We start from the raw sequence: 144179 nt of genomic DNA, 5'->3' as shown, positions 1-144179 counted from the left end.
TATACTCATGAGAATTTAGAAGAATTGGGGGTGATCCTATAGAAACATATAAAATCCTGATGGGACTGGACAGGCCAGATGCGGGAAGGATGTTCCTGATGTTAGGGAAGTCCATAACCAGTGATGAGAGTCGAAGAATAAGGGGTAAGCCATTCAAGACTGAGATGAGGAAGAATTTCTTCATGCAGAGAGATGTCAGCCTCCCTGGCCTTTACTATACTCATGGAAAAGGATCAGCGCAGATAGCATGGGAAAGTATTTAATTGGGGGAGGGGGAATTACAACGTCGTTAGACAGGAGCTGGGCGCCTAAATTGGGAACAGATGTTCTCAGGGAAATGCACAACAGAAATGTGGAGGTTGTTTTGGAAGCACCTGCTGATAGCGCTGGATAGGTTTGTCCCACTGAGGCAAGGAAGGGATGGTAGGTTGAAGGAACCTTGATTGATAAGGAATGTGGAAGATCCAGTCAAGAGGAAGAAGAAGCTTACTTAAAGTTGAGGAGGCAAGGATCAGACAGGGCTCTAGAGGGTTACAAGATAGCCAGGAAGGAACTGAAGAATGGACTTAGGAGAGCTAGAAAGGGGCATAAAAAAGCTTTAGTGGGTAGGATTAAGGAAAACCCGAAAGAGTTCTACACTTACGTGAGGAACAAGAGGTTGACCAGAGTGAGGGTTGGGCTGATCAGAGATAGTGGAGGGAACTTGTGCCTGGAGACAGAGGAGGTAGGGAGGTCTTTAATGAATACATTGCTTCAGTATTCATGACTGAGAAGGACCTTGATGTTTCTTCGGACAGTGTGAAACTTGAACAGGTTGATCTTAGGAAGGAGGATGTGCTGAAAACTTTGAGAAACATCAGGATGGATAAGTCCCCTGGGCCAGTTGGGATATAGGAGAAAGTGAGGACTGCAGATGCTGGAGATCAGAGTCAAGAGTGTGGTGCTGGAAAAGGCACAGCAGGTCAGACAGCATCTGAAGAGCAGGAGAGTCAACGTTTCGGGCATAAATCCTGCATCAGGACGATAAAAGGCTTATGCCTGAAACATCGATTCTCCAGGTGTGATATACTCTGGGATACTTTAGGAAGTGAGGGACGAGATTGCTGTGCCTGTGGTGATGATCCTTACTATCCACTGGAATAGTACCAGATGATTGGAGAGTGGCAAATGTTATTCCCTTATTCAAGAAAGGGAATAGGTATAACCCTGGGAATTATAGACCCGTTAGCCATATGTCAGTGGTGGGCATAGTATTGGAGGGGATTCTGAGAGATAGGATTATGATAACTTGGAAAACCATAGTTTGATTAGAGATAGTCAGCATAGCTCTCTCAGAGCCAGGGCATGCCTCACAAACCATATTAAATTCTTTGAGGATGTGACAAAACACATTGACAAAGGTAGAACAGTGGATGTGGTGTATATCAATTTTAGCAAGACATTTGATAAGGTTCCCCATGGTAGGCTCATTCAGAAAGTAAGGAGGCAGGGGATACAGGGAAACCTGCCTGTAGATACAGAACTGACTGGCCCCAGGGTGGTGGTAGATGGAAATTATTCAGCCTGGGGCTTGGTTCTGCAGAGATTGGTTCTGGGTCCTCTGCTCTTTGTGATTTTTATAAATGACTTGGATGAGGAAGTGGAAGGATGGGTTAGTAAGTTTGCCGATGGTACAAAGGTTGGTGGAGTTGTAAATGGTGTAAAGGGCAGTTGTAGGTTGCAATGGGACATTGACAGGATGCAGAACTGGGCTGAGAAGTGGCAGATAGAGTTCAACGTGGAAAGATAGAGTTCAAAGTGTTAAGTCATTCACTTTGGAAGGTCAAATTTGAATGCAGAATACAGGGTTAAAGGCAGGATTCTTGGTACTGTGGAGGAATAGAGGGATCTTGGGGTCCTCGTCCATAGATCCCTCAAAATTGCCACTCAAGTTGATAAGGTTATTAAGAAGGGGTATGATGTGTTCACTTTAGCAGGGGATGGAGTTTAAGAGCCACAAGGTTGTGCTGCAGCTCTATGGGTCCTGGTTAGACCACACTTGGAATATTGTGTTCAGTTCTGGTCGGTTCATTATAGGAAGGATGTGGAAGCTTTAGAGAGGGTGCAAAGGAGATTTACCTGGATTGGAGAGCATGTCTTATAGAGAAAGGTTTGGACTTTTCTCATTGGAGCGAAAAAGGATGAGAGGTGACTTGATAGAGCTGTACAAGATGTTGAGAGGCATCGATAGAGTGGATAGCCAGAGACACTTTCCCATGGCAGAAATGTCCATCACATGGGGGCACAATTTTAAGATGATTGGAGGAAGGTTTGGCAGAGATGTCAGAGGTCAGTTCTTTACACAGATAGTGATGGGTGTGTGGAATGCACTACCAGCGGTGGTATTAGAGTCAGATACATTTGGAGCGTTTAACCGGCACTTGGATAGGCGCATGAAAGTTAGTGCAAAAAAGGATATGTAGGTTAGTCTGATCTTAGAGTAGGATAAAAGGCTGGCACGACATCGAAGGCCAAAGGGCCTCTACTGTGGTGAACTGTTCTGTGTTCTATGTTCTGTGAACCTGTAGAATTCTTCAGCACAGGAAGCTGTTGGGGCCAGTTTATTTGATATATTCAAGAGGGAGCTGGACGTGGGCCTTGTGGTTAAAGGGATCAAGGGATATGGAGAAATAGCAAGAGTGGGATATTGCAATTGCATGATCATTCATGATCAGACTGAATGGTGGTGTGGCCTCAAAGGGCCAAAAAGAATCATAGGGTTAGAGAAACGTACAGCACAGAAACAGACCCCTATGTCCAACTCGTCCATGCCGACCAGACAACCCAACATAATCTAATCCCATTTGCCAGCACTTGGCCCATATCCCTCTAAACCTTTCATACTCATCTACCTATTCAGATGCCTCTTAAATGTTGCAATTGTTCCAGCCTCCACCACTTCTTCTGGCAGCTCATTCCATACACGCACCACCCACTGCGTGAAAAAGTTGCCCCTTAGGTCTCTTTTAAAACTTGTCCCTCTCACCCTAAACCTATGCCCTCTACTTCTGGACTCCCCCACCCCAGGGAAAAGACCTTGTCTATTTATCCTATCCGTGCCCCTCATGATTTTGTAAACCTCTATAAGGTCACCCCTCAGCCTCTGACACCCCAAGGAAAACAGCCCCAGACTGTTCAGCCTCTCCCTATAGTTCAAATCCTCTAGCCATGGCAATTTCCTTGTAAATCTTTTCTGAACCCTTTCAAGTTTCACAACATCTTTCCGATAGGAAGGAGACCAGAAGTGCACACAATATTCCAAAAGTGGCCTAACCAATGTCCTGTACAGCTGCAACATGACCTCCCAACTCCTGTGCTCAGTACTCTGACCAATAAAGGAAAGCATACCAAACGCCTTCTTTACGATCCTATCTACCTGTGACTTGACTTTGCCAACTCCTGCACCTATTTTCTATATTACTATGTTTCTACCTTCTGCTACCAATGAAATGATAGCACAACTACTAGAAAGGCCAGATTCTAAAGTCTCAGGATCTGAAACTCTTCACTGGCCATTTGACTCAGCAAAGATTTACCTTGCAAAGAGGCGTTGCTATTGAGAAAGATTAGAATTCTGAAGATATGAGTATAAGAACAACTGTAACAACAAGGTCATAGTAATGGTGAAAGAACAGTGTCATCCAAATTTGCTTGTCAGTATATGATCATAACTTCAGAAGAAAGTCCTTCTGCTGGCAGCACACATTTAGAAGATTCTAAGGACCAAACATCATGGAGAGCAAAGGCAACAGGAAAGCAACATTCACAGAGGACAAGGTGGTTTGAAGGGATTTCTTGCTTGATTTATAACTAGACGGACACATTTTCGCAGAGTTATACAGAAATAGATTGAATGATGGAAGCTGACTATATTTGAGAAAGTATTTGGAGACGTGTTACTGACCAAGGTAATGTAGCAGGTCTGAAATGTTATTGCTTCTGGCATTCATACAAGGCATGCCTCAATAAGTGCCTGGTTTGGTGTATTTCCTCGCCAACTTTCCTGACATGTATAACAAAAAAACATTCTTCCAGACCCTTCCTGAAATACAACACTAATTGCTATTGTTCTCCCATCAACAATGGGTCAAAGTCCTAGAAATCCCTCCCTCCAGTTTTGTGGGAATATCTTCCTTCACGCAACTTTTCACAAATAAAACCCGTCCTCTCTAGTCAAGGGCCACAGGATGGACAATAAATGCTGACTCTCCCAGAAACCCCAAGATCATGGGAATGAATTAAAATAAACTTGTTCTCAACAATCTGATGGGCATACACATCTGAAGGGCCACAGGGAGGGAAGGGTGAAAGAGCAGGACCGGTTGAGCGTTTCTTGCAAAGAACATGGCACGGTGGCACAGTGGTTAGGGCGGCATGGTGGCACACTGCTGCCTCACAACGCCAGAGACCTGGGTTCAATTCGTGCCTCAGGCGACTGACTGCGTGGAGTTTGCACATTGTCTGCGTGGGTTTCCTCCGGGTGCTCCGGTTTCCTCCCACAATCCAAAAATGTGTGGGTTAGGTGAATTGGCCATGGTAAATTGCCCATTGTGTTAGGTGAAGGGGTAAATGTAGGGGAATGGGTCTGAGTGGGTTGCGCTTTGGCGGTCGATGTAGACTTTTTGGGCCAAAGGGCCTGTTTCCACGCGTAAGTAATCTAATCTAAAACAAACATGATGCAAATTCCCTGCTTCCGTGCTGAGATACGAGCTGAACTCTACATTTTTCTTGGCTAATTGTCAGTTTTGTTGAGTCTCTCGGAAGGTTTCTCTCTGTGAGGCCGTGGGAGATCATTTCCAATATCTTAATAATTTCACCCGATTAACTACTGACCCCGACCCTATGGCATTCCCCTCAACCAAACCTAACCTCATCCTAGAACCCACTGCTCCAGAACAACTCACCACTCATCGGATATCATCAGACCAGAAGACCATAAGATATAGGAGCAGAATTAAGCAGTTAGTCCATTGAGTCTGCTCTGTCATTCAATCATGATTGATATGTTCCTCAACCACATTCTTCTGCCTTTTTCCTGATACCAGTGATCCCCTTGCTAATCAAAAACCTATCTATCTTTATCTTAAATATACGAAGTGACTTGGCCTCCACAGCCCTCAGCAGTAATGGGTTCCACAGAATCGCCACCCTCTGGCTGAAGAAACTCTCAGTTCTAAAGCATTGTTCTTTCACTCTGAGGCTGTGCCCTTGGGTCTTAGTCTCTCTCACTAGTGGAAACACCATCTCCATGTCCACTCTATCCAGGCTTCTGTAAGTTGCAGTTTCCCCCTCATCCTTCTAAATTCCATTAGGTACAGACACAGAGTCCTCAACCCATTGAAGACTAACATTCCTGGCCCCAGCTATATCTTTACAAGGCCACTGTTTAGCTGGATGAGCACTGGCTTTCCAAAGCTGTCCATCTTGGGGATGGGGCAGTCATTCTGAAGAAGTCAGAGATGGGGCAAATGGCATTGTAATTTGCTGACAGACATCTGAAGATTCTGGTGGACAGGGTGGTTAGAGTATGGCTACCTTCATCAAAGGAGGCCATGTGTTCTGACACAGGGTAAGCCTCTCTGCTAATTTAAACCAGCCACACAGCAAAGACTCACCTTGTGCTGTATTCTGTTAAAATTCAAAGGCAAAGAACTATCCTAGAGGTCACTATTCAATGTTACATTTGATCAAAGCATATAGTTGCAGATGGGTTGCCATGAAACAAAAACAAATGCAAATTCAGCCAATCAGTTTAAATTATGCCCTAAGATACCCACAGTCCAAAGATGTGCAGGTTAGGTGAACTGGCCATGCTAAATTGCCTGTAGTATTAGGTGCATTAGTCAGGAGTAAATGTAGGGGAATGGGTCTAGGTGGGTTGCCCTCCGGAGGGTCGGTGTGGACTTGTCGGGCCAAAGGGCCTGTTTTCACACTGTAGGGAATCTAATCTAATGTTCAAAACAAAAATATTGCTACCGTGTTCAGAATTCTGTGTGCTTTGTCAGTCTTTGGTAGCTTTCAACTCTTTAAAGGTACAGTACACTGCTACACCTTCATGACATATAACATAAGATCCTGATAGACTGGTCTATCAAAGTCATTGTTTCTCCAATCTGGACAGTTGACGAGTAGCACCACAAGAAGGTCAGACCTTCTTCACTCCACCAGGATTTTTGTCACACTCTTAATTTGCTGGGAAACCAAATACAACAACACTAATATCCCTGAGCAGGTCAACATCCCCAGCACTGAGGCACTGATCACCCTCGATTGATTATGATGGTCTGGGCACATCACCTACATGGCCGATGTGAGACTCCCCGTGCAGGTGACCGTGAAAAGAGGAAGTGCTTCAGGGATGCCCTCAAGGCTTCACCAGTGAATTTCGGCATTCCCACAGACACTGTGGAATCACTAACCCAAGAACGTTCAATGGGGAGGAGGAGTGTCCAGGTAGGCATTGAGCACCTTGAGACTTGTCATTGGGAAAAAGCAGAAGCCTGGCAAAAAAAACAGGGAAAGGATCATGCTGCCATACCAATGTTCCACCCACCCCCTTCCTGTGACCACCACAGTGTAAAGGGCCTGTGGTAGCTACACCGCCCTGTCCAACCACCTAAGGACCCACCCTGAGAGTGGAAAAGAGTCATCCTTGTCTGTGATGATGATTCTGATCCCTCATACACATTATATCTCTGTTTCACATTCAGGGTCATAGTCTCCCACTCTCACTATTGCCTGTAACATCTTTCTGGCCTCGTTATCCAACCCCCCTCACCCCCCCTCATTATCCCACCCCCTCACCATCCACCCCCGAATCACAGCATACCTCCACAATCCTTCCTCACTCATTTGGGAAGTGTTTCTCCCACTGCATTGACGCTAACAGAATTGCACACACTTTCATCTCACTCAATCCATCCCTTTCAACCAATACAAGAGAAAACAGTCAGTTGCAGGGGGGCTACTGGCATCGGGGTATAATCACTAGACGATTAATCCAGAGACCCTGAGGTCCTGAGTTTGATTTCCACCACTGCAGATGGTAGAATTTGAATTAAATTAAAACATTATTTGTAATTCAGTGTCCATTGAGAACCCTGAACAATTTCTAATAGCCCAGAAGGCAGTAAAGAATCAATCACACTGAAGTCTGAAGTTACATGTAGGCCAGACCAGGTAAGGGTAACAGATTGACTGTGAGTAAAAAAGCATTTGATTTACTAATACCTTTTAGGACAGAAACCTTTTACCCTTACCTGGTCTGGCCTATACGTGACTAGGTAAAAACAATGACTACAGATGCTGGAAACCGATTCTGATTAGAGGTGCTGGAAAAACACAGCAGTTCAGGCAGCACCCGAGGAGGAGTAAAATCGATGTTTTGGGCAAAAGCCCTTCATCAGGAATACCTGACGAAGGGCTTTTGCCCGAAACGTCTATTTTACTGCTCCTTGGATGCTGCCTGAGCTGCTGTGTTTTTCCAGCACCACTAATCCAGAATCCTATACGTGACTCCAAACCCACAGCAATATGGTTGATTCTTAACTGCTCTCTGAGCAACCAGAAATGGGTAATAAATACTGCCAGTGACATCTAAACCTTACAAAAGAATGAAGACAAAAGTTAAAAATAACAGAATGTGAAGAGCCAGCACAGGTGCCCGACATCAGACTCCTCACTTACGGTGAAGGCAGAATCCTGTCCCTGACAGGACAACAACAGGACTGTTCATGTGAGAATGCTGAGGTTTCCATTCTCACTAAGTACCATTCTTCATTCCAATGCGAATCTCACAGTAACCCCGTTGTTACTGTCATTCACTGTTTCTACTCGTAATCCTTTGCCATGATTCCATCTCTGTCTTGTATCAATTTCATTTTATACATTAACGATCGAGATGAAGGGACTGAGGGCATTCTGGCTAAGTTTGAAGATGGTACAGAGATAGGTGGTTGGACAGGTGGCATTGAGGAGGCAGGGAGGCTGCAGAAGGATTTGGACAGGTTAGGAGAGTGGGCAAAGAAATGGCAACTGTGAGAAAGTGTGAGGTCATACACATTGGAAAGAAGAATAGAGGCCTGGACTATTTTCTAATGGAGAGCTAGGCCCAGCACTCTCCGGGTGTGCTGGAGAGGGACACACATCTGCTCTCCATTGCCCTAATCATTGGACCCCATGAAAGCATTGGCACAGAAGGCAGGAAAAGGAGACACTTCATACAGGTGCCCCTTCCTCACAAGGAGACTAGGCAGTGTCAGGAAGTACCCTGCTGGAGAAGGAAATAATCACAGGCTACCACCCGCCACCCTCTTCCCCCCCCCCACCTCCCACCCCCCCACCCCACCCCCCCCACCCCACCCCCTCCCGATTGTAGAACTTGGAACAATGAAGTGGAAGGAAAAGAAAATAAACCTTTTGAGGGCACCTTTGTGGCACAGTATATATAAAGTCTCATGTTTTCATAAATGATAATGCCTTTATAATGCATCAGTTTTATTAGGGGTGGCATGGTGGCTCAGTGGTTAGCATTGCTACCTCACGGGACCTGGGTTCGATTCTGGCCTCAGACGACTGTCTGTGTGGAGTTTGCACATTTTCCCCATGTCTGCGTGGGTTTCTTATCACAATCCAAAGATGTGCAGGTCAGGTGAATTGCTCATGGTGTTCAGGAATGTGTAGGTTAGGCGCATTAGTCAGGGGTAAATATAATGTTGGGGGAATAGGTTTGGGTGTTTAATCGTTGGAGGGTCATATGGAATTGTTGGGCTCAAGGGCCTGTTTTCACACTGTAGAGATTCTAATTCTATTCAGCCCAAATGTAACTGTGACAATGTGATACTTAGCTTCTTGTCCATACACGTTGTACCAGGGATCAATGTCCATGTTGAGAGGCTGCTGCAGCATCTAGAAACAGGAGGAACAAGGTATATATAGACCAGTGGGTTCTGTTGGCATCATTAACCCACTTGGTCAAATATCCCTAGTTTTCCTTTGACGTCTCTGTGCAAAACAGTTGGTGTTAAATGAAGTAGTCAGAAATGTCTGGGCTAGGAAAGTGTACAGCACACAGCTCACAACAACATTTGAATGGAAGATAGAAGGTGATGTTGCTAATTATGTATATCAGAACATATTTAGTTCAGTATCAGAAACAAGTCAGTTATGTTCCTTTAATGACAAATGAAGAATTACTTTATTGCAAGCAACATTTACAATGATAACAATGAGGCAGGTTTAATAAATGATGTTTGAGTAAAAGATTCCCTGGGAAACAATGACTATAACATGGTATTTTAAAAATATATTTTGAGAGGGAGAAAATTGGGTTTGAAACAATTGTAATTGCAAAAGAATGAGGCCAGAACTGGCTGGAATGTTAAGGAAAAATAAGATGAGTAAATGACCTAAATATCAAGTAATAATAATAAAAATAAGAAATAAATGTACTAACATGAAAATAACTTCATTTACCTTAGTGAGGAGTGCTAATGGTGCACGTGGAGGCTGGAGAGGAGGAAGGAGGGAGAGGGTTTACTGATTGGAAGGTGAGTCACCTTCCATAATAACATAGGTGAAAACATGAGATATACTAGTGATGGACGCATGAGATGCTTTCACGAGTACTTCCCGGGACAGACTGAACAATGTGCGACCTGAATGGTACGTGGTATTCGGATTCCGAAAACGTGTTTGGATTTTAGGGCAAAATATTCTCGAAATAATTGTTCGGATTCCGATTTGTTCAAACAATAGGGCGTTCGGATTCCGGGGTCAGCACTGTAGGTCATGGCTCAGAACAATGAAGAGAAGGAAGGAATTTAAGAAGGGAATCAGTCTGCCCTGGTCAACTAGAGAAGTTAAAGTTGCAACAAATTGAAAGAAAAAATGTATACAATGTGGTAAAGATTAGTTATAAGCCAGAGAGTTTGAAAAGTTTTAAAAACCAACAAAACATAACCAAAAAAACGGTGAAAGTAAGCTTTGAGGGCATCAAGATGATATCAAGACAGACCACAAGTGCTAATTTGAGTGTGTAAAAGGGAAAAGAGCAAGTGAGCAAATGTTCCTGAGATAATAGAGCCTGGGGACGTAATAATGGAGAACCAGGAAATGGCAGCAGAGTTGAATAGATACTTTCATCAGTCTTTACAGCAGAAGACACTGATAACATTCCAAAATTATTAAATAACCAAGGCTCAAAAGGAGGAGAAGAAGCAAATTTAATAACTATCACTGGAGAAACAGTGCTCGAGAAACTAACAGGGCTAAAGGTTGGTCAGTTTGCTGATGTCATGGAATGTATTATTAGATATTAACAGCAGTAGCTACAGAGATAGTGGATGCTCTGGTTTTAGTGTTCCAAAAATACTTAGATTCTGGTAAAGGGATGGAGGATTGAAAAACTGCTGATTGAAAAACCTTTATTCAAATAGGAAAGAAATTGAGAAACAACAGGCAACTATCAACCACTTAACTTAATGCCTGTTATTAGGAAAATGATAGAGTTGGCTATATAGGATGCATTTAGGAATACATACATTACAAAAGTGAGTAATTCATCTTCTGGCTCCTCAAAGCCTATCCACCATCTACAAGGCACAAGTCAGGAGTGTGATGGAATACTCCCCAATTGCCTGGATGGGTTCAGCTCCAACAACACTCAAGAAGCTTGACACCATCCAGGACACAGCAGCCTGCTTGATTGACACAACATTGACAAGCATCTATCCTCTCCACCATCGTCAATCAGTAGAAGTAGTGTGTACTATTTACAAGATGCACTGAAGAAATCCATCAAAGACCCTTAGACAGCATCTTCCAAACCCACGACCACTTCCATCTAGAAAGACAAGGATAGCAGATACATGGGAACTCCATCACCGCAAGTTTTCCTCCAGTCACCATCCTGACTTGGAAATATATTCTGGATTAGTGGTGCTGGAAGAGCACAGCAGTTCAGGCAGCATCCAAGTAGCTTCGAAATCGACGTTTCGGGCAAAAGCCCTTTATCAGGTATAAAGGCAGTGAGCCTGAAGCATGGAGAGATAAGCTAGAGGAGGGTGGGGGTGGGGAGAAAGTAGCATAGAGTACAATGGGTGAGTGGGGGAGGGGATGAAGGTGATAGGTCAAGGAGGAGAGGGTGGAGTGGATAGGTGGAAAAGAAGATAGGCAGGTAGGACAAGTCCGGGCAAGTCAAGGGGACAGTTATTGAGCTGGAAGTTTAGAACTAGGGTGAGGTGGGGGAAGGGGAAATGAGGAAACTGTTGAAGTCCACATTGATGCCCTGGGGTTGAAGTGTTCCGAGGCGGAAGATGAGGCGTTCTTCCTCCAGGCGTCTGGTGGTGAGGGAGCGGCGGTGAAGGAGGCCCACGACCTCCATGTCCTCGGCAGAGTGGGAGGGGGAGTTGAAATCTTGGGCCACGGGGCAGTTTGGTTGATTGGTGCGGGTGTCCCGAAGATGTTCCCTAAAGCGCTCTGCTAGGAGGCGCCCAGTCTCCCCAATGTAGAGGAGACTGCATCGGGAGCAACGGATACAATAAATGATATTAGTGGATGTGCAAGTAAAACTTCCATCAAAGTTTTACTTGCACATCCACTAATATCATTTATTGTATCCGTTGCTCCCGATGCGGTCTCCTCTACATTGGGGAGATTGGGCGCCTCTTAGAAGAGCGCTTTAGGGAACATCTTCGGGACACCCGCACCAATCAAACAAACTGCCCCGTGGCCCAACATTGCAACTCCCCCTCCCACTCTGCCGAGGACATGGAGGTCGTGGGCCTCCTTCACCGCTGCTCCCTCACCACCAGACGCCTGGAGGAAGAACGCCTCATCTTCCGCCTCGGAACACTTCAACCCCAGGGCATCAATGTGGACTTCAACAGCTTCCTCATTTCCCCTTCCCCCACCTCATCCTAGTTTCAAACTTTCAGCTCAGTTACTGTCTCCTTGACTTGTCCGACCTGCCTATCTTCTTTTCCACCTATCCACTCCACCCTCTCCTCCTTGACCTATCACCTTCATCTCCTCCCCCACTCACCCATTGTACTCTATGCTACTCTCTCCCCACCCCCACCCTCCTCTAGCTTATCTCTCCATGCTTCAGGCTCACTGCCTTTATTCCTGATGAAGGGCTTTTGCCCGAAACGTTGATTTCGCTGCTCCTCGGATGCTGCCTGAACTGCTGTGCTCTTCCAGCACCACTAATCCAGAATCTGGTTTCCAGCATCTGCAGTCATTGTTTTTACCTTGGAAATATATTGCCATTCCTTCATTGTCGCTGGGTCAAAACCCTGGAATTCCCTCCCTACGAGCATTGTGGGTCTACCCACATCAGGTACTCTGTAGCAGTTGAAGAAGGCAGCTCACATTCACCTTCACAAGTGCAACTAGGGATGGGCAATAAAATTCTGACCAACCAGTGACGCCCATATCCCACAAATGAATCAAAAATTGAATTCAATTTCAGCAGGTAATAGGCAAATGAAATGTTCACGTCTATTTCAAAGCAAATGGTAGATATTAATAGCGAACTCTTGCTAAATCTATAGAAACTATTGTTAGAACTCACTGAAAGTACTGTGAACAGTTTTGGTCCCGTCACAGAAGGGACATTTTGTCGGCATTGGAGGGTCATACAGATCATAGGGTGTTTAGACAGAGCAAGGCAGAAAAGGATACAGGCTGCACAAAAGGTGCACATTACCAGTAAATTTTACAAATTTAGAATTTCGGTTTGAAAGTGTGGGATGGTTATAAGGAACGCAACAGTGAGATCTGCTGTAGAGGGCTCACAAAGAGTCTCCCTGTGACGGCGCCATTTTGACTTGGGGGAATTCAGGTTTTCAAAATCATGGGCAGAGAGAAGGCTGATGCCAGGTATGGAAATACTAACTTATGAAGAGTGATTGAATAGATCGGGCCTATATTCATTGGAGTTTAGGAGAATGAGAGGCAACTTCATTGAAACAATTTCTCTTTTTAGGAGAGTCTATGAATAGAAACTCACAGTAAGGGATACACAGTTGGGGCAGAAATGTGGTGCAATTTCTCTTCTCAGACGATAGTTATTCTGTGGCATTCGTTACCATGACGGGCTGTCAAGGCTCAGTCTTTAAGTTGAGATAAACAGCTAAGCAGGATATCAGGTTCCTGTACTTAACAATAACAATTTATTGCAAATAAGTAAATTGTAATCATATGCAATCCGAGAGCCAAGACGAATGGATTTTTGGGGGGCTGGCAGAAGGTTTGACAGGGTGATCCTTAGGAACTGGCACTGAGACTCTTGCTTTTTGTGATGTATATTATTAATCTAGATCTTGACACATAGAAGACAATTTCTAAGTTTGCAGATAACATGAAAGTTGCAAGGACTGTAGACTCTGAGGTAGACAATGTGAAACTGTGAAAGAGGTAACAGGTGGGTGGACAGAGGGCAGGTGAGAATGTAGAGAAGTGTGAGGTGATGCACTTTAGTCAGAACAAAACAGACAAAGTTGGGAATGTTCACTCTGGATAGAAGAAGGGTGGGAGGAGATCTGATCCAATCCGATTTATTGTAGTCACATTTGCTTAAGGACAGTGAAAACTTTTGTTTTGTGAGCAGTACAGGTAGATCACAGCAAACAAGGACAGACAGATCATCAGGTGTTTAGACAGAGCAAGGTATAAATGTTATGGCTGCACAAAAGGTGCTTATTACTAGTAGATTCATAGTCAGAGAGTCATAGAGATGTGCAGCATGGAAACAGACCCTTCGGTCCAACCCGTCCATGCTGACCAGATATCCCAACCCAATCTAGTCCCACCTGACAGCACCCAGCCCATATCCCTCCAAACCCTTCCTATTCATATATCCATCCAAATGCCTTTCAAGTGTTGCAATTGTACCAGCCTTCACCACTTCGTCTGGCACCTCATTCCATACAAAGACCATCCTCTGCATGAAAACGTTGCCCCTTAGTTCTTTTCTATATCTTTCCCCTCTCACCCTAAACCTATGCCCTCCAGTTCTGGACTCCCCGAACCCAGGGAAAAAACCTTGTTTATTTATCCTATCCATGCCCCTCATAGTAATTTTTACAAATTTAGAATTTAGGCTTGCAAGTGTGGAATGGTTATAAGGAATATGACAATAAGATCTGCTGTTGAGAGCTCACAAAGAGTCTCCCAGTGTCGGTGGCATTTTGACTTGGGGGGGATTGAGGCTTTCAAAATCATGAGCAGGCTGATAGAGGAGATAGAGTAAAGCTTTGACCATTCATAAAAGAGCTGAAAATGTGTTGCTGGAAAAGCGCAGCAAGTCAGGCAGCATCCAAGGAGCAGGAGAATCGACGTTTCGGGCATAAGCCCTTCTTCAGGATTCCTGAAGAAGGGCTCATGCCTGAAACGTCGATTCTCCTGTTCCTTGGATGCTGCCTGACCTGCTGCGCTTTTCCAGCAACACATTTTCAGCTCTGATCGCCAGCATCTGCAGTCCTCACTTTCCCCATTCATAAAAGAGTCAAGAACAAGAGACCATAGATTTAAGTGATGTTCAAATGAATCAAGAGTAATGCCAAACAAAAACATTTTCACTCAGCAAGTTGTTAGAGTATAGAGTGCACTTTCTGGAAATTTGATGGAGACAGGTTCAATTGGGGTATTCAAGAGGGCCTTGAACAACTTTGGATAGATATGGAGGAGAAGATAATAGACTGGCATTAGGTAACAGAGCTGGTGTAGGCATGATGGCCTAATGACTTTTTACATCACAATGATACTGAAATTCTGTTATTCTGTGAAACAAAGTTATGAACAGTGGACATATGGCACCACTCTGACCCCCTTTTAACTTCTACACATACATACAGACAAACAAATAAAGTTGGACTTATGTGTGGGGGGGGGGAAAAACAATCTGAGAAACACAGTTCAATCTTGCCAGCTTTTGTTGTGGCATTCGTTCTGGCTTCCAGGACTTTCTGTTCTTCAATTTCCTTTCTCCAACTACTTTCACTCCTTCAGAGGAGGTAGAGGGTGATTGGTTCGTTAATTATAAATAGTGAAAAAAAAGGACGAGCTTTCTTCAGGGTTCAGGTATTGTTATTACATAGAGAGAGAGAGATGGCGACAGAGACAGAGAGACAGACAGAGAGAGCATGTGGGTGAGAGAGTGAGATACATAACATACTTTCTAGTATTTTGAAGGATTCCCTCTGTCCCATGTACACCAATAAGCTGTTCCGCTGCCCAGGAAGTTCTCTGAAAGCTGTTGCAAGGCTGATCGTCTTTGGCACTCACCACCCATCACAACAAGCAAAGCAATTAGCTAGGTGCTGCCAGCTAAATCTCACTCTGCCCAGTCTACAAACATTTACCCAATTCTTGAGCACAGAAGCAGTGTAAAGGACACACATAATGAGGTTCTTGAGCGCAGCAATTCCCCCCCCGGTCCTTGGGATTAAAAGGTTCCTTTTCCTATTTTAGTCCATATTAAATGATACAGAAAATGATAGGCTACTTTCTTTAAAAGTTGCGTTGCAAGTGAGAAAACATCACAGCCAATTAATGCTCATTAAACTCTCACAAACAGCAATGTCACTGTGACAAAAGAATCTGTTTTGGTCATGATAATTGAGAGATAAACATCGCCCACAACATGTGATTAACTCTCCAGTTTTATTAAAATCATGCCATCCAATCTGTTACATCCACCTTAAAAGACAGATGGGGCCTGATTTTTAATATCATATCCAAATGACACAAATGCTCTCCCCATCCTGCATTGGACTGTTCGCTATGGGTTTTGTATTTGAGCATCGGGACTTGAGCCCAGAACATTGAGAGTGCTACAAGCTGAGCCACATCAACACAAAAATGACGTCTGTGAACATTAACTCGATGTGCCCATTCCTGCATTTCTTTCTACATATGTTTGACTTGCTGACACGAACAGATCTTAGTGTTCTGAGCGACAATTCAGCTATCAATAATTCAACAGTGCCGATGGAGAAATTGTGAAATGCAACACAGAAATAGCTGAGACACTCAGCAAGTCAGCCAGTGAGTGTGGGAAGAACAGATCTGAACTGTTAATTCCAGCTCTCTCAAGCCTTCAGGCACAGCATTTAAAAACAAGAAGTCAACAGAAGGGAAAGTTAAGGAAAACATAGCATTTCTGTGCTTTATTGATTGGCTGGTGTGGAGACCCAGGGATCATGGAATCCCAACAGTGTAGAAGCACGCCATTCAGCCCATTTAATCCACACTGACCCTCAAAAGAATATCCCACCCAGACTCACCCCATTCCTGCAATTCTCATAGCAAATTCACTTAGTCTACACATCCCTGGGCACTACGGGACAATTTAGCACGGCCAATTCACCGTAACCTGCACATCCCCGGGCCCTACGGGACAATTTAGCACAGCCAATCCACCCTAACCTGCACATCCATGAACACTACGGGACAATTTAGCACGGTCAATCCACCCTAACCTGCACATCCCTGGACACTATGGGACAATTTAGCACGGCCAATTCACCCTAAACTGCACATCCCCGGGCCCTACGGGACAATTTAGCACCGCCAATCCACCCTAACCTGCACATCCCTGGATGCTACGGGACAATTTAGCACGGTCAATCTACCCTAACCTACACATCCCAGGGCACTATGGGACAATTTAGCATGGCCAATCCACCCTAACCTGCACATCCCTGGGCACTACGGGGACAATTTAGCACGGCAAATCCACCCTAACCTGCACATCCCTGGGCACTGCGGGGACAATTTAGCACGGTCAATCCACCCTAACCTGCACATCCCTGGGCACTATGGGGACAATTTAGCATGGCCAATCCACCCTAACCTGCATATCTTTGGACTGAGGGAGTAAACTGGAGCACTTGGTGGACACAGGGAGAACGTGCAAACTCCACACAGACAGTTACCCGATGGTGAAAGTGAACCCGGGTCCCCGGCTCTGTGAGGCAGCAGTAATAACCATTGAGCCAACTGGCACGCAGATATAGCAAGCTGGCTGCAGATATCCTGAGCATTTGGCAGCTGACATGACATACATACAATTTGAGACCCATGTGACAATTACACAGTTCTTCTGCAGGTGTTCAATCTGATCAGCAGCTCTTTCAGAAGCCAATGGTGTTGTGCAAGCTAACAATGTTGAACAGGTTAATATTCACGTTATATTGGTTCCACTCTTTCTACTGATGTCACACAGAGTTCCGCTCTTGGTTTTGGAGTGAGGACCATCAATAGCAGCTTCTTAATCGCCGAGTAATTTTACTAGACCAAATGTAGTTGAATTCATTGCAATCATGCAATAAGTTTTCTTGTCTCTTGAACAGTGCCTCTTCTGTGGATACTCTACTGCATTCTACTATCTACCACCAATCAGTGGATAGGTCCGAGAGAAATAAAAGGCAAGGGAGGATTGTTCGTAGCAAACTATCTCAAATAATCCTTATCCAGTGCTAGAAGTGGTAAGTATCACAAGGAGTGGTTGGTCATCTGTGAAAATCTGACATGGTGACAGTGGTGTGGATTTGACTCCCAGCACAAGGGAAAGAAAGCCAGGGGAGCTGGAAGAGAAGCACAATTCAAGCATTTAAGAATATACAGGCCATCAGGCAGCAATAGCTGATAGAGATAGCAACAGTAATGGAAGCAGCGAAGAAAGAAGCTGAGCACTCCAAAGACACAAACCTCATTCAGAAGCTGGAAGAAGATGCATTAGAGCAAGACTGTAGTTCAGAATTGAGAGAAAATCTCGCTGAACTTAGAAACTACAAAGGCCTAGTGAAGGTGGCTCTGTATGGAGCAACCAAATGCTCAAGGAGCTGAACTTAGAGATCCCTGACTGTAAAGGGAAAGCCTTTTTGAAAAATTGCACAAAAGACCAGTATTGAAGACAAGGGAATATGAAAGAGAGTCCTCACTTCTAACAGTGAGTATCACCATCAGCAACATTCAGCTCAATGAGGCACAATAACAAAAAAAAACAATGAAGGACATTCAAAACACACCTTCAGAGTCAGAAGGCAAATACTACAGACTATCAGAACTGGCTGCCTGAATGAGTCACAATGAGATCATTCTGCCACCATTGCCCTCGTGTACTTCAACCTTGTAAAGCAGACTTTCTCAACCAGGAATTCAAGGCTGGAATGTGTGGTGAGGGGGCAGATTTTATCTACAATTCTTTCTAAAAACCAAGGTAAAGTATTATGGCAGAAGGGTTTTAAGTACCTTCAATTGACATCTTTGGTTATTGTTTAATAACTATCAGATTTAAAACACTTACCTTTATTTTTTTCTTCCATTGGATGAGGCCAATATTCGTTACGAATCTCTAATTTTACTTGATATTGTTAAGTTTGCTGTGGGTCTGGAGTCATACGTAAGCCACACCAGATAAGGATGGCTGATTTAATTCCTCTATAGGGTTTTATTGGCCAAATGGGCTTCGAGGGCAATTCAAGATAGTTTCACATTTACCAACAGTGAGGCTAGCTTTCAATTCCATTTGAATCGCATTTGAGTTCCACCAGCTATCATGATGATATCATCGGGACACCACCATCTCCCTTTATGTTCAAATCTCTCGATATCCTTATCACTCATCACCTCCTCCAACTCTAGAAAATTCTAAGAGCACTGCATCCCTCTAATTCTGTCTCATTTCTTTTCACTTCATTATTAATGTAATGTCATCAACCCCTCTCTCTTTCTCTCCTGGTCTAAGACATTCCTTAAAACCAATATTGATTAACTGTCCTAATGTTTCCTTCTTTGGTTTGGTGTCCATTTTTTTGTCTGACTGCTCTTCTGTGACATGTTAAAGGCTCTATATAAATGCCATTTGCTGTTGTTGATGGAATCAAATGCCCAACACTAGTGCAAGTCTGCTATCTTGAAGGTCAATCATGCAGCAGTCTACTTGTCATTACTAACAAACTACACTGCTGCACCAGCTGATTTATAATTGCAAAACACGTACTGCATTGTGATGCATTAGCCTTGCAATATTGTACACTAACCCCTTAGAAGCCTATTATGCTGCCAATAACAAGCTAGATCAGTCCAACACAGTTGCTCCAGGAAGCAACTTCTTCTCAATGGCAATTGGCCTCAAGTGATAAATGGTTTAAGAATGTTTGCTAATGCATATTCACAATATTAGCGTGGTAACAGACAATGCATCTCTACAGTCCTTATAATGCTGAACATTTGTTATTGTATTCAATTTGCATTGACATGCTAAACAATCACACTGGCACTGTGGTGAAAAGCATCCTGAATATAAATGCACTGTGTACAGAACCAGTCTCTGATTAGAGAGATTTTAATTGCCCTGTCAGAGTCTCACACAGGCTTCAGTCAACAGTAATCGTTTGAATGCTCAGCATTGACTCTACAGAAAGAAACAAGCCTGACCTGTGTAAGTAAAAGCTCTGGGAGACTTGGGAAGTAACAATTTTGATTCATTACCAAGTATGAGGAATTACATTAATTCAGGCCGCAAGTTCAGAGCACTGCCGAGTCTAAACAGGTACTGAATTTCTGAACCAAATGCTGACTTGCAGCACACTCCGCAGTCCCTCTGATTTAAAAGGAACTGAATTCAGAGTCAGCTCCTTTCTGTGATGCTGTTTTGTTCATTTCAAAAGGGAGAATAAGGAGAGAGCTGTGAGAGCCAGGGCATGTCCTTGTAGCACAGAATGCTAATTACTAAACGGAATTCTTCTTTCTTTACGAAAGATTGGGTGATCTGATTAGCATAGATTTTTTGTTAATTCAAAAACATGATAGGTGCTGGATATCCAAAATAAAAGCAGAAAGTGATGGAAATATGCAGCAGTTTGGAAAAATCTCGGATAAAAGAGAGAGAATTAACTTTGCAGACCAATAACTTTCTCTCAGAACTGTCTAGTGAATGGTCAGACAACTGAAGCATTAATTTTATTTCTCTCTACCCACAGATGCTGTCAGACTGGCTGATTATTCTCAGTACATGTTTTTTTTTTGTTTTTACCTTTCATTGTCCTTGTTCTCCTAAAGATGGTAACACTTACTGTGCAAATACAGCACAGGTTGTATCATCCCCTCCTTGTTCAAGAAAATATTGGATGTTATTATTCAAAGAGGAATAAGGTAATCTGTCCAGTTTCTTGGCCGATATTTATTTCCTCAACCAGCACCAGGGAAAGATAATTTAGGCATTTACCTCATTGCAGATTCTGGGAGCCTACTGTGTACACATTGGCTGCTGCATCAATTCCTACATTTCAACAGTGACCACTCTTTAAGCCAAATAAAAGCTGAAAGAATTGTGGATGCTGTAAATCAGAAGCAAAAACAGAAGTTGCTGGAAAAGTTCAGTAGATCTGGCAGTAACTGTGCGGAGAAATCAGAATTGAATTCTGAGAAAGGGTCGCTTGATCCGAAACGTGAACTCTGATTTCTCTGCACAGATGCTGCCAGACCTGCTGAGCTTATCCAGTAATTTCTGTTTTTGTACTCCTTGAACCACTTCACTTCTTCAGCATGCACCTCAGCCAAAAATAGGTGCTATAGTAATATAAACCTCTAGCTCTGGAAAGTAACTATACGTTGTTTGTGACCCCAGACACTAAACAGCTTGAGAAGAAGGTGTTGAATGCTCAGTCCTGTTCTCACCTCTGAGATGGGTATCAGGTAAGATGTTCATTCATTCAGCACCCAACCCAGAGTTAAAACAGGTGAATTATTTGCTCTGAGTGCTGTGTTTAATAAATTGATTCTTATACATGGACTGATATTTTTTATCTTTTTGACATTACTAAAAGCATTCCTAACTGCAGCAATTAGATTACATTACAGTGTGGAAACAGGCCCTTCGGCCCAACAAGTCCACACCGACCCGCAACCCACCCATTCCCCTACATTTACCTCACACTACGGGCAATTTAGTATGGCCAATTCACCTGACCTGCACATCTTTGGACTGTGGGAGGAAACTGGAGCACCCGGAGGAAACCCACGCAGACACGGGGAGAACGTGCAAACTCCACACAGTCAGTCGCCTAAGGCAGGAATTGAACCCGGGTCTCTGGCGCAGTAGTGCTAACCACTGTGCCACCGTGCTGCCCACTATTATTGAATAGTGATGAGGAACATGAGTAATCTTGGCTCATTTGCCTGTCTTGACCCAGACCACACCCAACAGCTATAGTGGTTTATTCTGAAATGCTGAAAATGTGTTGCTGGAAAAGCGCAGCAGGTCAGGCAGCATCCAAGGAGCAGGAGAATCGACGTTTCGGGCTGGAGCCCTTCTTCAGGAATGAGGAGAGTGTCAGGGAGGAAGAGAGCTTCTTCAAGGAAGGCATCCTTGCAAGAGGATTCGCAGTAGGTTAAAATCTTCTAGGAGAAAGTGAGGACTGCAGATTCTCTAGGAGAAAGTGAGGACTGCAGATTTTCAGCTGAAAATCTGCAGTCCTCACTTTCTCCTAGAGAATCTGCAGTCCTCACTTTCTCCTAGAGAATCTGCAGTCCTCACTTTCTCCTAGACATTTTCAGCTCTGATCTCCAGCATCTGCAGTCCTCACTTTCTCCTATTCTGAAGTGCTTGCAATCAGCTGAGCATAACCAACAGTGAGCTGCTCAGTACTACACCAAGCAATGCCTTCCTCCATTAACCTAATGGAAGATTTTCAGTGACCTTCCTGTATAGTTTATTCTATATCAACCTGCTCGGATATGCTGTGACACACTTCTAGAACAGGTGGGACTTCAACTCCTGGCTCAGAGGTAAGGGCACTACAACGCTGCCACAAGAACCAACACCTTCCATGACTCTGTGAATGAATCTGTGAGCTATGTTAACTTGCTGTGTGCTCCATAAAAGGCGATAGAAACGTGTCCGTGAAACAAAAATCACCGCAACATGTTGATGTGGTGGTCAATCATTTTCTTCAAACACGTTCTGCCGCTGAATATTACCTGACATAGAACAAAGAACAAAGAAAATTTACAGCCCAGGAACAGGCACTTCGGCCCTTCGAGCCTGAGCTGAACGCTACTCAAACTTTTTTAAAAAAATGACACCTACTTTTTTAGAACCTTTAACAAAGTAACCATCCCAAGGAGCTCTGCAATGATGTGTATAAAGCAAAATTAAACATCAAGCTGAAAAAGATTACAATAGCGCTAGTGGCCAATAGCTTGGTAAAGTGGTGGGTTTGGCGGAATGTCTTAAAAACAAAAAGAGATCGTTGAGAGATTTAAGGAGGGAATTTCATGAGCTTAAAAGCTCAGTTGAAGGCATGGTCACCAATATACAGCAGTTAAAAATGCAACGTACAAGAAGCCAGACTTAGAAAAGTGGAGCAATATTGATGGCTTGTGGGTTCAGAGAAGATTGTGGAAATGGGAGAGTTAATATATGCTGAAAGTATAAAATGAAATGGTCCCTTTTAGGATCTTGATCAAATGGGCCAGTGGGCTGAGAAGTGGCAGTTTAATTCAGATAAATGCGAGGTGCTGCATTTTGGAAAAGCAAATCTTAGCAGGACTTATACATTTAATGGTATTGTCCTAGGGAGTGTTGCTGAACAAAGAGACCTTGGAGTGCAGGTTCATAGCTCCTTGAAAGTGGGATTGCAGGTAGATAGGATAGTGAAGAAGGCGTTTCGTATGCTTTCTTTTATTGGTCAGAGTATTGAGTACAGTGGTTGGGAGATCCTATTGCGGCTGTACAGGACATTGGTTAGGCCCACTTTTGGAATTCTGAGTCCAATTCTGGTCTTCTTCCTATCAGAAGGATGTTATGAAACTTGAAAGGGTTCAGAATAGATTTACAAGGCTGAGGGGCGACTATATAGAGGTTTATAAAATCATGAGAGGCATGGATAGAATAAAGAAAGAAAGTCTTTTCCCTGGGGTGGGGGAGTCCAGAGCTAGATAAGTTTAGAGTGAGAGACTATAAGTTTGGAGTGAGAGGGGAAAGATATAAAAGGGACGTAGGGGCAACTTTTTCACACAGAGGTTGGTGCATGCATGGAATGAGCTGCCAGAGGAAGTAGTGGAGGCTGGTATAATTGAAGCATTTTAAAGGCATCTGGATACGTATATGAATAGGAAGGGTTTAGAGGGATATGGGCCATGTGCTGGTAATGGGACTAGGTTAGGTTGGGATATCTGGTCAGCATGGTCAAGTTGGACCAAAGGGCCTGTTTCCATCGTGTAATCTCTATGACTCTGTGACTCTATGTTGTTTCGCAATGACTTCTGGTGATGAATTGGGAACAAATTGAAACAATGCAACTGAGGATCAGTGATCTTGTGATCTTTATAAACTGAAAACGCAGCAAAATACCAATAAATGTTCCTCATCAGAATATGGTTGACATGACAAGGATGACAATTAGTTGTCAATACCTGTTAGCCCCAAGTTTGTGGCTTATTCCGCTGAATAGCTTACTAGGTCTCTTCAAAGGACAGTGTTTGTCCGGGACTTGACAAAAAAAAGGACCCCAAAGCATATAAGGACAGAATTATTCTTTAAAGGATATAGAAATAGGATATAGGAGCAAGATTCGGCTAAATGAGATAAAACAGAAATTGTGGAGATACTCAGCAGGTCTGGAAGCATCTGTCGAGTGAGAAACAGAGTTAATGTTTTGAGTTCAGTGGCCATTCTTCAGGACAGCTAATTGCTAGGAAAAGCAGGTATATAAGTTGCAGACTGGAGAATGGAAGGTGAGGGGTGATGGATGAAGGTTTGCCCAGGAGAAGGAAAAACTGTTAATGGGGACCATATGGAGATGAATATGAGTTGGTTGTGCTATGTTCACTTCCTGGTCCCCATTATCAACTTTTTTTCTCCCTGGCATTCAATCCCTTTGTCTGCTCAACTATCATGCTCTATCTCTGGGCTCCATCTCCACTTAACTGCTGACTTCATCCCCTCCCCCTTCATCATATATACCGCCTTTTCCTAGCTACAATCAGCTCTAAGGAAGGGTCATTGGACTTGAAGTATTAACATTGTTTCTGTCTCCAGAGGCTGCCAGAACTGCTGAGTTTTTCTCGCGATTTCAGTTTTTGTTTCAGATTCCCAGACCCCACAGTTCTTTGTTTGATTTTAATCCCCTCGCGCCTTCTCCATCCCTCAATAAGATTGTGGCTGATTTAGGTGTGGTTTCCATCTCTCTTTCCAGTCTGCATCCACAAACATTCACAACCAGTTGGACATAAAAAAGTTAAATGCTGCAAGATACAGACATCAGGCCACAGATATGGAAAGAAAGGCCAATAGCCTTTCATCAGAATGTTACCTCTCTTTCCTTCTACACAAAAGGTGCCACATCTATTGATTATTTCAAGTAGTTTCTCTTGTTTCTAATTTCAGATTTCCAACAGTTCTCGTGTTTTGCTTTAGTGAGCTTTGTGAGTCCTTACGATAATTTAATAGCTCCATGGTTACTTTTACCAGCTTCTTATTTCCAGATTCATTAAGCTGATCACATTTTCAGTCTATGGTTCTGGATTTTGGTCTTGTCTCACTGGAACATGCTAGAAACTATGTGATTGGACAAAGTGCTTGTTCCTCCAGCCAAAACCCTCTCAACTATCAGCAACTGTTCAAAATGCACACAGCATAATGTCAACGATGGTTGGAATGGGAATACTGTTGCCTCTAAGGTTCTGGAACAAGTCTCACAGCAAGGCTTGACGACCACAATTAAGACTGACCCTCCTATACAATAGGAACCAAGGTTCAAATCCCACCATGGCAGATGGTAAAAGAGGTATTCAATTAAATTTGAAATAAAAAAATGAATGATGACCATCCAGTAATTATGGTGCATTGTAGTGAAAAAAAACGTGGTTAACTTATCTCCTTTGTCACAAAGCTGGTCCTTTTTTTCTAAAAGCTGTTCCTTTTCTCAAGGATACTGTGTCTTAGATGTTTTTCCAAGGGGTCATAACACACTCCGGGCTCCGAAATGGCTGGGCCTGGTCCAGAGATGAAAGGCATTTTTGTTTAGATGTAAAAAGATGAGTCTTTAGGCTGAAGCTTTTGTGCTTTTAGAAGTAATCTGTATAAGTCAAAGGGGCGTGGCCAGCTCTCTAACTGAGCAGTTTAGTCCAAAACTAGTTAGGGAGTTTAGCTGTGGACCTGTGTGGAAACAGGCTGCTAGACTCTCTCTCCTACTGCCCTTCTAACTTTGACCTGTCAGCCTTTGTTTCATTTTTACTGTGTTTAAAGGGTTTGTTTATTGGGACTGTTGTACACATTCGCAACAGCATAATTAAGTCCAGTTTGGATAGACTGAGTTCTGTATGGGGTCTTTATTCTATTTTTTGTGTTTCATTGTGTAACTTTGTATAAATGTTTGACTATTTTAAAATCTGGCAGTCAACCTAGTTAACTTAGTCCAAGTAATTTTCACTGTACACTTACCGAAACAAATTGCAAAGTTATGGTCTGGGCTGGCTGCTTAAGAATGTTTTGAGTGGTTTGGCTTAGTCCATAACAACTTTGCAGAAAGAAATCTGCCATCCTTCCTCAGTCTAACCAACATGTGACTCTTGCCACACCATTGGCTCTTAATTGCTCCTTGGGCCTGGCCAGTCATGTCCACATCCTATGAATGAATGTTAAAACACACTGATGCTGTGCATCCTATAATGCAACAGCGACCACAATTCCAAAGCTTGGCTGTAGTACTTTGAGGTGTTTGACAAGTTATGACTTGGTTTATTTCTCCAGTTTATGTTTCAGTTATTTATGAACATTTACAGAAGGTTACAAGGAGACAAGAGGACTGATTTTCCTCAGGACAATATTATTAAATAACAGTCCAAATCCATTCATATTAAACCTATCTCTACTCTGCTTCATACATCACTGATTGGCAAGTCAGGTTGATCCCTCACAGTGGAGGTGTTTTTACCTCATGACAATAGCTCACCATTTTGTCCTAAATATCATATAGATTGAAGCAGGAAAGGAGAATAAGTAAAGTATCAAATATAAAATAAAGCCAGAAACCTGAGGCAGGAGCACTCTTCAAGAAAGCAAAATCTATATTGTATAGAAAATGTGTCTTCTTTTTTTAATCAAGATAAGTTTAAGAGAATCAGGCACTGGAAGCAAAAAATCAATAGTGACTGACCAAGTTATAAATGTCGGGTGTGCATGGAATAAAGGCCATTGAAAAATAGTTTTTTATAGTTAACTGGTGAAATTAGATATCAGAGGATGGTGGTAGGCAGGAAATAAGGAATCCAGTTTCGGATATGAGATGGAGAAGTGGGGACTGATTACAGCCAGTTCTGCGAAAGCTGGAAGCTGCAGGGAATGTTGTCAGTCAAAAGAATAAATGTTTAAGCGTTGTTCCAGTTGAGTTTCATTAACAGACTGCAGCATAATATGTAAGTATGAGTGTAGCATAACGCAGTCCTGTTTTCCCTTCTGATTCTATCTCAGTCTGGGTCTCTCTGGATAGGAAATACAAGGGCATTTCTATTACATGCTGTGGTGTTCAACTGGGTAGAAAATAGGTCGCCTGGTGTTTGATTTTAGTTGTTTAGATGAAGCTTTGCTCAGCTGTATACACAATGGAGCTCACTAAATCTGTCCTAGATACCTCATTTGTTCAGCAATATTCAATCAGGCCATGGCCCAAGCTTACGCACGTATCTTCATTGCATTTTGTTTTGCTTCAGTTACCCATGGCTATCTGCAATCTGGCAATGAATAAAAAAAGGGTCAGGTTGTGAGGCAATTACATTCACATTTGACCACCATAACCCAGTCTTGCTTCGGAGTGAGACGATCAAATAACTGAGCATTAATTTTTGTAACACTCTCAGTCACATTGTATCCACCTCATTACACACTTTGATGCAACTTGTGGCCGCAACATGTTGCCAGAAATTTTAGTGGCTCCCAATTTGGTTCTGGTCAATATCCATTTATCAGTTCTTGGATCGCATGCCCGATTTTTGCTTGTTTCATGCAGACAGTTCTTTTTAAAAAAACGTCAACCAGATGCCAAAAGTCTTGAAATCTCCTCTTTCCAGCTGTCGCATTGTGACATTCAGACATTGGTTGTCCAGATATTTAATTAACTTTCATTGACAATGAAGGACACATCTGGACTAAGAATCCCTTCAGCCTCTAATCCCCTAGACCCTCCTTTCCTGACCAATCCCTTACCTAGTGCCTTTGCTTTATTTATGTTCCCTGTTGCCTTATGAAGAAAAGATGAGAAACTCAATAGCAAATTCCAGCAGCAATTCACTCATATCGTTTTTTTCAGACTCTTAAGCATTATCTGCAGATGCAAATGCATTCTGCAGCATTCTGTCAATATAAGCCCTAACAATGGGGGAATGTAATTGAAAGAGGGAAAATATTGCACTCTCCAGCCGCTTGTAAAAGACAGCACTCAGCTCTGGAAAGTGGATATGCATTCCAATCATAAATTCCTGAAATGCATTCTTTCTCTCAAGGAGTCTCATTAACAATAGAACAATTGCATAATATTTTGAGCATTTAACCACAATCACAGGTAGGGTCAGTGACCTGGGAGGCAAGAATGCCAAGCTTGTCCAGGAACAGCCGTCATTAAATGCACATCCCCTGTGGCTACTACATTAATTCAATGTTTGTTCCCTCAGTTAGCAAATGCCATTGCTTTATTAATTGGATGAGGACTGAGGAAGGGTTCAAAGAGCCACATGAGGGACCTTTTACTTGAAGAGATAATTGCACAGCTCTCTGTGTTCTAAATGAAAATCTATAACTGTTATGGGATTTGCAGAGCTGAAATCTGCCAACAGGTAAAGGTGATATTGTAGTGGCACAGAGATGGGAAGCTTACAACTGTAAGACTTAACAACTCCATCGCATTCAATGAGAATTGAAAGTAAGGTCAGGGCTTTAATCTCACACAGATCTCTGACTGCACCAGTAATTTGAACAGTTTCTTGCTGGAGAATGGAAGAGATAAATGGAGGAGTATGGAAGCACAGCTTTCCCAGCCTTCATTGCAATAGTGAATGCCTTCTATAGGGGCTATAGTTTCAATTTTCACTCTCAGCTCTCTCCCCATCAACAGAAAAACCACACAGATCATTCAAAGATCCCAGAGCAAGCTAAAGAAGATGCTTGCAGAACAATAAGAGGAAAACAAGAGAAAAATTGAAACAGGAGACAAAGTGGGCAAGTTTATCTTCCTTGAACCAGTTGGAAACATTGTTGGGCATTGGGACAGGGATGAAAACGTGTTGCTGGAAAAACGCAGCAGGTCAGGCAGCATCCAAGGAACAGGAGAATCGACGTTTCGGGCATGAGCCCTTCTTCAGGAATGAGGAAGGCTCATGCCCGAAACGTCGATTCTCCTGCTCCGTGGATGCTGCCTGACCTGCTGCGTTTTTCCAGCAACACATTTTCAGCTCTGATCTCCAGCATCTGCAGTCCTCACTTTCGCTATTGGGACAGGGAGACATAGTCGAATATTCTTCAGAGAGAGAGTTACAACCTTTACGTTCTTAGCAATACTTTAGATAGATAGTCAGGATAGGAACATGGGACTGCAAGTCAGGCAGGGATTGGATCAAGGGTGCTGTGATGGAGCAATCAGGATTTGTCTTTGTCCAACACGTGTGAGGAACAACAGCTGCATGTGGATGGAGAAACTGATCAGGGCATCATGGTGCGGGTGGCCATTCAAATTAGGGGAATGGAAATGAATGTGGAAAGGACTGAGGGCTGTACAGTCAGGGCAATAGATCCTGTTCTCTCTAGGCATGACCTGGAGATTTAAAGGTTGTATTGCTTCTCAGAGTCAGGCTTTAGAGCATTTCCGAAAGACGAATTTGAAAGAGAAAGAGGGATCCAGTTGTTATGAGATTAGATTCCCTACAGTGTGGAGATAGGTCCTTCGGCCCAACTAGTCCACACCGACCCTCCGAAGAGTAACCCACCCAGACCCATTCCCCATATTTACCCCGACTAATGTACCTAACTCTATGCACAATTTAGCATGGCCAATTCACCTGACCTGCACATCTTTTAGACTGTGGGAGGAAACCGGAGCACCTAGAGGAAACCCACGCAGACACAAGGAGAATGTGCAAACTCCACACAGACAGTCACCCGAGGCTGGAATCAAACCCGGGTCCCTGGCTCTGTGAGGCAGCAGTGTTAACCACTGAGCCACCATGCAACGAACCTATGACCCCTCGTGTTAACAACTTCTGCCCTGGGAAAAAGTCTCTATCAACTCTATCTATACCTCTCATTATCTTGTACACCTCAACTAGGTCCCCTCTCTTCCTTCTTTTTTCCAATGAAAACAGTCCAAGCTGAGTCAACCTCTCTTTGTAAGATAAGCCCTCCATTCCAGGCAGCATCCTGCTAAACCTCCTCTGAACCCTCTCCAAAGCATCCACATCTTTCCTATAATAGGGCGACCAGAACTGGACACGGTATTCCAAGTGCGGTCTAACCAAAGTTTTATAGAGCTGCAACAAGATCTCACGGCTCTTAAACTCAATCCCCCTGTTAATGAAAACTAAAACTTTCTTAACAACCCTGTCCACTTGGGTGGCAATTTAAGGGATCTGTGTACCTGCACACCAAGATCCCACTGTTCCACCACACTGCCAAGAATCCTGTCTTTAATCCTGTACTCAACTTTCAGGTTCGACCTTCCAAAATGCATCAGTTTGCATTTATCCTGGTTGAACTCCATCTGCCACCTCTCAGCCCATCTCTGCATCCTGTCAATGTCACGCTGCCCTAATTTGAATGGCCTACAACAGTCCTCTATACTGTCAACGACATCTCCAATCTTTGTGTCGTCTGCAAACTTGCTAATCCATCCTTCAATCTCCTCATCCAAGTCATTAATAAAAATTACAAAGAGTAGAGCCCAAGAACAGATCCCTGTAGAACACCACTCACCATTGACTTCCAGGCAGAATGCTTTCCTTCCACTACCACTCGCTGTCTTCTGTCGACCAGCCAATTCTATATCCACACAGCTAAATTTCCCTGTATCCCATTCCTCCTTACCTTCTGAACGAGCTTACCATGGGGAACCTTATCAAATGCCTTGCTGAAGCCCACATCCACCACATCCACCACTCGACTCTCATCAACGTGTCTAGTAACATCCTCAAAGAATTGTTCTGGGGACCTAGGTACAAATTCTGCCCTGGCAGGTGGTGGAGTTTAAATTCAAAACAAAAATCTGGAATTAAGAATCTACTCATCACCATGCAATGATTGTCGGTCAAAACCCACATGGTTCATTCATACCCTTTAGGGAATGAAACTGCCATTCTTACCTGGTCTAGCCTACATATGACTCCTGGCCTACAGCAATGTGGTTGACTCTTAACTTCCCTCTGGGCAACTAGGAATGCTCAATAAATATTGGCCTAGCCAGTGATGCCCTCATCCTGTGAATTAATGAATAAAATGTAAATTGAATCAGGAATGAGGTGCCAAAGAAGGAGTCATACTAAACTCAAGAGATTAACTCTGCTTTCTCTCCATAGTTGCTACCAGACCTGCTGAGTTTCACCATCCCTTTCTGATTTTATTTCAGATTTCCAACATCCACAATTTTTCATTTTTTATTATTATCAATAAAAGAGTTTAAAGAACTGGATCTAGATTAATAAGAAAACCCTCAAAGGTCATAAATCTATAGCGTACTACCTGAACAAGCACATATTAACATGGACAAAGGGTGTGGGAAAAAAGAGACTTCATTCCCATGGGACTGGCACCAGAGCAGTGGAAGGAGAATGTTGTTCCATTGGAATGTGCTCGACTTAAAAAGGCTGGGATTAGCTTCCTGGAAAATCATGGAACCAATGTGAAATTATGGTTTAATCTGAAAGAGGGATGAAAGAGTCAATTTGTCTGAATTTTATGGGGTCTGAGCGACTTGGGCTATGATGAGATTTGAGACACAATTGGATGGGAAGTTGGTAAAGGGGCTAAGATCCCACATTGTCAGAAGCTAATGTCCTAAATCCAAGGGTTCTGAAAAGCTAACTGCAGGGATAGTGCATTCACTACTGCTGTGCATTTGTGTAAGTACAGTGACTGTCATTTCAAGAGTCTGATCATGTGACATGTGTGATGACACCATCAGCCATTTTGGAGGGAAACAGCATCACCTCATCTTGTTGCTTGTGGCGTAAACAGTTCCAGAATAAAGGTTTTGCTGTTCAAAACTTGACTATAATTTTCCAAACTTCATTAGATTTTGGAAAATTTCCTGTGGATTTAAAGTTGGCAAGATGTCATGCCATTATTGAAAAAAAAGGAGGGAAAGAGAAAAGAGGAACTACAAGCCAGTTAGTCTGATGTTGGTTCTTAGGGAAGCCTTGCACCTCGTTATTGAGGAAGTTTCATTTATCAGATGTTTCAATTAAGTCATCAGAGATTTTTTTTAGGACAGGACAGATGTGGGGGAGCCAGCATATCTTTGAAATTCCAGAAGTTATTCAGTATGGTGCCACACAAATGATTATGTGCTTGCGTTATTGGAGGGCATATGTATTACTGGAAATGAAGGATTGAATATTTAACAGGAAGCAGAAAGTTGGGATAAGATGTGTAGGTTGCAAGTGTGCTGCAGCATTCAGTCCTAAACTAATGTACGTTTTATTAATGTGAATTTGCTGTAACATGCTTATGAATTGGGGGCACTTTCTAAAGTATGAACTTTTAAAGCATGTATTGGTTATAATACGATTCTGGCCCCGTTAGTTTAAATGGTGTTGCTATTACATGATTTTCTTATAATACGGGGTTGCATGTGAATGGCACTACTGTGTTATACCAGAACTGACTGTATCTACATTTCCTCATGATACAAAACATGAGGGGAATGTAAGCTGGGAGGAGGATACAAAGAAGCTGCAAAGAGACATAGACATGTTAATTGAGTGAACAACAGGGTGGCAGATAGATTATTATCAAGAAGGCTTGACAGGGTGAATGTAGAAAGGATGTTTCCTCTTGTGAAAGGGGTCATCGATGTGCAAAATGGGTAACCCATTTAAGACAGATAAGGAGAATATTTTTCTCAGAAGGTTTTGTGCCTTTGGACTTCCTCCTCAAACGTCAGTAGAAGAAGACTTCATTAATATTTTAAAAACAGTGACTCTTGACAAGCAAAGGGATAAAAGGTTGTTGGAGAGTAGGTCAAAATAAAAGACCAGCCATGATCTTACTGAAAGGTGGAACAGGCTTAAGGTGCCAAATAGCTGACCTCTGCTCCTAATTAATATCAAGATGCAGGGCTATTATCTCAGTCATAAGGACAGAAGAGCAGATGCCTTTGAGTGATTTTAAATTTTAAAAATGTTGGTATTTAGGAGCAGTTGGATATACCCATACAAGGAACAGCAAGTGATTAGTTTGGCAAACAGCACGAAACAGGAAGCAGAGGGTTGGAATAAGATGTGTAGATTGCAAATGTACTGCAGCACTCAGTCCTAATCGAAAGTACAGGTTGTTCTGATATAACATGCATTTTGTTAATGCGAATTTGCTACAACGTGCTTGATGAATTGGGGACACTTGAATGAATTAGCCTTGAGTACAAGGTGATTGGATTACAATTTTTTGGAAAAAAAGCTTTCTTATAATTGAATAGGTCTTCAGTGAGATCGCTCCTTGAGTACAATGTACAATTTTAGATTCCGCACTTGAGGAAGAATATATCTATCTTCGCCATACTAAATTTGCTTCTGGGATGAGAGGGTTTTCTTTATGATGAGAGGTTGAGTAAATTGGGCCCATACTCCTGTTAGAGGAGAGCAACAGACAAAGTTCTCGAATGTGGATACTGAGAAGTTGTGAGAAATTGAGACATCACAGATACAGTCTCCGTAGAAGAGGTCAGTTTTTGAGGACTAAGAAATTCTTTCTGTCAGGAATGTGTGGATGTTTGGACTTCTCTATTCCAGAGGGTTGTGGATGGTCTATTATTGAAGACTGTTTAAGGCTAAGATTTTTGGGCTCTCAGGAAATCAAGGAAAAAGGGGAATAGGTAAGGAAATGTGTTTTGAGCCCAAGGTCAGTTATAATCTGAGTGGTAGAGTAGTCTCAATGGTCCATATGATGTACACATGGGCACATCGTGTACAGATGAAACTTTCCACTATATTTTCCATTATCAGTTACCAGTGGTGTACCACAAAGATCTGTTTTGGGTCCACTACTGTTTGTCATTTTTATGAATGACCTGGATGAGGGCAGAGAAGGATGGGCTAGTAAATTTGCAGATGACACTAAGATTGGTGGAGTTGTGGACAGTATGGAAGGATGTTGCAGGTTACAGAGGGACATAGATAAGCTACAGAGTTGGGCTGAGAGGTGGCAAATGGAGTTTAATGTGGAAAGATGTGAGGTGATTCACTTTGGAAGGAGCAACAGGAATGCAGAGTACTGGGCTAATGGTAAGATTTTTGGTAGTGTAGATGAGCAGAGAGATCTCAGTGTCCATGTACTTAGATCCCTGAAAGTTGCCACCCAGGTTGATAAGGTTGTTAAGAAGGCATACGGTGTGTTAACTTTTATTGGTAGAGGGATTGAGTTTCTGAGCCCCGAGGTCATGCTGCAGCTGTACAGAACTCTGGTGTGGCCGCATTTGGAATATTGCGTACAGTTCTGGTCACCGCATTATAGGAAGGACGTGGAAGCTTTGGAAAGGATGCAGAGGCGATTTATTGGGATATTGCCTGGTATGAAGGGAAGATCTTATGAGGAAAGGCTGAAGGACTTGAGGCTGTTTTCATGAGAGAGAAGAACATTAAGAGGTGACTTAATTGAGTCATATAAGTTAATCAGAAGGTTAAATAGGGTCGACAGTGAGAGCCTTTTTCCTCAGATGAAGGTATAGAATGTAGGGAAACAGATGGTGATATCTTTTTAAATGTCCATATTACAGAGGAGGAGGTGCTGGATGTCTTGAAATGCATAAAGGTGGATAAATCCCCAGGACCTGATCAGGTGTACTTAGAATTCTGTGGGAAACTAGGGAAGAGATTGCTGGGCCTCTTGCTGAGATATTTGTATCATCGATAGTCACAGGTGAGGTGCCGGAAGACTGAAGGTTGGCTAATGTGGTGCCACTGTTCAAGAAGGGTGGTAAAGACAAACCAAGGAACTATAGACCGGTGAGCCTGACGTCGGTGATGGGCAAGTTGTGGAGGGAATCCTGAGGGACAGGATGTACATGTATTTGGAAAGGCAAGGACTGATTCGGGATAGTCAACATGGCTTTATGCATGGAAAATCATGTCTCAGAAACTTGATGATTGAGTTTTTTGAAGAAGTAACAAAGAGGATTGATGAGGACAGGGCGGTAGATGTGATCTATATGGACTTCAGTAAGGCGCTCGACAAGGTACCCCATGGAAGACTAGTTAGCAAGGTTAGATCTCACGGAATACAGGGGGAACTATCCATTTGGATACAGAACTGGCTGAAAGATAGAAGACAGAGGGTGGTGATGGAGGGTTGTTTATCAGACTGGAGGCCTGTGACCAGTGGAGTGCCACAAGGATCAGTGCTGGGTCTTCTACTTTTCTTCACTTATATAAATTATTTGGATGTGAGCATAAGAGGTATAGTTAGTAAGTTTGTAGGTGACATCAAAATTGGAGGTGTGGACAGTGAAGAGGGTTACCTCAGATTACCACAGGATCTGGACCAGATGGGCCAATGGCTGAGAAGTGGCAGATGGAGTTTAATTCAGATAAATGCGAGGTGCTGCATTTTGGGAAAGCAAATCTTAGCAGGACTTATACACTTAATGGCAAGGTCCTAGGGAGTGTTGCTGAACAAAGAGACCTTGGAGTGCATGTTCATTGCTCCTTGAAAGTGAAGTTGCAGGTAGATAGGATAGTGAAGAAGGTGTTTGGTATGCTTTCCTTTATTGGTCAGAGTATTGAGTACAGGAGTTGGGAGGTCATGTTGCGGCTGTACAGGACATTGGTTAGACCACTGTTGGAATATTGTGTGCAATTCTGGTCTCCTTCCTATCGGAAAGATGGTGTGAAACTTGAAAGGATTCAGAAAAGACTTAGAAGGATGTTGCCAGGGTTGGAGGATTTGAGCTATAGGGAGAGGCTGAACAGGCTGGGGCTGTTTTCCCTGGAGCGTTGGAGGCTGAGGGGTGACCTTATAGAGGTTTACAAAATAATGAGGGGCATTGATAGGATAAATAGACAGTCTGGAGGGCATAGGTTTAGGGTGGGAGGGGAAAGATATAAAAGAGACCTTAGGGGCAATTTTTTCACGCAGAGGGTGGTAATGTATGGAATGAGCTGCCAGAGGAAGTGGTGGAGGCTGGTAAAATTGCAACATTTAAAAGACATTTGGATGGGTATATGAATAGGAAGGGTTTTGGGGGGATATGGGCTGGGTGCTGGCAGGTGGGACTAGAGTGGGTTGGGATATCTAGTCGGCATGGATGAGTTGGACCGAAGCTGTACATCTCTATGACTCTATGGTGATGGCTGGCACAAGGGGACATAACTTTTAAATTGAGTGGTGATAAATATAGGACAGATGTCAGAGGTAGTTTCTTTACTCAGAGAGTAGTAGGGGCATGGAATGCCCCAGTCATAGACCACCAACTTTAAGGGCATTTAAATAGTCATTAGATAAACATATGGATGAAAATAGAAGGGTGTCGGACAGAAGGGCTTCGGATTGGTTGCACAGATTGGTGCAAAATCGAGGGCCAAAGGGTCTGTATTGAGCTGCAATGTTCTGTTCTATTCTATTCTATTCTATAAATACAAGTCATAATAAACCATTCAATTCAATTCAACCTTTCCCCATTCCTTGCATTCTGTGGTCCTTCCATCACTCTTAACCTCTTTTCCAAAGAAATGAGTCTCAGTCTGTTCAATCTTCCCTGAAGACAACATTTGTTTTTTTTAATTCACTCTTATTTCGGGTGTGGGTGTCGCTGGCTGGCCCATCCCTAGTTGCCTTTGAGAAGATGCTGGCAAGTTTTCTTTGTGAATTGCTGCAGTTGATTTGCTGCAGGTCGACCCACAATGCTGTTAGGGAGGGAGATTCAGGACTTTGACCCTGTGACATTTGAAGACATTATATTTCCAAGTCAGGATGATGAGTGGCATAGAAAGAAACTTGCAAATGTGGTGTTTCCATGTGTCTGCTGACCTTGTCCATCCACGCAGTTGTGACCATTAGTTTAGAAGGTGCTGTCTAACGATCTTTGGTGAATTTCAGTCATGAGTGTCAGTGGAGTCAACGTTTATGGCTGCAGTGTCAATAAATCTATTTCCTATCTTTTTGTATCACCTGTGATTGGGATAGTGGGAAATGTAAGATGAATAACAAAATTTGATAAGGATAGCAATGAATACAATGAAAAATTGCAACATTTAAAAGACATTTGGATGGGTATATGAATAGGAAGGGTTTGGGGGGATATGGGCTGGGTGCTGGCAGGTGGGACTAGAGTGGGTTGGGATATCTAGTCGGCATGGATGGGTTGGACCGAAGCTGTACATCTCTATGACTCTATGGTGATGGCTAGCACAAGGGGACATAACTTTTAAATTGAGTGGTGATAAATATAGGACAGATGTCAGAGGTAGTTTCTTTACTCAGAGAGTGGTAGGGGCATGGAATGCCCCAGTCATAGACCACCAACTTTAAGGGCATTTAAATGGTCATTAGATAAACATATGGATGAAAATAGAAGAGTGTCAGACAGAATTTATACAGTCATTAGTGATAAACAAGTCTGGCAAATGTTGGAGAAAGAGTATAACTGTTGACACTGGAATGCAAATTAATGGGAATGCTGTAAGAATTTAAGGCCTGATGGTAATGATGCCTGGTAAACACCTTGGGGTCATGGGAAATCTTGGACTGTCCATAGAGATGTCCATCATTGATCATGTGTTTACAGGATTTGATGTATCGGGGTGGGGGGCTGTCATGGCTAGCAATGACATCAATATTGCACGTGATTATTGTAATGTGAAATGTATAAAAATGCTGTCCTTGATTGGGAGGGCAGACTGTTCAGTGGACACTGTTCCAGGAACTTTTCCCAAGCTGCATGATTAAAGAGCTCTAAATAAAAATCAATTGTGTTGCTAAACATGGACCTCAAGAGTCCTCTTTGACATCTCTCCCCAACAATTTTATTTATAATATGAAGAAAAGAAAATAAACAAGAGTTTTTGTGCTCTACATGTGCTGCATCCAAGGTTCCATGTATATTTAACATCAATTCTCTGTATTTGAGTCTAACCTATCCAGAAGAGAATCTGGAAGATTCTTTGCACTATTTATCACTTTGTTAACCTGTTAACTTGCTACATTTGTTGATTTGTGTATCTGTCTCCCTCAGTCTCACTGTTTCTCTTAACTATACAGAATGTTATTTTCCAACAGTTCTGTGACTCTATTCTTCTGACCAAAATGCACCACTGCACATTCATAACTTCAATGCCGAGTGACACCCCATTTTTCAAGTTCATTAATGTTGTTTCTGCATTAGTTTTTCTGGTGTCAGCTTCTCTTGATTATTTCCTCAAACAATCCATTTCAGCACGGAATCCTTCACCGCTTTGTCAAATAGTTCGGTCCTTTATTTAAGTTCAAATTGTTTTTCTTCTGTGCCTGGAGATACCAAATTTTAAGTCTCTGAATAACCTTGGATCGCTTCCAACCTTGCCCCTTCTTACTGTCCCGATATTCAGAACTTGCACTCTATAATCCTGCTCAGCTACCCAATTCCATCGTACTGTCAGATTCCTGCCAGGTTTATGCACAGGATGAGCTGTCCTATATTTCATTTCTAACTTTATTCACTGGGATCGAATAACACCTTAACAGTAGCTGCTTGTGGTGTGCACAATATCCCAAATCAGGGAAGCCCCACAGTGTCACAGTTGTCAGTCACTGCTGCAGATCCACAAAACACGTTTATTTGGGAACACCATGCAGATAACGCAGGGAAAAAATAGATGAGAAGTAAAAAGCGATGACAGTGTTCATCCAACAGGCAGAGATGGACATGAAGATGGATGGGATGTCTCCTAATAAACACTGCCCAAAGCTAAGAGATAAAAATTCAATTACATTACAGAGATTAGACATCAGACTGACTTCAATCTGGTCAGCATACAATTGTCTGCAGTTACCTGCTGCACACATTTCCACATTATTGAAAGATTTTGCTAGCTTCAGACTTTGTTGTGTTGGCTGCAGCCTTTTGCAGTTATTTTAGCTCTCAGATAGTATCTGTACTACAAAGCATGAAAGATGCAAATATCCAAGAGATTTGTTTGAATAAACAGCTGACTTTGTACGACGTGTGTTTTCTGTGCATGTGAATGTGGCTTGTGTGTGTTTACTTGTTAGTGTGTTGACAGATGTACACAAGAACATATGAATTAAGAAATTAGACCTTCAAATCCCCTGCTTTACCATTCAATAAAATCATGGCTGATCTAATTGTGGTCTTATTTCCACTTATCTGCCTATCCCTAATGCCCTCTGACTCCCTTGTCATTCAAAAATCTAATGAAATCTGAAGAATATTTGATTACCCTGCCTGCACTTCTCTCTGGAGAGAGAATCTGTACTCACATGACCCTCTGAGAGAGGAAAAGAAAACTCCTTATTTCCGACTTTATGTTTAAACAGTATTCTATTTTTCTAGTTTCTCCCATGAGGTGAAACATCATCTCAGCATTCAGCCTGTCAAGTCACTCGTCATCTCGTATGTATCAATAAGATCTGAACTTCAGTGGTCACAGGCCCAACTGATCTCACTTTTTCTCATAGAATAACTCCAGAAATCAGTAGAATGAACCTTTTATAAATTGTTTTTAATAAAATTATCCTTTTTTGTACATAAAGAGACCAAAACTATACACAGTACTCTAGATATTGCTTTGGGAATATCCAGTTGCAAGCCATTTATATTTATGATTGGGAGGCGCCAGTGTTGGATGGGGGTTAAAGTTAAAAATCACACAACATCAGTTTATAGTCCAACATGTTTATTAGGAAGTACTGTAAGATTCTGTAAATCCGTTTTTTAGATTAGAATCAGTCTGCCCATTGTGGCACAGACAGACTCAAACAGGGCAGCTCACACCTTAATGCATTATCTGGGCCGACATAACACCAATTGTTAAAGTTCACTTGAGAATGTAACTTTTAAAAAAAGATTTTGCAAGTTACATGCGAAAGAACTGAAATCAACATGGTCATTCTAAAAGATGAGAGACTTAACAAACAATCCAGGTCTTTTTCAAATATAATTTCAGTTACATCACACTGCAAACTTTTGCCATAAATTCTGTGTCTTACAATCTTATTCTCCACAACCACCTGATGAAGGAGCAGCACTCCGAAAGCTAGTGCTTCCAAATAAACCTGTTGGACCATAACCTAGTGTTGTGTGATTTTTAAAATTTGTCTTTATACATTCCATTTGCAGTAAAAGACAACATTGCAATTGTCTTCCAAATCACTCAATAACTTCTTGTGATTCATATGTTGTTGTGGGACCTCGTCAAACGTTTTCTGGAAACCTAAGTACTCCATAACCACAGATTCTCCTTTAGCCACATTGCATGTGACTTCCTCAAAGGTTTCCAATAAATTCACCAAACACAATTTCCCGATGTCAAAGCCATGTTGACCCTGCCTGATTTTCCAAGTCCTCTATTACAAACTTCTTAATTAGTAGGTTCCAGCATTTTGCCTCCTACAAAATTTGCCTCCCACTGTGCCACCGTGTGGGCGGCACGGTGGTACAGTGGTTAGCACTGCTGCCTCACAGCGCCAGAGACCCGGGTTCAATTCCCGCCTCAGGCGACTGACTGTGTGGAGTTTGCACGTTCTCCCCGTGTCTGCGTGGGTTTCCTCCGGGTGCTCCGGTTTCCTCCCACACTCCAAAGATGTGCAGGTCAGGTGAATTAGCCATGCTAAATTGCCCGTAGTGTTAGGTAAGGGGTATAAGTAGATGTAGGGGTATGGGTGGGTTACGCTTCGGCGGGGCGGTGTGAACTTGTTGGGCCGAAGGGCCTGTTTCCACACTGTAAGTAATCTAATCTAAAATTGAGCTAAAAGGGCTGTAACAACTATATTCAAGTGTAGGGTTTAGCCTGTCAGGACTTCGGGACTTGTCAGCTTTTAGTTCTATTAGTCCCTTTCTCCAGTCTTTGTACTGTTTTGTCTGCCTTCCTTTCCTTTGCCTCTTGACGTACAATTATTTCTGTCATGTTACTTGTATCCTTTATGGTGAAGACAGACTCAAAATATCTGTTCAGTTCATTTACCAATTCTTTGTACTTCTTTACTAACTTTCCCAGGCTCACTGTGCAGAAGACCAGTCTTCATTTTTACTTACAATTTTCCTTTTGAAATGCCTGTAGAAAACGTTATTATTAGCTTTTTATAGTTCCACCCTGGGCTTGCAGCAATGTACCAACAAAGCACAAGTTCAAAAAAACTACACACATTTTTTGCTTATCGACATTACAGCCTTTAGGTTTCAATATGGACTTCCATAACTTTAGAAACTAAGTACATTAAATCTGTTCTCCATTTTTCTTACATTCTGTACCACTCATATCCATAGCCTTCTCTTTTTGTGTCGCGTTTAGCTTGCTTTCAGTAGAGATGATTCAATCTCTTCCTTTAACCCCTCGATTTAAATCCATTTTACATCTTCTTTCTCTTTCACCACAATTGACAGGCCCTTTGTCTTTTACACTGGACCTTTACAACACAGTTTTCCTATTCCCCTCCTCTGCCTCAGCTAAAACAACAATTCAAAAAATTTTCCAACATCTTTCAGTTCTGGACTTGAAATGTTAACTCTATTTCTCTCTCCACAGGTGCTGCCAGACCTGTTGAGGTTCTCGCGCAGTTTTTGTGTTTGTTTCAGATTTTCAGCATCTGCAGTATTTTACTTTCATTTTATATTTCTAACTAGCCTCCTCCTTCTAATTTCTCACGGCTTATAATTCTTCCAGTCATTCTTTGCTGTTCTTTGTATTCTGCTCTGCCAATAATCTTTGCAATATTCTACAGTTTTTCATCAAATTTAATAGTATACTTAACTATCTTAATTCTCAGTGGATGCACAGCCCTGCTTCTAGAATCTTTATATATCTCTGGAATGTATTTTACTGAGTGTTATGAAATATCCTCTTCAATTTCTGACACCAAGTGTCTACTGATCTTAACCCAATTTTCCAGTTCAATTTAGTCAGCTCTGTCTTCACACAGTCATAATTTTCCTCTTTTAAGCATCAAACTCTAGTTTTAGACCAGGTCTTCTCTTCTTCACTGAATGTAAGATTCAATATGCTATGAGAACTGAAAATTAAGTGGTGGTTTGTTTGAATCATTGATTAATCCTGTCTCAGTTCTCATTGTCAGATCTGGAATAGTCTGCTTTCTGTTTGACTCTGAAATGTGCTATTTCATCAATTATTATTTTAGCGTTCTGTTTTTACATTTAGCTTCTGACTTATCCTCTAAGCAAACCCTCTTTCCTGGTCATTGAATCATAGACATACAGCACAGACAAACAGACGCTTTGGTCCAACCAGTCCATGCCAACCACATTCCCAAACTAAACTAGCCCCACCTGTGTGCACATGGCCCATATCCCTCCAAACCCTTTCTATTCATAAACTTATCCAAATATCTTTTAAACATTGTAAATGTACCTGCATTCATCACTCTCTCTGGCAGTTCATTCCTTACATGAACCATCTCTGTGTAAAAAAAGTTGCCCCTTATGTTCTTTTTAAATCTTTCTCCTCCCGCCTTAAAAATATGCCCCTAGTATTGAACTCCCGCGCCCCACCCCACTGTAAGGAAAGGTCCCTTGTCATTCACCTTATTTAAGCCCCTCATGATTCTATAAACCTCAATAAGGACATCCCTCAATCTCCTACTCTTCAGTGGAAGAGGACCCAGCCTTTCCAGTCTATTTTTATGTCTCAAGCCCTCCATTCCTGGCAACATCCTGGTAAATCTTTGCTGAGCCCTCTCCAGCTTAATAATATCCTTAATATATTACAAGGTGACCAGAACTAGACATAGTACTCCAGAGGAGTCCTCACCAAAATGATCACTTGTTTGGCAGTATTATTGGTTGTCACTAGTCAGTACAAACCTGAATGTTTTTTTTAGGACTTTCTCTATGCTGGACTTGGACTGTTCTGTTGTCTGAAGAGGTGGGAATAATAGTGAACACTGCACACTCTTCAGGAGACTTTCCTATGTCTGTTATTATGAAGTAGTGAAAAAGTTTGAATATAGGTCACCGATCTGAGCAACTCCTAAAATGATGTCATTAGGCTGACCTCTGACAACCACAGCTACCTTCCTCTGTGCCAGGTATAACTCCAATCAGCAGGGTCTTTCCCAGATTCCTATTAACATCAGCTTTTCTCAGGCTCCTTGGTACATCATTTAGTTAAAGGCTGACATAATATGAAAGGCAGTCACTTTCTCCTCGTTTGATTTGATTTATTATTGTCACATGTACCTAAATACAGTGAAAAGTTTTGTTTTGCTTGCAGTGCAGGCAGATCATAACATACAAGGACGTACAGATCAAAGGGAGATTGAACAGAGTGAGGCAAACATGTTTATGACTTCATGGGAGGTGCGCAAAAGGAAGATCAACCTTAGATTTAAAGTTAAAAATCACACATCACCAGATTATAGTCCAACAAGTTTAATTGGAAGCACTAGCTTTCGGAGCGCTGCTCCTTCGTCAGGTGGTGATGAAGGAGCAGCGCTCCGAAAGCAAGTGTGCTTCCAATTAAACCTGTTGGACTATAACCTGGTGATGTGTGATTTTTAGCTTTGTACACCCCAGTCCAACACCGGCATCCCCAAATTAGATTTAAAGTTAGTGAGCTCCATTCAGAAGCCTAACAACAGCAAGGAAGAAGCTGTTCTTGAACCTGTTGGTGCATGTGTTTAAGCTTTTGTATCTTCTGCCTATTGGAAGAGGTTAGAAAGGATTATAGCTGGGGTGGGAGGGGTCTTTGATGATGTTGGCTGCTTTTCCACGGCAACGAGAGATGTAGATGGAGTCAATTTTATCGGTGTTAGGCTAAGGTTGCAATGTGGTCTGTAGCTGAGTTGTAAGCATTACGGAAAAGTGGATCCTCACTCTTCACAACCACAACTCATTCCCACACACAAGACTCCCCCCCCTCCCCTGTGGGGTCCGTTCCAGCCCTTATTCCTGTGAAGGTCTGGATTGGGAGGGAGTGCAGCTGGAATTGCGGTCATGGTTAGGGAGGCATTGTAAAAATAGCGAGCTCTTCTGTGGCACACCTGGTGAATGGAATGAGGTCAGAGCTCCAAAACCATAGATCCCCTTCATGGCTAAAATGGGTGGCCAGTGGCAGTCCCTTGAGAAACACATTGGAGCAGTGTACAAAACTGGTGGGTGATCCACTATCACTTGTTTCTCACCAAGTGACAGTAATCCAAATTACCACCAGGAATCTGGAAAGGATCAGAAATACTGAAACGTATTAAAAGTGACCCCGGTGTAGTGTAGGTTGTGAAAGATCGTGTCGGCTGAAAAGATAGTGAATTGTTTTCAGGCAGTTTGAGGGACAACAGGAGCTCCACTCCTTCAGAACACAAATGTAAAAAAAAAATTCAAAAACTCCAGTTGTAAGGCTGAAAAATCCCAGTCCATTTTAATCCATGGAGATTGAATTTAACCCGGGAATTGTTGAGTGCTAATGTCTTTTATCAAAACCAGTGCAAGAATACAAGCCAAAGAAATCTTCAATTTATCAGTGACTTCAGTAAACACTGCTGTTCTAAGATAAAAGAATTAGCCTGTGGGAAAATATCTTTTGTTATTAGGTTTTCTCTATATTGATTTTGTAAATTCAAGGAACTCTATGCATCATGGCAATGCCAAACGTAACAGAGCTTTGAATGTTTATTTCTACTCATCAAAGACTGCCAGCAACCTGTTCAATCAATCATTCCATTGATTTTGTTAACCTAAATTTTGCTTAGGCAGTTTTGACATCATTTGAATTAGTGATGGGTATCCCATTATGATGGAAGAGCTCAACATTAGAAAGGAGACCCAGCTACCTCCTGTAGGCCACAGCTATTGTGGGAGCTTGCTGTGTTCAAATGGGCAATCACCCTTCCTGCATTCGCAGCATGTGTGAGATATCCCTCTGCCACAAGATGGCGAGAAGCCTGTTGGGCAGGTCAACTTAGTCACATCCATCAAAGTTTTACCTTCACATCCACTAATATCATTTATTGTATCCGTTGCTCCTGTTGCGGTCTCCTCTACATTGGGGAGACTGGGCGCCTCCTAGCAGAGTGCTTTAGGGAACATCTCCGAGACACCCGCACCAATCAACCAAACCGCCCCGTGGCCCAACATTTCAACTCCCCCTCCCACTCTGCCGAGGACATGGAGGTCCTGGGCCTCCTTCACCGTCGCTCCCTCACCACCAGACGCCTGGAGGAAGAACGCCTCATCTTCCGCCTCAGAACACTTCAACCCCAGGGCATCAATGTGGACTTCAACAGCTTCCTCATTTCCCCTTCCCCCACCTCATCCTAGCTTCAAACTTCCAGCTCAGCACTGTCTCCTTGACTTGTCCGGAATTGTCCTACTTGCCTATCTCCTTTTCCACCTATCCACTCCACCCTCTCCTCCTTGACCTATCACCTTCATCCCCTCCCCCACTCACCCATTGTACTCTATGCTACTCTCTCCCCACCCCCACCCTCCTCTAGCTTATCTCTCCACGCTTCAGGCTCACTGCCTTTATTCCTGATGAAGGGCTTTTGTCCAAAATGTCGATTTCGCTGCTCGTTGGATGCTGCCTGAACTGCTGTGCTCTTCCAGCACCACTAATCCAAACTTAGTCAGGCAAGAGTCAAAACATCATAGAATCCCTACAGTATGAAAACAGGGCATTCAGCCCATCGAGTCCATACTGACCCTCCGAAAAGCATCCCACTCAGTCTCTGTATCCCCCAAGCACATTTAGTCTGGCCAGTCCACCTAACCTGTACACCTTTGGGCTGTGAGAGGATACCCACACAGACATGGAGAGAATGTGGAAACTTGACACAGTCACCCAAGGCTGGAGTCAAACCCGAGTCCCTGGCAGCCCTTCTAAACACTGAGCCACCACTCTCATCATTGAGTTAAAGTTCAGCCATTATGTTCACCCACCTGAAGTCGACATTCTTGGTAGTAATTGTCAAGAGGCTTATCTGTATGTGTTTATATCACACTGAAACTATAAACCCCGAGAATTAATTTTGGTTTCCCAACTTTGTCCATCCAACATGATGCTTCCATTACCTGGCTACAGAAAGCAGGTGTGTACCTGGTGAGTTCATCCACATTCGGGTAATTTTGTGCAGCTTTATCTTTTTAACAATCCGCTGAAGGTGATGCTGACAGTCACGCACATTGCTACTCCTCCGAGTACGTTAACATAACTCTATAAGACAGTGTTAGTATAGAAAGGCATAATATGTCTGCACAGGCTTGTTTCTGTGCTATATTGTTCTTTGTATCCGAGCTGGGAAAGGCAGCTTGTGTCCCTGGCACAGGTAAACCAGAGCTCAGCTTTTGACTGCTATAAAAGAAGGCACAGATACCTTTGAAGAGGTACCAATAACTTTTAATAATGTCTTGATACTCAGAACAGATAGAATTCTTGAAAAGGAAGATTTAACATATAGGTTTAGCACCCAGATAATTTGTAAATGATGGCATTAATGATCGCTACAGATCTGTGGTAATTGTCTGAAATCAGAATCTATAAGAGTGAATCATTGTTAAAATTATTGATGAATCTTTGTCAGATTTGTTATTATCCAGAGAAGGTTTGTGATTGGAGAAAGATTACCAAATTATGCTGGAAGCAAAAACCAGGAGGCCGCACAGATAAAACCTGAGAGAAGGACAACCCTATCCACAGGAGAGTAACAGAGTCTATCCACTTTGTTAAGTACATTCTGAGACATATGTGACAGACCAGCACAGACACAATAGGCCAACCTGTACATATGAAGAGTCAGTGTCAGTGCTATGGAACAAGAAACAACATCATAAACCCAATGAGTGCCTGAATATGACAACAGAATGCTACATTTGTAAAACTGTACAGAACTTCAAGAAAATGTGCAGAAGTGGGTCACAGTTTCAGAGCAGCAAAAGGGATAAATACTTACTCCTACAAAGAGGTTAATAACATTGAACCTCGTTCTCAGCAAAATATACCTGAAAAATACTCTGTTAGATAAAAAGCATTCCAATAGGGAAATAATTATTCAAGCAAATCGTATTTGTTAGACTGTATGTCTATCAATCAGGTAAACAAATAAGGTAATCCGCTCACCGAACAAAATGATATGGCAAATGTACTAAATTAATACTTGGCTTTTGACTTTACCAAATAAGAGGAAGCTGATATTGACCCAGTGAAACATAGGTGTTGAGCAATTGAGCAGTATAGTAATGAAGAAGAGGTTCCAAAATTTTTGACAGCACTCCAGTGGAGACAATGTTGCTAGGCCTGGTTGAGGGTACATCCTCGATTGCTGAGAGAGTTAAGGGAGCAAATCATGCAGCCATTCACAGAAAATTTCCAGGCCTCTCTGAATACAGTATTATTTCTGGGGGATGGAGAATTGCAAATGTGATGCTGTTGTTTAAGAAAAGATCAAAGGAAAACCCAGGAACTGAAGAGTCCTGTCAGCTTGACATTAACTGGAGGCCATGATGTGGAATAATATCAATTTACACTGAGGGAAAAATAAATTAATCAGTCAACATGACTTTCTCAAGAGCAGGCCCTGTCTAATAAATGTAATTGAGTTCTTTGAGGTGGCACAGGCAGTGGATGAAGGTGGTGTTGTGGATGTTGTATATTTGGACTTCCAGAAAGCATTTAATACAGTGCCATGTGACAGCTTGGTTAGCAAATTGGAATTGTTTGTGATTGATTGCTCCTTGGCAGTGTTATGAAGGTGGAGGTGTGTACTGTACCTTTAAGAGAGAGAGGAAGCTTGCCAGGACTGACTGAAAGCACAGAGTATTGCTGAACAATTTAAAAATGTAACATTTGGTTGACACAATTGGCTGGTTCTGTGTTACCACGGTATAAAAACAAATTCAAATTTGGCCAATCAGTTTAGGTTATGCCCCAGAGACCATAATCCAATCTAATTTGAATTTTACTATTTGGGATGACATCAAACCAATGAAATGGTCCAATGCTTTTGGGTGTAAAATCGGACTTTTTGAACAGTTAGAGGGAGAACAGCAAAGAATTCCCAAACATCAACGTAACAGTCAGCAGAATAGCTCCCAGAAAGGTACCTGTCCATAATAAATTTATGCAGCAGAAGGCCAAAGCCAACCTAAAGAAATCTACAGAGCAAGTTTGACATCCGAGGATGACAACAGTTTTTGAAATTGCTTTGCCATAAATTTAAGAGGGAATTTATTGGATCGATATTGTAGAGAGGGAGGTAAAAGATAGGTTTAAGAGAACAGAGTTATAAATAGTTGTTGTTTTAATGTTTTGGATTTAAAGAATAAAATTGTTCATTTTGACTTTAAACAGTAAGAGCAAGGATAGTTCTTTGCCTTTCAAAAGCTAACAGATTACAGTGCGAAGTGAGCTTTTCTGTCAGTTGGGTTTTAACTAGCAGAGGGATTTACTCCATGTCATAACAGCAGCATGAACTAGAAATTGGCTGAAAGATAGAAAAGATAGTGTAAGGTATAGATAGGCATTCTCAGAGTGGAGATGAGTTGAACGTAGTGTTCTTCAGGCATCAATGTTGATACCTTCGCTTTTTCTAATTAATATAAATGATTTGGAACTGGGTGTTTAGGACAAAATATGTGAATTGGTAGTTGATATTATGCTACTGAGGATGATACTGAGCAACTTCAGAGACAAGTGGATCAAATGGGCAGACAGCTGGCAGATGAATTTCAATGAAGAGAAATGTGACTTAAGGTGTTTTGGCAGAAGAAACATGGAGAGATAATACAGGCTCAATGGTCCATCTTTGAGGGGAACACAGGAACAGTAGGATCTTGGGACTCAAGAACATAATTCTTTGAAGGTGGCCAAGCAAGTTGAAACAGTTGCGAAAGAGTCTTATAGGATCCTTAGCTTCATAAATAGAGGCACAGAGTATAGGAGTAAGGAAGTTATGCCACACCTTTACAAACCATTGGTCAGACCACATTTGAAACATTTTGTTCAGTGCTGGGCACCTTATTTAAGGAAAGAGGGAGTGCAGAGGAGATTTACTCGAATGATACCAGGAATGAGGAATGTTAAATACAAGAAAAGATTAGAGAAATTGGGCTTATTCTGCTAGGAGCACAGAAGATTGACAGGTTTTCAACATTAAGACAATTTTGACAAGTGAATTGGTATGTCAGCAATCAGGGCTCACAACTTCAAGACTGTCAGCAAGAGAGCTCAGAGTGAAATGAGGGGATAGTTATTTACCCAGAGAGTTGTTTGAATTTGAAATACACTGCCTGGGAGAGTGATGGAGGTTTCAAAACAGAACTGAATATATTTTTGAAAGTGATGAGGTTTGAGGGCTACAGAGATAGGGCTGGAGAGTGGAACTAGCTGGAGAGCTCTTCTGGGAGTTGTTACAGACATGATGGGTAAAACGCCCTCCTTCTATCCTGCAAATCTCAATGATTCAGTGAATAGACATCCCATCAATTGTAAGTTCGATACAAGTGAAAGTGTTGCTTTCCAACCAGGTCAAGTGACTGAAACTACTGAAGTTATAGCCTACAAAGATCTGCTGAGGATGGATTCACTCTAGATCAAAGGTAATGCTATCAGTAATATGTCACCAAAATGAGTATAAGACAGCTGAAAATCTTGATGGAATCCACACAAACTTAGATTTGAACCTGCATGCACATCGTGACCTCAATTTGCCAAATTAGTTTGGTTCGTTCCAAGAGAGCAATTGACTCAGAAACAAACCATTGTGGCCCGACCAGAAAAGGGCCAACCAGTAAAAGATTTAATTCAACTTCCTGGAGCCGTAAAAAAGAAAAACATGTATTGAGATTACACAGATGGACATAACAGTTACATACTATCAACAGGAAAATAGTTGCTGACTTTACAAGAGTTATATCAATGTTTTCGAACTGTCCAGCACAGCAAAGTTTGCCAGAGGGAGCAAATATTGAGAACAAGAATGAGCAGTATAACCCGCTGGAGCTCATTGATGAATCTTGAGCTGCCGTTGCTCAGACAGCGATAATATATGTTGAACAGATTGCTACTGACAATTTGAATTTGTACTGGGAATTGAGCAGAAACAAGTGAAAAAGTGACATTTCAATTCTTTCTATCCCAAAGAAGAATGAGGGTGACAGTGACGAAGATTATAAGTAAGCTGCAGTCCTTTTTTAACATGATTGAGGATATGAAAATGTCTAGTGCGTCAATAAAACAACACAGAAGATGAATGAAGATGTCAAACTTCATCAGTAAGTTCAAGTAAAGAGCTCGCGTATTTAAATATCGGCATATCAACACATTAAAACATAATAACTGCTGGGACAAAGTCGAGATGAGATGTACACGATAGCATGAATGACACCCCAATGTCCACAACTCAGACATTGTCAAAAGTGCAGCATGGTCGCTCAGTGGCTACACTGCTGTCTCACAGCACCTGGGACCCGGGTTCAATTCCACCCTCAGGCGACTGTCTCTGTGGAGTTTGCATATTCGCCCCACATCTGCATACTCTGAGTTCCTCCGACAGTCACAAAGATGCACCATGGGAAATGCAGGGTTAGAAGGTAAAGGCAATAGGTGGGACTGGATGGGATGCTTTTCAGAGGGTCAGTCTGGACTTGATGGGCCAAATGGCCTACTTTGACATTGTAAGGATTCTGTGTCAAGAAAGAATTGTTTAGTCTGAAAATCCGGGATACTGTAAGGGAAGAAAGTACTTGTTACAGCAGAAACGCTGTCTCCTATGATAAACATTTATGAGATTAAAGGTTCCCCAGATGATGTTATGGAACATCCACCTGCACTAACAGGGAAGATTTCCTCTGGACAGGGAAGTCAGGAGACTAAAGTTCCTCCAGATAAGGTAATGGATCAATTTCCTAGTTTACCAGGAACACCATGGCGGCACGGTGGCACAGTGGTTAGCACTGCTGCCTCACAGCGCCAGAGACCCGGGTTCAATTCCCGCCTCAGGCGACTGACTGTGTGGAGTTTGCACATTCTCCCCGTGTCTGTGTGGGTTTCCTCCAGGTGCTCCGGTTTCCTCCCACTGTCCAAAGATGTGCAGGTCAGGTGAATTGGCCATGCTAAATTACCCGTAGTGTTAGGTAAGGGGTAGATGTAAGGGTATGGGTGGGTTGCGCTTCGGCGGGGCGGTGTGGACTTGTTGGGCTGAAGGGCCTGTTTCCACACTGTAAGTAATCTAATCTAAAAAAAACACCTTCTGCAGAGGGCCATCTAACACATGGGAAATCCTTGAGCATAGAAATAATTTGCTGGAATCAATGTTGACAGTCCTCAAGCTAAAAACCCAGCAGTTTATCACTATCTCCTGTGGAAACTTTGGGAGGCTGGTTGTAAGTGTAAAAGATTTTAACAATGTTAATAATGGGGGAAAGGTCCTCAGGTGGGGACGGGTCAGGGAAGATGGTGTGTAAGTTAATGGTGCTGAAAGAATTAAGCTCCATCAAATCTGATGAGGTCACACAATAGAAAGAAATCACAAAAACTCAAGGGAAGCACATGTCCGGTTTGACTCCTATCAATCTTAATAATTATGCCTAATCCATCAAGGTAATTTGTACCTATTGTTATTATGCAATTATCTATGCCTTGTTGTGGAAGACAAATGCCTGTTTTTATTAAGACTGAATCGTGGTTTATCTTGTATCACTGCTAAATATTAATCACACAACACCAGGTAATGGTCCAACAGGTTTATTTGGAAGCACTAGCTTTTGGAGCGCTGCTCCTTCATCAGGGAGTTGTGGAGTACAAGATCGTAAGACACAATTTATAGCAGAAGATTACAGCGTCATACAGTGACATATTGAAAAATATTTGTTCAACATATCACTGTATGACACTGTAAACTTTTGTTATAAATTCTGTCTTATGGTCCTGCTCCACAGCTACCTGATGAAGGAGCAGTGCTCCAAAAGCTAGTGCTTCCAAATAAACCTGTTGTAATACAACCTGGTGTTGAGTGATTTTTTAACTTTGTCCACCCCAGTCCAACACTGGCTCCTCCACATCACTGCTAATATGTGGGTCCTTATACTCAGTTTAGAAAGGGAGCATTTTAATCTAATTTTGGTTGCTTGTGGTTGGTGCGGCCCGGTGGCACAGTGGTTAGCATTGCTGCCTCACAGTGCTAGAGACCCGGGTTCAATTCCCGCCTCAGGTGACTAACTGTGTGGAGTTTGCACATTCTCCCTGTGTGGGTCTCCTCTGGGTGCTCTGGTTTCCTTCCGTAATCCAAAAATGTGCAGGTTAGGTGAATTGGTCATGCTCAATTGCCCATAGTGTTGGGTGTAGAGGAATGGGTCTGGGTGGGTTGTGCTTCGGCAGGTTGGTGTGGAGCTGATTAGATTACTTACAGTGTGGAAACAGGCCCTTCGGCCCAACCAGTCCACACCGCCCCGCCGAAGCGTAACCCACCCATACCCCTACATCTACATTTACCCCTTACCTAACACTATGGGCAATTTAGCATGGCCAATTCACCTGGCCTGCACATCTTTGGACTGTGGGAGGAAACCGGAGCACCCGGAGGAAACCCACGCAGACACGGGGAGAACGTGCAAACTCCACACAGTCAGTCGCCTGAGGCGGGAATTGAACCCGGGTCTCAGGCGCTGTGAGGCAGCAGTGCTAACCACTGTGCCACCGTGCCGCACCAACCACAAGCAACCAAAATTAGATTAGATGGGCCTGTTTCCACACTGTAAGTAATCTAAATGAGCAGAAAGTGTGCATTCGACAGGTGCATCACCAGCGTTAAGTTTCTGCTAACTGTTTGCTTATGCTTTAATTACAGTGTAACCTGATTTTAGCTTGGTCTTAAAAGAGCAGAAGGGAAACATTAGGCTCTGGTGTAGCAATGATAGTGTCCCTACCTCTGAGTCAGGAGGCTCAAGTTCAAATCCTACCTGCCCCAGAGGCATGTAATAACATCTTAGACCAAGTTGATTCGAAATATTTAGGAAGGATGCGATGGCAGCACTCTATCCAAACATAAGCACACAGGAGTTGATACTGCAATGTAAAACCAAGGCATAGCTAGGCTGTGAGCCAACATAGATTAGATTAAACTCCCTACAGTGTGGGAACAGGCCCTTCAGCTCAACAAATCCACACCGACCCTCCAAAGAGTAACCCACCCAGACTCATTCTCTCTGAATGATGTACCTAATGCTATGGGCAATTTAGCATGGCCAATTCACCTGACCTGCACATCTTTGTGATTGTGGAAAGGAACCGCAGCACCTGGAGCAAACCCACAGAGAACGTGTAAACTCCACAAAGACAGTTGCCCGAGGCTGGAATCAAACCTGAGACCCTGGTGCTGTGAGGCAGCAGTGCTAACCATTGAGCCACCGTGTCACCCCATCAGCAGTTATAAGATAGTTGGTGAATAGGACATGGTGCAAATTATGACATAGACATGGACAGCAAAGATTAAGCTGGCCTCAAATATATGGAGGATAGGAATTAGGTTGAGCATTGGAGGAGTAAAATCTGAAAGCAACAACGTCTTGGATGAGGTTTCAATGATGTGGCAGTGCTGTTATTGGGGTGGACAAAGTCAGAAGTTACACAACACCAGATTATATTCCAATAGGTTTATTTGAAACCACAAGCTTTTGTTTGGTCAAGTCTCAATCGCAGAGGATATTACAGAGTTAAAATTAGTCACTCTTTGTTATAGTTTGGATATGGGGTTGGAAGCTTAACCCAGGTTCAACTATAACACCGAGATTATAAACAGTCAAGTAGAACCTGAACCTGTTTCCACTCTGACAGGTGGAGTCAGTGGCTTCTGATCAGTGGTACATCTTGAATAACAATGAGTACAGTACTCCTAGGTCATTTCATAGGGCAAGGAAGGTTCAACTAGATTGCTTTGAGTCAGGAATCCAATATAGGGTCAGAACAAGTAAGGATGGTAGATTTCCATCAGTAAAAGGATTTGGGTGAATCTTTAATCGGCTATAGTATTTTTGAGATATTGCTGAGGGTAGTGTCAAATGTCAAACTGGGATCGATCATACAGTGAATTGCCTTCCATTCTCTGTACAGTCTTAAAGACAAAAAAAAATGTGTCATCATACAAGTGGACAGGAGAAAATTTCTTAGCTGGATTTATTTACAGATTCAAAAAAAAAAGGACTTGAACTTGGGTAACACCTTTCATGATCTCAGGACATTACAAAGAGCTTTACAGCCAATGCATCATCTTTGAAGTATATTCATCATGGGCAATTGCCACAGCAAGATCCCAGAAACGAGAATGTCATGTTGATCATGTTATCTGTGGAGGGGATCAAAAGTTCTCTGCTACCCTCCTAAGTACATACAGAAATAAGGAAGGATAACAAGACACAATTCAATAAACATGTTCATAAAATATAAATGTATGCTTTTCAGAATACATTTCCTAGTTTAATAATTAACAGGACTTTTAGATAAAATAGTTGTCCACTTCTTCAAATATCCTAACCATCTGTTTCTGCTGCTAGACTGGATTGCCAATTCTGCATATTCACCTCCCTCCATATAAAGTAATTAAATTCATAATTAAGATGAAGTATTAGAGCAGCTTTAGGACTGTGAAGCAATGTAACATCTATATAAAGTAATCACTGTGACTACATTACTTAACAGATGGCAGGAAAATAATATAAAAATAGCGCTTATATTTTACCAACTCATTTTATGAATTAACATATATTATCTTTAATATATTCAAGAAAAAAGACTGAGATGCAGTTGTTGGTATGCACAAGAAAAGTAAATGTAGATTACAAGATCTGGACCTTGATTGACTTTGACTCCTTCCTGGCATCAAGAGAAAACAGAACCAGATCAATCGAAGAATGAAAATTTAATTTTTATTTTCAAAAGTTAACCCAATAGTGAAGTAATGGTTTCAAGGATTTTATTTAACTAACAACTAGTTCAACAATTTTTACTTCACTACTTGTTACAGCATTGAGGCTGGAGGGAGATGGAAGGTAGTAGTTTCCTGAATTGTTAATACCCTCATTCAATTAATTCTCAAACTCTGTGATCCAAGGAACGAATTAAAAGCATTAGCAAACTAGGTTTTGGGAATATTTCTGAATTTGTCAGCAGGTCTGGCAGCATTCACGGAGAGAGGAACAGAGTTAACCTTTTGAATCCATGACTCTTCTTTTAGATTTGTACTTTCAGAAATTCTCTTCTGAAGGGCATTGTGGGTCAGCCCACAGCAGGTGGACCGAAAGCAGATCACCACCATCTTCTCAAGGGACAACTAGGAATAGGCAATAAATGCTGGTCAGCCAGCCATGCCCCCAGCCCACAAAATGGATGAAAATAACTCTCCAACTCACTGGACATCTTTGGATTTGAAATATGAACTCTTTTTCTCTCCACATGGTGCTTCTAGACTTGTTCAGTCTCTCCAGCAATTTCTGACTTTATTCAAACCTCCAGAATCTGTGAGGAGAAAGTGAGGACTGCAGATGCTGGAGATCAGAGCTGAAAATGTGTTGCTGGAAAAGCACAGCAGGTCAGGCAGCATCCAAGGAACAGGAGAATCGACGTTTCGGGCATAAGCTCTTCTTCACTGAAGGTTTCCTGAAGAAGGGCTTATGCCCGAAACGTCGATTCTCCTGTTCCTTGGATGCTGCCTGACCTGCTGCGCTTTTCCAGCAACACATTTTCAGCTCCAGAATCTGTGGTCTATTTATTTTTAAAATTCCTGATGTGAATTTTTAGCATGCACAATTCTACATTGGGGACGCTGAATATATGTATTTCCCAGCTTCAGTTTGTTTAGTCTTCCTTGAAATGTAGACATTACGACCAAGACCAGTATATGTTGCCCATCCATAATAGTTTTTGAATTGTGTTTGGAGTGAATTGCAATCATGTTCAAAAGTCCACCCTAGTTGGCCACAGTCACATAGTCACATTGATAATGAGGCAAACACACATCTCAAAGGCACTTTGATGAAGATTTCATTCTGACCAGATTGCTGTCTTGCAAACACAAAACATGTTGTCAGAAATGAAGCTGACATTGAGTGTGCAACAGTTCCAAAAAAGCACAGCTACTGACAGAGCATCACAAGAATGTCGAAAGCTCTGAAAGCTGCTGTAGGCAACTGAAATAAACAATCAAAAGATCAAAGAAGCAGGGCCCAGCTGTAACAATGGGCAAGAGAAAATGGCTGCATCTTTTGCTGTTCCAGCTCTGGGCAAAATGAAATGTGATATGAAATAAAATTGGTATTGTTTTCATTTACAACTGCAAAAGATGAAACAACCTCAGACTTATTTAACCAGCCGGAGTAGCTACGTATTACTACATTCTTATTACTGTTGAGAAAAGGCTGTGTTTGAAAGAGCATTCCACCTGAAATTTCTATTAAAAACAGAATAAAAATCCGACTGTACCAGCTTTGAAGGCATGCTTTGAACCCCAATTGAATGTAGTGTGGATGTAGCACATGGTCAACATTAAGATACAAAATGATTTAAGATTCCATTCATCAATGTGTGCCTTCATTAATTCAACTCACAGAATCCTATAAACTAGAAACTGAAGATGATCTATTTAAAGATAGGAGCGTATTGTGCACAAAAGATTCTGCTGTGAGAGCACATTTACTGAGAGAATTGAAACTTACTCTTAGGGAAAAAAAGAGATGTGCAGAAGTGCTTAGGTTATAAACCAGCAACTACAGCATATTCATAGCATAACAACCAGGTCTTGCATAATGGTGAAAGATACTCCATGCCTAAAAGACAGAATCATCACTAGGGCAGCACCGTGGCACAATGGTTAGCACTGCTGCCTTACAGTGCCAGAGATCCAGGTTCAATTTCCACCTCAGCCGACTGACTGTGTGGAGTTTGCAAGTTCTCCCTGTGTCTGTGTGGGTTTCTTCTGAGTGCTCAGGTTTCCTTCCACAGTCCAAAGATGTGCCAGTTAGGTGAATTGCCCGTAGTGTTAGATGAAGGGTTGTGGGTCGGTGTGGACTTGTTGGGCCGAAGGGCCTGTTTCCACACTGTAAGTAATCTAATCTTAAAAAAATGGCTAGTATGTAAGTACAACAGACAACATGCAAAAGAGAAGAAAACATGTATAGCATAAGTTATGCAGTTCTCTCAATGCAAGAAGGTCAATCATTTTGCATGCAAGTGTACAGCTAGAAGCAAGCACAGATAGCTGCAAGAGAGTTATCAGTGAAAGAATCTGTTGAGTTACTCTACATCATGTAAGTAATGTAATCTAATCATAGGGCTGGTTGAGTCAAGTGTAAGATTGTTTGTGATTATTGGAATGATGATGCCAGAGGAGAATGGCAAGTCAACATAAAACATCTCATGCGCCTCAGTCCAATGAAGAGACAGCAAAGGAGGAACTCATGAAAATCCATTCCATACTTCCTTGTACAGCAACGTTGTCCTACACTTGCCAGAACCTCACTGACTGGCCTTAGCCTCCCATTCCATTTAACTGAGTCAACTTCATCTTTGTGGAGAAAATGAGCACTGCAGATGCTGGAGATCAGAGTTGAGAGCGTGTTGCTGGAAAAGTACAGCAGGTCAGGCAGCATCCAAGGAGCAGGAGAATCGACATTTCGGGCATAAGCCCTTCATCAGGAATGAGGCTTGTGGGCCAGGATCTAAGAGATAAATGGGAAGGGGGAATGCGGTTGGGGGGGAAGGTAGCTGAGAATGGGATAAGTAGATGAAGGTGAGGGAGAAAGTGATATGTCACAGGGTAGAGTGGATAGATAGGAGGGTGGTGCTGAGTTGGAGAGTTGGGACTGGGATAATGTGTGGGGAAGTGAATTGAGGAAACTGGTGAAATCCACATTGATCCTGTGTGGTTGCAGTGTCACAAGGCAGTATATGAGGTGTTCTTCCTTTAGGCGTCGGGTGGTAGGGGTTTGACAATGGAGGAAGCCCAGGACCTGCATGTCCTTGGCAGAGTGGGGGGGGGGGGGATTGAAGTGTTTAGCCATGGGGTGGTGGGGTTGATTTCTCATCTGTCCACTCTATTCTCCTCTCTGACCTATCACCTTCTCCCTCACCTTCATCTACCGATCACATTCCCAGCCATCTTTCCCCTAACCCCACCCCTCTCCCATTTATCTCTGAGCTTCCCCAGCCCACAAGCCTTGTTACTGATGAAAGACTTATGCCTGAAACATCGATTCTCCTGCTCCTCAGATGCTGCCTGACCTGCTGTGCTTTTCCAGCACCACACTCTCGAACTTCATCTTTGTGCCAACTGGAATAACAGCAATGGCTACACTCTAGGTGGCGCTGCAAACACCAGTGAACTAATTGGTTAGCAGCTCTCAGAGGCAGTACAACTACCCTATCAAAGAAATCCATACAGGAAATTCCCTCTGCAAGAGTCAGGAACCATACTGACAGCCAATAGACTTGTCTATTTGGGAAATTTGCCACTGGCTCATAACAAGCTTACCACAGCTACTATTCAATTCTGCCTTCTATTTCTGAGCAGTGACATCTTTCCCTTCATATTGTGCTATTGTAGACAATCCTTGGAGGTCTTCTGATGCGATGAGTCACATTCCTGTCTCTGACACAGAGGACTTGGTAGTCAAGTAAGGCACATTCATGATGCCACCAAACAAATTGAGTACCAACCTGTAGCCCTTCTAACACAAATCAATGACTGGCCGGTAAGCTCAGGAGTGATTGCTGGTTGACTGTCTAGTGGGCAAGCGTTGGCATCGCTACCATTACTATCAGAAACTCCAGACTACAGTAGGGTACATGTTGCACAGCAACTTGAATGCCTTCGGTGTAGATTGGATTTGTGGGCTGGATGACCAACTTGGATCGGACTGGGGCCAACAGCACAGGGTTTAATTCCTGTTCTGGTGTTAGAGCTTTCAGATCATCCTCCTCGTGATGGGGTCAGAAATGCTGCCAGACAGAGAGCTGGAAAAGAAGCAGAGGAACATTCGACAAGCCGTGAGATTACAATTGTATTACGCAATGCCCCGACCATTATTTCCAACTTCTCATTCACATTGGCATCTGCTGAGATGCAATGATGCCGGTTTCTTTTAATAAGTCAGCTATTGTCAGAGATTGTCAATGTAGCCATGAATATATAATTTATGGAGATAAGGCTTTGGACTTGTCATCTGCAAGGAGCTCAATTTTGAAAGATCTCAGCATGAGCCATCAAACATTATGCTTGGATGCTGATAACATTCTGGACAATATATATGTTTTCTTGTATTCTATCATAGTATCTCCATCAATAAAAGCATTGCCATGTTTGAAAACTATGAATGATAGGGAAGTTTTATCACATAAGATGACTTTTCAAAAGATTGATAAAACACTGGTTAACTCAGTAAAACGCTGCTAACTTTCTGGTCTGAACATTTAGATTATTGGCTGCAATGTAGTTACAGTTCATGTCTTTGATTGAAGATATATAATGCAGTTTTGACAAAGTAGCATGTTTAAAAATTGTTTCATGAGATGAGTGCATTGCAGGTCAGGTGAGTATTTATTTTCCATCCCTAGTTGCCCTTAAACTGAGAAGCATATGCAGCCATTTCAAAGGGCAGTAAGCATCAACCCCATTGCAGTGGGTCTGGGGTCATGTATAGCTCGATCAGGTAAGGGGGGCAGATTCCCCTCCCTGAAGGACATAGTGAATCTAATTATTACTTAATGGCCACCATTACAAAGAGTAACTTCCAATTTCTTTTTTTTAAATTAAATGAATATAAATTATTGTGCAGGGTCTCTAAAATGGTGGCAGCTCTTGAATCAAGGTTTTGTCCAATTCATGCACATTTTATTCTCATTTTCTCTTTTTTTCTCTTTTATTTGTGCTTTTTACTTACCTTCGGGGAAGAGTTTGGTTGTGGAGAGAGCAGTGGTGATGGACCTTGGCTGGATCCCAGATCAAGTCCAGATGGTTGTCAAAGGCAAAGAAGGTGTGAGCCCCAGTCGATTGGCCCAGTGCGGGGGGACAGTGAACCCAGTGCTGGGGGAGAGTGAGCCCAGTGCGGGGGAGAGTGAACCCAGTGTGGGGGATAAAGAGCCCAGTGTGGGGAGAAGAGTGAGCCCAGTGCGGGGGAGAGTGAGCCTAGTTGGGGAGGGGGCAGTCAACCCAGTGCGGGGGAGAGTGAGCCCAGTGCAGGGGGGAGAGTGAGCCCAGTGCGGGGGAGAGTGAGCCCAGTGCGGGGGAGAGTGAGCCCAGTTGGGGGGGAGCAGTGAACCCAGTGCGGGGGAGAGTGAGCCCAGTGCAGGTGGAGAGTGAGCCCAGTGCGGGGGAGAGTGGGCCTAGTGCAGGGGGGTGGGGGGGTGGGAGAGTGAGTCCAGTGTGGGGAGTGGGAGAGTTAGCCAGTGCGGGGAGGAGACTGAGCCCAGTGTGGGGGAGAGGGAGCCCAGTGCAGGGCGACAGTGAACCCAGTGCGGGGGATAGTGGGCCTAGTGCGGGGGGGGGGGGTGAGTGAGTCCAGTGTGGGGGGGGGGAGAGTTAGCCAGTGCGGGGAGGAGACTGAGCCCAGTGTGGGGGAGAGGGAACCCAGTGCAGAGCGGGGGGGGGGGGTGAGCCCAGAGCAATGGGAGAGCAAGCCCAGTGCAGGGGGAGAGTGAGCCCAGTGTGGGGGGGGGGGGGGGGGTGGAGAGTGAGTCCAGTGTGAGGGACAGCGGGTCCAGTGCTGGGGGGACAGTGAACCCAGTGCAGCGGGGAGAGTGAGCCCAGTGTGGGGGTGAGCAAGCCCAGTGTGGGGGGAGAGTGAACCCAGTGTTGGGGGTAGAGTGAGCACAGTGTGGGTAGACAGTGAACCCCATGCAGGGGGTACAGTGAACCCAGTGTGGGGGGGGGGGGGGGGGGCAGTGAACCCTGTATGGGGGGGGAGAGTGAGCCCAGTGTCGGGGGGAGAGTGAGCCCAGTGTGGGGGTCAGTGAACCCAGAAGGGGGGGGGGAGGAGAATGAGCCCAGTGTGGGGGGACAGTGAATCCAGAGTTGGGGGGAAGACAAAGCCCAGTGTGAGCAAGAGTGAGCCCAGTGTGTTGGGGGGAGGAATGTTTACCCAGTGTGGGTGGAGAGAGTGAGCCCAGTGTGGGGGGACAGTGAACCCAGTGCGGGGGAAGAGTGAGCCCAGTGTGGGGTGAGAGTGAGCCCAATGTGACGTGAGAGTGAGCCCAGTGTGGGGTGAGAGTGAGCCCAGTGCTAGGAAGAGTGAGCCCAGTGCAGGGAGGAGAATGAGCCCAGTGCGCAGAGGAGAGTGAGCCCATTGTGGGGGAGAGTAAGCCCAGTGCAAGGGGAGAGTGAGCCCAGTGTGGGGAGTGAGCCCAGTGTGGGGGGTAGAGTGAGCCCAGCTTGTGGGACAGTGAGTCGAGTGTGGGGGACAGCGAGTCCAGCGTGGGGGAACAGTGAACCCAGTGCAGGAGAGACCGTGAACCCAGTGCAGGGGGGACAGTGAGCCCCATTTGGGGGAGGGAGTGAGTCCAGTGCAGGGGGGAGCAGAGTGAGTCCAGTGCAGGTGGGGACAGTGAACCCAGTGCAGCGGGGAGAGAGAGCGCAGTGTTGGGGGAGCAAGCCCAATGTGGGGGGACAGTGAACCCCATGCAGGGGGGACAGTGAGTCCAGTGTGGGGAGTACAGTGAGCCCAGTATGGGGGGGGGGGGGGAAAGTGAGCCCAGTGTGGGGGGACAGTGAGCCCAGTATGTGGGGGACAGTGAGCCCAGTGTGGGGGGACAGTGAACCCAATATGGGGGGGGAGAGTGAGACCAGTGTGGGGGGGGGGGGGGAGTGTGCCCAGTGTGGGTGGAGAGAGTGAGCCCAGTGTGGGGGCGAGAGTGAGTCCAGTGTGGGGGGACAGCAAACCCAGTGTGGGGAGGAGAGAGAGCCCAATGTGGGGGGGGGGGGGGGGGGGGGGAAGAGTGAGCTCAGTGGGGGGGGAGAATGGGTCCAGTGTGAGGGGAGAATGAATCCAGTGCGAGGAGAGAATGAGTCCAGTGCGAGGGGGCGTGAGCTCAGTGTGGGGTGAGTGCGAGCCCGGTGCGACAGAGAGTGAGCTGAAAATGTGTTGCTGGAAAAGCGCAGCAGGTCAGGCAGCATCCAAGGAACAGGAGAATCGACGTTTCGGGCATCAGCCGTTCTTCAGGAATGAGGAAAGTGTGTCCAGCAGGCTAAGATAAAAGGTAGGGAGGAGGGACTTGGGGGAGGGGCATTGGGAATGCGATAGGTGGAAGGAGGTTAAAGGTGAGGGTGATAGGCCGGAGTGGGGTGGGGGCGGAGAGGTCAGGAAGAAGATTGCAGGTTAGGAAGACGGTGCTGAGTTCAAGGGATTTGACTGAGACAGGGTGGGGGGAGGGGAAATGAGGAAACTGCAGAAATCTGAGTTCATCCCTTGTGGTTGGAGGGTTCCCAGGCGGAAGATGAGGCGCTCTTCCTCCAACCGTCATGTTGCTATGGTCTGGTGATGGAGGAGTCCAAGGACCTGCATGTCCTTGGTGGAGTGGGATGGGGAGTTGAAGTGTTGGGCGACGGGGTGGTTGGGTTGGTTGGTCCGGGTGTCCCAGAGGTGTTCTCCGAAATGTTCCGCAAGTAGGCGGCCTGTCTCCCCAATATAGAGGAGGCCACATCGGGTGCAGCGGATGCAATAGATGGTGTGTGTGGAGGTGCAGGTGAATATGTGGTGGATATGGAAGTATCCCTTGGGGCCTTGGAGGGAAGTAAGGGGGTGTGGGCGGAAGTTTTGCATTTCTTGCGGTTGAAGGGGAAGGTGCCAGGAGTGGAGGTTGGGTTGGTGGGGGGTGTGGACCTGATGAGGGAGTCACGGAGGGAGTGGTCTTTTTGGAACGCTGATAGGGGAGGGGAGGGAAATATGTCCCTGGTGGTGGGGTCCGTTTGGAGGTGGCAGAAATGACGGCGGATGATACGTTGGACGTGGAGGTTGGTGGGGTGGTAGGTGAGGACCAGTGGGATTCTGTCCTGGTGGCCTCCTCTATATTGGGGAGACAGGCTGCCTACTTGCGGAACGTTTCAGAGAACACCTCTGGGACACCCGGACCAATCAACCCAACCACCCCGTGGCTCAACACTTCAACTCCCCCTCCCACTCCACCAAGGACATGCAGGTCCTTGGACTCCTCCATCGCCAGACCATGGCAACACGACGGTTGGAGGAAGAGCGCCTCATCTTCCGCCTAGGAACCCTCCAACTACAAGGGATGAACTCAGATTTCTCCAGTTTCCTCATTTCCCCTCCCCCTACCTTGTCTCAGTCAAATCCCTCGAACTCAGCACCGCCTTCTTAACCTGCAATCTTCTTCCTGACCTCTCCGCCCCCCACCCCACTCCAGCCGTATCACCCTCACCTTGACCTCCTTCCACCTATCGCAATCCCAACGCCCCTCCCCCAAGTCCCTCCTCCCTACCTTTTATCTTAGCCTGCTGGACACACTTTCCTCATTCCTGAAGAAGGGCTGATGCCCCAAACATCGATTCTCCTGCTCCTTGGATGCTGCCTGACCTGCTGCGCTTTTCCAGCAACACATTTTCAGCTCTGATCTCCAGCAACTGCAGTCCTCACTTTCTCCGTGACAGAGATGAGCCCAGTGCCCGGGGAGAATGAGTCCAGTGCGAGGGGAGAATGGGTCCAGTGTGAGGGGAGAATGGGTCCAGTGTGAGGGGGGAGTGAGCGCAGTGCGGGGGGACAGTGAACCCAGTATGGGGGGGAGAATGAGCCCGGCATCGGGGAGAGTGAGCTCAGTGTCGGGGGGAGAGCGAGCCCAGTGTGGGGGGACAGTGAACCCAGAATTGTGTGAAAAGTGAGCCCACCTTAGGGGGGGGGAGTGAGCCCTGTGATGGTGGGGGGGAACAGTGAACCCAGTGTGGAAGACAGAGTGAGCCCAGTGTGGGGAGGATAGTGAGCCCAGTGTGGGAGGGGGGTGGGAAGTGTGCCCAGTGTGGGTGGAGAGTGAGCCCAGTGGGGGGGCACAGTGAACCCAGTATGGGAGGGAGAGTGAGCCCAGTGTGGGGGGACAGTAAACCCAGTATGGGGGGGAAGAGTAAGCCCAGTGCGAGGGGACATTGAGCCCAGTGTCGGGAGAGAGTGAGGCCAGTGTGGGGGACAGTGAGTCCAGTGCAGGGGGAACAATGAACCCAGTGCAGCGGGAAGAGTGAGCGCAATGTGGGGGGAGCAAGCCCAGTGTGGGGGGGTCAGTGAACCCAATGTTGGGGGTAGAGTGAGCCCAGTGGGGGGGGGGGTGGGAAACAGTGAACCCCATGCAGGGGCACAGTGAGCCCAGTGTGGGGGGGGTCAGTGAACCCAATATGGGGGGGGGGGGGACAGGGAGCGCAGAGTGGGGGACAATGAGCCCCGTGTTGGGGGGGAGAGTAAGCCCAGTGTGGGGGGACACTGAATTGGGGGGAAAGTGAGCCCAGAGTTGTGGGGGGTGGGGGCAGGAGCCCAATGTGGGGGAGAGATTGAGCCCAGTATGGGGGGACAGAGTGAGGCCAGCGTGTGGGACAGTGAACCCAGTGCAGGGGGGGACAGTGAACCCAGTGCAGGGGGTCATTGAGCCCAGCGTGGGGGAGAGAGTGAGCCCAGTGTGGAGAACAGAGTGAGGCCAGCATGGGGGACAGTGAGTCCAGTGCAGGGGGGACAGTGAGCCCAGTGCAGGGGGGACAGTGAACCAAGTGCAGAGGGGAGAGTGAGTGCAGTGTGGGGGGGGGGGGGAGCAAGCCCAGTGCGGGGGGCAGTGAACCCAGTGTCAGGGGTAGAGTGAACACAGTGTGAGTGGACAGTGAACCTCATGCAGGGGTTCAGTGAACCCAGTGTGAGGGAACAGTGAACCCAGTGTGGGGGGAGAGTGAGCCCAGTGTGGGAGGGAGAGTGAGCCCAGTGTGGGGGGGAGAGTGAGCCCAGTGTGGGAGGGAGAGTGAGCCCAGTGTGGGGGGGAGAGTGAGCCCAGTCTGGGGGTACAGTGAACCCAGTGTGGGGGGAGAGTGAGCCCAGTGGGGGGGGAGAGTGAGCCCAGTGTGGGGGGACAGTGAACCCAGTTTGGGGGGGGGGGAAGAGTGAGCCCAGTGTGGGAGGGAGAGTGAGCCCAGTCTGGGGGTACAGTGAACCCAGTGTGGGGGGAGAGTGAGCCCAGTCTGGGGGTACAGTGAACCCAGTGTGGGGGGAGAGTGAACCCAGTGGGGGGGGAGAGTGAGCCCAGTGTGGGGGGACAGTGAACCCAGTTTGGGGGGGGGGGAAGAGTGAGCCCAGTGTGGGAGGGAGAGTGAGCCCAACGTGGGGGAGAGTGAGCCCAGTCAGGGGGCACAGTGAAACCAGTATGGGGGGGGGGAGAGTGAGCCCAGTGTGAGGGACAGTGAGCCCAACGTGGGGGAGAGTGAGCCCAGTGTGAGGGAAAGTGAGCCCAACGTGGGGGAGAGTGAGCCCAGTCAGGGGGCACAGTGAAACCAGTATGGGGGGGGGGGGGGGGGAGAGTGAGCCCAGTGTGAGGGAGAGTGAGCCCAGTGTGGTGGGGAAAGTGTGCCCAGTGTGGGGGGACAGTGAACCCAGTGTGGGGGGGAGAGTGAGCCCAGTGTGGGGGGGAGAGTGAGCCCAGTGTGGGGGGGAGAGTGAGCCCAGTGTGGGGGGGAGAGTGAGCCCAGTGCGAGGGAGAGTGAGCCCAGTGCAGAGTTACAGCGAGTCCAGTGTGAGCGGGAGTGTGAGCCCAGTGTGGGGGGAGATTGAGCCCGGTGTGGGGTGACAGTGAGCCCGATGAGAGGGAGAGTGAGCCCAGTGCAGGGGCAGACTGAGCCCAGTGCAGGAGGGTAGAGCGAGCCCAGCGCAGTGGGAGAGTTAGCTCAGTGTGGGGAACAGTGAGTCCAGTGCAGAGGGGACAGTGAGCCCAGTGTGGGGTGACAGAGTGAGGCCAGCACTGGGGGGACAGTGAACCCAGTGCAGCGGGGAGAGTGAGTGCAGTGTGGGGGGAGCAAGCTCAGTGTGCGAGGATATTGAGCCCAGTGTTGTGGGGTAGAGTCAGCCCACGGTGGGGGACAGTGAGTCCAGTGTGGGGGTGAGAGTGAGCCCAGCGTGGGGGAGAGTGAGCCCAGTGTTGGGGAGGAGGGTGAGCCCAGTGTGGTGGGACAGTGAACCCAAAATGGGGGGAAAGTGAGCCCAGCATGGGGGGGGGGAGTGAGCCCATTGTGGAGAGGGGGACAGTGAACCCAAAGTGGGTGAGAGAGTGAGCCCAGTGTGGGGCAGAGCGAGCGCAGTGTGAGGAGAGAGTGAGCCCAATGTGTGGGGACAGAGTGAGCCCAGTGTGAAGGGAGAGTGTGCCCAGTGTGGGGAGAGAGTGTGCCCAGTGTGAGGGGAGAGTGTGCCCAGTGTGGGGAGAGAGTGTGCCCAGTGTGAGGGGAGAGTGAGCCCAGTGTGGGGGAGAGTGAGCCCAGTGTGGGTGGAGAGAGTGAGCAGAGTGTGGTGGGGGAGAATGAGCCCGGTGCGAGGGAGACTGAGCCCAGTGTGGGGGGGAGAGTGAGCCCAGTGTGGGTGGAGAGAGTGAGCAGAGTGTGGTGGGGGAGTATGAGCCTGATGAGAGGGAGACTGAGCCCAGTGCGAAGAAAGAGTGTGCCCAGTGTGGGGGGAGAGTGAGCCCAGTGTGTGGGAAGTATGAGCACGGTGCGAGGGAGACTGACCCAGTGTGACGAGACAGTGTGCCCAGTGTGAGGAGATAGTGTGCCCAGTGTGTGGGGAGAGTGTGCCCAGTATGGGGGGGAGAGTGTGAGCCAATATGTGGGGAGAGAGTGAGCCCAGTGTAGGGGAGGAGGGTGAGCCCAGTGTGGTGGGACAGTGAACCCAGAATGGGGGGAAAGTGAGCCCAGTGTGGAAAGGGGGACAGTGAACCCAAAGTGGGTGGGAGAGTGAGCCCAGTGTGGGGGAGAGTGAGCCCAGTGTGGGGGGAGAGTGTGCCCAGTGTGGGGAGAGAGTGAGCCCAGTATAGGGGAGGAGAGTGAGCCCAGTATAGGGGGGAGAGTGAGCCCAGTGTGGGGGGAGAGAGAGTGAGCCCAGTGTGGAAAGGGGGACAGTGAACCCAAAGTGGGTGGGAAAGTGAGCCCAGTGTGGGGGTGAGTGAGCCCAGTGTGGGGGGAGAGAGAGTGAGCCCAGTGTGGGGGAGAGTGTGCCCAGTGTGGGGAGAGAGTGAGCCCAGTATAGGGGAGGAGAGTGAGCCCAGTATAGGGGGGAGAGTGAGCCCAGTGTGGGGGGAGAGAGAGTGAGCCCAGTGTGGAAAGGGGGACAGTGAACCCAAAGTGGGTGGGAAAGTGAGCCCAGTGTGGGGGTGAGTGAGCCCAGTGTGGGGGGAGAGAGAGTGAGCCCAGTGTGGGGGAGAGTGAGCCCAGTGTGAGGAGAGAGTGAGCCCAGTATAGGGGGGGAGAGTGAGCCCAGTATAGGGGGGGAGAGTGAGCCCAGTATAGGGGGGAGAGTGAGCCCAGTGTGGGGGAGAGTGACCCCAGTGTGAGGAGAGAGTGAGCCCAGTATAGGAGGGGAGAGTGAGCCCAGTATAGGAGGGGAGAGTGAGCCCAGTATAGGGGGGGGAGAGTGAGCCCAGTATAGGGGGGGAGAGTGAGCCCAGTATAGGGGGGGAGAGTGAGCCCAGTATAGGAGGGAGAGTGAGCCCAGTGTGGGGGAGAGTGAGCCCAGTGTGAGGGAGAGTGAGCCCAGTATAGGGTGGAGAGTGTGCCCAGTATGGGGGGTGAGCATGAGCCCAGTGCGGGGGAGAGTGAGCCCAGTCTGCGGGGGAGCAAGCCCAATGTAAAGGACAGTGGGGCCTGTATTGGGGAGAGTGAGCCCATTGTGGGGGGAACAATTAACTCAGAATGGGGGGGAAATGAGCCCAGCGTGGAAGGGAGTGAGCCCAGTGTGGGGGACAGTGAATGCTGTGTGTGTGGGGGGGGAGGGGAGATTGAGCCCAGTGTGAGGGACAGTGAGTCCAGTGTCGAGGAGAAAATGTGCCCAGTGTGGGTGGAGAGAGTAAGCCCAGTGTGGGGGAGAGAGTGAGCCCAGTGTGGGGGGGACAGTGAACCCAGTGTGGGGGGGGGGGGGGGAGAGTGAGCCCCGTACGAGGGAGAGTGAGCCCAGTGTGGGGGAGAATAAGTCCAGTGCGAAGGGGGAGTGAGCGCAGTGCGGGGGGAGAGTGAGCCCAGTGGGGGGGTACAGTGAACCCACTGTGGGGGGACAAACTCCATGCAGGGGGGACAGTGAGTCCAGTGTGGGGGGTAGTGAGTACAGTGTGGGGGGACAGTAAACACAGTATGGGGGGGAGAGTGAGCCCAGTGTCAGGGCGAGGTTGAGCTGAGTGTGGGGGGACAGTGAACCCAGAATGGGGGGAAAGTGTGCCCAGCATGGGTGGGGAGTGAGCCCAGCATGGGGGACAGTGAACACAGTGTGAAGGGGACAGTGAGCCCAGTGGGGGTGTAGAGTGAGCCTAGTGTGGGAGGACAGTGAACCCAGTATAGGGGGGGAGAGTGAGCCCAGTGTCGAGGAGAAAAGGTGCCCAGTGTGGGTGGAGAGAGTAAGCCAATGTGGGGGAGAGAGTGAGCCCAGTTTGGGGGGACAGTGAACCCAGTCTGAAAGCGAGCCCGGTGCGAGGAAGAGGGAGTCCAGTGTGGGCTGAGAGTGAGCCCAGTGCAAGGGATAGTGAGCCCAGTAAGGGGGAGAATGAGTCCAGTGTGAGGGGGGAGTGAGTGCAGTTTGGAGGTAGAGTGAGTCCAGAGTGAGGGGGAGAGTGAGCCCAGTGTGGGGAGAGAGTGAGCCCAGTGTGGGGTGAGAGTGAGCCCGGTGCGAGGGAGAGTGAGTCCAGTGCGAGGGAGAGTGAGTCCAGTGCGGGGGAAGGAAGCGCAGCGCGGGGGTAGAGTGAGCCCAGTGCCGGGGGGGGGGAGTGAGCCCAGTGCGGGGGTAGAGTGAGCCCAGTGCGGGGGGAGAGTGAGCCCAGTGCGGGGGGAGAGTGAGCCCAGTGCGGGGGGAGAGTGAGCCCAGTGCGGGGGGAGAGTGAGCCCAGTGCGGGGGGAGAGTGAGCCCAGTGCGGGGGGAGAGTGAGCCCAGTGCCGGGGGGAGAGTGAGCCCAGTGCGGGGGGAGAGTGAGCCCAGTGCGGGGGGAGAGTGAGCCCAGTGCGGGGGTCAGTGAGCCCAGTGCGGGGGTAGAGTGAGCCCAGTGCCGGGGGGAGAGTGAGCCCAGTGCGGGGGTCAGTGAGCCCAGTGCAGTGGGGACAGTGAACCCAGTGCAGCGGGGAGAGTGAGCCCACTGCTGAGGGACAGTGAACCCAGTGCGGGGGAAGAGTGAGCCCAGTGTGGGGGACAGTGAGCCCATGTTGGGGGGAGAGTGAGCCCAGTGTTGGGGGGAAAGTGTGTACAGTGTGGGTGGAGATTGAGCCCAGTGAACCCTGTATGAGGGGGAGAGTGAGCCCAGTGTGGGGTGAGAGTGAGCCCAGTGTGGGGGAAGTGAGCGCAGCGCAGGGGTAGAGTGAGCCCAGTGCCGGCAGGGGAGTGAGCCCAGTGCGGGGGTAGAGTGAGCCCAGTGCCGGCAGGGGAGTGAGCCCAGTGCGGGGGTAGAGTGAGCCCAGTGCCGACAGGGGAGTGAGCCCAGTGCGGGGGTCAGTGAGCCCAGTGCAGTGGGGTCAGTGAACCTAGTGCAGCGGGGAGAATGAGTCCACTGCTGGGGGACAGTGAACCCAGTGCGGGGGAAGAGTGAGCCCAGTCTGGGGGGGAGCAAGCACTGTGTGGGGGACAGTGTGCCCATGTTGGGGGGAGAGTAAGCCCAGTGTTGGGGGGACAGTGAACCAAGTGTGGAGTAAGTGCAGGGGACAGAGTGAGGCCAGCATGAGGGACAGTGAGTCCAGTGCAGGGGAAACAGTGAGTCCAGTGCAGTGGGGAGAGTGAGCACATTGTGGGGGGGGGGGGGGGGGGGGGGAGAGCAAGCCCAGTGTGGGGGGGAATCAGTGAACCCAGTGTTGGGGATAGAGTGAACTCACTGTGGGTGGAAGTGAACCCCATGCAGGGGCACAGTGAGCCAAGTGTGGGGGGACAGTGAACACAATACGGGGAGGAGAGTGAGCCCAGCATGGGGGAGAGTGAGCCCCGTGTTGGGGGGAGAGTGAGCCCAGTGCAGGGGAGAGTGAGCCCAGTGCAGGGAGGAGTGTGAGCCCAGCGTGGGGGACAGTGAACCCAGTGTGGGGGGACAGTGAACCCAGTGTGGGGGGACAGTGAGCCCAGTGCAAGGGTGAGTGAGCCCAGTGCAGAGAGGGAGAGCGAGCCCAGCGCATTGGGAGAGTGAGCCCAGTGTGGGAGGAGTGAGCCCAAGGTTTGGGGGGGTGGGAGGCTGAGCCCAGCATGGGGTCAGTGAGTCCAGTGCAGGGGGGATAGTGAACCCAGTGCAGCGGGCAGAGTGAGTGCAGTGTGTGGGGAGCAAGCCCAGTATGGGGGGGTTCAGTGAACACAGTGTTGGGGGTAGAGTGAGCACAGTGTGGGTGGACAGTGAACCCCATGCAGGGCGTCAGTGAGCCCAATGTGGGGGAACAATGAATGCAGAATGGGGGAAAAGTGAGCCCAGACTGGGAGGGGGTAGTGAGTACAGTGTGGGGGACAGTGAACCCAGTGCGGGGGAACAGAATGATCCCAGCATGGGGGACAGAGTGAGGCAGCACAGGGGGGACATTGAGTCCAGTGCAGGGGGAAAAGTGAACCCAGTGCAGCGGGGAGAGAGCGCAGTGTTGGGGGAGCAAGCTCAGTGAGGAGGGACAGTGAACCCAGTGTTGTGGGGTAGAGTCAGCCCACGATGGGGGGACAGTGAGTCCAGTGTGGGGGTGAGAGTGAGCCTAGGGTGGGGAAGAGTGAGCCCAGTGTGGTGGGACAGTGAACCCAGAATAGGGGGAAAGTGAGCCCAGCATTGGGGGGGAGTAAGCCCAGTGTGGGGGTGGGGGTGGGGGGGTGGGGAGGGGGGGGGGGACAGTGAACCCAGTGTGGGGGGACAGTGAACCCAGTGTGGCGGGGAGAGTGAGCCCAGTGCAAGGGAGAGTGAGTCCATTGTGAGGGGGAGAATGAGTCCAGTGTGAGGGCGGAGTGAGCGCAGTCCGGGGGTAGAGTGACCCCAGTCTGAGGAGAGAGTGAGCCCAACGTGTGGAGAGAGAGTGAGCCCAGTGTGAGGGGAGAGTGTGCCCTGTGTGGGGGGAGAGAGTGAGCCCAGTGTGGGGGGGGTGAGTGTGAGCTAAGTGTGAGGGGAGAGTGAGCCCAGCGTGAGGGAGAGTGAGCGCAATGTGTGGGTAGAGAGTGAGCCAAGTGTGAGGGGAGAGTGATCCCAGTGTGAGGAGAGAGTGTGCTCAGTGTGGGTGGAGTGAGTGAGCCCAGTGTGGGGGGTGGGGAGCGAGCGCAGTGTGAGGAGAGAGTGAGCCCAATGTGTGGGGAGAGAGTGAGCCCAGTGTGAGGAGAGAGAGTGAGCCCAGTGTGAGGAGAGAGTGAGTGTGCCTAGTCTGATGAGAGAGTGAGCCCAGTCTAGGGGGGGAGAGTGAGCCCAGTATAGAGGGGGGAGCGTGAGCCCAGTGTGGCGGACAGTTAGCCTAGTATGGGGGGGGGGGGGGGGAAGAGTGTGCCCAGAGTGAGTGGAGACTGTGCTCAGCATGGGGGGAAGAGTGTGCCCAGTGTGAGGAGAGGGCGAGCCCAGTGTGTGGGGAGAGTGAGCCCAGTGTGGGGTAGAGAGTGAGTCCAGTGTGGGGGGAGAGAGTGCCCAGTGTGGGGGGAGAGAGTGAGCCCAGAGTGTGGGTGGGTGAGCCCAGTCTGAGGAGAGAGTGTGCCTAGTGTGAGGAGAGAGTGAACCCAGAATAGCGGGGGGAAGCGTGAGCCCAGTATGGGGGGGGGGGGAGCGTGAGCCCAGTGTGGCGGAGAGTTAGCCTAGTGTGGGGGGGGAGAGTGTGCCCAGTGTGGGTGGAGAGTGTGCCCAGCATGGGGGGAGAGTGTGCCCAGTGTGAGGAGAGGGCGAGCCCAGTGGTTGGGGACAGTGAGCCCAGTGTGGCGGAGAGAGTGAGCCCAGTGTTGGGGGAGAGTGTGCCTAGTGTGAGGGAGACTGTGAGCCCAGTGTGTGGGAAGAGTGAGCCCAGTGCGGGTGTGAGAGTGAGCCCAGTGTGGGGGAGAGTGAGCCCTATATGGGGGGACAGAGAGTGAGCCCAGTGTATGGGGGGAGAGTGAGTCCAATGTGGGGGGGAGATTGTGCCCAGTGTGGATGGAGAGAGTGTGCCCAGTATGGGTGGAGTGTGCCCAGTGTGGGTGGAAAGTGTGCATAGTATGGGGGGAGAGCGTGAGCCCAGTGTGGGGAGAGTTAGCCTAGTGTTGGTGGGAGAGTGTGCCCAGTGTGAGGAGAGGGTGAGCCAATGCATAGGGAGAGTGAGCACAGTGTGGGGGGAGAGAGTGAGCCCAGTGTGGGGGAGGCTGAGCCCTGTGTGGGGGGAGAGAGTGAGCCCAGTGTGGGGGGATGAGTGTGAGCTAAGTGTGAGGGGAGAGTGAGCCCAGCGTGAGGGAGAGTGAGCGCAATGTGTGGGTAGAGAGTGAGCCAAGTGTGAGGGGAGAGTGAGCCCAGTGTGTGGGGAGAGAGTGATCCCAGTGTGAGGAGAGAGTGTGCTCAGTGTGGGTGGAGTGAGTGAGCCCAGTGTGGGGGGTGGGGAGCAAGCGCAGTGTGAGGAGAGAGTGAGCCCAATGTGTGGGGAGAGAGTTGGCCCAGTGTGTGGGGAGAGAGTGAGCCCAGTGTAAGGAGAGAGTGAGTGTGCCTAGTCTGATGAGAGAGTGAGCCCAGTCTAAGGGGGGAGAGTGAGCCCAGTATAGGGGGGGGAGCGTGAGCCCAGTGTGGCGGACAGTTAGCCTAGTATGGGGGGGGGGGAAGAGTGTGCCCAGAGTGAGTGGAGACTGTGCTCAGCATGGGGGGAAGAGTGTGCCCAGTGTGAGGAGAGGGCGAGCCCAGTGCGTGGGGAGAGTGAGCCCAGTGTGGGGTAGAGAGTGAGTCCAGTGTGGGGGGAGAGAGTGCCCAGTGTGGGGGGAGAGAGTGAGCCCAGAGTGGGGGTGGGTGAGCCCAGTCTGAGGAGAGACAGTGAGCCCAGTCTTGGGGAGAGAGTGAGCCCAGTGTGGGTGGAAAGTGTGCCCAGTATGGGGGGAGAGCGTGAGCCCAGTGTGGGGGAGAGTTAGCCTAGTGTTGGTGGGAGAGTGTGCCCAGAGTGAGGAGAGAATGTGCCCAGTGTGAGGAGAGGGTGAGCCAGTGCATAGGGAGAGTGAGCCCAGTGCGGTGGAGAGAGTGTGCACAGTGTGAGGGCAGAGAGTGAGCCCAATGTGGGGGGCGAGAGTGAGCCCAGTGTGGGTGGAGTGAGTGAGCCCAGTATGGGGGGAGAGTGTGCCCAGTGTGAGGAGAGAGTGTGCCCAGTGTGGGGGGGAGAGTGTGCCCAGTGTGGGGGGGAGAGTGAGCCCAATGTGTGGGGAGAGAGTGAGCCCAGTGTGAGGAGAGGGTGAGCCCTGTGCGTGGGGAGAGTGAGCCCAGTGTGGGGGAGAGTGAGCCCAGTGTGGGGGGAGAGAGTGAGCCCAGAGTGGGGATGGGTGAGCCCAGTGTGAGGAGAGAGAGTGAGCCCAGTGTGAGGAGAGTGTGAGCCCAGTGTGAGGGGAGAATGTGCCCAGAGCGGGGGGAGAGTGAGCACAGTGTGGGGATGTATGAGACTGGTGCGAGGGCAGAGTGAGCCTAGTGTGAGGAGAGAGTGAGCCCAATGTGTGGGGAGAGAATGAGCCAAGTGTGAGGGGAGAGTGTGCCCAGTGTGGGTGGAGTGAGTGAGCCCGGTGCAAGGGAGAATGAGTCCATTGTGAGGGGGAGAATGAGTCCAGTGCAAGGGCGGAGTGAGCGCAGTCCGGGGGTAGAGTGAGCCCAGTGTGAGGAGAGAGTGAGCCCAATGTGTGGGGAGAGAGTGAGACCAGTGTGGGAGAGAGTGTGCCCAGTGTGGGGGGAGAGTGAGCACAGTGTGAGGAGAGAGTGAGCCCAATGTGTGGGGAGAGAGTGAGACCAGTGTGGGAGAGAGTGTGCCCAGTGTGGGGGGAGAGAGTGAGCCCAGAGTGGGGGTAGGTGAGCCCAGTGTGAGGACAGAGAGTGAGCCCAGTCGGAGGAGAGTGTGAGTCCAGTGTTGGGGGAGAGTGTGAGCCCAGTGCGTGGGAAGAGTGAGCCCAGTGCGGGTGTGAGAGTGAGCCCAGTGTGGGGGAGAGTGAGCACTGTATGGGGGGACAGTGAGTGAGCCCCGTGTATGGGGTGAGAGTGAGCCCAATGTGGGGGGGAGAGTGAGCCCAATGTGGGGGGGAGATTGTACCCAGTGTGGATGGAGTGTGCCAAGTATGGGGGGAGAGTGTGAGCCCAGTGTGGGGGAGAGTTAGCCTAGTGTTGGTGAGGAGAGAATGTGCCCAGTGTGAGGAGAGGGTGAGCCGGTGCATAGGAAGAGTGAGCCCAGTGCGGGGGAGAGAGTGTACCCAGTGTGGGGGGAGAGAGTGAGCCCAGTGCGGGGGAGAGAGTGTACCCAGTGTGGGGGGAGAGAGTGAGCCCAGTGTGGGGGGAGAGAGTGAGCCCAGTGTTGGGGCGACTGAGCCCTGTGTGGGGGGAGAGAGTGAACCCAGTGTGGGGGGAGAGTGTGCCCAGTATGAGGAGAGAATGTGTGCCCAGAGTGGACTGAGAGTGAGCCCAGTGTGTGGGGGAGAGTGAGTCCGGTGTGGAGGGAGACTGAGCCCAGTGTGAGGGAGAGTGAGCCCAGTGCACTTGGAGAATGAGTCCAGTGCGAGGTGGGAGTGAGCGCAGTGCGGGGGTACAGTGAGCCCAGTGTGAGGAGAGAGTGAGCCCAATGTGTGGGGGAGAGTGAGCCCAGTGTGAGGAGAGAGTGAGCCCAATGTGTGGGGATAGAATGAGCCAAGTGTGAGGGGAGAGTGAGCCCAGTGTGGGGGGAGAGTGAGCCCAGTGTGGGGGGAGAGAGTGAGCCCAGTGTGAGGAGACAGTGTGCCCAGTGTGGGTGGAGACAGTGTGCACAGTGTGGGGGGAGAGAGTGAGCCCAGTGTGGGTGGAGTGAGTGAGCCCAGTGTGGGGGGAGAGTGTGCCCAGTGCGGGGGGAGAGTGAGCCCAGTGTGGGGGGAGAGAGAGTGAGCCCAGTGTGGGGGAGAGTGAGCCCATTGTGAGGAGACAGTGTGCCCAGTGTGGTTGGAGACAGTGTGCACAGTGTGGGGGGAGAGAGTGAGCCCAGTGTGGGTGGAGTGAGTGAGCCCACTGTGGGGGGAGAGTGTGCCCAGTGCAGGGGGAGAGTGAGCCCAGTGTGGGGGGAGAGAGAGTGAGCCCAGTGTGGGGGAGAGTGAGCCCATTGTGAGGAGACAGTGTGCCCAGTGTGGTTGGAGAGAGTGAGCACAGTGTGGGGGAGTATGAGACTGGTGCGAGGGTAGAGTGAGCCCAGTGTGAGGAGAGAGAGTGAGCCCAATGTGTGGGGAGAGAGTGAGCCCAGTGTGAGGGGAGAATGTGCCCAGTGCGGGGGGAGAGTGAACCCAGTGTGGGGGAGTGTGAGCCCAGTGTGAGGAGAGAATGTGCCCAGTGTGAGGAGAGAATGTGCCCAGTGTGAGGAGAGGGTAAGCCAGTGCATAGGAAGAGTGAGCCCAGTGCGGGGTAGAGAGTGTGCCCAGTGCGGGGGAGAGAGTGTGCCCAGTGTGGGGGGGAGAGTGTGCCCAGTGTGGGGCAGAGAGTGTGCCCAGTATGAGGAGAGAATGTGTGCCCAGTGAGGAGAGAATGTGCCCAGAGTGGAGGGAGAGTAAGCCCAGTGTGTGGGGGATAGTGAGTCCGGTGTGGAGGGAGACTGAGCCCAGTGTGAGGGAGAGTGAGCCCAGTGCGAGGTGGGAGTGAGCACAGTGCGGGGGTACAGTGAGCCCAATGTGTGGGGAGAGAATGAGCCAAGTGTGAGGGGAGAATGTGCCCAGTGTGTGGGGAGAGAGTGAGCCCAGTGTGGGTGGAGAGAGTGTGCACAATGTGGGGGGAGAGAGTGAGCCCAGTTTGGGGGAGAGTGAGCCCTGTGTGGGGGGAGAGAGTGAGCCAAGTGTGAGGGGAGAATGTGCCCAGTGTGAGGAGACAGTGTGCCCAGTGTGGGTGGAAAGAGTGTGCACAGTGTGGGGGGAGAGAGTGAGCCCAGTATGTGGGGAGAGAATGAGCCAAGTGTGAGGGGAGTGTGCCCAGTGTGGGGGGAGAGTGAGCCCAGTGTGGGGGGAGCGAGTGAGACCAGTGTGATGAGACAGTGTGCCCAGTGTGGGTGGAGAGAGTGAGCACAGTGTGGGGGAGTATGAGACCGGTGTGAGGGTAGAGTGAGCCCTGTGTGAGGAGAGAGTGAGCCCCGTGTGGTGGGGAGCGAGCGCAGTGTGAGGAGAGAGTGATTCCAATGTGTGGGGAGAGAGTGAGCCCAGTGTGAGGGGAGAGTGTGCCCAGTGTGGGGGGAGAGTGAGCCCAGTGTGAGGAGAGAGTGAGCTCAGTATAGGGGGGGTGCGTGAGCCCAGTGTGGCGGAGAGTGAGCCCAGTGTGGGGCGGGGGGGAAGTGAGCCCTGTGTGGCGGGAGAGTGTGAGCCAAGTGTGAGGGGAGAGTGAGCCCAGTGTGAGGGGGAGAGTGTGCCCAGTGTGGGGGAGAGTGAGCCCAGTGTGAGGGGGAGAATGAACCCAGCATAGGGAAAGCCCAGCATGGGTCATCTGCAAAACTGTGGCTTAAGAAAGGACTGTAATGTTTAACTTTGAACGTCACTTCTTTATTTTGCTACTTTATACTGATAAGTATTGTAGTGATGATTTTTTTAAAAACTTATTTCTTCATTTTTCTACTTTTGTTCCTTGGTTTTCTACCTAGCTACCTTTGTACTCAAGATGGCGCAGGGAACCATGCACATTTCACTGTACTTCTGTATTCCTGTACTTGAGTACGTCTTAAAAATGTGTTGCTGGAAAAGCACAGCAGGTCAGGCAGCATCAAAGGAGAAGGGGAATCGACGTTTCGGGCATAAACCCTTCTTCCCCAGCATCTGCAGTCCTCACTTTCTCCTCCTTGAGTACATGTGACAACAAAACAGCAGAACCTAAATCTAAATTTAATATCTAAATTCCTCAAGGTAACATAGTAGGATTTGAATTCATGTCTGCAGAGCATTTTTTAATGGCATTTGAATTACTAACCTGGTACCATCACTGCAAAGTCACCATTTCCTGGCACATTCTCCTTGTTTTCCTGACACCGAATCTGTGTTTGTGCTGGAACAAAGGCAGGACTGGTACTTGTCAACCATTCTCAGGATTTCAGAGACTGAGGGTTGTCCTGAGCAATGGTACAGACAGTATTAATTCGGTTTCTCATCATACACAGTTCCTGATATTTGACCCTGGAACTGTATAATTGGCAGCTGACCCGATACCAACTGTTTGTCAGCACCGCTCAATCCTTTCTCACTTCTGATCTTCTGAAGCAAAAAAGGAAGGTGCTCCCCTGACTCTCAGCATTCAAGTCTCCAGAGCAGGCTGCATCTCTGATCTTCAGGTGCTTTTGTGTGTCTCCTTCACCAGACCTTCAACACGATGATGGAACTCATTCTTTTACACTCTTCCTTTGAAGTGATGAATTTGCCTCGAGCTACTTCTGATAACGTGGAGATGTGAGAGAGAAATTTTGTTTGCTGTCTGTGGATGAGCGATAAAGTGAAGGTGTTTTCATAAAAAGACTTATCGAGGAGTCAGCAAATGGAAGGGAGATGTATTTAATTCATGCACAACAAGCTGACTTGATATAAAAAGAAAAGCATTCAGATTCAGATCCACAAAGCATTGTGCATTATCGATAAACATCACAGGAGTTGTGAATGTTGCAGAATTTATAATATTTATTGATAGCTTTGTAAAAAAAGCAGAATTTTTCTCTCATGTGGGAGAGAGTATAGATTCAATTTGTGGAAGATGAGGAGGTCGGCTAAGGTCAGTATAATTGGCTGAGTTCTCCCTGGAATTCTCCATTGCTATCTTTTTTGCATTCTGTGCATTTTCCACCAAGTAAGCTACTTAAAGCTGCACCTAACAGACTCTTGCATCATCTGTGTCACTTTCAAAACTGTGAACATAGAAAAAGACACCTCGAGCAGCAGGTCCTTAGTTCCTCGAAAGTGGAGTCACACATAGACAGGGTGGTGAAGAAGGCTTTTGGCACATTCGTAGGTCAGTTCATTGAGTATTGGAGTTGGAATGTCATGTTGTAGCTCTACAGGCTATCGGTGGGACCACTTTTGAAATACTGCATACAATTTTGGTCTCCCTGCTGTAGGAAAGTTGTTGTTAAACTTGAAAGGGTTCAGAAAGGCTTATAAAGACTTTGCTGAATTGGAGGGTTTGAGCTATTGGGAGAGACTAAATAGGTTGAGGGCTACTTTCCCTGGAGCAATAGAGGTTGAGGGGTGACTTTATAGAGGTTTATTAAATCGTGAAGAGCATAAGTAAAATGAATTGCTAAGGTGTTTTTCCCAGGGTAAGGGATCCAAAACTGGAGGGGTTGGGTTTAAGGTGAGAGGGGTAAGATTTAAAAGGGACCTAAGGGGCAACGTTTTCTGACAGTGGGTGATGTATGTATAGAATGAGCTGCCAGAGGAAGTGGTCTGGCTGGTACAATTGTAACATTTAAAAGGCATCTGGATGGATACATGAATAGAAAGGATTTAGAGGGATATGAGCCAAATGCTGGTAACTGGGACGAGATCAGTTTGGGAATCCTGATCGGTACAGACGAGGTGGTCTAAAGTTTGCGACTCCAACTTGCAGCATCCTCAGAGGACTTGATCCCCCTACAAATCAAAAATATAACAATCTGTAACTTGAATATATTCAGCAGATGAGCTGCCTGGAGTAGAAAACTCCCGAGAGTCAGAGCTTCTTCAGAGTAAATGTTATCTTTCACCTTAGTCTTAAATAGACAACTTCTCAATTCTTGGTTCTTAACTTCTCAAGTGCATTAGGGATGCTTTCCTTATCAGGGTTGGTTAAACAATGTGTACACTACCCTGCATATAAACAACAATGACTGCTGAGGTTATTGCAGTAACCTGTGACATGAATCAGTCAGAGTTGATCCATTTGGCAATGCACAGTCCTCATTGAGGTATCAATGGTTAGAATTGGAGTGATAATGGAGGGGGAAAGCATATGGAGAAAGTGAGCACTGCAGATGTTGTAGATCAGAGTCGGACAGTATGTGTCCTATAATGCAACTAGGTGCTTCTGGACTGTTGTGTTCCTGCATACTTTTATGAATCGACATTCTATTTTTCTCCAACATGAGTATTTTATTGCTATTCTCATCTGGGTCTGGTGCCCCCTTCATCATTTATTTCCTCTTTTGGTCTTTATGTCTTCTTATTGTCTTACTGAACAATCTTCTATTTATTTTTCTGCTGAGCAAAGTACAGCCATTAACAATCTTTCTCTCTCTTTGATTTAAATAACTGTTGTCTATTCACTCCCTTTTGTGTTGAGATCCTAATGGAGCTGTTCTTTCAGCTCTTTGATCAAAGAAGGCTATTGAACAAAAGCATTAACATGGGCCTGATCTTCTTGTCTCTCCTGACAGTGTCTTTCCTCACAGCGTGCACCACAAACAGCTATTCCCCACCCCCATCCACTCTCCACCTCCATACACCCCGGTCACCTCGAAGCTCACCCTTACTGTGTCTGCCACCTGTATACCCTCACCCCTATTATCTTGCCCCTTTGCCCACCTGGCACCCTATTTTCTCATCCATCTGCCTTACTACCCAACCACCCAATTTGCACCCAGCCCCGTCATGCAGCTACCATCCTACTCCTTATCCCAACCTGCCTCCCTAATTTCTCACTTCCTTGCAAACTTGTCTTCTGTCAATGTCTATGGCATTGACTTAGTGGAATACAGCATCTATTGCAATAAAAAGGGATGTAGCTTCTCCATGGCTTACTGGATTCTGTATATCGTGATGAATCTTCTGTCAGCCATCCCAGCCAGAACAACCTTGGGAAGGTAAGTGGGTGGCACTGTGGCTCAGTAGTTAGCACTGCTGCCTCACACTGCCAGGCCTCTGGGTTTGATTCTGGGTTTGATTCCAGCCTCGGGCCATATTCTCCCCGTGTCTGCGTGGCTTTCCTCCAGGTGCTCCGGTTTCCTCCCACAGTCCAAAACTGGGCAGGTTAGGTAGATTGGCCATGCTAAATTACCCATAGTATCCAGGGATGTGCTGGCCAGGTAAATTAGACCTGGGAAATGCAAGGATAGGTAGGGGGATGGGATGGTCCACACTGTAAAGTTCTATTCCATGTTAAGGTGGCCTGATCTGTATCAGCAATAGAGATTATAACACAGATTGGAAAATAGAGGCCATAATTTCTTCTCTTTCTCTCTCCAAGCATTTCTTTTCTTTGTAAGGCGGTACAGTGGCTCAACGGTTAACACTGCTGTCTCACAACTCCAGGGACCCAGGTTCAATTCCAGCCTTGGGCGACGGCGACTGTCTGTGTGGAGTTTGCACATTCTCCCTGTCTCTGTGTGGGTTTCCTCCCACAGTCCAAAGATGTGCAGTTCAGGTGAACTGGCCTTGCTAAACTGCCCATAGTGTTAGGTGCATTAGTCAGGGGTCAATGTTGGGTTGGGGAATGGGTCTGGGTGGGTTACTCTTTGGAGGATTGGTGTGGACTTGTTGGGCTGAAGGGCCTGTTTCCATACTGATCAAAGTACTGATGGGCAAGTTTGCAGAACCTCTTTGGATCATGAGCGAGCTCTGGCTGAGTGTGGGTAGCCTACTTATAGGCTGTAGCTGTTACTTTATCCTCAGTAGCTCCAATGCCCAAATGCCAGTGATATTCTGGTGGCATATTGTTCAGAAGCCTCCTTTCCCTGACTATCCTCTCCTCAGCCTCTTGTTGAACATCACTCCCTTTAGAAATGCAGGCTGTCCTTTCCCCTTTCTTTCAACAATTGTAAATGAGTCACTTTATGAGTGATCTACATATGTCCTTTAGTTACTGCATGACATCTTTTACTCCTTGCTCGGTATAAAATCTGAAAGGTCATGTACAAGAGCTACTCTGAAACAAATCAAAAATCTTTCAGAAACTCTTTGTCAAGATGTCACCCGCAATTAAGGAAGTTTTGCTTTGGAGATTCTCTGTGGGCATTATCTAAAAAAAAGTGAGTGCTTAACCAATGATCAAAAATCCACCTCTGTCATCAAATACTGTCCCAGTTTCGTCAATGGTTTGTGATCTCTCAGCCCTCCATAAGTCTTCACTCCACATAATTTTTTGTTTTTTTTATTGGGATATGGGCATTGCTTCTAAGGCCAGCATTTGTTGTCTTTGAATGCTTAGGAAGGCAATTAAGAGACAGCCACTTGCTGTGGGTGTGGATTGATGGTCAAGATGGCAGCAAAGTAGGACATTTCAGCCAGAGCTCGTCCACTCCATCCATTTCCTTTCTTTATCTTTTCACTTCTTCTTCTATTTTGTGTGTTTTCTTTCTCTTTTTTTCTTCTTAGAGATGTCCTTTACTCCTGGCCTCAGCTTGGACTAGAACGCTGAACCATAGGGCAAACCCAGCAAGGTGTCCTTTTGGCCTGGCAAGGTCTCCCAGCCTGGTGTGGTGGTCTCTCGGTGGCACATGGAGGCCTCTCAGCCCAGTGTGGCCTCAGTATGGACTTCTAGCTTTGAGATGATTCCAGAGTTATCTCCCAGCCTCGAGGTGAAGCCTGGAGTGGGTCTGGAGTCAAGGCCTATCAGAGGCTGGAGGCGAGGTGCCTGTGTTGACTGGGTTGTTACTCTGAACATTTTATTTCTCTATTTTCTCATTTATTCCTACAATCTGCAATGCTGGACATTTTATTTCTTTATCTTTCTAATTTTGTTTTTCTTAAGAGCCTGTACTGAACTTTCTGTACCTAGGTCCCTTGTATCTAAGATGGCGCCATAAGTGTAAGTTGTAAACTTTTCACTTAACTCATTTGAGTATATGTGATTATAGAGCTGATTCAATTCATGAAGGTAAGGACAATATATCTCATTTGCTCAAGTTCACCATTTTAAATGAGATTTTTTTTCACTACTATTAATGGTAATTGTCATGCTTTCCATCTGAGACTAGTGGTATGTTCCAAACTCATCAACTAAATTAAATTCCACTACCCTGATTAGGTTGAAGCCATGTTCCTAAATTCAGTAATTTTCAGTACAATGACATTATTGTTTCATCATTCTATCAAGTTTCTACCAAACAGCATGCCCCTTTGTCTGTTCACAACAGACAGGCCATAGATAATAAGGTAAAAACAATGACTGCAGCCATAGATAATATCCAACCCATGCTCATAAAGCTCATGAGGGTCCAATATTTGATGTGGTTCTGTGATCAGGTAACACTTACTGAGCAATCTCAAATATGCCAGGGCCAACAGTAACTGCCAAAGGAAGATTATCAGTTAGGTTTTGTAATGAGGCGTATTTATGCTTGGTAGAAGTCACATATATTCATGCACAGGATCCGTTTCTCTGCAGTTAAAAGGGAACTTGTCCAGGAATTGTATCTTTTCAATGAAACAGAAACTTGGGAGACAGTGCTTCCTGGTGCATTCCCCATGGCACACCTCAACCATTCAGAGTTGATGTGTCTTTTTTTGAATTAAAATAAAGGCCCTGGGAGTGTTTTGTAGTGTATACTGCATGGCCACTTTAACCCATCAGTTCCACTTGCCAACCAATCAACATGTTTCTTATGCAATACAAGCTTATATTTTCATAATTAGTGCAAAATGAAAAGCTTTAATGACATGTCTCATTTTTTTTCAGAAATGATCAAGTTTTCTTGTTGATATTTTTTCCCTGGCTCCTCACCCTCTCCCTGTTTCTCTGACACCATCTCAATCTCTCTGCCCCCCCCCCCCCCCCCCCCCCATTAATAACCTCCTCTATATTCCTCTCCTCTCCAATTCACAGGATATAACCTGGTTCGGAAGGTCTGACACCCTTTCAATCTGGCTAAATCCCACAAATCACAATCTGGAACTGCCATTCAATCCCACAGGAACCAAAGAAAAGCTTTCTTCCTGGTTTTCTAACAGTGAAATTCATAATTCACCCCATCACTGCTTCTCCTTAAAACCAACTCAAAGCTCTTGGCTTGGGGCGGCACGGTGGCTCAGAGGTTAGCACTGCTACCTCACAGGATCAGGGCCCCAGGTTCGATTCTAGCCTTGGGCAACTGTCTGTATGGAGTTTGCACATTCTCTGTGTCTGCGTGGGTTTCCTCTGGGTGCTCTGGTTTCCTCCCACCTCCAAAAATGTGCAGGTTAGGTGAATTGGCCATGCTAAATTGTCCATAGTGTTAGGTGCATTAGTCAGATAGAAGTGGGTCTGGTTGGGCTACTCTTTGGAGGGTCGGTTGGGTGAACTGGTTGGGATGAAGGGCCTGTTTCCACACTGTAGGGAATCTAATCTTATGTAGCCAGAAAATACAAGACAGAATGGTTAGATTATAGGAAAACGTGTTAGTGGCAAGAAAAGATAAAAAGAGGGAAAGACATCAATGTAGGACTTTATCCACTCTCATTATTGAAGGGAAAGGTTAACATTATTGATCTTTGCCTTCTGTCATGGGCTATTAGACAGATATTTTCTCAATCCTTTACTGCTGATATATCCAGTATAATTAAGTCATGCTGTATAAGATTTATACCCTGATTGGAATGGATGCATTTTGCAATTTTCTCGCATGAAAATCTAATTAATGGCCTTTTCAATCTGGAGTGAGGAGAAGTCAATGCTCAGAAAAGCAAACACTCTTCATTCCAGGGATATGTCTTCAACATCAAACGTTCTCAGGGCAAGGTTAGACAGGCAGTAAAGCTCGCGCTACATTATTACATTAACCTCTCACACAGCAGATAAAATCCAGGTCAGATACACAGAGTCTAAATATTTCTGAATAATTTAAAGACTAAAGAATTGACCAGAACTAGCCCTTATTTGCTTCCACTTGGTCAAGGAGTTGAAACCGGCATCCAAAATGGCCACATGGAGGCAAGTAAAGGAGCTGATTACCACTGACAATGCCTGCTAGTGCTTCTTAAAGATGGTGCACGGCAATTTGGAGACTATTTTGCAATAGTGCTTTCAGTGGCCAGCTTTTTGAAGGTGACCTCACATTGTCATCAATTTCAAATACTACTCAAAGACATAGGCACCAGTTTATTTCTGGCACCACTGGAACTGGGAACGGTGTTGTGTGAGGGCTTTAGGATCTTGGATTAACCCAGTGATGGCAGCAAAGAACTGGTCCTCTCTGGGTATAACGCCACAGGAAGGGTGAAGTTCAGAAGGGGAGAGATAAAAGCATGATGAGCTAGGCAGAAATATGAATGCTAGCCACAGGAATGTCAGAAATACATGCAGAGAGGATTATGGAGACTAACTAATATTAGGCAGTAGAGTTTGTGGAATAGTATTTTATTTTTCCAATAATGTAGCAGTAAGATGAGATATTGGTATAACTCTGTATGCCCTATTATTTAGCATTTATTCCTTATATGTAAAATACCCGAAGATTATTATTTAACTCGTTGTCTGCTCAACCAGTCTGTCTCAAGATCAAAACTTCTGGATGTAGTCGTAAGTGCACACAAGAAAAGAAAAGGGATATTTGATCAAACCTCTCTCTATAATGACCACATCAAACACTCCCAAGACAGCTGCAGCACTGGGTTCGATGCAGAGTAAAGCTTTCTCTACACTCTCCCCATCAAACACTTTCAGGACAGGGTTAGACACAGAGTAAAGCTTCTTCTACACTATCCAGATCAAACACTCCCAGCACAGGGACAGCATAGGGTTAGATACAGAGTGAAGCTCACTCTACACTGACCCCATCAAAATCTCTCAGGACAGGGACAGCACAGCGTTAGATACAGAGTAAAGTTCCTCTAGACTCTTGCAATCAAACACTCCCAGGACAGGTACCTCATGAGTTAAATAACACCATAAATAATCTCCAGTATTTGTAATCTCTTTCACAAACGCAGCCAACTTAGTTCTAAGTATAAATATATTTCTTACTTTGAAAGGCCGATAGTTGAAAAACATTTTGTTTTTGGCACTTTGAGGTCACTGATAGAGTGCCCAATCATACTCAAGATTCATGAATATTGTGATATTGGTAAATGGAGGGCTGGCATTGGAAATACTATGTTTGAGTTATGTCCTTCTCTGCTGTCTATTCTTTCTAGTGGAACTGAGGTGAAATAAACAGACGACTCATGCAGTTGGCCTGTGCATGATACACAATGCCCTCCGAACATTACTCACAGATGCTGGGAGTACAATTTGTCATGGCTGACACAGACATTTCTCTTGACATTGTTTTCTGATGGGGGTTAAACAATATCATGGCTCTCTCCATCAGCTTTCCTCCGTTTCCATCAGTTGTAGGTCAGGTGCAGCGTGTCCCCATTTAAACTCAACACTGGATCAGGGCAACAATTCCTTCAAGATCTGTTTTCTTAAGGAGACAGACTACATGTTTCTGCACAGGATTGTGGAATCTGACCATTGAGTCAAAGGTTTGCTCAAGTCGTCAGAAAAAGGAACTAACAACAGAGAATGGCAGTCAGCAGCTAATTCTGATCAACCCCCAAAAAACTGAAGCTCCTGCTTCCAAATTAAGGAATATGTTTCTATTTAGGACTAAGTTGGCTGAGCTTGCGAGACAGATTACAAATGCTGGGGACTGTTTATGGTGTTCACCTCAACCTACACATGGAGATTGCATCTTCACCCAATACTTGGGTCCAGTCCAATGATTCCCAATTGAAGGTATCGTGAGCTCTAATGACCAGTACCTGGACAATTTCAGAATAAAACGTTTTCCTGAATTTCACTGTTAATGTGCAAAGTGCTTTTAAGACATCACTGCAGACTCCCACAACTCCCTGGACTACACCTCTTCCAACCTCCCTCCTGTCAAAGTACAATCCCCTTACTCCCAATTCCTCCACCTCCATTAAATCTGCTCCCAGGAGGAGCAATTCCACGCCACGACGTCCTAAATGGCCTCCTATTCCAAGGACTGCAATTTCCCTTCCCTGATGATCAACAATGCCCTCCAGCACATCTCCTCCACTTCCCACACTTCTGCCCTCAAACCCTATCCCTCCAACTGCAACAAGGATAAAGCCCCCTGGTCCTCACCTTCCAGCCCTCCAATTTCTGGACACAACACAATTTCCTCTGCCATTTCAGCTACCTACAGTCAGACCCCACCACCAAAGGTAAAGCTCACTCCCCATTCCTATCTGTATTCTGCAGAGACCATTCCCTCCGCAACTCCCTCATTAGGTCCACGTTCCCCCACACCAACCCACCCTCCACACCTGGCACCTTCCCTTGCTGCCACACAAAGTGCGAGACCTACACCCACACCTCCCCCTTTACCTCTGTCCAAGACCCTAAAGGATCATTTCACATCCGGTGGAGATTTTCCTGCACATCCATCTACTTCATCTACTGAGCCTACTGCTCTCAATGTGGTCTCCTCCACATTGAGGAGACAGGACACCAACTCATGGACACATCTCTGGGACACACACAACCCCACCACCCTGTGGCCAACCACTTCAACTCCCCCTCCCACTCCCCAAAGGACATGCAAATCCTGGGCCTCCTCAACAGCCAAATCAAAGCCACCCGCCAACTGGAGGAAGAACACCTCATCTTCCCCTTTGGGACCCTCCAACCACACAGCATCAACATCAACATCGACTTCAGTCATTTCCAAATCTCCCCTCTCCCCACCTCATCCCAGATCCAACCCTCCATCTTGGCACTACCCTCTTGACCTGCCCCACCTGTCCATCTTCCTTCCCACCTATCCGTTCCATCCTCCCCTCTGACCTATCACAATTATCCCCCAACCTGCATCCATCTGTCACCTTCCCAGCTATCTTGCCCCCTGCCCCCACCCTCCCTTCTTCATTTATCTCTCAACCCCCTTCCCCCTCCACATTCCTGATGAAGGGATTATGCCCGAAATGTTGATTCTCCTGCACCTCGGATGCTGCCTGACCTGCTGTTCTTTTCCAGCACCGTGACTTTCAACTCTGACGCTCCAGCATTTGCAGTCCTCACTTTGTCCGAGCTGGTTTGGAGCAGTTAAGTTGCTTAGCAACATTCAAATCAGAGCCAATCAAATCAAACATTTGGTTAAAGGGTCACCGGGTTCTAATGGAGGTTGATACTGGCGCAGCTGTATCAGTGACACAGCCTTCAACAAAATTTGCTCTGGATGCCTTAAGATTGCATAAGAACTTGGCTAAACTGAGAGCCTATACAGGGGAGCCTTTATAGATTAAGGGGACAACTTCAGTTCCAGTCTCGTATTAGAAGCAGTTGGTTCCATTACCCGTGATTGCAGTAAAAGACTCAAGCCCAAGCTTGATGGGGCGAAAATGGTTGAAATGGATTCACCCAGAATGGTTCAACATTTTTCAAATAGAAAATGGCTGCCCGGGAGAAGCCCTGACTAAACACCTGGAGATTTTTCAGGAAGGTCTAGGGTTTATCAGAGGAGCCACTTTGCATGTTGACCAGGAAGCAATTCCACAATTCTGTAAGGCCTGTCCAATGCCAAGGGCAAAAATAGATGCAGAAATCACGAGGCTGGAAAGTGAAGGAGTCATCAAAAATGTGTGATTTGCAGAATGGGCATTAACAGTCTTACAGATTGTAAAGCCCAGTCTTGATTCGTCTTTATGGGGATTTTAAACAAATGGTAAACTGCTTCGTGCAGCTGGGCAAGTACCCAATCCTTTGCATAGAGGATTTCGGGCATCCACAGCAGAAGCCATATCCCAAGTCGTCCACACATCCCTGGAGCAGCTGGACAACTAGGACATTTCTGTCAGACTGCTGCTCATTGGCTGCAGCTCCTGTTTCAATACCTTTATCCTATTCAGACTGATCTCCAAACTCTATGTCCTTGGTCTCGGCCCCATCCTCTCCACCCTCAGTTTTCTGACCCATAGACTGTAATCAGTGAAGATAGGTAACTGCACCTCCTCCATAATAACATTCAGCACTGCAGTCCCCCAAGGATGCATCCTCAGCCCCCTCCTGTGCTCCCTCTCTACCCATAACTGTGTTGCTGAATTCCAAATGAGCACCATCTGCAAGTTTGCTGGTGACACCACTGTAGTAGGACATAGATCTAACAACAATGAGTCAAAATACAGAAGGGAGATCGAGGGCTTGGTGACGTGGTACAGTTAGAACTACTTCTCTCTCACCGTCAGCAAAACTCAAGAACTGTTCATTGATTTCAGAAAGAAAGGAAGAGGAAACGCCCACATCTACACCAGCGGAACTGAGGTTATGAGGGTGGAGAGCGTCAAGTTTCTCAGAGTGTTTGATAACCGACAATCTGTCTTGAACTTCCCACGTCAATGCAATGGTCAAGAAGGCACAACAACGCCTCTTCTTCCTCAGGCAGCTCAGGAAATTTGGCATTTCCAAAAGGGTCCCCACCAACTTCTACAGCTGCTCCATTGAGAGCATACTGTCTGGGTGCATAAAGGCCTGGTATGGTAACTGCTCTGCCTTGGGCTGTAAGAAACTACATCTGGTGGTGTGCATAGTCCAGACCATCATGGAAGCCAACTTTCCATCCATTGACTCATTGCTGTGGAACCACTGCCAATATCATCAAAGACCCATCATTCCTCCGTAATGCTCTCCTACAATCTCTTCCTTCAGGCAGAAGATACAGAAGCTTGAACATGCACACCAGCAGGTTCAGGAGAGCTTCTTTCTCACAGTTTTTGGACTGATGAATGGTCTCTGTAGCTTCAAATAACGCTCATCTTGCTAATGCTGACTTTGCCTAGTGCACACCCTTTGTGATATAACCCATTTGCCTTTGTTTTTTCCCCTGTGATATGTATGTCCTTGCTTACTGTGATCTGCGTCTAACGTTGAAGAAACCTCTGAGTCTGAGAAGCACACAGCTGATGTTGCAGCCTTGATGCTTTTACCACCTGATGATGAAGAAGGAGTTGAATTTCTTCCAAGACACTCTGAGTCCAAGAGACCAGCTCCAGTGTGTTAGGCACTGTGTGTTTCTGAGGCTGAGTCAGAGGAACAGGACCCAGTGCGAAAACACCCCAGGAGAGGCTACAAGAGAAAGAACAGGCCCAAAATCCCTGGGTTAGTGGGGCAGGGATATGGCGATTGTAATGAGGTTAGCCAGTTAGACCTCACAGAATATGAGTTCCCTGATTGGGCCTCACCAACAGTCCCAATCAGGGAACACTGGCTGACAGATATTAAACAGGAGTGTCAGCGATGCTCCTTACTCTGAGAACTGGCTCTGAGGAAGCCGGACCAGTGTCAAGTATCGAGCATGTGTAAATAAAGTGTGACTTAGTGATGGGATGAGAAGTGGCATTTAGTCACGGGAGATGATGAAATGGTCAAGGCATTGAACAGATATTTTGTATCGCTCTTCACAGTGGAAGACACTAATAACATGCCAGTAATTGACAAAGAGAAGAAGATAGATGAGGACCTGGAAACAATCATTATCACACAAGAGGTAGTTTTGGGCAAGCTAATGGAGCTAAGGATAGACAAGTCTCCTGGCCCTAATGGAATTCATCTCAGGATACTAAAACAGATGGTGGGCGAAATAGCAAGTGCATTGGTGGTAATTTTCCAAAATTTGCTGGACTCTGGGGCAGTCCCAACAGATAGGAAAACAGCAAATGTGACGCCACTGTCTAAAAATGGAGGTAGACAAAAGATGGGGAATTATAGACTGGTTAGATTAACCTCTGTCGTAGGGAAGATGCTTGAGTCTATTATCAAGGGAGAAATAGCAAGGCATCTCGATAAAAAGTGCCCCATTGGGCAGATGCAGCATGGGTTCATGAAGGGCCGGTCGTGCTTAACAAATCTTTTGAAATTCTAGGAAGACATTACGAGCAAGGTGGACAACGGTGGACACAAGTGGTTGTGTTGTACCTAGATTTCCAAAAGTCCATCGACAAGGTGTCACAGAAGAGGCTGCTGCATAAAATAAGGATGCACGGTGTCACAGGTAGAGTATTAGCATGGATAGAGGATTGGTTGAGTAACAGGAAGCAAATAATGGGGATGAATGAGTGCTATTCTGACTGGCAATCAGTGACTAGTAGTGTACCTCAAGGATCGGTGTTGGGACTGTAATTACTCATAATTTACATCGATGATTTGGAGTTGGGGACCACATGTAGTGTGTCAAAATTTGCAGATGACACTAAGATGAGTGGCAGAGCAAAGTGTGCAGAGGGCTGGGAAACTTTGCAGAGGAACATAGATAGTTTGAGTTAGTGGGCAAAGGTTTGGCAAATGGATTGCAATGTTAACAAATGTGAAGTCATACATTTTGGTAGGAGTAACAGTAAAAAGGACTCTTTCTTGAACAGTGAAAGGTTGCAGCGGCTGCTGTGCAGAGCGACCTGGATGTCCTTGTACATGAATCACAGAGGGTTGGTCTGCAGGTACAACAGGTAATTAAGAAGGCAAATGGAATTTTGTCCTTCATTACTAAAAGGTTTGTGTTTAAAAGCAGAGAGGTAATGTTGCAGCTGTACAGGATGCTGGTGAGACCATACCTGGAGTACTGCATGCAGTTTTGTTTTTCTTACTTGAGAAAGGATGTACAGGCACTGAAGGGGGTGTAGAGAAGGTTCACGTGGTTGAGTCCAGAATTAACGGGGCTGGCTTATGAGGACAGACTGAGTAGACTGGGATTATATTCATTGGAATTCAGAAGAATGAGGGGGAATCTTATTGAAACATATAAAATTATGAAGAGAACAGATAAGATAGAAGTAGAAAGGATAGGAGAAGAGGGTATTGCCTCAAAATGAGGGGGGGATGATTTAGGACTGAATTCAGAAGGAACCTCTTCACCCAGAGGGTTGTGAATCCATGGAATTCCCTGCCCAGGGAAATAGTTGACACTACTTCAGTAAACATTTTTGAAGCTAAAATAGATTTTTTTTTGAACAATAAAGAAATTAAGGGATATGGTGAGAGCACGGGTAAGTGGATCTGAGTCTATGAAAAGATCAGCCATGGCCTTATTGAATGGCGGAGCAGGCTCAAAGAGCCAGACGGCCTACTCCTGCTCTTAGTTCGTATGTTAATATGGGATACTGGCCTTAATGAGTTATTTCACGGATGTGACTGGTTGAAATTCTAAATCATGGGAATATTTTCTAAGTTAACGAATAATATAAACAAGCAAAAGGAGCAATCAGCTGCTGATTTGCTGTGAGGCTGCTTTGCACTGCTGGAGCAGCTGAATTCCTTCTCCAGATCTTTGATTTTTATTGCAGAGATTATCTTGAATGTTATGGTTTTGACTTGAAGGCCATGCCAAACATTTTGAAGATAAACAAACGAAATGGTATCTAAAGTAAGGCTTAATTGTTCCCTTGTCACTCTCCTTAGATAAATATTCCAGGCTGGAAGTTAAAATTCCTCTAATCAATAAAAGTTAATTGTGAAATTAGAAACACGACTTTTTCTAAAAATATCAAGCAGACGCCTGAGAGCAGTCAGTGCAAATTGGCTCTCTAATTGTGGTGGTGATGTGTTTATTAGCATTTAGTGTCATTGTCTGAAATTCTTGTCTCCAATCTTTAACTGAAACTATGAACCATTTATTTTAACTGAATTATTTATCTGTCTTCACAGTGTAACTGCAGACCATGGTGACCCTGATCTATCTTTCACTGTTTCCCGAGTAAATACAACACAACTTATTACAAATTGGACACTGGTGAGATTTATTTGCATTGCCTTCAGGCTGATTTCTGGTTATTGTGCACATCTTGATTCTCGCCAAGTTCTGTTAACCCATTTTCACAAATCTACATTGGCCACTGGTTCAACAGCTCCTCACTTTATAAATTTCAAATCTCACCACAGCCACCACCGCACACCCTCCGCTCCCCCCGAACCCCCCCACCTCCCCCCCCCCCCCACCCCCATTTCCATGCAACCTTCTGTAGAGCCATAGAATCCCGACAGAGTAGAAGCAGGCCATTTGGTCCATGGAGTCAACACCAACCCTCCGAAGAGCATCCGTCCTGGACCCTTCCCTATCCCTACATTTCCCATGACTAATCCACCTAGCCTACACATCCCTGGACACTATAGGGCAATTTCGCATGGCCAATCCACCTAATTTGCAAATCTTCGGACTCTGCAAAGAAGTGGGAGCACCCTGAGAAATCCCACACAGATACGGGGAGATTGTGCAAACGTCACCCAAGGGTGGAATCAAACCAGGGTGCTTGGCTCTGAGGCAGCACTGCTAACCACTGAGCCACCGTGCCACCCTGTAGATCAATAACCCTTCACGATCATTGCATTCTTCCATTTCTGGCATCTCGAGCACCTTTGTCTTCCTTCACCCTATGTTTAGTGAATATGACTTCAACTAGTGGGACCATAAGGTTCTGAGTTAGCTCCCTGAATTGCTCTCTGCTCCATGCCTCTTTGCCTGCCTTTGTGACTCTGGTTAAAAATCACTAACAACCCAGTTTTAGTTACCTGCTCTGCAACCTCCATGCACAGGTCAGTGCCCATTGCTTGTTTCCATTTCAGTGAAGTAACTTGAGAGATTTTATCAATTCTCAGTGTAACTGCAGACCATGGTGATCCTGATCTATCTTTCATTGTTTCCCGAGTAAATACAACACAACTTATTACAAATTGGACACTGGTGAGATTTATTTGCATTTCCTTCAGGCTGATTTCTGGTTATTGTCCGTATCCTGACCCTCCCCAAGTTCTGTTAACCCATCATTACTGTTTTCACAAGTCTATGTTGGCCACTGGTTCAACAGCTCCTCACTTTATAAATTCCAAATCTCATCACAGCCATATTACAAATTCAAGTTGTTTTTTGTAATAGTAAGTTTTTTGACCATAATTTAGCTTCCTGCTCTCAGAACCACAGCAAAACATTCCCTTGATCCTCTGGGACTGTACACTGCATCAGTTCTATATATTAAAGCAGGGAACTGTGTCAGTTGGGATTGGAAATGTCTCTATGTGTCAGCCACTTGTGTTTATTTCTTGCTGCGGAGACATGATAGGAACTCAGATATAGAGCCTATGACAAAACCAATCCCCAGCTCATTTGTATAAGGAGTTCAACCTCTATATTATACAACTAAGGGGGAGTTGTCTGGGTTTGAGCGTGCAATGTTCAGATTAGCTATTATGTTAAACTGAAGAACTGTGGAATAAACACTGTCAAAAAACAGACTTCAGTGACAGTTGAGCTTATGGGGGGAGAGAAAAGCAATTTACCAATCATTGCTTGTCAAAAAGCATTAAATGATCATGTTCTAGTAAACTAACACTCAAATAACATTTGATAGAATGCTGCTGAAATTCTGCTACTATTATTACTTTGTAAACATGCACCGCATCTCAGAATACAAATTAAGGCCCTTTCTCTTGTGTGAAGGCTGGTGAGTTGGTGCATAGCAGGTTGGGATCATAGTCCCTGCAGTTTACTCTTTAGTTCTCACAGCAACATTGGCCCTCTCCTGCCTATCGAGAGGAATTAACATCAAGGGATGTGTGACTGTAAAATTGGAAAGTCCATGTCCTTTAGGCACATCAATGCTCTTAATTCCCCATGGATTGTGTCTGACTTCCGATAGTATAATGACTGTTGTTTGGACCAATCTCTGATCAAATCATGTGCTGTCACATGATCTGGGGCTACTTTCAGATATTGATCTCTCGACATCAATCGACACTGATCCCAATAATCAGTTGTATTCTCATCACCTCACTAACATTTTCTAGCCCAACCACTCTGTTAGTCATTTACCATAAGTTCATTTTCTCTTGCCACTGCTTTTTACATTTTCCAAGCATGCTTTGGGTGGCTTGGTGGTAACATCATTACCTCTGACCCTGGATGGTGACCTCAGGACCCAGTCTGAAAGGTTTCCACTTAATCCAGCCATGGGTCAATGTTCAGGGAATGCAACACTGTTGAAGGCTACATCAATTATATAGTACAGAAATGAACCATTCAACACAATTACTTCATATGTGCTTACTTTATGTCAAATCTAGCAACATATCTTCTGATTCCTTAGATGCATGTCTTAAGTCTTTTCAAAATCATCTATCCACTTACTGTGTGCAGTTCTGGTCACCACATTACCAAAAGGATGTGGACGCTTTGGAAAGGGTGAAGAGAAGGTTTACGAGGATGTTGCCTGGTGTGGAAGGTGCTAGCTATGAAGAGAGGTTGAGTAAGTTAGGTTTATTTTCATTAGAAAACAGGAGATTGAGGGGGAACCTGATTGAGGTTTACAAAATCATAAAGGATATAGACAGGGTGGATAGAGACAAGCTTTTTCCCAGGGTGAAGGATTCAATAACGAGACGTCACGCTTTCAGGGTGAGAGGTGGAAAGTTTAAAGGGGATACACGCGGTAAGTACTTCACACAGAGGGTGGTGGGTCGATAGAACATGTACCGAGCAGACGTGTTAGAGTCAGGCACGGTATATTCAATTAAGATGCGTCTGGACAGATGCATGAGTAGGTGGGGAGCAGAGGGATACAGATGCTTAGGAATTGACCGACAGGTTTAGATAGTATATTTGGATCGGCTCAGGCTTGGAGGGCCGAAGGGCCTGTTCCTGGGCTGTAGATTTTCTTTGTTCTTTGTTCTTTGTTCTTAACTGCCTCTTGTGTAGCACATTCCACATTTTTATACTCTCTGTGTAAAGAAATTTCTTATTGGATTTATTAGTGCCATCTAATATTAATAATCTCTAATTTTGGACTCTGTCACAAGTGAAAATGCTTGATTTCTGTCAAACCCTTCCATTATTTTAAAGATTCTATCACTTTTCAGTCTTCCATCCTGCACAGAGCCCCACCTAATTCAGCCTTTCTGAATTACTCTATCCTCCCAGTTTGAACATCACCCTGGAGACTGCTTCTATGTCTTCCATGATGTCTCTCTATCCTTTACATCAAACTGAAACCCAAATTTTGGACAGAGCTTTGTGAGTGAGCTAATCAAGGTTTGATACAAGTTCAACATTTCCCTACTTTTCAGCTTCATCCTTCCTGAAATGAACTTTAGTGCTTGGTTTGAGCTTTTTTATGCCCTTACTATCCTCTGTGTTTACATTGTATAATGTTTATTTACCTGGATACACCTGTATCTTTACATTTATATCAGTGTCCCAAGTGCTTTCACTCCCCATTCAGACTATTTATTTCCCAGGACAATGTGACAGCCTTATTCCTTCTCTCACAATTACTCACCTTGGACTTGTAGATTGAAATTCAGTTGCCAATTGCACACACATGTGGCATATACATCAATGCAAAGTTTGTGAAGGTTTGTAGCTCAGATTGAGGTTTAGGGTGTAGGTTTGCTCGCTGAGCTGTAGGTTTGATATCCAGACGTTTCATTACCTGGCTAGGTAACATCATCAGTGGCGACCTCCAAGTGAAGCGAAGCTGTTGTTTCCTGCTTTCTATTTATATGTTTGTCCTGGATGGGGTTCCTGGGGTTTGTGGTGATGTCATTTCCTGTTCGTTTTCTGAGGGGTTGATAGATGGTATCTAGATCTATATATTTGTTTATGGTGTTGTGGTTGGAGTGCCAGGCCTCTAGGAATTCTCCGGCATGTCTTTGCTTAGCCATCTATCCTGCGACATGCTAAGGAAAGGGACAGGCCAAGGGACACATTGATCTAGATACCATCTATCAACCCCTCAGAAAACGAACAGGAAATGACATCACCACAAACCCCAGGAACCCCATCCAGGAGAAAGATATAAATAGACAGCAGGAGACAACAGCTTCGCTTCACTTGGAGGTTGCCACTGATGATGTTACCTAGCCAGGTAATGAAACATCTGGATATCAAACCAACAGCTCAACCTACATCCTATATGCATAAATCTGATTTTGCATTTCTCTGCCTTTGGATGGAATGCTAAACTATGGCTCCATCTGTCCTCACACTTTGATGCAAATAACATCAATAAGACAGAAAGGTGTTGTATAAATACAAGCCTTTTATTTTCAGAGAATGTTCTCTTGGGTCTCAGGAAGGTTCAAGGTCCGTTTTGTGGAGCTGGTGACAAAACCGAGGAAATTACTCGTATCAACCAGAAATTTATAACAAGCATCTCATCATGTACTTCCAGAAACGTCTGAAAGACCTTCACATCCAACAGACTACAGTCACACAGACCTAAGTGAGGTAGGTAATATGCACAGAGCAAGATCCCACAGACATGAGATGAATGACTGGTTAGTGTATTTTTGGTGGTGTTGGCTAAGTGGAGAATGTTACCCTAGCAATCGATAGATGGTTTTCTGTGATAGTGCTATGCCTTTTTATTGTCCCACTGAACTAAAGAAGCAGGGGATACAAGTCCTCGATTTAACACCTCGTTTCAAAAAGCCATCACCCTGAACAGCGCAGCACACACACCACTGAAGGTCATCTTAGATTCATCGAAAAGGTGTGGAGTGGGCTTGTATTTATACAACGTCCTTCTAATCCCATAAAAGCATCTGACATGAACCAAACCCATTGCAAAAATATTAATAAATTGGACTAAATGGTATCTTGAAAACTGGACTGTGCAATCTTGCTGCTATCAGTTTGCTTACATTGAAGAGAGATCAAAGCAAATACAGCATCTCGAGGTATTTTATTCTTTCTGTACATTTGATTTAGAAAAATGAAAATACCTGGGGAACTCTAGATGAAATTGTAGTATTGGGAAACTGAATAATTTCAGGTCCACTTCAACTGTGTTTCAAATTTAATATGTGTGTACTTGACAAGGCTGTCTCCTGGGCTATGATGTTGGAAAATTTCTTCTTTTCTTTCCAGAAAAGCTTCAGACCTCTTCACTGCACAGCGTGTGTCCAAGATACTGTCACTCGCCAATGAGACAAGCCTAAATTAACTGGAAGCTCTGCTGAGTCTAGAGATCTGTCACTTTCACTCCTGCTATGCTCTGTCTAATCTCGGAAGACCGCAGGCCCCAGCATTGGCTTCCTTTCCTTCCCCCCAAACCCACCCCCCTTCCCAACAACACGATTCAAGAAGCACTTTTCAAATGCTCAGCGAGAATCATGTTTCCGTTGCCTCATCCTCATGGCTTTGGCTTCTCAAGTGCATCCAAGTGGTCAGAACAATTCTGCAACACACAGAAAAAAAAAATTCAAGTGATCAGTTGTTTTCTGCCGGGGAGAGCCACACTAACTCTCCTCCCAACCAACCAACTACTACTAATTAATACCATGGATCTGGCTGAGATTTGCTTATATCATTCTGACTCATGTTGCAGGTCTTTTCTTCAGATGCGGTATATCTTTAGAGTAGTCTCAGGCTGGTGTGATGCATGTCAATGACAGATTACATGACAGTAGACTGATAGTTCCCCTGGGCCTGTGACGTGTAAGGCAGTGTCTGATGAGTGTGCAGAAGAGATGAGCCGGGGCACAGGGCAGTGGTGCATGTCCAGTTTTATCGAGGGCCAAGATGTTGTACAGGAGAGAAGACAAGTTTGAATGTTTCATGAGTCCAGTGCATAAAATCAAAGAGCAGGTTATTTGTTCAATCTTCGGGCTCTTTTCCCTTATCTAGATATAGAGGGGATAAAAGACACTGTTTCCTCTGACTTTCAAACATTCTGTGTGCGATGATGACGTCAATTCAAAAATGTTATTTTGTCCTTGGGTTTTTTTGAAGAAAGGCAGAGATGGAACAATGGAAGGGGAGTGGCCAGTTCTCCCAGTTCAGGCGTTTCCCAGTTGATTTTAGCTGTAGCGGTCACAAGATGTGTGAGTCCAGGGGAGTTGTAAACTTCAGTAAAAAATTCCTCTGGCTTTCTTCTGAAATCTCTCTCTGGAAGTTGCTCCCTCCTGCCCTGTAAGAATCGGTGTTTGAATTTACCTTTTTCCCAAGGGTGTGTTTATGGGATGATACTGAATTGGAACTGTTAATTAGTAAGAATTACTGTATCAGGTCGATTAAGTTGTCCAAAAGTTAAGTTATTCTAAATTCCACTTTCTTTTGTGCATGTTTCAACTGTAGTGTTGTAATAAGTTCTATTTTGGGTAAAAGGCTGGCACAACATTGAGGGCCAAAGGGCCTGTACTGTGCTGTACTGATCGATGTTCTGTTCTATATTCTTTGCTTAAAACCGAATGGTTTGACCAGCTGCATCACACCAGGGACAGCATTTCTTCTTAAAATAAGAAAGAGTTAGTGTCCAGGCTAACTTCTTAAAATATTTTGAGGGGGTCTGGCCTGGTTCATAACAGATAACCTCCTAGGCTCCAGTGTAAAAAGTCCCAGCCAATCCAGCCTCTCCTTCTAGCTTAAACCCTCCCTTCCCAGCAACATCCTGGTAAACCTCTTCTGAACCCTCTCCAGCTTAATAATATCTTTCCGATAACAGAGCAATCAAAACTGAACACTGTGCTCCAGAAGAGATGTCACCAATGTCCTGTACAACCTCAACGTGATGTCCCAACTCCTACATTCAAAGATCTGAGCAAATGAAGGCAAGTATGTGAACTGGCTCTTAACCACCCTGTCTACATGTGATGCAAACCCTAAATCTCTCTGTTCTACAATACTATCTAAGGCTCCACCTTCAATTGTAGAAATCCTGCCCTTGTCTGTTTTACCAAAATTCAATATCTCACATTTATCCAAATTAAACTCCATCTTGAACTATGCATTCTTGAACCACTGCAGTCTTTGGGGTGCAGGGGCCCCTACAATTCTGTTAGGAAGGGCGGCTGGGAGTTTGATCCAGTGACAATGGAGGAACAGTGACATTATGTCAAGTCTGTGACTTGGAGGGGAACTTGCCGGTGTGGTGCTCCCATGCACCTGTTGCCCTGATCATTTAAGAGATTGTTACTGAAGTGCATCACGGAAATGGCACAAACCGCTGGTCAACCTGTTTTGCTGGTAAAGGGAATGAAGACTGAAGATGGTAATAGGGTGCCAATCAAATAAGGTACATTGCCCTGGATGGGTCATGTTCCTTGATTGTGGTTGGAGCTGTGTTGATGCATGCCCCTGGAGTATTCCATCGCACTTCTGATTTGTGCCTTGTCGATGGTGGACAGGCTTTTTGGGAATTCAGGTGGTGAGTTACTCACTGCAGGATTTATAGCCTCTGACCTGTTCTTGCAACCACTGTATTTATGTGGCTGGTCCAGTTCAGTTTCTGGAAGTGTCTGGGTTAACGATGTAACCTCACTAATGTAGATTATGAATCTCTGCCAAAGGTAAAGTAATAAAGAGTTTCATACTTAAAGCCTTCGCTGTGAAGTAGACCTCTTCAAGTAAGCTGCAAAACTGATTTGATCCACAAGCAGTTGAAGAAAATAAAAGACAATGCTAAAGCAAAAACCTTCTTTAACTTTGGGCTTCGGATAAGTATCAAGATCAGATTGGCTAGAGTTGAGATCTTGAAGGGAGACAAGACAAAAAAAAATTCATGATTTATACATTCAGTGTGAGTAAAATCTCAGCATGTTATTTGTTTGAATATCCTGCACATTTATTTCTCGGGGATTTATTATTCTATATTTATTTCTAGATGAATTGAGTATTTTTATTATTCTGCACTTTATGATATTGGAGCCATGGCTGTAATGCAATCCAGGAATGGTTCTGATAATGAAATATCATTAAGTAATCATTATAAAGGCGGTAAATTCATATGTTATAGCTCAGGAAGCAAAACCTCTCTAGTTCTAAAAGTGTATGTACTGAGAGTGGTTAATCAGAGAGAGTTTTGGCTGCTGTAATATCACTTGTGGGTATATTTTATTCTGAGATATATTTGCTGGTCTAAATACTCTTGGGAGTGAATATATTTCAAGGCCAAGTTTATAGCTAGTAACATTGACTAAGCTTCTAACTTGAGTTGAAATTACTTCTAGTCAAGGACAATAAGTTCAAATGAATAATTTTACCTTGCTTGGAGGGTGAAGATTCTTGGACTTTAATGTTGTAAATGTTTCAACATTATATAGCTCCTTTCATGCCCTCTCACAACATTTCACACTAAAATACACTTGAAGTGATATTTCTGTTCCAATGGAGGAAAAATCTCCGGGACACCCGCACCATACAACCACACCACCCTGTGGCCCAACATTTTAACTCCCCTCCCACTCTGCCGAGGACTTGGAGGTCCTGGGCCTCCTTCACCGCTGCTCCCTCACCACCAGACGCCTGGAGGAAGAACGCCTCATCTTCTGCCTTGGAACACTTCAACCCCAGGGCATCAATGTGGACTTCAACAGTTTCTTCATTTCCCCTTCCCCGACCTCACCCTAGTTCTAAACTTCCAGCTCAGCACTGTCCCCATGACTTGTCCGGACTTGTCCTACCTGCCTATCTCCTTTTCCACCTATCCACTCCACCCTCTCCTCCCTGACCTATCACCTTCATCCCCTCCCCCACTCACCCATTGTACTCTATGCTACTTTCTCCCCACCCCCACCCTCCTCTAGCTTATCTCTCCACTCTTCAGGCTCACTGCCTTTATTCCTGATGAAGGGCTTTTGCCCGAAATGTCGATTTTGAAGCTCCTTGGATGCTGCCTGAACTGCTGTGCTCTTCCAGCACCACTAATCTGGAAAAACTACAGCCAACTATACACAGCTAGTTTCCACAAGCAATCATAGGAGCAATTAGCAAACTGTTTTTCTCCAATGATCTTGATTGATCCACAAATATTGGCGGGAAAACTAAAGTGAACTCCCTGGCCCTTCTTCAAACTGAAACCAAGGTATCCGTTGCATTTACCTGAATGTAAGATTTCAATTCAATGTTTCATCCAAAGGGCACTCATTTCAAAAGTACAGTACATCTCAGGTATAATCTTGGTTTATTACCATGGCGAAATAACTCCACAAAGGCTGGTATCCCGCCATCATGTCACTTTATGTTGTGGTTCTGTTCGCCGAGCTGGGAATTTGTGTTGCAGATGTTTCGTCCCCTGTCTAGGTGACATCCTCAGTGCTTGGGAGCCTCCTGTGAAGCACTTCTTTGATCTTTCCTCTGGCATTTATAGTGGTTTGTATCTGCCACTTCCGGTTGTCAGTTCCAGCTGTCCGTTATAGTGGCCGGTATATTGGATCCAGGTCGATGTGTTTGTTGATAGAGTCTGTGGATGAGTGCCATGCCTCTAGGAATTCCCTGGCTGTTCTCTGTTTGGCTTGTCCTATAATAGTAGTTTTGTCCCGGTCGAACTCATGTTGCTTGTCATCTGAGTGTGTGGCTACTAACGATAGCCGGTCGTGTCGTTTCGTGGCTAGTTGGTGTTCATTGATACGGATCGTTAGCTGTTTTCCCATTTGTCCTATGTAGTGTTTTGTGCAGTCCTTGCATGGGATTTTATACCAGTCACTGCAGCGGACAGCTGGAACTGACAACCGGAAGCGGCAGAGATTCCCACAAATTCCCAGCTCGGCGAACAGAACCACAACAACGAGCACCTGAGCTGCAAATCTTCTCACAATCTTTGAATGTCACTTTATATTTACACTTGCATAGTAACTGACACTGACCCAGCTAGCTTAGAGCTGGCTCCTAGAGTGAGCAGAACCCCTGACATTAATGTTCATATCTGTCAGCCAGGGCTCCCTGATTGGACCAGGTTAACAACCTAATCAGGGAACTCATATTCTATGAAATCCATCTGGCTGACCTTGTTCCAATCACTACATGTGGAATACATGTCTACAGTTCAAAAGTGGGATTTCCCATTTGAAAAACAATCTGAATTTAAAGAGCACCTTTACTGAGGACAGAATATGGAAAGTGTGGAGTATGACGATGAAGCCCGCACCTGAATGTGAATTTGGAATTTGTTATAGAAGGTAAAGCGATGCTCCCTTATTTACATAACCTTTTGTAGCACCCGGCAGCTGGATAAGATTCTTTTCATAATCAATCCATTCAGAGATGTTATTGCGCATCTCTGCAACACGTTGGAATTCAAACCCAGGCCTCCTGGCTTAGAAGTACAGACACAACCACTATACCATGAGGACCCTCTGGAATAGGTGCATCAAAATGTCTTCAAAATAGGAGACTTAGTATTATTTAAGCTTTGTTCTCGAAAAGATGTGATAGACTCATTCACAAAATAATGTTAGTCAGACTTGGCAGGGAGTTATTGAGCTTTGACTGCTGACTTCAACGATTCAAGCAGCAAAGTTAGATCACAATTTGGGAATGAAGATCGGGAATGAAAAGCTGGCAAATTGGAATGGAGTTTTAAGTTTTATAGTGAGGCACTCAGTTAATACTTGAGAAATCTGGAACTAAGTACAACACATCTATCAGTGATTTATTAAACCTAGCAATTATTTTTTTAAACCATTGACTTGTTTTTCAACCCAGTCAGTGCTTCAGTTAAGCTGACCCCTTTTTTTTGGAGGCATTATGTCTATTTCCTGCAGTGTGTGACTTATGATTTTAAGTAAAAAGTAGATCAGGTCTTTGGAACTGGCAGGTCATTAAGATTATTCAATCCCCTGTTTCTTAAGTATGGAAACCAAAACATTTTGCCTGCCTCTGATTTGAACAGGTGTTTGTATTTTCAGAACCTACTTGCTGACATAAGTCTGAGAACTGTTGTTATACTTGTATTACTGCTGGACTGCTTCCACAACCTATTATTATCACAGTGTGGGAGGGGGGGGGGGAATGGCTGCAAGTTCATGTAATAATGTTGTGAAGTTGGTAATAGATATATAGAGTTTTAATTTATTTCATCATAGTATGGTTTCTGAGGTTTGTCCATGGCAGATAATGGACTAATTAACATAAAAGTTCAAAAGAAACAAAGTGGTGGATATGGTTTGCATGAGTTGACATTAAGTTTGCAAGATGCTCCCTTATATGCATAACCTTTTGTAGCACCCGGCAGCTGGATAAGATTCTTTTCATAATCAATCCATTCAGAGATGTTATTGCGCATCTCTGCAACACATAAGGGACCCAGGGTGATTGGGAAGAGGGGCATGGATTAGTATGGAAAGTACAAGAGGCCATGAGGTGTGGGTTGCACATGGGTTGGCATGGTTGGGGCATGAAGAGTGGGTCAGGACAAAGGGTTTATGTCAGCAAGTAGCTTCTGAAACTACAAACACCTTTTCCAATCAGAGACTGGCAAACTGCTTTATTTTCCATCGTTAAGAAACAGGGGAATTGATTAATTTTAATGACCTGATTTACTTTTTACCCACATTTGCATCCTCACTTAAAATCACCAGTAGGGTGAGGGCCTAACTGCTGTGTCCTAACTGGGACAAAATCCAAAGGCATGAGATGGGCCTTCTGAACAGCATTCATTGGCAAACACCAAGTGGCAATCCCCAAAATGCTTCCAAGGGTGCAGGCCAGAATTCAACATGTAGCCAGCTGAACCCTCACCCTAGAATAAACATTCTGCCATGTGGGGGTGTTCATCCTCAGCTGGCAGCAGCTGACTCTACGTACCTGACCGGGCAGAGAAAGTCCAAAGCCAGTAGTACCAACCATGTAAATAGAGGTCGAGCAGAATTATTTGCCTCTTTGGAATTGAGGCAGTCACATGACTGGTGGTGGGATGATGATGCGGTTCCCGAATGTACTTTGCAAATGGCAAGAGATTGAGGCAATAAAATAGGTCAAGAAGAATGAATGGTGGCAGATATGCAAAGTTACTATGGTTGCCACTGGAGCAAAGCCAACATGAAGCAAGAATTATCATTGCAGAACACTTTTCATGATCCCAGCTTCATCAATGAAGTGCTTTTGAAGTGTAATCAATATTGTAATGTAGGAAACATAGCAATCAATTTACACATAGCACACAGAAAAATATAAATTCTGGGTACTCTGTTTTGAGTGGGATTTTCTGAGGAAGAACTCCTGTTCTTCAAATAAGCCATTTTTGTTTGAATATCAACTGAGAACGGGCAAGGTTTCAGCTGAAGAACTCTTAGTTTTAGGTGTTAGAATGCAGTTCGAGAGTGAACAGATTCCTATCCCTGTACCACCTCTCTGCAGGTCACAGCACAGTATTAGTTTAAAAGTCAAGTGATATTCCAATTATTAATACATAACTCAATATCAAAATAGGTCAGCCTGCTTCTTTTAGCTAACAAATTAATAATTTATTGCAAAAAGGCAAAAGCAAAGATGCACAGATTTTTTTTACAAGAAGCATTGAAATGCGCAACTGTGTTCATTAAACTTCTTAAAAATAATGCACAAACATACACACTCAGCAGTACACGCACACAATAGTACTGGATGTAAGTCTGCTTGCTGAGCTATAAGGTTCATTTTCAGGCATTTCGTCACCATACTAGATAACATCTTCAGTGAGCCTCTGGTGAAGGAATGGTGAAATGGCGCGCTTTTTATTTATGTGTTTTGGCTTCTTTGGGTTGATGATGTCATTTCCTGTGATGATGTCTTGTGGTTCCTTTTTTCGAGCGGGGGTAAATGGGTTCCCCAAGTTAATGTACTTGTTGATAGAGTTTCATGGAATTGTAATGCATGTCTGTTTGGCTTGTCCTAGGATGGATATGTTGTCCCAGTTGAAGTTGTCCCACTTCACCTTCAACAACAAAACCTACAGATAATCCAACGGAACACCCATGAGGTCTCCAATATCAGGGTTCTCAGCAGAGTCACTAATGCAGTGACATAAACAAACAGCTTTGCCAACCATCCAACCCAAACTTTGGGGTCCACTAGGTGTATGACACCTTTGTCATCGCTAAACAAAACAAATTCGAGGAAACCTTCAAGAGCATCAATGATACCCTTATTGGCATAAAATTCACTAAAGAGGAGGATAACAACAACAAACTGCCATTCCTAGATGTCACAGTCAAGCGAACAGCCAATGGGGAATTTCAAACCAGCGTCTATGGGAAAACAACACATACTGACCAAATACTGAATGACAGAAACAAGTATCCCAACACCCACAAATGGAGCTGCATTAGATCATCATTCCAATGAACCACCACACACTGCAGCACAGACGAACTACGAAGAGCAGAGGAAAATCACTTTTATAATGTATTCAAAAAGAACAGGTACCCAATGAGCACAGTCTGCCAATTTCTCAGCAATGAACCCAAACAAGCAAATAAAATGAGTCCAGAAACCCTAGACACTCTCCCCTACATCTCAGAAATGACTGCCAGATTACTCAGACTTCTTGGCATCGTGGTAACCCACAAACCCACCAATACACTAAAACAGCAGCTAATGAACTTGAAAGACCCAATACAGACAACAAACAAAACTAATGTCATTTACAAAATACCTTGCAAGGACTGTAACAAACACTACATTGGACAAACAGGCAGAAAACTAGCCACCAGGATACATGAATATCAACTAGCCACAAAAAGACATGACCCACTCTCACTAGTATCCTTACATACAGATGAGGAAGGACACCAGTTCGACTGGGACAACACATCCATCCTAGGACAAGCCAAACAGAGACATGCACGAGATTTCCTAGATGCATGGCACTCCAACTGGAACTCTATCACCAAACACATTAACTTAGATCCCATTTACCACTCCTTTAGAAAAAGAACAGGAAATGATATCACCACAGGACATGACATCACCACAGGAAATGGCATTACCAACCAAAGGAAACCTAAACACATAAATAAAAAGTGGTCCATACCACCAGTGCTTCACCAGAGGCTTACTGATGCTGTTACCTAGTAGGGTGACGAAATGTCTGAAAACAAACCTTCCAGCTCAGTGAGCAAATTTACATTCAGAACCTCAACCTGAGCTACAAATCTTCTCAAAACTCACTAACACAGTCTTCTGTATGCCTGTAGGAAAACAAAATCTGCATGGTCTTATCTTAAAAGTATTTTTACGAAGTAAGAGTTCATTTTGAAAATTGTTCAAATTCACAGATTGCCTAGAAAGTGCTGTACAGTCAAAGTTACATTCTACATAAGCTTTCGGTATTAGGTTTCCTTCCTGGGTCAAGTACAGTGGGTTGAATTTCTTTTCCTGGAGTGGTGTAGATTTAGGCCTCTCCTTTGCATACTGCCCACTTGCAGTAATGAGGTCCTTCAATGGGTTTTCAACTCAAACACTATCCTTGCATCTTTATCAAATGTTCCAGTGATGCTGCACATATGACACACAGGTCTTTGCATCCTTACCCTCTGTTCCAAAAGTAGATGGAAGCATTTATAGATTTATACAATGCAGAAAATCAGCTCATCCAGTCTACACCAACATAGCTACCACTGAAAGTGCACTTATCACAATTTCCTGCACTTATCCCATACGCTAGAATATTATGATAGTTAAAGTACACACCCAAATGTTTTTTAAAGGTTGTAAAGTTTCTGGCCTCTACCTTCCCAGGAAGCACATTCCACGTTCCCAGCAACTGCTGAGTGAGAATGTTTTTTCCGAATCCCCTCGAAATCTCCTGTCCCTCACCCTGTGCTCTCTCATGATTGATCCTGTAACCAAGGAGAACAGCTGTGTGCTATGCATCCTGTGCATATCCCTCATAATCTTATACACTTCAGTCATCTCTGCTCAAAAGAAAACAATCCAAGCCTACCTAGAGTCTCATTATAGCTCAATGTGTCCAACCATGGCAACATCCTGGTGAAATTCCTCTGTATCCCTCTCATGCTATCACATAGTAAGGTGACCAGAACTGCACACAGTACTCCACCTATGGCCTGACCAATACTCTGTACTACAACATTACTTTTTTGTTCTTATACTCTAAGGCACAACTAATGAAAGCAAATGTCCCATACGCCTTCTTAACAATGCTATTCACATGTTCTGCTGACTTTCAGGGATCTGTGAATAAGTGCCCCAAGGTCCCTCCGTTCCTCTGAGCTACCCAAGGTCCTGCCATTCATTCAACACTCCCTCATCCTGTTTCTTCTTCCAAAGTCACACTCATTCGGCTTCGATACCATCAGGTCACCCATCAATGTCTTCCTGTAACCTACAATCACCTTCTGCGCTGTTGAACATTCTACCAATCTTGGTGTCATCTTGCTTAACATTCCCCCCACATTTTCATCTATATCATTTATGTACATAACAAACAGTAAGGGTCCCAGTACTGATCCTTGTGGTACACTAACTGGACACTGGCCTCCATCACTCAAACAGCTTTTGACCACGACACTGTGTCCTGTTACTAAGCCAGTTTCTGATCTATCTAGCCAGGTTTCCCTGAATTCCATGTGTTTTAACCTTCTCAATTAGACTTCCATGTTAGACTTGTCAAAAGCTTTGTTAAAATCCATATAAACTACATAAATTGATGTAGTTATATCAACCTTATCTCATCCTCTTACATTTTCAAAAAATTCTCACAAATTTGTTAGGCATGGCCTCCCTCTGACAAAGCCATGCTGACTATCCCTAATTAACCAATGTCTTTCCAAGTCGATACTAATTTGCTCCTCAGAATTTTCTCCATTGGTTTTGCTACCACTAGCATGAGATTAACTGGTCAGTAATTTCTTGGTTCATTTCTATCACCCTCTTAAAAAATGCAACCACATTAACCTGCCTCCAGCCATCTGGCACTTTTCCCGTGGTCAAAAGGAAATTTAAAAATGTGTCAGAGCCCCTACAATTTCCTACCTTGCCTCCCACAGCAGCCTGGGATGCAGTTCATCTGGGCCAGGGGATTTGTCCATTTTTAAGCCCGACAGAGCCTCACATACCTTCCCATTTCCTATGTCAAACTGTGCAAGTTCCTCACAGTCCCTGAATTCTGTACCTATGTTCTCCTTTTCCAGAGTGAAGACTGAAGAGGAACATTCATTCAACACCCTTCCAATATCCTTGAGCTTCATATACAGTTTGCCACCTTGTTACCTAATGGGACATACTCTTTTTCCTGGTTTAGCTCTTCACTTTAGATCTTTGGATTCTCCCTAACCCTGTTCAAAATTTGAACAACCTTTTTCTGAGCTCTACGCTTCTGTGCTGCCCAAATATTGTGGCCTTGGAAGCCAATTTTTACACAGGAAAGATCACACCAATAGCAATGACCAGGTAACCTGTTTTCAGTGATGTTGGGGGAAACCAATAGTTCAGTGAGCAGTCCAAGGAGAACTTAACTGCTTTCTTTCAAGATAGTGTCATGAGATCATTAATTCCTGTACAAAAGGGCAAATAAGCCTCAGATTTATGTCTCAATTAAGCATCGCTACCTGCAACAGTCCAACACTCTCTCAGTGATGTGCTGGGATGCTAGGTTAAACATCAACATGCATTTCCTATCTTGGGATTTCCTGGACTTTCCTATTTGGAAATCTCTCAGCCCATATAAGCATTCCCGCTTGTCGCTGGACCAGAGTACCTTTGTAGGGTGTACATTCAGAAGGATCCAAAAGATCACAGAAGCATTCGGTATTTTATGTAAGATAAACCCCTTTCTATGATCAATTTCATAAAACAACATTGAGACAAGACTTACAGAAACAAATGCAATTCCTTTTTATTGCACTGAAAACAGCCCTCGATATGAAACTTACTAAAGTCACATGTGGTGCAAGGCACTGCCTTAAGTTTTATTACTGATCTCAGAGGTTGCAAGCAGAGAAAGAAACCCCTCTGCACCAGAAGATGTCCCAGCACGACATGTCAGTGATTTGCTCAAGGGTGAAAAACAACAAACATGATCTGAAAAAAAATCATGATAATGAAGTTCTCATCTACAGTCCAGAAATGCCACACTGCTTTCTGAAATTAGATTCCTTACAGTGTGGAAACAGGCCCTTCGGCCCAACCCCTCCACACCGACCCTCCAAAGAGTAGCCCACCCAGAACCATTTTCCTCCTAACACTAGTGGGCAATTGAGCATGGCCAATTCACCTGACCTGCACATCTTTTGGAATTTGGGAGGAAACTGGAGCACCCGGAGGAAACCCACGCAGACACAGGGAGAATGTGCAAACTCCACACAGACAGTCACTCGAGGCTGGAATCAAACCTGGGACCCTGGTGCTGTGAGGCAGCAGTGTTAACCACTGAGCCCACCGTGTTCAAATTATGTTAGATTTCTTCTACTGTGTCAATCCTAACCAGCTAGGACACATCCCAGATGACTGAAGGAAGTAAGGGATCTAACTGGAACTGGTTATTAGTTTATAGTTTGGAGGGAGGCAGTTGCACATTTTAATGCCAGCAGACTAGGAATCCAGCACCCTATGCTATTGGTATTGGGGCATGGATTTCACAATGCCACCACAGCACATAGCAACATTTGAAGTTAATAAAAATCTGGAATAAATGATGACCATATAACCACTGCCAATTATCATAAAAACCCATCTGATTCACTAACGTCCTTGTACAGAAGGAAATCTGCTGGCATTACACTGACCGAAATATGACTCCGAATCCAAGAAATATGGTTACCCTCTGGGCAATAAATGCTAACCCAGCCAGCGATGTCCACATTCAATGGACAAATACAAAGAAACATTATGCAGAATATTTACAGCACAAGAGAGCATTCAGCTTAACTGATCTTGATCCATGACTACAGTCCTTGCAAACCTTTTCCTACCATCTTATGTCATGTGCAATACTATATCTCTCATGGACTTACCCAGCTTTCCTTTCAACGGATCTGTGTTACCCACTTAGCTGTTTCAAGTGATGATGTGGGTTTGGTTTCCTGCAGGATAAATTAGAGTGGTGCTGGAAAAGCACAGCAGGTCAGGCAGCATCCGAGGAGCAGGAGAATCGACATTTCGGGCAAAAGCCCTTCATCAAGAATAGTCTTCTTGTTGTGGCAATGCCTATGTTATCTCCCATTATAGTGAACATTGTGGTATCGAAGAAACCACCAGATTAATTCATTCATTCAATCTAACAATTAGGCACAATTTTTGTAACTCTCAGGTACATCATTCTAGGGTACATCAAGCCATTTGATGATAACTGAAGAACATGCTTCTAGTAGCGTGTCATGATTCAAGGATCCCAGGTAAGATAGACTATGAGACCTTTATACATCCAGTCATGTGCTATGATGCAGTGATGACACCATGAGCAGGCCTCTTAAAGGTACACTGACATACTGAACATGAGCCATAATAAAATACACAGTTGTGAGTCCCATTCTAATCACTCTCTCGTTAAAAAAGATCTCCTGAATTCCTCATGGGATTTATTTATGACCATCTTAAATTTATGACCTTCAATTGTTATTCATTACTCAAGAAGTTGAAAATAAAAATCCTTTTAGCTACATTATTTTAAAGAACTCCAGCCTATCTCTTTTCCCCCAGTTTGTTCAGTCTTTCTTGATCATTCTAATCTCTGCTGTTTGGCATTATCCTTTTGAAGGATGTGCAGGTTAGCTGGACTGGCCCTATTAAATTGCCCTGTGGTGTCCAGTGATGTGTCGGCTGGATGGATTAGCCATGGGAAATACAGGGTTAGGGGGATTGAGTGGGGGAATAGTTTGGGTGGGATAGTTTGTGCAGACTCGATGAGCCGGACAACCTCTCACTGCATTGTAGGGATTCTACTCTCTGATAAATTTGCTTTGCAACTTCTCAGTGCCTTCACATCATCTTTTAAAGAGGAGGAATACAATTTGTACAGCTTTGTAAACATGATATAAATGCAAGGCTGTCCTTGGAATCTGAGGAACAGCAGCTGCTATCTGAATTTTTAAAGGACAGCACATTTTGGGGAATTATAGACCAACGTTATATCATCAATGGTAAAAGAGAATTTAACAGGCCTGTGAATGGGCCAATGCTGAGAGAAGACAGTACACTTATGATCAATATGTCAGGCCTCACGAACTCTTCAAAATAATGGAATATTTGAGATGGTAACTGAACTAATGATGTAACTATCCAATCAATCTAATACACTATTGATTCATTTTAGGAGGTGTGGAAGAATGAAGCTCCCTAGGATTAATGGGAATTTAATTTTCAGAACAAAAATTGTGCCTTGACATCAGGAAGCTGCTCGGAATGATAAGTGGAGACGCTGTATCGTGCAAATAGCTGATAAAGGAGTTCCTCTCACAATGTGTCCTGGGCCCTCTACTATTTGTGCTATTCATAAATGATTTGTAGCAAACTAATCCTCAAGTACTAAATAATTCAAGGATCTGATGACTTTGTGACAGGTCATTAATAACATTTTACATTTCTATCACGTTGCTTTTATTAAGAAAACATCTTTAAGCTGAGCACAATGCAAGGGACAAGAGAAATACAAATTAAGAATGGGAGCAATCGTCAGGCCTATGTTAAGAAGAGGTATTGAGAGCTGTCAAATAAAGATAAATTACATCAACATTACAATATCGATACAGATGTTATTGGTTTTATTGACTCACCTCTCACTTATCTTTCTATTATTTGCTTTTTCTTGATCTTATCAAGCTTCCTTCAACCTTTTAATATTTTTTGTCTCCAGTTGGGGATTAATGGAGAGACAAGTGAAAGGATCCCGGGCTGCTTTCCAACCTGTTGATTTGCTCCTTGAAAGCTCCTTCCATGGCCATGTCTTGGCAGGCAATTGAACCCAGAGCTTCTGGTCCAGAAATACGGACTTTACCACCTCGCATTATTCCCCAAACGGCACCCATGCTGCTCGTCTCAACTTTTGCATGTTCTAGCAATAACAAAGCAACACATTGCAGATGCTGAAAATCTAAAATGAAATCAGAACATTCTGGAAATACTCAGCAGTTAAGGCAGCATTCCAGGAGTGAACCTTTCACCAGAACTCAGATGGGAGTTAGTTTGAATAATTCTCTAGGTGAAGAGGTTCTCTTGAATAGATTATTGAAATTATTAATGATTAATATATTCATAATCCTCAGGGGAATCTTATGCCCAGTTTCTACTCCAGAGAGAAAAACATTTCACTTCACAGAGAAAACAGACATGAATAACTAAAGAGCTCAGGGAGAGCCTGAAACTTACAAAGGTGCAGGGAGCAGCTCCCATCTCACAGAATAGGAAAGATACAAAGACCTGTGCGGGCCACAGAGCAGATTATAAGAGCTACTAAAAGGGATTATGAGAGGAAATTTGCCAGAGACATCAAAATCAATAAGAAGAAATGTTTATCATTACATAAAGGGAAAGTTAGTGGTCAGGAGCAATGCAGGGTCACTAAAGGTTGAAGGTGGGGATATTGTCAATGATTGTGGGGAAATGGCAAACATATTGAATAATTGCTTTACCTCAGGATCTACAGTAGAAAAAGAGGATTTCTTGCCAGAAATCCTCAGGAAATTAATCATGAATTGGGAGCAGGGACTGAATAAAATTAACATAAGTAAAACATTTGGTAATGACAAAATTAATGGAATTCAAGAGTGTCAAAGCCCTTGAACTGAGAGTTTCCATCTGAGAATGTTAAAGGAAGTAGGGAGCACATTGTAAATGCCCTAACTATAATCTTTCAGAATTCCCCAGTTAGCGGAATCATCCATGTGGATTGGAAAACTGCTCATGACACTTCACCTTTTAAGCAGGGCAAAAGAGAAAAACCAGGAAATTATAGACCAGTCAGCCTCATATTGATTGGGAAATTGTTGGTGTCTATAACCAAGGATGGGGTAACTGAACATCTTGAACGGTTTCAGTTTTTTTATTCATTCATGGGATAAGGGCATCGCTGGTTGGGCCAGCATTTATTCCTGACCCAGAGGGCAGTTAAGAGTTAACTACATTGGTATAGGTCTGGAGTCACATATAGTCCAGACCAGGTAAGGAAATTTTGAACCATTAATGAACCAGTTGGGTTTTTCCTGATAATCGCCAATGGATTTATGGTCATTGTTAGACTCTTAATACCAGATTTTCTTCTATTATTGAATTTAAATTCCACCATCTGTCATAGCAGGATTTGAACCTGAATATTACCTGGGTCCCCAGATTAACAGTCCAGCGATAATACCATGAGGCCATGGTCAGCATTAAATCATGACAGATAGGTTATGCCTGTCAAACCTCATTGAATGTTTTTGCAGAGGTGACTAAGATAATGGACAGGAAGTTCTCAGTGATAGCCAAGGGCTCCCGCTACAGTCAGTCAAAAGCAGGCTCTGAGACCAATCCAGGGGATTGGCCATAGTGAGGGGTCCAGTTGGAGTGTTCTGGGTCATGAGGAACCAGGTCGTTCCAGAGAGTGGGTCATGGACGGTTTTGTGGCTCCATAGTGGCCAGTCTGAGGGTTTGGGTTAAACTGGTTGGGAGAAACATAGGCATCAGTTAGGATACTTCTCGTCAGTAGGCTGTCCAGTCAGGTGATTCAAGTGGTTGGTTAGTCTGTCTGGTCTGTCCACAGAAACTAAGGAGAAAGAGAGTTTATAGAGGGGTGGGTCTCGCCACAGGAATGAGATCGAGCAATTTAATTTTCAGGAAGACACAATGAGTGACCATTTCCTTCCTGTGTGAAGGTCAGAACACGGGAGCAGTTGCCTATCTCTGGAATAATCTTCCACTCTCTACATCCATCCAGTCAAATCCCCTTCATGACTTTATTTCCCTCAATTAGGTCACCGCTGAGCATTAATAATGTAAAGAGTAATAATGATGGCACAGTGGTTAGCACTGCTGCCTCATAGTACCAGAGACCCAGGTTCAATTCCCGCCTCAGGCAACTGGCTGTGTGGAGTTTGCACTTTCTCCCTGTGTTTGCGTGGGTTTCCTCCGGTTTCCTCCCACAGATGAATTAGCCAAGTTAAAATTGCCTGTAGTGGTAGGTGAAGGGGTAAATGTAGGGGAAGGGTTGCTCTTCGGAGGGTTAGTGTGGACTTGTTGGGTCATAAGGCCTGTTTCCACACTGTAAGTAATCATCAACCTTTAGCGATAATAAGAGAAGTTAGGCAGAGAAACCCTAGCAAAGACTTGGGGAAACGGTTCAGTTTTCAGACAGTTTTTAAAAGAGGAATTCTGCAGTGATTGAAGGGAGCAGGGTGTATTGCCAGAAAGGATACAAATAGATTGCAAGACAAAAGTTAAAATCACATCCAAAGTGACTGGTGCCAATGACATCAATGGGCTGAGGAATGGCAGCTGTGAATGTGATTGAGAATTTCTGCACGTTGGAACTGTAAATGAGAAACTTTCACATGGTGGAGGGTCATCTATTAACAAATGTGAAAAGGAAGAGGATTTAGGTAGAATCATTGACCATCTGTTGACCAACGGGATACTGAACAAGTAATACTTGGCATTGAATTAAGGGTATTTCTCAAGGATATTTTATGGCAAATAGATGATTGTGACATTGCCAACTATATCTGACAATACATTTAAAGTTAAACATACCTATTTACCAAATAATCATGAATCTAACAAGGGGATTCAAAAGGCAACGTGTATAATTCTGTGGCTTTCAACTGTAAATTAGACACGAGAGTTCAAGGATTAAAGTTGGTGAAAAGGGGATTTAGAGGAGTGATGACCCATATCTGGAAAATCCTGACTGACATTGACATGACTGATAGACATAAGCAGGTCATTTAACACAGATTACTATCACTGCATTAAGCAATAAAACATTAATGACTGAAACCGTCTGGCCAGAGATTATGATATTCTCCTGTTGCCATCAAACTACATTGGGATTGAGTTCAGGATTTTGAATCAAGTTTTTTATAATGTTGTATTGCTATCTCTGCCCTTCATGGTTAGCAAAGGGCTACACCTCATAATTTCTACCACTTAATTTATTTTTCCCCCTTTCAGCTTAACATCCATGGGTACAACTAACGAAAAAGCCATAGAGTCATACAGCATGGAAACAGACTCTTCGATCCAACCAGTCCATGCTGGCTGTAATCCCAAACTAAACCAGTCCCAGCTGCCTGCACTTGGTCCAACTCCCTCAAAACATTTCTTATTCATGTACATATCCAAATGTATTTTAAACTTGTAATTGTACCCACATCCACCACTTCCTCTGGCAGTTCATTCGACACATGAACCATTCTTTGTGGAAAAAAAAATTTGACCCTTCCGTCTTTTTAAAATCTTTCTCCGCTCACCTTAAAAATATGACCCTAGTCTTGAAATCCCATGGGAAAAAGTCACCGGTCACTCACTTTATCTATTTCCCCATGATTTTATAAACATGATATGATTACCTGCTACGCTTCAGTGCTAAATGTCCCAGCGTCCTCAGTCTCTCCTTATAATCCAAACTTGCCATTCACAGCAACATCCTGGTGAATCTCTTCTAAGCCCTCTCTAGTTTAATAATATCCTCCCTATAACAAGGAGACCACAGTACTTCAGAAGAGGCCTCATTAACACCCTGTACAACCTCAACATACCATCACAATTTCTATACTCAAAGATCTGAGTGATAAAGGCAAGCTCATCCAACACCTAAGTCATCCATCCAATGCTTATCATCGACAAGAATCACTACAGCAATGCATCACGGTATCTTTGGGTGTATTTTCCAAACCTCCCAATGTCTACCTAGACAGAAAAGGGCAGAGTGTTGAAACACCAGTACCTCCTAGAGGTCACACAGCATCCAAGCCATATAACTCTATTCCTCCAGCATCACTCCATCAGCATCCTGGAAATACTGGCCGAAAGAGGATCTCACCAAAGTGGACTGCAGTGGCTCAAATAAATGGCCCACAACTGTCTTCTCAAATGCAATTGGGAATCAACAATAAATGACAGCCTTTGCAATGATGCCCACATCACAAGAATAATTTCAAAGAAGCATGGAGCTGGAAGCTGGCTTAGCATAACACATTTATAGTTCAGCGATAGGGATAAAATAATGAAAGCAACTGAAGTGCTTGCGGCACTGAAAATACAGAAAGGTCAAGAATTATTAAAACGAGTTTACCCTAGCTAGTACGTCTATGAAATATATCAGGTATGAAGTTTCAAAGTCCAGAGAGAGGTTGAAAATTTAGTAAAACTTGGTGTAAAATGGGGAAAGGACAAAATTTAGGAGAATAAGTTCTCAGCCTGTGAGAAAGGAAGAGACATTAACTAGCAGTATTATGGATTAAAATCTTCATTAAAAGGACATTGTAAAGTGGCAGAGTAAAAATATAGCAACCCTCAAGAAAACAGACAGCCTTAAGTTTCCGAAATGCCACAGTAAGTATGGAGGCTAAAAGCAAACTCACATTGATGAAGGAGCTATTCAAGGCCTACGGGCAGGTTACACAGAGCAAAGCCAATCAGAAAAGAAGGAAAGGACGTGGAGAATGCAATAAAGAAAGCTCCGAGAAATTGTGAGGAGGGAATCTTATAAGATGTTAAGAAGCACATCGATGCATTTTGTAAATATAATGGTAGGAAGACAATTCCGTTAAAGCTGAGGTGTGTTTCCTGAAAGAGAAGGACAGCAAGTTAGTAGGGAACGTGACAAATTGTCTGCTTCAGTCTTTTAAAAAAAAATGGAACTGGGAAAGAAGATAAATCCCACATTGATTACAAATGCAACAAGAGGTTTAATCAACTCAGTGGAAGCATTAAAGAGGCTATTTGATCCTAAGGAAGACTAAGTGCCAAGATCAGACAAGAAACATTCAATAATTATCACAGGAATAGGAACAGAAATAATGAAGGCTTGTAGAAATTATATTTCAGACTTCTTTTCAGACAGGATAAGGGCTGTAGGCTTCAACAATAGGGACCAATCCAATCTCTCTTCTAAGAAAGACACGTCCGTCTTTGGTAATTACAGACCAGGTAGCCTGCAGTCACTGGCCTGGAACATTTGGAAATGTTTAGCTAAAGATGAAATAGCATCACCCATGATGATGATGATGTCAAATGGACAGAGCAGCTGAGGTCACAGATTCTGAAAATGGGCATCTGGAGCCCACATGGAGCTATGAGTGAAAACTTGACATCGCTGAGCTCTGAAGAAGCAATGGTCGCTGTGGAGCTCAGGCTGAATTACGGCAGTTGCACCTGAGCTATAACAGACAACCCCTCTTACAGTACCCCTCTCCCCAATTGTCTCAGGTTTCCACCTTGTACATACAAGTCTACCCCATCTCCATTCTCTCACAGGTGCCCATTCACTCTGCTCCCTACTCCTCCATCCTCGTCCGCATGCCACTGTCACTAAGAGAGTATCACAATCTTCAAACCCTTGAATAGTGGTCATATTTCAGAAACATTGGTTTAGGATCTCAAAGGAGAGGGATCTAACATTCAGTCCTCCTCAAACACTCTGTAACAATAGTCATAGAGTCATACAGATCTATAGCACTGAAAATAGGCCCGTCAGCCTATTGTGTCTGTGCCAGTGAAAAACTTACTATTATTAAACCTTACTATTCTAATTCCATTTTCCAGCACTTGGTTCATAGTCTTGGCACTGCAGACAGCACAGCTAAATATTTCTTCAATGTTATGAGGGTTTCTGCCTCCACCACACTGACAGGCAGAGTTCCAGATCATCAATACCCTCCAGGTGAAAAGGTTTCCTCACATCTCCTCAAAGCCTACCTTAAATCTATGTCCTCTAATCATTGGAAAAGTTACTTCCTGCCTACCCTGCCTATGCACCTCATAATTTCAATCACATAGCCCTCCCACACCACCCCTTAGTTTCCTCTGCTCCAAGAAAATTTATCCCAGTCTGTTCAATCTCTCTTCAAAACTGAAACTTTCCAGCCCAGGCAACATCCTGGTAAATCTCTTCTGCACTGTCTGTAATGCAGTCATGTCCCTCCAATAATGTGGATTCTAGAACTGCATACAATCGTCTAGCTGTGTCCAAACCAGCATCTTATACAGTTCTGCATTACTGGAGATTCATCAGTAAAATCATGATTAAAGAGAGAGGGTGTGATACATGAAAATTGTGAATGCTATCACTACTGCAGAAATTCTTCAATCTTACTTATGAAATCAGGGGTTCCTCCATTTTAGTGCAAAAAAATGTTTATCTTTCATTTGAGCTGCAATATTATAATGATACTCCATTTTATCCACAAAGCACAGGAAAACCTTCCAAGACATTGGCAAAGAGCAGCAGATCTGCGTTACCGTGAAATAAAAGTTTTGTTTTAAAGTTATATGATCACATTGGGAGGACATGGCAACAAGAATTAAGTTGCCAGGAAGACCTAATTTCCAACATTGACCACATAGAACACAAAACTGGACATCTAAGAAAAAAACAATTTTTGAAATACAGAAAAATGTCCAAATTAAATAATAAACCAGAAGCTGAACAAGTACATACACATCTATGCTCAATTGAGAGCACAGCTGATGTATCATTGCTCACTAAGGGATAAAGAAGCAACAGACACTTTTGAAAATGCATAATAAAACTTTGACAATTACTTCAAACTCAAAAATAATTTAATTCTTGAAAGAATAAGATTTATTAAAGAGTTCACCATCCAGGGGAATCTACAGACAATTAATTAATTCCACAGACTATTGGAGAAATGAGACTGTGATGATTTGAAGTGAGTATTCATAAGAGGCTGTATTGTTTTAAGAATCAATGATAAGTTGGAATTAGTACAATCACGTTAAGAGCCAACTCAAGTGTAAACCAGTTAGATGATGAATGAAACAATCAATCTGGACAAAAGATAACTCTTTATGCAGGAGATGAGCAGAGTCCATTCAATCCTTAAGTTACAAAACCTGTGACTCTTTGCAAAGAGCTGTGGATGCTGGGTCATTAACTGTGTTCATAGATGAGATAGAGAGATTTTTAATCACTAAAGGGATCAAGGGTTATGAGAGTAAGGAAACAGGAAGCAGTTTCAGCTGATAATCATTAAATGCAACAATCCTGCTTTTCTTTCCTGTTGAAATATTATTTACCAGCATTGGAGAAGTCACAATCCAAGTCACTTTCTTCTTGTATTCCAAAACTACCCTGTTGTAATGCATTATTAAAAAAGCAATCTTGTTATCCATTAATGTCTTTAATATCTAAATGCAAAGTAACCTATGTTCCTGTACTTCCTTTGGAAGTTGGATAGTTCAGTTGATTGGCCAGCTAGTTTACAATGCCAACAGTGTGGGTTCAAATACTGCACTGGCTAAAGTTAACAAGAAGGACTTTCTTTCACAACCTCTCCCCCTCACTTGAGACATGGTGATCCATAGGTGAAAGCACCATCAGTCACCTCTCTCACTCATAAGAGAGTAGTCCTACTGTCTGGTAGGACTATGACTACTTTTCACTTTCTCCTTTCAATCAAAATATCGAGCTATCCATATCGTTAACTTTATTTGTAACTGCATAATTCAGCTAGAAACAAAACACCAACTCTAAGTGCTAAGAGAAATGTCAAGTCCCTTGGGTGTGTGAGATGCAGTTAAAGGGCTAAGTAGAGAATCAACAAAGAATTACTAAGATCTTTGAAATATTTCACCACTGCCACCTCTCCAGGAAGCTCACTGTGGTAGAGCCATGGGCAGTGTTGGAGAACAGATAGATCCAGAGGTTCAGGTAAATAGTTCTTGAATATTTGCATCACAGTAGACAGGGTGATTAAGGTGTTTAGCATGCTGGCCTTCATTGCTCAGACCTTTGAGTATAGGAGTTGAGACATCATGTTGAAGTTGTACAGGATGTTGATAAGGTCTCTTCCAGAGTACTGTGTGCAGTTCTGGTCACCCGATTATAGAATATTATAAATTTGGAGACAGTTCAGAAAATATTTAACAGGATGTTGCCAGAAATGGAGGGTTTGAGTTATAAAAAAAAGCTGGATAGGCTGGGACGTTTTTCACTGGGGCATAAGAGGTTGAGGGATGACCTTATAGAGATTTATAAGATCATGAGGGGCAAAGGTCTTTTCGTTAAGGTTGGGGAGTTCTAAATTAGACTCATATTTTTAAGGTGAGAGGAGAAATATATAAAAGATATAAGGGGCAACTTTCTTGTACAGAGGGTGGTTAGAGAAAGTAGCGGATGCAGGTACAAAAGACATTTGGATAAATTCATGAATAGGAGAAATTTGGAAGGATAAGGGTCATACACAGGCAAGTGGGACTAGTTTGGTTTGGGAACGTGGTTGATCACTTGGATCAAAGGTTCTGTTGCTATGCTGTATGACTCTATGACTCTATAATTATGAATGTCCTGGAACAGAAACAACCAGAGTCAAAGAATTCATAACTACTTGAGCAAACAATGTCTTAATTTTCCTTTTAACTTGCTGCAGTCTCTCTCTCTCTTTCTCTCTTCTAGTACAGGAGTACATGGGAGCTTCAAGTGAACAAAATGTACATTGCAATTTACAACACATAAGTGCATTTTTTATATATTTAGGACAAATTATTCAAGCACAAAGCTTCTATTCAATGTCTTCCTTCCTTTTCCCAAGAATCGCTAGAATTATTTAAACCAGAATCACTATTACACTACCTTTTTCGATAGGCTTCAACGGCAGATGCATTTTCCTGCAGCGCTACTTAAAGAATTGAAATGCCCACATTATAAAAACGCTTCCAATGCCTGAGCATGTTGGCTCACTGTACTGAAGCAGTGCCCTTTCCTCATTAGTTCTATTCCTGCACTGCTCAGATCAAATATAATTGCTGGTGTGCCTTGCTGAAGTTGGTAACAGCGTATTAAGGTCAACAGAAATAGGTAAATGATGAACACTCCATCTCCATAAACAAACATTGAGAAAGAGTCAGCAGAGAAGGAGGTTGGATGAGTTAAAGGCACATCACTGACAGAAAGGGAAATATAGAGAGAGACAGGAAGATCGGAGTGAGAGCAGGAAAATACATTTGGCAAAATATCCTGAGTCACAGCCCCCAGAAAAATGCTGGGATGTCACTTCTTCCTATTTTAGCATATACTATTGGAAATACCTCACAAATCTAAAATGAAGCATCAACATTTGTTGTGCAGAAGAATGTGCAGAAACATTTTCATTGTTTTTACAATCTTTATTACATTCTGGAATGAGAATCAAAAGTATAAATTCAGTACTTTATGTGTTGGAGAGTTTGATGAACGTTTTATTAGTAATTATCACATTGTCAAAAAAGTCCTTATTCTTCTATTTATGAGCGCTAACTCTGCAGCAATTCTAATTAATGTGCAAATCCAGAATGTTCTGAATAATAATGGAGAGACTAGAGGAGGAGTCCCAGTCTTCCTGGCCCCATGACAGAAATTAAAATCCTTACCAAGGCTTCCCGACTAACTTCAACCTGAGATTCACCATCACAGGGAATTGGATTAGTGCTGGGAAAGCCAGGAGGTGTGGGGATGAGGCAGGGGAGTGACGGCTGGGGAACTGCTCATTTGGAGAGCCAGTACTGAGCATAAGAGGCTGAATGGCCTCCTCTTGTGCTGAAGCACCTTTGTTATTATCCAACTGGTGGTAGGCTAAATGTGTTCGTGTTGATGCTTCATTTTAGATTTGTGAGGTATTTCCAATAGTATATGCTAAAATAGGAAGAAGTGACATCCCAGCATTTTTCTGGGGGCTGTGACTCAGGATATTTTGCCAAACATACATCTAACATCGTCTTCATACTTCCCTTTAATGAGTGGAAATGCTGCAACTACGTCCAGTCATCTCTGTTTCAGATTACTTTCATCAAGGTGCTTATTTTGATGAATATTTGCATTAACTTTGACTTTCTGTACCCAGCGTGTGATCGAACATTTCCGGGCTGAGTGCCGAATGGACTGGACTGCAGAATAAATCTTCCTCCATACACTCTCAAGCAGTACAACTGTTTGATTTATGGCACTTTAAAGGCGGTGAATAAAATTCCTTGTACTCTGTACTAACAAAGCACTTCAACCCTACAGCATAAGTGATAAATTCTTCCTTTTCCCACAACAGCCATTCCTTGGCCCAAGTGAAATTGGAAATGGAGTGTTAGGGAGGCCTTACGACAGTAGCCTTTAGCACAGAGGCAGCAGAGAGAAGGGACTTTTTCATGTCATTAGACTCAACTACAGTTGAACCAAGGTAGTGATCTGGAGTGTCTACAACTGAATGCACCATCCCTGGTGCTCCATAAAGCTATTAGATAAACATAAGCTATTTATAAGAGAAGTAAATGTGGATCTTAACTGCATATCAGTCACATAGTAACTACTGCTTGTCACATCATCTACTGCAAATTAAATCTAAAAATCTACTGAGTATAGAAAATAGATTTAAACTGACTTCAAATCACATATCAGTTCTCGACATGCAATACAGCCCACCAAATAGTCAGTCTTTCTACTCTCTGTCATGGCGAGCTTACTGACAGCAAAACTAGTTATATTTCCCCTATTCTTCATCCTCCTCAGCTTGACCATTCGGCCCACATTTGACTTTCCTGAGCAGAGCCTTTTACCGCGACAAATTAGTGACGCTTCGTTTTTCATCCTGCTGCTGTCGGGAGTTGTCAGCTGCAAAAATAGTAACGTTACAGAGAGTCAGCAACTGTGAGTGACTTTAAGTAGGTTTAATAGCACTAGTCAATAATTCTTCATGCTCCTAATCTAATCAGAACCGGGGAATGCCACTATCATTCATCTCACCACAGCCAGCAAATACTGCACAAAATATACTGTGTAAAGGAAGCAAAGCATAATTACTGCAGGCAGCAGAGTTCTGAATACTTGATTAGACTTTCGGGCAGTGGGGTGGAGTGTGGACATTGGTTTTAGGTTACTGAGATATTTCAAGATATGCATAGCTTGCCATTGGCCTGAATGTGACGGAGTGTGACACAGGCTGTTGGGTATTTATTGGAAGTGGTGCTTTGCATTTCAAACATCACAACGTAGCTGCTGATTTGCTTTCAAAGACTCCAATGCTCTCCCAGCGAGTGCTGCTCCTTTATGCTCTGAACCTTTCAGCTTATCCAGAACTCTGCCACCCCCATCCTCTTCCACACCAAGCCCCCTTCACCTGTCAGCCCTTCCCTTGCTGACCTGTGTAACACTCAATGACCCGAGTTGCGACAACATGACCAGCCCACACAGAATTTTTAATCAGCCAAGAATCAAGGCGAAAAGGCAGAAAAGTGGAGTTGAGGATTATCAGATCAGCCAGGATCTCACTGAATGGTGGAGCAGATTTGATGGGCTGAATGGCCTACATATCTTATGGCTTTATTGCTGAAGAAAATGGGGGATACTTTTCAGTGGATCCTGGATCAATTGGGATCACTTCTTGGAAAAACAAGGAGGAATCCTAAGCATAACTTGCATTTGAATGAACCAACCCTAACAAATTGCACCTGACAGGAGGCTGGTTGATTCAATATTTAATAGTTTGCATTCTATGCAGAGTGATCTGGTGTCCTATACCTGTTCTCTTTCACTGATTGTATATTCCATCACATTTAGGTTTTTTTTCGAGAAGCTTCTATTTTTGCCTCCTTTCCTAACAAGCCTCTTGGGTCTCCTGGCACTAAATCAGCATGAATCCTATTTCTTTAAAAGTAAACATAGACACTCCATTAGGTGGGAAAGTAAGCAATAAAGATCGCCAATTAACACAGTTAATGGATACAGGAGGTGTTTCAAACTGACTAATTCTCCAGCACACTGATCTTTTAGTTTGAATATACTACCTGTTGCTGAGAACAAATTTTCATATAAGTTAATTGGACTACAATTAGAGACCACAAGCACATGATCAACACATCCAGAAAGGATTTCATTCTGTCCTCTCAGTTTTGTCATCTCTGTCACTTCTGTCTGAAGACACTATCTCCCATGACATTGCTTACCACATGTCTTCACTTATCCTCAAATGAGGAAATTCACCATAGCCCCTGAGCTTGTGGTTGACTACTCCCATGTCTGACCTATTTCCAGGAGTTCTTCCCTTGTGCCTTCCCCTCCCTCTGCTTGTCCTCACCTTCCACCTCACCAGCATCCACAATCTAAGCTTCATCTTCCAATATTTCTGCCATCTCCAGTACGACGTCATAGCCAAACACATCTTCCCCTCCACCTCCATGTCAGCATTTCACAAGGACTGTTCCTTCCATGATACTATTGTCCACTCCTCTCTCTCCTCCATCACTTCAACCTCCTCCTTTGGCACCTTTCCATGTGTCACAGGAGGTGTGGCATCTGCCTTTTTATGTCCTGTCAATTGATTCTCCAACACTCCATATCCTATTTCCAGGCGAAGTAATGATTTACTTGTATTTCTTTTGGTCTAGTTTAGTTTGCTGCACTTGCTCCTCACATCATGGTCTCTTTTACCTTGATGAGCTTAAAGTTGGACAGGGTTTTGCAGAACACCTCTGTTCTGTCTGTAGGAATGACTCCAATCTTCCTGGTGCTTGCCATTTCAGTGCACCACTTGTTGTCATGTCAACATTTCCACCTTGGTCTTTGTTACAATAATCCAGCAAAGCCTGACACAGGCCAGAGGAACAGCGCCATATCTTCCACCCGGGCAAATTCCAGCTTTCAGGACTCAAAATTGAATGCAGTAACTTCGGCCCATAAGCACTACGGTCCATTTGTATCCTGTTCGCTCAGTGGAGCTGACCTATTTTCTCCTATTCCTGATGGAAGGCTTTTGTCTAAAATGTCAATTCTCCTGCTCCTTGGATGCTGGCTGACTTGCTGTGCTTTTCCAGCACCACACTCTTGGCTCTTATCTCCAGCATCTGCAGTACTCACTTTCACCTATTTTCTATATTAGCAACTGCCATTTCTGGACCTATTCTGCATCTATATCTCTCCTCTGTTACTAACTCGTGGCCGTGGGTACCATTGCTATTTGTCCCATTTTGTTTCTCTTCTCTCTGTCGACAGCATAAGAAACATCATTTTCAACCTCCTTCAGTTCTAAAGCAGAATCGTATTGACCTTGAAAGGTTTGTTCTATTTTACTATCCTCAGATACCACCAAACCTGCTGAGTTTCCCTACCATTTTGCTTTTGCATCTACAGTCCTTCGCTTTCATAGGACAGCATTTATGTCGTTCTGACCCCACTAGAAGATTACAAGTCTTCTCAGGTCTGTCACCCATTGGTTGTGTTTGCTGCAAGATGACAAGAGCAAAAGTGCTTGAAGCAGTTTGTCTTGGTCAAATTTGACATTCTTGTGCGTGAACATAAGAATAAGGTTATCTCATCACATCCTAAAGTCGTGAGATGCAGGTGGCAGATTGGATGAATGAGTTGAGTCATGTCTTTGCAGATGATAAATTGGAACCACTTAGCACATTTTAACAGTCTTGTTTTATCAACTGGAAAACATTGCATTCACGAAAAAAAAACTCCTTGAGCCCCTCAGTTATGAACCCTTCAACAGCAAGTATGCTGAACCAAGGGTGGACCCTAGCATGAGAGATGTTCAGTTTCTATGTCCCTGGATGAGAGAGAGAAGAAAATCAGTCGTGCTCATAATTATGATTCCTTCTGTATATTGCAGGTGCTGTATGTGGTAAGTGATGGTTGAGGACAAGGTGGAGAGAATCAGTGAATCCACCAAAATGGAACTGCCCATATTCACAACTTTTATCAAGCCAGCTGCAGCGAGATCTCTTTGTGGAATGTGAGCAGCTCTGGCTAGGCCAACATTTATTGTCCATCCCTAATTGCCAAGAAGGCAGTTATGAGTCAACCGCATTGCTGTGGGCCTGGAGTCACATGTACACCAGACCAAGCAGATTACCTTCCCTAAATGGTATTAATGTACCAGGTGGGTTTTTTTTCCAACAATCCACAATTAAGTATGAAAGCAGGGATGTACTTCGGAGGCTTTATAAGGCTCTAGCCAAGCTACATTTGGAATATTGTGTGCAGTTTTGGGACACATCTCACAGGAAGGATGCACTGGCCCTGGAGTGTGTTCAGAAGATGTTCACAAGAATGGTCCCAGGAATAAAAAACTTAAGGTATGAGGAACGTTTATGGATGCTGGGACTATACTTGATGGAGTTTAGAAGGATGAGGGGAGATTAACTGAAATATACAGAACACTGAATTACTGAATTACCTGGACAGAGTCAATGCTGGGAAGATATTTCCATTGGTAGGAGAGACTAGGACCTGAGAGCACAGCTTCATAGTAAAGGGAAGACCTTTAGAACGGAAATAAGTAGAAACATCTTCAGCCAGAGAATGGAATTCATGGAATTCATTGCAACATTAGGCTGTGGAGGCCAAGTCATGGAGTATATTTAAGACTGAGATAGTTAGGTTCTTGAGTACCAACAATTATGGGGAGAAAGCAGTTGAGAAACTTATCAGCTCTGATTGAATGGTGGAGCAGACTCGATGGGCGGAGTAGCTTAATATTTGTTCTTATGTCTTATGGTCTTATTATTCATGGTTATTATTAGACTCCTTAAGTCTAGACTTTCATTGTATTCAAATTCCACCATCTGGTGTGGAAGGATTTGAACCCACATTCCTAAAGCATTCATTGAGTGTCTGGATTAATTATCTAAGCCTTAACACTGCTGGGCCATTGCCTCCCCCCCCCCCCTCAACTGAGTGATACATTTGTTAGCCATTGGCATCGGTGAAACTGTGTGCCAGGCAGCAATAAATGGGGGACCAAAGGAAAAGAAAACACAAAAGCTAATTGTTAAATACCCTCAGATCTCCGATGTAGACAGCAGTTTAGGTCAGTCTTTATGTAATCAGGTCCAAGTAAATATGTTTAATTTGCGTCTTATTTACTTCCTTGAGTTCCTGTTAATGAATGTTCAGCTTATTACTAAATCTAACACACGTTATAGTGAGTCACCTATTAATATTCAATGAAGCCATGAAATTCTAATCAAATATCACAATCAGACAGACAATATTCAGCAAAAATTTAAATATCCATTAACATTTAAAAATCACTTATTAATTTTCTACCATTTATGCTTATATTTCCGTGAAAATCACTTCTACATTGCAGTACAAATACAATTTTAATTATTCATTTAAATTCAATAAATATCATTTATTTTAATCCTAAGTTGATGAAGTCTTTGAATCGTCCTTGGTTTCCGTTATTGTGTTATTTCTCAAACTTCTTTTTGTCTGTTTTACGCGTGGTATGTGCACAAATTTGTAGAAATGTCTCTTCACCTGTGCTATTTCCACATTTTCATTTAGCTTATTGACCTATGTTTTCCATTATATCAGGTTAGGAATAAATTCAGCCAATCGGAAATCTGCAATGGAAGGCAATAAGAGAAAAGGCCATGTTCACACCTCTCATCTCCATCCAGTGACCCCTGCTGAAAGGAATGCCAGATGGTTCAGAGTGAGAGCAACTTTGCCTTTCTTAATGAAATATTATGTTGTCAATTATTACCTAGACATGAACATTTTAATAATCAGTTGGGATATGTTCTGGTTGGTAGCAACAACGAAGACAACATGTCCATCTAAATTTCACCAACATTTATATAAGAGCAAAGTACTGTAGATGCTGGAGATCTGAAATAAAAACAGAGAATGCAGGAGAAACCCAGCAGGTCTGGCAGCAACTGTGGAGATAAAAACAGAGTTAACATTTCAAGTCCGGTATGACTCTTAGAGTCATAGAGATGTACAGCACAGAAACAGACCATTCGGTCCAACTTGTCCATGTCGACCAGGTATCCTAACCTAATTGAGTCCCATTTGCCAGCACTTGGCCCTTATCCCTCTAAACCCTTCCTATTCATATGTCCATCCGGATGCCTTTTAAATGTTGTAATTGTACCAGCCTCCACCACTTCCTCTGGCAGCTCATTGCATACATGCACCATATTTGCGTGAAAAAATTGTCCATGAGGTCCCTTTTAAATTTTTCCCCTTTCACTCTAAACCTATGCCCCCCAGTTCTGGACTCCCCTACCCCAGGGAAAAGACCTTGTCTATTTACCCTATCCATGCCCCTCGTGATTTTTAAAACCTCTATAAAATCACCCCTCAGCCTCTGATGCTCCAGCCTGTTCAACCTCTCCCTAAAGCTCAAACCCTCCAACCCTGGAAACATTCTTGTAAATCTTTTCTAAACCCTTTCAAGTTTCACAACATCCTTACAATAGGAGGGAGACCAGAATTGCAATATTCCAAAAGTGACCTAACCAATGTCCTGCACAGCCACAACATGACTTGCCAACTCCTGTCCCCAATGCCCTGACTAATAAAGGAGAGCAAGGAAAGTGTTAACTCTGTTTCTGTCTGCACAGATGCTGCCAGAACTGACCATTTTCTCCAGCACTCTTGACCTATAGCTGACAAGGGATGGGAGGGGTGTATGTGTCTGATGATGGCATCCCATTGAAGGTGCCAGAAAAGGCAACTAATGATCCTCTGGATGTGGATGCTGGTGGGATGGCAGGTGAGGAGAAGGGCCGCCCTATCTGTGTATGGGAGGGAAGAGCGGGGTGAGGGCAGAAGTGTGGGAGATTGGTCAGACCAAGCTGAGGGCTTTGTCAACCACGGTCGTGGGGAATTTTTGTTTGAGGAGGAAGGTGGACGCTTCTGAGTCCCCTGCTGTGGAACGTGGCATCATCAGACCAGATGCAACATGGACAGAGGACCCGGGAGAATGGGAATGGCCTCTTTACGGGAATCAGGAAGTGATGATGCATAGTCTAGGTGACTGTGGGAGTCAGAGGGTTTGTAGCGGATATTGGTGGCCAGTCTATCCCCAGAAATGGAAACAGGGATGTCAAGGAAGGGAAGGGAGGAGTTAGAGATGGACCAGGTGAAGGTGAGAGTGGGGTAGAAATTGGAAACAAAATTGATAAATGTTTTAATTTCGCTTGAGAGAGGGAAGCAGCACTGATGATGTTATTGATGTATTAGAAAAAGATTTGTAGGAAGGGATCCACGTAGGATTGGAACAAGGAATGTTCCACATACTCCACAATGTGACAGGTGTAACTGGGGCCTATGGCCACATCTTTGATCTGATCTGTTTAGATGTCATCAGCATACACATAGTCCCTTCCCCTCCCTTGTCAACATTTCACAGGGACTGTTCCCTCCAGCATGCCTGATCCACTTGTCCTCCATTCCCAACTCATCCCCATAGCCCCATTGCACCTTCCCCTGCAACCGCAGAAAGTGTTAACACTTACCGGTTTACTTCTTCCCTCCTCACTATCAAAGACACTGAGCACACCTTCCAGGTAAAGCAGTGCTTTCCCTGCACTTCACTCAATCTAGTCTACTGCATTCACTGCTCACAATGTGGTCTTCTCTATACTGGGGAAAAGGACCACAGACTGGGTCACTGCTTCACAGAACACCTACGTGCTGTCCACACAAAAGACTCTGAGCTTCATGTTGCCTCCCAAATCAACACACCACCGTGTTCACTGACCAACATCTCTGTCTCAGACTTGCTGCAGTGCTCCAGTGCAAGCTCAAAGGAGAGCACCTTATTTTCCACTTGGGAACCCTGCAGCCTTCTGGACTCTGTATCGAGTACAATAACTTTAGGGCTTGAACTCCTTCTTCCACATCCTTTCCCCAACCTTCACACACCAGACCTTATCATCACATGGGGCTGCTTTCATCCCAACCAATCCATTGTGACCTTCTCATGGTCCCCATTAGCAGCTCCTTTTTCTCCCAGGCTCACTATTATTCATTCCTCTCTCTGCACAACTGCAGTTCTCTCTCTCTCTCTGGGCTACATCACTACCTACCATTTACTCTTTCCCCCCTACCCCTTTATTCAGCCATTTCCTAGCTATAATTGGTTCTGAAGAAGGGTGACGGGACCTAAAATGTTGACTCTGCTTTCTCTCCACAGATGCTGCCAGACCTGCTGAGTTTCTCCAGTTATTTCAGTTTTTAGTTCAAATGTCCAGCATCTTTGTTTTTTTTTGATGTGAAAATACCTTCAGTCTTCTTTAAGTAGAAATGGTCAGAACCTGAAGCATTTTGGAACACACTGGCACAAGTTCCTCAGGAAGTTGTAATTTCCTTTAACCTTTGTAGAACAAAGGAAACATTCCATGGTGACACAAAGAACAGAAGATTAGATGATTGCAAATATATGGCAGATATTGGATGTATTTATGAACACTATGGAATGATTAAAGACAAGCAGAATGATCACATCCAGCTATTGAGAGCAGGAGACAAAACTGGAGATAAAAACAACTGGATGAATTAGTTTTAGGAACATCGAAGGAGCAGTTTACCAATGCTTCAGCTAAGTCTCAGAATATCATTATTTGGTGATCTGTCCAAAGTGAAGAGAAAGTGCCCTCAAACTGATACATGACAAAGTTTATTCTGAGGAAAAGAATGAAGATAAAATCAACTCTGATCAACTCAAACTGAATTCTAATTCTGTGATGATTCCACAGTATCAGACAGTGTTTGTACTTTAACCACGCTGCCCCACAAGCCGATGACATGTTATGACTTCATTTAGTGAGAATCAAGGCAATGGTATGAAATATAAAAGTATCACCTGCTTTAGAATTGGCAACAACAATGCACTGAAGCCTTTAAGGGCATTGTAACAGTATGTAAAATAGCTGAAATAAGATACTTAATTAGTCTTGATGTTGTCTCTAGTGAGATACTTATTCTATTAAGCAAATGGTCAATGCAAAAAGAATAAAAGAAACTTGAACATGAGAAGATTGTATTTTAAGAAAATCAGTTGATCTGTAGTTTATTTAATCAGGATATTATTACATCCCCGAACAAAACATGAAACATTTCAATGGAGGTTTTGAGAAATATTAATGGCATTTGGTGACGGAAACCAGAGAGGTAAGAAATCAAATTGTCCGAAAGACACAGAAGCGATTTGCTCACCCTACTTTTCAAAGGTTAAGGTTCTGCTAAACATTGCAGGTATTGTTGATAGAAGGCTAATGATAGAAGAAATGTGTGAGAAGTCTGACATTTGTAACTATTATCAGAGCACACTATTGTGAACTCCCATTGTACAAAGTTTTAAGGAGGCAATTGTCATGAATCTAAAAGCTTAGCACGAAGCCAAAAATATTTTCATCCTACATTTTATGCACCTTCTGACCTGAATTTTTAATTTTACAATAATCTATTGTAAGGGCAAATGGTTGCGAGGCCCCTTTCGGTCATGGCTGACCATGAATTACATCCTCGTTGTTCTAACTTTCTGCTTCCCTGGAGCAACGTCACTTATGATGGAAGAGACCAATGCTGGAGTGACAGTCCTGGTCACAGAGGTCCCATCTGTATGTGGGCATTGATCTGCTCGAGCTGCTGTGCTCCTTCCTGTGTGCCCGCTTGTCTGCTGCAGCATTCATCAGCTTCTATTCCCCTGTTCTGAGGTGTTGGTTCAGGGCGTTTCTCCATCTCCTGCAGTCAGCTGCAAGCTTTTCCCAGAACTCCATCACAATATCAAGCGCCTTCACGTCCCTCATCCAGACATCCTTGTAGTGCAGCCAGGGATGCCCAGTGGGTCTCTTTCCGAATGCAAGCTCTCTCCACAAAGGGTATCCTTTGGGATGCGGCCATTCTCCATTGACAAAATCATGGAGCAATGGATAGGGATAAGAGTTATAGAATCATAGTCATACATCATGGAAACAGACTCTTCGGACAAACCCATCCATGCTGACCAAGTTTTACCAAACTGACCCAGTCTCATTTGCCTGTGTTGGCCCATATCCCTCAAAATCTTTCCAATGCATGTTCATGTCCAAATGTTTTTAAATGTTGTAACTGTAACTACATATGTCACTACCACTGGCAGTTCATTCCACATTTTTATCTGTGTGAAAGAAATGCCCTTCTGGACCCTTTTAAATCCTTCTCCTCTTACTTTAGAAAATGCTCCTTAGTTTTGAACTCTCCCACCCGAGGGAAAAGACTGCTGCTATCCACCTTACCTTTATCCTGCATAATTTTATAAGTTTCTACAAAGTCATCCCTCAACCTCCTATGGTCCAGAGAAAGGCCTATCCAGCCTCTCCTTATAACTCAAATTTCCCAGTCCTGGCAACATCCTGGTAAATCTTTTCTGAGTCCTAACCTGTTAATAATATTTTTTCTGTAGCAGTGCAATTGTACACAGTATTCCAAAAGTGGCCTCACCAATGTCCTGCATAACCTCAACATGACATCCCAGTGCCTATGCTCAATGGTCTCTGTGATTAAGTCAAGTGTGCAAAATGCCTTCTTAACCACAACTTTCAAAGAACTATGTACGTGAACCCCTCAGTCCGTCTGTTCGACAATACTCCCCAGGGCACTGCCATGAACTGTATAAGTCCTGCCTTTGTTTGTTTTATCAAAATGCAATAACTCACATGGAGCCAAATTAGATTCCATCTGCCATTCCTCAGCCCATTGGTCCAGTTGATCAGAATGCCTTTGTAATCTTAGATAACCTTCTTCACTGTCAACCATATCACCAATTTTAGTAATGATAGGGGAATTTGCAAATGGTGAGTTCTGAAAATGTGGATGTCATTGTCATAAATATTGCAGCTGGAAGACCTGGAGTCTATGAAAGGAAGTGTGTAGTGAACAGTGAAATACTCCAATAATAAATTTTAGCTGGTCATTTGGGCAAGCTCTGAAGATGTTTCGAGATGAAATTTGTGTTATTTAAGCTGAGTAGGCTGTTCAGTAAATTAGATTAGATTCCCTACAGTGTGGAAACAGGCCCTTTGGCCCAACCAGTTCATACTAACCCTCCGAAGAGTAACCCACCGAGACCCATCTCCCTCTGACTGATGTACCTAACATTATGGGTAATTTAACATGGCCAATTCACCTGACCTGCATATCTTTGGACTGTGGGAGGAAACACACGCAGACACGGGGAGAATGTGCAAACTCCACACAGACAGTCACCAAAGGCTGGAGTAGAACCTGGGACCCTGGCACTGTGAGGCAGCAGTGCTAACCACTGAGCCACCGTGCTGCCCTTAAGAAAGTAAATAGATACTGGAAATTGGGAACAAAAATAAAAATTGCTGGAAAAACTCAGCAGGTCTGACAACATCTGTTGACAAAAAGCAGAATTAATGTTTCAGAACTGTCACTGAACTGAAATGTTAACTCTGCTTTCTCTCCACAGATGCTGCCAGATCTACTGAGTAGTATTTGCTGTTGTTGTACAAAGTAAATCTGTTTGACCTGTCTTCATAGCTGCGATTTAATGTGGCCATTTAGCTGTTAATTCATGGTAATGGAATGAGGTAAAGGTGATAAAAGTGAAACTTTGTCCATTGCTTTTCTCACTGGCGTCATTTAGTGAGTTTAACTCATTTAGTGTTCTGGTTTCCACAGGGACCACAACATTGTCAAACACAGTGATAAACTGTTACATGATTAAATTGTTACAATTAATCTGAATTCATTCCAAACTCCAGCTGAAAGATGGATATAAGGCATCATGCATCTAAAATGTTCCTGTTTTTGACAAAGATTCTGAGGAACAGAATATACTGAATCAAGGCCTGGATAGGTGTGCTGCCAGTGAGGATAACATACAGGGCACAGTCATGCCCTCAAAAGGACAATTATAATGTACTTGGGTGATCTATATTCCAGAGGGAGCCTGTGAATGGAGGCACTCAAATACAGGCAAACCTCAGCAGATGCTGAAAGTGTGAAATAAAAACCAAAAGCTTTGGAACGTAATGACAGAAGACTCCAGAGAAATAGTAGGTCACTCAGCTCCTTGAGTCTGTTCTGGTATTTGATAAAACCATGTCTAACCAGGGTGTGGTCTTGTCTCCAATGTCCTGTCTGCCCAACCAGACTGAGACTCAGTTGTCTGTCAAATACCGACAGTAACTCTTTTAATGTAATGGCCCAGCCTGCACTGTGAATCTCACTGTCCATAATGAATCATGGAGGGAAACAAAATCACCTCATCTCCATGCTAACAGGGACTCCTTATTTTTAGCTGTGTCCAAGTTTCTAGTCTCCTCCACAAGAGAAAATATATCCACCTACATTCGGGACACCACACACGCCCTCCATCTCCTCCAAGCTTTTTGTTTCCCTGGCCTCCAACACCTCATCTTCACCATGGACATCCAGTCCCTGTACACATCACTCCGCCATGACGAAAGCCTCCAAGCTCTCCATTTTTTCCACTCACGCTGACCCAACCAGTACCCTTCTACTGACATTCTCATTCGCCTGTCTGAACTGGTCCTCATGCTCAACAACTTCTCCTTCCAATCTTCCCACTTCCTCCAAACCAAAGGGGTGGCCATGGGTACCTGCATGGACCCCATCTATGCCTGCCTCTTCCGGTACGTGGAACAGTCCATCTTCCACAGCTGCACAGGCACCATTCCGCACCTTTCCCTCCACTGCATCGATGACTGTATCGAAGCTACCTTGTGCTCCCACAAGGGGTTGAACAGTTCATCAACTTCACAAACACCTTCCACCCTGACCTCAAATTCACCTGGACCATCTCGGAAACCTTCCTCCCCTTCCTAGACCTCTCCATCTCCATCTCCGGTGACTGACTAAACATGGACATTTACTACAAGCCCACCATCTCCCACAGCTACCTGGGCTAATCATCCTCCCACCTGACCTCCTGTAAAAACGCCATCCCTTATTCCCAATTGCTCCACCTCCACTGCATCTGTTCCCAGGACCACCAATTCCACCCTAGAACATCAAAGACTACAAATTCCCCTCCCACATGGCCGATGATGCCCTCCAGTGTATTTCCTCTACTTCCCGCTCCTCCATCCTTGAACCCCACCCCTCCAATCGCAAGAGGGACAGAGCCCCCTGTTCCTCACCTTGCACCCCACCTACCTCCACATATATCGCATCATCCTCTGCCACTTCTGCCACCTGCAAACAGACCCCACCACCAGGGATATATTTCCCTCCCAACCCTTATCAACATTTCAGAGAGAATGTACCCTCCACGACTCCTTCCTCAGATCCATGCCTCCCCCATCCCTGGCACCATCCCCTGCCACCACAAGAATTACAAAATCTGCGCCCACAGCCCCAGCCCCCTCCCCACCTCTGTCCAAGGCCCCAAAGGATCTTTTCACATCCGACAGAAATTTACCTGTACTTCCACGCATGTTATCTACTGTATCCATTGCACTCGATGTGGTCTCCTCGACATTGGGGAGACATGACATCAACTTGCGGATGTTTTCAGAGAACATCTCTGGGATACCTGCATCCACCAACCCCACCGCCCCATGGCTGAACATTTTAACTCCCCCTCCCACTCCACCAAGGACATGTAGGATGTGGGCCACCTCCATTGCCAAGCCCTTGTCACCTGATGCCTAGAGGAAAAAACCCTCATCTTTCACCTTGGGACCCCGCAACCATACGGGATCAATGTGGATTTCAACAGTTTCCTCATTTCCCCTCCCCCTACCTTATCCCAGTCCCAACCCTCCAACTCAGCACCACCCCCTTGACCTGTCCTACCCGTCCATCTTCCTTCCTTCCCACCCACCCATCTGCTCCACCCTCCCTATGATTTATCACTTCCACCCGCACTTTCATCTACCCACCACATTCCCAGCTACCTTCCCTCAACCCCACTCCCCTCCCATTTATCTCTCAGCATCCCCTGGCCCACAAGTTTCATTCCAGATGAAGGGCTTATGCCCAAAACGTCGAATCTCCTGCTCCTCAGATGCTGCCTGAGCTGCTGTGCTTTTCCAGCAACACACTCTCGACAAGAGTAAACATTCTTCTGGTATCCCTCTGATCAAGTCCCCTCCAGAACAAAAACAGAAATTGCTGTAAAACTGCCAGCATCTGTGGAGAGGAAACAAAGTTAACATTTCAGGTCCAGTCACCCTTCCTTAGGACTGATGGCAGTTGGGAAAAGGCTGGTTCTTATAACCCTCTCAGGATGTCATTTACCTCTCCTTTTACTAAACTCTAATAACTCAGGCCCAGTCTGTTTAGCTTTTCTTTATAAGATATGTGTGAGTCAAGCAAACCTTCTGAACTGCTTGTAATATCCTTACTTTTTAAATAAGGAGAACAAAACTGGTCACAATATCCCAGATGTGGTCTTCTCAATGCCATGCAGAACTGAAATCAACTTTCCCAACTTATATAATGGCCTGCCTCAACTTTCACGGCTTTTCCAGTGGTTGAGAGTTGACTGATTAAACAGGATGTTCCCAGGACATGAAATACCTTGGTAATGTTTCATCTTGTTGGGTAGAGGCTAATGTAATGCCTGTACTGAAACAACTTGGCTATTAGGGGTATGACTGGTTCTGGAGCACAGCTGTTCAGTATTACTGCTGACATGTTATCAGGGCCCATTGCCCTTGCAGTATCAAGAGTATTTGCAATATCATGTGGAGTGAATTAAATTCCTGCAAACTGGACATCAGAACGATCCAAGATGCAACATCCACTTGTCAGCTCTGGCTGAAGACAATTATTGAATGCTGCAGCCTTGCCTTTGGCACTGATATCCTGGACTTGCCCACTCCACTGCTTACCATGGAGATACTTGTAGACCTTTGGCTGGCAGTGATTGGTTAATTGTACACCCACTTTCATGCCTGGATGTGGTGGTGTCCAGAGATAAAATGTGAACGTGGGATTTCCTAGCTCTATCTATTGCAAGCTACCTCTGCAGTTTAGTAGGTACAGCACACACACACGTGCACACGCACATACACGTGCACACACACATGTGCACACACACACATGTACATGCACACACACAGATGCACACAGACACACAAACATGCATAGACACACACACAGACACACACAGACACACACACACACACACACGCACACACACACAGACACACACATGCACAGACACACACACACAGACACATAGGCACACACACGTGAACAGACACATACCAACACACACGCACAGACACACACAGACGTACGCACACACAGACACACATGCACACATGCACAGACGCACACACACGCACACACACACAGACACACACACACAGACACATAGGCACACACACGTGCACAGACACATACCAACACACACGCACAGACACACACAGACGTACGCACACACAGACACACACGCACACATGGACACACACGCACACACACACACATCCACACACACACAGACACACATGTACACACACACAGACACACGCACACACGAACACACACAGACACTCACACACAAACACAGATGCACACAAACACACACAGACTCACACACACGCACAAGCACAGACACATGCACCCAGACACACGCATGCACATGCACACACAGACGCACACACAGACATACACACACGCACACACACACTCTCTCTCACTCACACACACTCAGACACACACACACTCTACCTCTCACTCACACACACACAGACATACACACGCACACGCACACACACACTCTCTCTCACTCACACTCACACTCAGACACACACTCTCTCTCGCAGGCTCACACACACAGACACACACACACACAGACACACACACACACACACACAGACACATGTGAGCACAGTATATTAGTGTGTTATATCTTCACTAGATTGACAGCTCATTCTTAGATAGACCTCATGCAGTTTCTGGCATTCCATTCTAAACTCCTCATTGAACCAACATCAATTCTTTGACTGGATGGTAAGAACAGAGTGTGGGATATGCCAGGCAAAGAGGATACAGGTTGTATCATTGAATCACTACAGTGTGGAAGCAGACCATTCAGGCCATCAAGTCGACACCAATCCTTCAAAGATCATCCCAATCAGAGCCACTTCATCCTATCCCTGTAATCTGTGTTTTCCATGGCCAATTCACCCGAACCTGCATACCTTTGGATTGTGGGAGGAAACTAGAGGGCTCAGAGGAATCCCATGCAGACACTGGGAGAATGTGCAAACTCCACACAGTCAGTCAGTGATGGGGGAATTGAACCGGTGTCCCTGGCATTGTGAGGCAGCAGTGCTAACTATAGTTAAACTCAATTTTACTGCTGCTCATAACCCACAATACTTCATGCATGCCCGATAATGAGAAGCTAAGATTAATCTGCTCCGTCTCACTTAGCTCAGTCTGAGTGCAATGCAACATGACTGAAGTTAGGTTATGGCACATTATCTCCACAAGAGATGGATACCACTCCTACTGATATTAATACAGTCATACACATCAATGACATGTTGATTAGTTAGAATGAGGACAAATAGATTATTCTCTTCTGGGAAAAAGGGCCAGCAGTCAGTATCGTGGTGAAACACACCGGGAAAAGTGTCCTACAGGCAGTATCGTGATGAAATACACTGGGAAAAGTTTCCTGCAGACAGTATCATGGTGAAACACACCAGGAAGAGTGTCCCATAGTCAGTATCACGGTGAAACTCACCGGAAGTGTGTCCTACAGTCAGTATCATGGTGAAAAACACCAGAAAGAGTGTCCTATAGTCAGTATCATGGTGAAACACACTGGAAAGGGTGTCCTATAGGCAGTATTGTGATGAAATACACTGGGACGAGAGTCCTACAGACATTATCATGGTGAAACACACTTGGAAGAGTGTCCTACAGTCAGCATCATGGTGAAAAACACCAGAAAGAGTGTCCTACAGTCAGTATAACAGTGAGACATACCGGGAAGTGTCCTGCAGGCAGTATCATGGTGAAACACACTGCGAAGTGTGTCCTACACACAGGATCATGGTGAAACACACTGGGAAGAGTTTCCTACAGTCAGTATCACGGTGAAACACATCAGGAAGGGTGTCCTACAGAAAATATCATGGTGAAACACACTGGGAAGAGTGTCCTACAGTTAGTATCATGGTGAAACACACTTGGAAGAATGTCCTACAGTCAGTATCACAGTGAAACACACCGGGAAGAGTGTCCTGCAGGCAGTATCACAGTGAAACACAACGGGAAGTGTGTCCTACAGTCAGTATCATGGTGATACACACTGGGAAGAGTGTCCAACAGTCAGTATCATGGTGAAACACACCGGGAAGAGAGTCCTACAGACATTATCATGGTGAAACACACTTGGAAGAGTGTCCTACAGTCAGTATCACAGTGAAACACACCGGGAAGAGTGTCCTGCAGGCAGTATCACAGTGAAACACAACAGGAAGTGTGTCCTACAGTCAGTATCATGGTGATACACACTGGGAAGAGTGTCCAACAGTCAGTATCATGGTGAAACACACCGGGAAGAGAGTCCTACAGACATTATCATGGTGAAACACACTTGGAAGAGTGTCCTACAGTCAGTATCACAGTGAAACACACCGGGAAGAGTGTCCTGCAGGCAGTATCACAGTGAAACACAACGGGAAGTGTATCCTACAGACAGGATCATGGTGAAGCACACTGGGAAGAGTTTCCTACAGTCAGTATCACGGTGAAACACATCGGGAAGAGTATCCTACAGACATTATCATTGTGAAACACACCAGGAAGAGTGTCCTATAGTCAGTGTCCCGGTGAGACACACCGGGAAGAGTGTCCTACAGTCAGTATCACGGTGAGACACACCGGGAAGAGTGTCCTATAGGCAGTATCGTGATGAAATATACTGGGACAAGAGTCCGACAGACATTATCATGGTGAAACACACTTGGAAGAGTGTCCTACAGTCAGTATCGTGGTGAAAAACACCAGAAAGAGTGTCCTACAGTCAGTATCATGGTGAGACATACCGGGAAGTGTCCTGCAGGCAGTATCTTGATGAAACACACCAGGATGAGTGTCCTGCAGTCAGAATCATGGTGAAGTACGCCGGGAAGTGTGCCCTACAGACAGTATCGTTGTGAAACACACCGGGAAGAGCATCCTATATCAGTATCATGGTGAAACACACTGGGAAGTGTGTCCTACAGTCAGTATTATGGTGAAACACACTGAGAAGAGTGTCCTACAATCAGTGCCACGCTGAAACACACCGGGAAGAGTGTCCTGCAGACAGTATCACGATGAAACACACCAGGAAGAGTGTCCTACAGTCAGTGCCATGGTGAAACACACTGGGAAGAGTCTCCTGCAGGCAGTAGCATGGTGAAACACACCGGGAAGTGTATCCTACAGCTAGTATCATGGTAAAACACACCAGCAAGAGTGTCCTACAGACAGTATCATGGGGAAACACGACAGGAAGACTGTCCTGCAGACAGTATCACAGTGAAACACACCAGGAAGAGTGTCCTACAGAGAGTATCATGGTGAAACACACCAGGAAGTGTGTCCTACAGACAGTATCACGGTGAAACACACCAGGAAGAGTGTCCTACAGACAGTATCACGGTGAAACACACCAGGAAGACTGTCCTGAAGACAGTATCATGGTGAAACACACCAGGACGTGTGTCCTACAGACTGTATCACAGTGAAACACACCAGGACGTGTGTCCTACAGACAGTATCACAGTGAAACACACTAGGAAGAGTGTCCTACAGCCAGAATCACAGTGAAACACACCGAGAAGAGTGTCCTACAGTCAGTATCATGGTGAAACTCACTGGGAAGAGTGTCCTATCGTCAGTATCACGGTGAAACACACCAGAGGAGTGTCTGACAGACAGTATGACAATGAAACACACTGGGAAGTGTGTCTTACAGAAGGCATCATGGTGTAACACACCAAGAAGACTGTCCTACAGACAGTATCATGGTGAAACACAGAGGGAAGGGTGTCCTACAGTCAGTATCATGGTGTAACACACCGAGAAGAATGTCCTACAGACAGGATTATAGTGAAACACACTAAGAGAGAGAGTCCTAAAGGCTGGATAATGGTGAAACACTCTGGGAAGAGTGTCATACAGACAGTATCATGGTGAAACACACCGGGAACAGTGTCCTGCAGGCAGTATCATGGTGAAAAACAAAGGGAAGAGAGTCCTCCAGTCAGTATCACGGTGAAACACACCGGGAAGAGTGTCCTACAGTCGATATCATGGTGAAACTCACCGGGAAGAGTGTCCTACAGTCTGTATCACAGTGAAACACACCGGGAAGGGTGTCCTACTGACAGTACCATGGTAAAATACACCGGGAACAGTGTCCTACAGTCAGTGCCATGGTGAAACACACCGGGAAGAGTGTCCTGCAGGCAGTATCGTGGTGAAACACACCGGGAAGAGTGTCCTACAGACAGTATCACGGTGAAACACACTGGGAAGGGAGTCCTACAGTCAGTATTACGATGAAACACACCAGGAAGACTGTCCTGCAAACAGAATCATGATGAAACACACCGGGAAGACTGTCCTGCAGGCAGTATCAAGGTGAAACACACCGGGAACAGTGTCCTACAGTCAGTGCCACGCTGAAACACACTGGGAAGAGTGTCCTGCAGGCAGTATCATGGTGAAACACAACAGGAAGAGTGTCCTCCAGTCAGTATCATGGTGAAACACCACAGGAAGAGTGTCCTACAGGAGGCATCGTGGTGAAAAACACCGGGAAGAGTGTCCTACAGTCAGTATCACGATGAAACACACCGGAAAGAGTGTCCTACAGTCAGTACCACAGTGAAACACATCGGGAAGAGTGTCCTATAGACAGTATCATGGTGAAACACACCGGGAAGAGTGTCCTACGGACAGTATCACGGTGAAACACACCAGGAAGTGTGTCCTACTGACAGTACCGTGGTGAAACACACCGGGAACAGTGTCCTACAGTCAGTGCCATGGTGAAACACACCGGGAAGAGAGTCCTGCAGGCAGTATCGTGGCGAAACACACCGGGAAGAGTGTCCTACAGACAGTATCACGGTGAAACACACCGGGAAGAGTGTCCTGCAGACAGTATGACTGTGAAAAACACCGGGAAGAGTGTCCTACAGTCTGTATCACAGTGAAACACAACGGGAAGAGTGTCCTACGGACAGTATCACGGTGAAACACACCAGGAAGTGTGTCCTACTGACAGTACCGTGGTGAAACACACTGGGAACAGTGTCCTACAGTCAGTATCTTGTTGAAACAAACCTGGAAGAGTGTCCTACCGTCAGTGCCACAGTGAAACACACCGGGAAGAGTGTCCTGCAGGCAGTATTGTGGTGAAACACACCGGGAAGAGTGCCTTACAGACAGTATGACTGTGAAAAACACCGGGAAGAGTGTCCTACAGGCAGTATCATAATGAAACACAACGGGAAGAGTGTCCTACAGTCAGTATCACGATGAAACACACCGGAAAGAGTGTCCTACAGTCAGTATCAAGGTGAAACACACCGGGAATTGTGTCCTACAGTCAGTATCATGGTGAAACACACCGGGAATTGTGTCCTACAGTCAGTATCACGGTGAAACATACCATGAAGAGAGTCCTACAGTCAGTATCACGATGAAACACACCGGAAAGAGTGTCCTACAGTCAGTATCAAGGTGAAACACACCGGGAATTGTGTCCTACAGTCAGTATCATGGTGAAACACACCGGGAATTGTGTCCTACAGTCAGTATCATGGTGAAACACACCAGAAAGAATGTCCGACAGTCAGTATGATGGTGAAACACACCGGAAAGAGTGTCCTACAGTCAGTATTATGGAGAAAATCACCGGGGAGAGTGTCCTACAGTCTGTATCCCCGTGAAACACACCGGGAAGAGTGTCCTACAGTTGGTATCATGGTGAAACACACCGGGAAGAGTGTCCTACAGGCAGTGTGGTGGTGAAACACACTGGGAAGAGTGTCTTACAGTCAGTTTCACGGTGAAACATACCATGAAGAGAGTCCTACAGTCAGTATCACGATGAAACACACCGGGAAGACTGTCCTGCAGACATTATCACGGTGAAAAATACCGGGAAGTGTGTCCTACAGTCAGTATCATGATGAAACACACCGGAAAGAGTGTCCTACAGTCAGTATCATAGTGAAACACACCGGGAAGACTGTCCTACAGTCTGTATCACCGTGAAACACACCGGGAAGTGTGTCTTACAGTCGGTATCATGGTGAAACTTACCGGGAAGAGTGTCCTACAGTCAGTATCATGTTGAAACACACCGGAAAGAGTGTCTTACAGGCAGTATCATGGTGAAACACACCGGGAAGAGTGTCCTACAGTCAGTATCACAGTGAAACACACCGGGAAGAGTGACCTACAGTCTGTATCATGGTGTAACACACTGGGAAGAGTGTCCTACAGTCAGTATCATGGTGCAATACACCGGGAAGAGTGTCCTATGTACAGTACCGTGGTGAAACACACCAGGAACAGTTTCCTACAGTCAGTATCGTGGTGAAACAGACTGGGAAGAGTGTGCTACAGTCAGTGCCACGGTGAAACACACCGGGAAGAGTGTCCTGGAGGCAATATCATGGTGAAATACACCAGGAAGAGTGTCCTACAGACAGTATCATGGTGAAACACACCGGGAGGAATGTCTGACAGACAGTATGACTGTGAAAAACACCGGGAAGAGTGTCCTACAGAAGGCATCATGGTAAAACACACCGGGAGGTGTGTCCTACAGTCAGTATCACGGTGAAACACACCGGGAAGAGAGTTCTACAGTCAGTATCACGATGAAACACACCGGAAATAGTGTCCTACAGTCAGTATCACAGTGAAACACATCGGGAAGAGTGTCCTACAGACAGAACCATGAGGAAACACACTGGGAAGAGTTTCCTACAGTCAGTATCACGGTGAAACACACTGGGAGGTGTGTCCTACAGACAGTATCATGGTGAAACATACCGGAAAGAGTATCCTACAGGCAGTATCGTAATGAAACACACCGGGAAGAGTGTCCTGCAGACAGTATCATGATGAAACACACCAGAAAGAGTGTCCTACAGTCAGTATCATGGTGAAACTCACCGGGAAGAGTGTCCTACAGTCTGTATCACAGTGAAACACACCGGGAAGAGTGTCTTACGGATAGTATCACGGTGAAACACACCAGGAAGAGTGTCCTACAGTCAGTACCGTGGTGAAACACACCAGGAACAGTGTCCTACAGTCAATATCGTGGTGAAACAAACCGGGAAGAGTGTCCTACAGTCAGTGCCATGGTGAAACACACTGGGAAGACTGTCCTACAGTCAGTATTGTGGTGAAACACACCGGGAAGAGTGTCCTACAGACAGTATCGTGGTGAAACTGACCGGGAAGAGTGTCCTACAGTCAGTGCCACTGTGAAACACACCGGGAAGAGTGTCTTGCCGGCAGTATCATGGTGAAACACACCGGGAAGAGTGTCCTGCAAGCAGTATCATGGTGAACACATCGGGAGGAGTGTCCGACAGTCTGCATCACCGTGAAACACACCGGGAAGAGTGTCCTACAGTCAGTATCACGATGAAATACACTGGAAAGAATGTCCTACAGTCAGTATCACAGTGAAACACACTGGGAAGAGTGTCCTACAGACAGTATCACGATGAAATACACCGGAAAGAATGTCCTACAGTTAGTATCACAGTGAAACACATTGGGAAGAGTGTCCTACAGTTAGTATCACAGTGAAACACACTGGGAAGAGTGTCCTACAGATAGTATCACGATGAAAGACACTGAGAAGAGTGTCCTGCAGGCAGTATCGTGATGAAACACATTGGGAAGCGTGTCCTATAGTCAGTATCATGGTGAAACAAACCGGGAAGAGTGTCCTAC

The sequence above is a fragment of the Chiloscyllium punctatum genome, chromosome 27, assembly GCF_047496795.1.
Source record: "Chiloscyllium punctatum isolate Juve2018m chromosome 27, sChiPun1.3, whole genome shotgun sequence".
Taxonomy (NCBI): Eukaryota; Metazoa; Chordata; class Chondrichthyes; order Orectolobiformes; family Hemiscylliidae; genus Chiloscyllium; species Chiloscyllium punctatum.
Note: the sequence above shows the minus strand (reverse complement) of the source record.